Raw genomic sequence first — 144,179 nt, forward strand, 5'->3', positions numbered from 1 at the left:
CTGCCCTGAAACCAATTAAACTCTGCAGTCAAGGGCCAGGAGAGAAAATAATTTTTCCCCTAGCATCCAAATATCCGATCTTCTGCATGTATTGAGCAAGGAAAGACAGAATAAAAATGGAAAGTAATGCTAACATAGCCCTCAGGGAGTGAGCGGCTTTGAGACTATTTTAACTACCATCAACAGAAAGTGTACAGAAGGAAAAAATAGCACGACCTAGCCAAAGAGGATGCATGCTTCTTAATTACAACTAGATTTCAAGATTAAGAATGGTATGACTACAAAAAGAAACTGTGTGACAGCTGGTGTACTATCCTATCTGCATCGCAGGGTCATGAAACTGTTCATCCTTTGGGTTGCTACCATCCCCACTATCTGCCAGCCAAATGTGGATGTAGACCCTACATTTTATCACGTAGTAGAGAAAAATAAAACTATGTCATTTAGCATTAGCAAAGTCTGAAGCAGGTATTCTCTTGATTTTTTAAATGTTTTAATTTCCCAGTATCTTCTGAACATTCCTTTTGGGGGATGATTTGATACATTTTCTGAATTGATTTTCAACTCTAACCACACCTGTCTGTGCTCTTCAGATCACAGAGGAAAAATAACACACTGCAGAGAAGTTTACTCTTTTACTGTTCAATAGTCCCACTCACCATGAGTCAGAGGACCTGGTATTGTGTGTCACCCTGTGGGACCTCACTTTCCCAGGGGGGGACAAAAAAATGACTAAGGAAAATGGAAAACTCACTGTCAAACTTGTACTTCACAGATATATAGGATGATCCTTACAAATAATTCTGATCTGACTGCTCAAGAAGTTTGGTTTCATCACATAAAGTTGGCAGGATGTCACCCTGTGCCTGTGAGTTGGGTTTGGCTGAAAAATACATGGTCCTTGAATCATTTATTCAGCCCCAGCTACCGTGTTCACTGCTCTATATGCCTTCAGTTCTGTCAGCCACCATATGTGTTAGACTTCACTGTCTCCACTTAGCAAAGGAAATCAATGGCCATCCAGTGTAATTTATTAACCAGGCCAATTGGCAGGCCAGTGGCGGAGGCAGGCTTCCCAAAGAAGTCAGCCTGGTTCAAGTCTGAGTCCTTAATAACCACCACTGTCTACAGCCTGCTTCTTTATGGGACAGTCCTCTCCAGAAGAGAAGTGCTTATTGTCATGGTCATAACCCAGATAGGACAAGGGAAGCCTGTAGATAATATATGCCGTATTTTAGATATAGGATACGACACAGTCAGTAATGACTGTCTCTTTGATAGAGCCGATGGAATCCCCCCAAAAATAATCTACCTTTGCTTTTACGTGTGAAGAGCTCATTTTGACTAGCAAACTGTCAAAATGTTTGACTTTGACTTTGTGTCTGCCATCCTTTTCATGATGGTGACATTTTGTTACAACAATTCTTTAAGATATTTCTTTATATGCCTTTCTGCAAGCTGGCGCAGAGCTGTGAGGTTGTCTGTGAAATGTAAAAGAGATGTTCTGCAAATTATTTTAATAGTTCCCTCAGCCCTCCCTGTGGGCGTAGACATACCTCGATTCCATCTAAAGCTTTCAAGCCAGATGAATGTGCGGCCAGCCAATAATCCCCAACACGAAATTTCGGTGAAGAATAGTAATGGGTAACCAAGAGATTTTTAAGAAAATGTATATGTTCTGCTGCTTCTTGTAAAATGCATATTGTGGTGTTTGAACAAGGCATAATTCAGGATTCCACAGCTCTTTCTGAGGCTTATTTTGAAGTCATCCAGGCACAGGGGTGGACAGAGTGGCTGTTATTTGAGCTGCTGCTGTGGGTGGAGACCTTATCCCACAAGGAGCCTACAGGGCCCCATGGGCTCCATTCACACTTTCTCCAAAAACGTGTGCTGGGCACCAGCCAGGGGCTAAACACGGGACTCAGAACTGAATGAAATACAATTGACATAGTATGTGCTCTGTCACCAAGGGGCCCAGAGAACAGGCATAAAACAGACCCATGAAAAATTAGAATACGGAGGTGCTCTGAACAAAAGTATTTTCAAGCTCTAGTAACGACACAAGAGGAGTCAGATGATTGACAGATGTGATTCCAGAAGCTTTGGCGGGGTGGCATTTGAATTGTATCTTAAAATAGGAACATGTCACCAGGCAAAGGAGGGAGTGAATGTCAAAGAATGAAAGACCTTGAGCAAAGCTACAGCACCACGGGGATCTCGAGTTGTCTTGGAGATAGCCCGAGAGCCTGTTTATTTATTCATTTTAAGTATGTATCTAAAATAAAGTACATGATGACTGAGGAAGAAATTCTGGTAGGGATGCCAGGTTTGACATACATGGGACACAAATATTCTTTTAAACAAGACAGAGCCACCGTCGGGCATTCTTTATAGAGCACCTTTGTCCTACAGTGTGTAGGGCAGGTTCGGGTGGCAACACACTAGGGGAAGGGCCTTAACCGTCAGAGTTAGGGAACGGAGAGAAGCAGACACATGTGAGGGCATGGTAAGTGCTGGGCGATGACGGTTGGCTAATTAAATGCAGGCGGGTGAGCGCTCAGAGAAGGGAAAATGGTGGCAACGAACTAGGCCATGTGCCTGTTGCGTACCAGCAGCTTCCAGGAAGGAGTTTTGATGATGCCAAGTTAGCTCTCCTGGAAAAGAGTCTTATTCAGCACCAGACACTTACCCAGCTGCATCAAGTATATGCTGAAAACAAAACTAAACTAAGGCCCATACTATCCAAACCAGGGACTCCGGCAGACTCTGAGCCGGCACAGTTTTATATTTGATTAGGCAAAGATGGAGCCAATATGGAGATTTAATACGTCATTGAAATAATAAGAATCCCCCTAAGGGTATATTGACATTTTTATCTAGTTCAGACTTCATACCAAGAAAATGGACAAATGGAATTATTGGTTGGTGCGTGCTAAAATGACATCTGGTTTGGAGTATAGCATTAAAAATGCGTTATCCCTACTTTCTGTATAACTAATGAATATAAAGCTTATGTAATATCCTCTAAAGTGTTCATTCTCCATTTGTGCTAAGGAAAAAAAAAAGTGTAAATCCAGAAACTGGTTTGCTAATGCCCTAATAAATTCTGACATGTGAGCAACTTCAGCAGGATCTACAAAGTACTTAGAGCAGCCTCTCAAGTATAAAACAAATTCACTACTAAAAATAACCTGACTCCAGGCCTTTTAATAGTTTTCTCAGCTCACCCTGTGGGTGTAGACATATCTGCATTCCATCTGAAGCTTTCAAATCAGATAAATGTGCAGCCATCAGATAATCACAAAAGTAGAATTTCTATTAAAGTATGGGAATGGATTACCAAGGGACTTCAAAGACAGATATTTTGAGGTTTATAAAAATGTTCCCTTGGTTTGCCACAAACAATTTAATATATGTAGCCAGACTGAAGTTATAATGTCTCCATCATCAAAAACCTTAAACACTGACTACAAATTTATCCTAAGCACTAGTCAATTCTAAGGCTAGTAAATCTATTAAGCGGCAAGGAAACAGTTAAAAATGTATGGTGTCATGCTTGGGGTTACTTCCTGACTCTGCCATTCTCAGGAAGCTGACTCTCAAAATCTGAAAAGTTAAGAGAATACAGGATTAAAGACAAAATGCAATCACGTATAGCAAAGCATTTGGAATATAGTCTTACATATACAGAGATGCTCAGTAATTGTTAGGTGCCATTATTATTATTTTAGTTTCATTTCCATTCTGGCACTCAGTGGAAATTTAAGAGGTTGTGTGTGTAATTACCAAATATAATTCTTAGATTTAAAAAAATTTGAAAATGTAATTCAAATTGGGCTCTGATTTTATCAACATGCTATCACTTTGTTTTATCTGTTAAACACCAAGTTCATCTAATATATAATACAGACGTCTCATTAAATTTACCAACAAGTAATATATGTCTCTTTTGTTACCCTAGATACTCTGTTGAGTTTAAAGAGAATGTTAAGTCATCACATGGGCTCTGAGACACCAGGGTGAGTTAGAACATGAGTTTATTGCATGATCTGTGAGCGTCTTAGCAGCAGAGTCCTATTTTTCTCTGAACCCCTGGCAGAGCCTAACTTAATCCTCTGTTTGAAGTGGGTAAGGAGCACATACATCGAATGGACAAATGTTTAGGAACATTGTGGAGTAGAAGGTATGCTTGATGGGACCAAGATTGTATTTCATTAGACTCTGACACCTCTAAACTCAGCCCAGTGCCTTCCACAGACCAGGATTTTAAGAAACTTTCTTGAATAAATGATATTCCTCGACTAAGGGTCTGGTCATCATAGAACAAGGTCTGTAACTCTTGATGAAAGTAACTAAAAACACGTGAACATTATTTTGCATGAAATCTCCCAAATGTAATATGAACCTCTAGTTAAACTATTGCTTCATAGTTATTTTTCCTACAGAGATTCTACAAATAATTAATACTAGTTAACTGAAGTGTCATGATTTTATTTCCTGATTTAATCTGTCAAATATATTATTAGTAAAATGTCCAAGAGGGGATTTTAAAAGGGGGGAGGGGTGGGGCTCCGGAAGATCATGAGATTAATCCAGAGTCAAACTTGGACATATGAATAGTTCCATTTTCATGAGTGTTAGTTAAAAGTATAGGTGGATGAGCTATGAAAATATTGAAGTAGAAAAGGGCCAAAAGAATTCTTAAGGAAAACTGACATTTAAAACCAATAGTGTATAAGGGAAAAGACTACTCCCATTAGATAACTACCCTGGGACTTACCTATATACTAAACAACAAAGATTTCACAGATACAAAATATGCTCAAGGAATGTGTGTATATTCAAAAGATACTTGGAGGAACACACAATTTAGGAAATAAAAGAGAATATGCAGATTTCATGTAAACCCCTCACATGAAAAGACTCAAATGGTCTTAAAACGCCGACGTTGTCTTCAAGGTGGGAGGAAACGAAAAATCCTATTACCTCCTTCGTTTCTCTTTGCCATTGACAAGTATTGGCTGTACCCCAACAAACTGACTCAGATAAACACAATGTGGTTTTCTTTTAAAATAAGCCTTTACTGAATATATCAACAAGGTACTGTATAGTGTAGAGTGAATTTGTAGTTAACAAAGTGTGCGACACGATAGGTCTCAGAGGATGAGCGATGCAGAATCTTCCAGCCCCCTGCAGTCCCTTGTCAGCGAGAGCGCACTAAACACAAACCAGAAGCAAATCAACATATATGATTCAAACAATAACACATCATCGGGATGAGCTTTCAGTGAAGGCCCGCTGGTCCTCTGAGGGACACACAGCGGTGACACCCTCACCTGGCCTCCGAAGGGTGATCAATCTGACATCCGTATCTCTACAGATGCCCCAGCGCGTGTCTGTGTGCACAACACGTGTTTTACACTTGTTTAAAAATGCCTGTTGCGGTGGCCTTGCTTTGTGCTCTTCTGGTGGGTGTGTTGCTAGAAAAATGAGACGCTTAGCAAAATATAGTCTGCTTTGTGTGTTATAACAACAGTGTCATAGGTGTACAAAACTTTCTCCCCACAGTCAGCGACAAGCCTCCCCCATCGCCAGCACGGCCTACCAGCCCTACTGGAGAAGCCAGAGGCCGATGTAAACGACAGCTTTCCAGGTCAGCATTCTGACTCGACAGCAAGAGCATGAGGCAAGGTTTGACAGGATGGGGAACTGGAAGGGGTCTTTTGTTTGTTGTGTGTATGTATCTCTTTCCCAACTGGGTACTATTTCCCGCTTTGCTTTCCCACGCAGCTGGAAAGGTAAGTCATGAGCAAAATCGTTACTCTCACCTTCTAAAGTGAAAATTAATGTCTCCTGGTTATGGGTTAGAGAAAAAGGTGAACAAAAAACTCAATGGAAATGAACCAGTTCACTGTCAAAAGTTGCAGTGGGCTCTGCAGCCGAGGTGTGCGGTCAAGGGCCACAGCCGCCGCCTGTGGGCTGCGACAGAATTGCCTGGGTTTGGAAAGGGTGCTCTGCTCCCACGAGGAGCGTGTCCCTCTCAGCGGGGAAGGGGGCTCTGACTGCTGCGAAATGTCTAAGACCATTAGGATCCGCACTAGTGGGAAACGGAGCTGTATTATTAGCTACTTCATTAATACTTCTTAACGGACTAGTCACATTACACCTTTTTTAACCTCGGGAATAAAAGTTGTAATATATTTTCAACCAACATCCAGATCATTAGAAATTGTATTATTTCTCACAGGGTAGAAGGAAGGGAACAAAGTCCTTTCTCTGCCTGTGATTGTCTCACATGATGGGCCACTAATGCATCTGACAGTTTTGAGGAAAGCCCAGGGTCTCTCACCTTTATCAGTCAAGTCTCCTTAAACAAGCAGGTGTTAATGACAACCCTGGGCATGAATGATGGTCAGTAATCTCTCTATGATCATGACTATGCCTGTTCCTTTTAGAAGCTCCTGTGCACAGTGGTGGCCTACTGTCTGAAATCACCTCACGGGGTCAGGCAGCAGCGAGCTCTTTAAAAGCCAGTGAGTCGGGCTTTGTTCATGGTCTTGGTCTGCACCTTCAGCCTTGACTCTCAACTAAACACTTCAAGATACAAAATGATGCCAGCTAGAGAGGCCCAAATACATCACCACATAATCCACCACTGATGGTTGTTGTGCAGTTTTCCTAAGATACATAAGACATTACAAATCCCACGACGTGCTTTTATCCTGCCGTAGGCGAGAGCCTCGGGCGTGTAATTACAAATGGGGGACTGATTTTCACTTTAGCCATCTCTGTCACGCTGTGCATGAGATGAGAGTAAAACCTGTTACTAGATTCTACCACGTCAGGAGCACCTTCCAGCGAAGGAACGTTTTCCAATCATCCTAACCATTTCACATGACTGGATCCCCAAAGTACCACTTAAGGCCCAAATAATTCTGTGAATCCCTTAAGGCGTTTAAGACACCTCTCCAGCCTTGGTCTTCTTGGCCCAGAGCAAATCTTTTCAGCAGCCAAATATCCCACTAGGGGTTATACACACAACACAAATAAATAAGAGTGATTATTTTGTGGATAAAAGAAAGAAAAAAACCCCTCAAAAGTCTAAGTACCATCATTTGAACACATAGTTTTATCTACACAGCCAAGGGGAAGAGGGCAGTGGAAGGGGATTATCCGGTTGGATACATAAAAGCCCATGTCATTGTCGTGCGTTTTGGGTGGCTCACCGCTTCACGGATCACCTTCGCAGATTGTCTCAGCCCTTCACTGTGTGGCCCTAGCGCTGAAAAGGTAACAGCCAAACCTCACTAGCTAACTGACTAACGTGGAGACCAAAATCACTGTAGAATTAATTCAATTAATTCATAGTTAATTTCGGCTCTACTGACTGCACAGACAGTTTCAGTTCTTGTGTCTAGAACGTTATATCTCCAGTTATATTTTCTGCTTATTCTGAGGGACAGGGGGGATTAAAACATATAAGTTGGGGCTATATTGTTAAAGAAAATAAAGCTCTTACTATAAAGAAAAACTTGCATAGCATTTTATACCTAAACTTTTACAAAGAGGCGCATCACAGTTCTATTGTGTTAAAAGTAAGAGACAGAGAGAAAGAGAGAGGAGAGAGAGCGAGCGAGCGCAAGCACAAAATGATTGTGACATTAACTTTACGGGTCCCTAAAATAATGGCCTGTGGTAGAGAAAACAGGCAACACAGAGTGAAATGCCTAAATTTGACTTTGAAAATAATTTCCCAAGGGTTTATTTTTTACATAATATATGTGATCTATAGCCCTTCTAAATCTAAGGGGTGGAAAAGAGGAAATTATATATACTTTCTGAAGATGGACATGGCCTCAAAATGACGTGGATTGAAGCATGGGCATCCCTCTCTTCTCTATGCCTTCTCCTCCGTGCCCAGCCCTGCCAAGATTAGGGGAACAAACCTTGGCTCTCTGATGTTCATTTTTCATCCGTTATCATGTTAATATAAGATTGATTATCCCTCCACAAGTCCCAAAGAAGAGGAACATCCAAGATTGAAAAGCAACAAATAAAATTTCAAAAATGGGACAGGATCAAAGTCAGTCCAAGGAGGAAACTCAATATTGTTTTTTTCTTTTAAAAAAACAAAACATTATTTTGGCCAGCTTTGATGTGTTCTTATAGAATTATTAGCAGTGAAAATTAGTATATATTTTAAAGTGTATATGGATATATTGTGCAACCAAGACTGGCATCCATAATTTTCTTTCAAATTTTGAGCAGGGGGGGAGAAAAACAAACATAGCATAAACAGCTAATTACGAAAATACATGTGAGGTGATTGGAAGACAAGAATTTGCGAGGGGGTAAAGGTATTAATTCAAGCTATTTCAACATGATACTAACAAAGGCAGTTGACACAGTATAGCAGAGCCGCCGATCGCTTGCTTTTCTCTAAGTGGTATCCACAATTTGTAAAGAACAGGCTGCTTTAGTATATCCCAAACATCGATCCCTTGTGGGTCTAAATATCATGTTGACATAGCTGCAGTGAATCTACCCAAATAATTCTCATTATCAAAAATAACTCCATTCAATATAATCTTCCCATTATTTTTATTAGCCTCTTCTAAAAAAAGTATTCTAGAATATATCTCTGTTGAATGTGACTGAGCCTGACATATAATTTGAATAGTAACACTTTTAAAGGGAATTTTCTGGCCGGGACATCATACCTGTCCCCGAAGGTGAGTAAAGTCAGACTCGGGTCTCCAGCTCTGTGACCACATAGGGCCGGGGAGCGATTTTTAAGTTCCTGGTCAGACTGCCAACCCCCAGGTTTAAGGGTCTTTGCCAAACCCTTGATGCTGCCAGGTTGGGTTCACTTATCTCACAGGAACTGACTTCCTCTGATGCTTTCTCCGTTTCCTGTTTTGGGTCAAACCAGGGTAACTACCTCCCTTCTTATATTTTGGGATTTTTGAGCTTTCCTTCCAGGCCAGGAAGTATAGAAATAGCATGAAGATTTCCGGGCCATTCTTTGACCCGTATTTTATATCCTACCCCGATGAGTCCATTTTTACCTGCCCTTTCTTCTGACCACGGCTAGGAAAGGAATTTATCCTGACAGCGTCAACAGCAAAGTGGTTCCTGTGCATCGTAAGGAAGAATCACTCGTCCTTTCGCCTTGGCGTTGGGTTCTCTGTACAACCCTGTACAGTACTTCAGCAACTATTTTTTTTTTTTTTAAGATTTAAAAAGCAAAGAGTTACAAAACTGTTTGTAATTAACTTGAAATAGAAAAGATAGCACTTTTTTTTTAAATCCCATTATATAGTACACCGTATAAATTACAGAGTATTCAAATGCACAAATGCATCTGGGTAACATTTATCAAATGTAATTTGCGTGTCTCTATGTGCACACACGTGTGTGTTCCCGGGAGGGCCACTGTCCGCCCGCGTGACGCTGGGACCTCGGCTGTCACGTGTGGCAGTGCTCCAGGTCTGGCACACTGCTGTTGCAGTATCGCATGTTGTTGGGGATGTGGCAGTCTGTGTAGTTAATGCCCCCGTTTGGGGTGTAAATGGGCTGCAGTCTGAAATCTCCTTTAAGGAGCTGATCGTTATTTAAGGAGACGATCTGAAAGCTGGTCTCTGTCATCTCCAGGATGGAATTGTCCTTCTTGGTGCCCGCCTCGCAGTAGTCATCTTTCCGCCGGCCTCGGTTGTATTTCCACTTCTGGGAGGTGTAGCGCCCCTTTTTGTGCATGTGCCAGCAAAAGACGCTGAGCAGGACCACGAGCACAAATATCACGGCACCCCCGATCAGGCCCGCCAGCAGAAAGGGGGAGCCCATGCTGTGCGACGTGGTCTGCTCGTGGCTGGAGGCAGTGTTGCTGCCGTTGTTCAAATAGGAGGCGTGGGTGGTGGCCTCGGAGCAAATGGTGTCTTCCACGGCTCGGTAGTTAAAAGCATCCAGTGGCACCAGACAGATCCGGTAGGTGGATCTGGGCTCCAAGTTAACCAGGCTCAAATGTTGCTTCTCCCCGCTGACGATGCGTTCCTGAACAATGCCCCCGACTAAACTGTGGCCCATTTTCACCCACGTGAGTTTGTACGCCATCACAGTAAAGAGAGACAGCCAGCTGACCTGAATGGAAGTGTCATTCACAAAATGGACAGTCAGCTGGATCCGCTCGGAAATGGGTGGGGTCACCCTTTCCCTGCCCTCCCACTCGGGAACCGTGGGAGGTCTGGAGGTGGTGGGAGTCGGAGGCGTGTAGCTTTTGCTAGGGGCTGGGACAGACAGTGTGGGTGGCTGAGTTGTTGGGGCAGCTGTACTTGGGGCCGGGGTGAAGACGGGCAGGCCGGGGGTCGTGGTGGGACACGACAGAAGATTCATATTCAACTCCCTGACAGCCATCCCCCGGACCTGCTCAGGACCTTGGCACATGAACCCCCGCACATTGAGAGATGAAGGGATGTATCGGAGCCACTCCGTGACCCACTTAATGCTGCAGTCACAGAACCAGGGGTTATTCCGAGCAGTGAGCTGCTTCAGGTTGGAGAGGTTATCGAAGACCCCTTGCGCCAGCACGCGCAGCTGGTTGTTGGATATATCCAGCCGCTCCAGCTTGCGGAGGTTGGAGAAAGCCGTCAAAGGGATGTGGTTTATCTGGTTGTCCTGCAGATACAGCCGGAGCAGATGCGTCCCTGGGAGGTCGGGTGGGGGGTGGGAGAGCGAATTCCTTACGATTGAAAACTCCTTGAGCTTGGTGAGGTGGCTGAAGGTGCCCTCGGCAATGCCCTTGTTGGTCAGGAGGTTCCCGTCCACTATCAGGCGCTCCAAGCTCGTGAGGTTCTGAAAGGCCATGTCTGAAATGACAGCGATTCGATTTTCATCCACCCTCAGCTCCTGCAAGTCCACGGGGAGCCCAACGGGGACACTGCTCAGATGATTCTTGGACAGAAACAGCAATTTGAGGCTCACGGCCTCCCGGAAGGCCCCTTCCTCCACCCCCACCGTGGATATGGAGTTGTCATCCAGGTGGAGCTCTTCGAGCTTCAGGAGCTGGGCAAGAGCCACCCGTGAAATGGTCTGAATGTTGTTTTCCTGCAGATGGAGAACTCGGACGTTCTTGGGAAGGTTCATGGGGAACTCATCCAGTTGGTTGCCATACAGGTAGACGGTGTGCACCGACTGTACGTTGTGCAGCTCTGCAGGAAATCCAGCATTATTAATTTGGTTGTTGTGGAGGTAGAGCACGGTTACGCCCTCCGGGATCCCAAGAGGCACTGAGGTCAAGCTTCGCTCGTTACAGTAGACAAAGTTCCTGTCACAGCGGCACACGCTGGGGCACGCCAGGAGTCTGGACACCTGGGAGTAGAGCCCCAGGGAAATGAGAAGCCAAGATTTCAGGAAGAAGGCCCCACGGCTGGGCCTCTGTGTGGTCTGCAGGCCCATTTCTGAAGTACGGAAATAAAATACAACGTGGTGGGGAAAAACAAAAGCAAAAAATAATAGATAGCAAACCAACAGATGACTGGATGGGGTCCTGTGAAAGTCCAGAACTCCAACTAGAGGAGATGTCCCAAAGGCCCGCGGTGAAGGAATCTTCTCGCGGTCTCTGGTCTTGTCAGCCTGTGTTGCCCTCCCTGCTACTGTCCTCCATGTGCAAAAAAAGGAAAAAAAAAAAATCAATAGGGAGAATTTTCTGCACAGGCAATGAATGAAGCCAAGTTATCGGCGCTCAACAGAGGCCCGGCTGGGCAGGCAGAACACCCCTCTTCGGCTGTAGGTCGGTCAGCGTTGGTCAGCCTATGAACTTCTTGGTTAAGCTCAATCTGCAATCTGTTGTAGGAAAGTAGAGAGAAAAGAGTCAGTTCAGGGTAGTAGTGGGAGAAGTGCCGCCCTGACTGTACACCTTTCAGGAATGATGTCACTGGGGCTAAGTGACTAGAGGCAGGTGACTGGCATTCAGTGATATTTTAAGCAACAGTAATTCAGTTGAAAAGGTATCCAAAGAAATGAAAATGACTCAATGACCTTCTGAACAAAACCATACTGTTACCTCTGACTGTCAATGATCACGCTGCGCATTTTACAATGCCAATCAGTATTTTCTCTTCAGTACCTATTTGCATATGCAAACAGACAGGCACCCCGCTGAGTCCACCGAATCGCATGACCAGAGCACCTACAAATTGGACTGGTCCAAGTCTTGTTTCCAGATGAAACAAGTGACCAAGGAAGCAATAAAATTTAAAGGGGGGGGGAGTGAAACCCTTTCAAGTCACAAATAAACCAATGCAAAATGGGACTGACAAAGTCCTTTAAAAAGACACAGCCTTTTGATCTGACACGGTGATGGAGCACTACAAAGGAAGGCGCAGAATGTGTGAAGGCAGAGAGAAGACGCTTCTTCCTCTTTTCTTGCCTCCTCTCGCCTTTTCTTTCTCCACAATAGCTTGCATCTGGGTTGCCAAGTAGTAGGACCAAACCCCAGCCCCTGACATATTGTCACTTATCCCCGGTTTTGGGACCTCCAGGTACAGGTGCACTATGTATGCCACTGTGATCCCTTTGAGAGTTGCAGAGCTCATGACTGGGAATACATTATTTTTCAACAACACAACCTTCTGCCCATCTGTGTTTTTCCTGCCGTCAAAGAAGGATCTTCAGTAAACTTGGAAATGACAGAAGACACAGTTGCGGAAGTAAAGGCAACCCACGGATAGCGATCCTGCCTTCATGCTCCAGAACGAGTCCCATCTGTTTTTAGATTACAGAGGTAAAGAAGCTAATTGAAAGGTGCCAGATTTGATTTTCCTACAAAATAAGCTAACATGACAAGACATGGAAAGCTAGGAGTCTCTTAATTCTCACCAATATCCGGAGATGGAAACAACGTATATCAAAAAGCAAGGAGGAACTATTTGAAATTGTTCCCTTAGCTATCTTGAGAAACATAATTAAAAAAGAAAAAAGTGTATGTGCTGTTTAAGTGTCATGGATACTGTAAATCTGTTCTACAATTTAAAAGGTGGTGAACCACCTAAAAAATGCTTTTCGTGACCAGAAATGGTAAAATTCATTACTTACTGTTCAGAAATCTTCTTTAAAAACAAATGATGGGATACTTTATAAAAATAAATAAAATCAAACATTATTTAATTTGTTAAATTTACAAATATATGGTTTGCCACAGAACAAGAGCCATCTCCTCTGGCAAAATCCCTCTATGCTTAAAGAATAATTTATAATAAAACCAAGAGTAGTATAGAAAAAATGAGTTTAATGCCATAGCTTGGTACCATCCTTAGCTCAGGTTTCAATTTTCAAACCATCTTAACATTTCCTAATAGTTTGTTATTCAAGTGTGATCCTTGGTCCAGGAGCATACGCTTGACCAGAAGTTGCTGGAAACACAGAAGCCACATATTAGGCAGAGCCTCAGTTGTGAACCCTAAAATCTGAGACACACCGCCCTGCACAGTGCCATCTTATTTAACCATTCAAATGTTTTAATTTATTACATGTAAAACAAATGTAAGAGCATGATGTTAAATGACTCTTTAGAGAAAAGTAAAAGCATAAAACATACTAACCACTTCCATCCCCAAGAGACTGTCTCAAATTATATCTTACATGTAAATGGCATTTGATAGGTGGAGCAGTGTACTGACTATACGTGCCACCTGGCCTCAGCAGACTCTTGAAAAGGGTCTATCTGAACGACAAGCACTGATGTGTGGTAGGAGTCATTCGTAATCAGGGGAATCCACTTTTATAAAGCATGATTTATTTAAGAACAAAACACTGTTTGGTGCTATAGCATTTACTCTTCAAAGAGGTAGGAAATGGAGACTAAAAGAATAAAATCTAGTATATTGTTTAGTATTCCACAGGAATCTTCCAAGTGTGATAGTGACACACAGTGAATAAAATTTTGTAAGGTAGCAAAACAGCTGCTCTGGGGTCTCTAAATAAGTGCTTATGTAAAAACAGTAGATGCCTAGCTGTGTTTACACGCCAAGTTTTTAGGGCCTGAAAAACCATAAAACAGTAGATGCCTAACCGTGTTTACACGCCAAGCTTTTAGGGCCTGAAAAACCATAAACCAATATTTGAGGATGACAGAATCTACTTGGAAAGTTCCTCCGCTAACAGCCTCAAGGCAGTAATGGCTGGGAGTTAACCAAGTGCTCAGGGATGGAGACTCTCCCCATCTACCCAAATTGTAAATCTTCTACCCACCTGAGCTGTGTCCTGGAGGAACAGGAGGAAGTCCCTCTGGCCCAGGCCTTGCGCCCTTGCAGGTGGATGTTACTCATGGGCTCATCTTTTCTCATCACATACCAGAGGAAGCGGTCCTGCAGAGGGCTCCTCAGAGGACTGCATGGGGCCAACTGTCTACCTGCCCTCCTAGGAGAAAAGTCCCATCTAGATCACAGTGTGCTGATCAGCCGCAACAAGTGCCATTTGGAATGACAGCAAACGCCCAGGGTTTTCTGTGAGCTTCTTGGGAACCTCACAAAATCACAGTGCACAGTAGGCTGGCTCTCACCCTTGGGTCCACAGCAGCCTAAGTATTATCTCAGCCAATATACTGTACCTTTGTGCCAAGTAGCGCAAGTGTAAAACGGCAAACGCGTAGAAAAAGACGCTTTTGAATTTCAGTAGGCTAACATTCCCTCTATATTTTCAGCTCTAATTCCTCCTAAATATTGAAAGCAGAAATCCTTTTAGACCTTAAGCTGGAGACGGTATTTACAGAGAAAGCAACACAGAGTAATAGTCAGCAGACTGGGCCCTGAGATCTCCTTCTGCCTCTGACCCTCGCTGGCCCTCGGGCTTTGGATACATTAACCTTCTAAGTCCCTCTCCTCATGTGAGAAATGATCTGCTAACTCACAGCCTCCTGGAGAGGATTAAGTTGGATAATATTGTGAAAAGCTTATATGGTGCCTTACAAATGGCCACAATGTAATGCTGTAGGCAGCTATTCTCTGCACACTTGTCATTATTAGTATAGGCGAAGGGGTAAACTCCAGCACCCACAGCAACCTAGAATCACCGTGGAGCCGCCCCTGTGCCCTTTCCCTTACGCCAGGATTTCTCAGCCTCAGACCACTGACGTTTGGAGCCTGACCATTCTTTGGTCGTGAAGTTGCCATGAGCACCCAAACGAGTCTCCAGCTACTGCCAAAGATACGTCCCCCTGGGGTGGCAAAACCTGCCCAGGCTGAGAACCACTGACATGCCCCATCTCCCAAGCACCTTAGAAGGTCAGCATCATTGTTGTGATTCTACAGAGGAAACGGAAGGTAAGTTTCTAATAAATGGAACCTAAAAACGCTCCTTGCCATGGGCACTCAAAATGCAGTATGTTTGTCCTTGATTTCCCAACCGGCATTGAGTGGGCACTGGGAGAAAGATGGTCTTCTGCAGAGCTGGCCTGGCTGCTGGCTTCGTGAGGCTCAAAGCCTGGCGAGGGGAGGATTCGGGGGCAAGCAGGGAATTACGGTACCGCGGGAAGCGCACCGGCCGGGGGCACCAGGGAATTACGGTGCTGGGTGCAGAGTGCAAATTTAGCCCATGGGGTGTCCTGAAGAACGCTGAATGACAAGGACTGTCTATGTGACGATCTGAAGAATAAACAGGTGCAAGCAAGAGAAGATTCTAGAAATTCTACACACGGATCCAAGCCAGTTGTACGTGGGCCAAGAGGCAAAACTCAGCCCAGCTGAGGAAAGAACTTGGCCGGACAGCACTTTGCCCCCACTTTGGTCTGCTCCTCACTGAGGCAATCCCGTTTCTAGATGATCGGGCCACAGGCCCATGTTTCACAGTCACCAGGAGTTTCATTTGTAAGCCTCTACTGCGGGGAATAAAAAGGTTTTGCTTCGGATCAAGATGCCGCTCAAATATTCAGAGCCAAAGTGGTGTTTTTTCTCTTTTCTTTCGTATTTGTTTGAATGCCGCATTGAGGACATTTCCCCTCCAGGAAACTGGAGATTAATAAAGAAAGGCTCCATGGAAGGCACTAGGTAAAAACAGAAATTTTTATTTAAAAGCAGAAAACAGTTTCAAAAGCCAGGGTGTAAATCAACTGGCAACCACCGCTCTTTGGAGGCAGCGAGACCAGGCCCTGCCAGTCTGCTGAAGATGACGGGAACAGCAGAAGTCCTTCCAGGGTGCTTTACTTCAACTCTTTTCATCGGAACTGCAACTCGGAGCACACAAATCATGGAAAGGCTTTCTGCAAAGTGTCTCTCTCCTAGTGCTGCCTAAGGAGATTTTTTAAAATTAATTCCAGGAGCCTCTATTCCAGGAGCGCTTAATAAACTCCGGCTATAAAAATCATAGCTGAGAAAATAGGAACTGTCAATAAGCAATGCCAATTGCATAATATAATGACACTAGGACAAACCTAATAAAATCTTAATGGTTTCAGCATTGGCTGGATTGTGACGAGACAGCACAATGCGTGAAGGGATGGAAATGCGAAAGCTCAACGTCAAGAGAGGGATTCTCCTTGGAAAGTTTCCGAGGGTACACCGGACTCAGTGCTTCTGGAGTTAGGCAGTTTGTGCTTAAAATCAGACGCACGCAGGTGCAGGATCCACAGGCCTCTCACTACACTACAAATGTCTTTGTTGCAATCTGGAAACACTAAAGCAATTTGAGATCTTGTGCACATTTCCACATTCCTGAAGATAGGTTATAAATACTGTGCATAGGACAATGAGGAAGGTGCTATAGTTGGTTGGCCAAGATGTGGGGATTAGCAGAGGAATTCAGGGGGAAATATAACAATCGGCTCCCCCTAACTTGAAATCATTTTTTCCATTTCATTCACTGAACCTCAACCAAGCCCCTTAAAGTTTCTCATTAGACAAATATTTTTCTTTGCTAACACAAAGAGAGAGAAAGAAGGGAAGAGAGGAGGGAAGGAGGCAAGGAAAGAAAGGAAACACTTTATTTAAGCAGTTGACAATTTCCTGGCTCCGGTCCATCTAGAATTGAAAACATTAAAATTGGACAAAACATAAAAAAATAAAAAAGCTATTCTCCTGGCAAGCATAAAACTCTCTAACACATTGAAGAGTTGTTATCCCAAGACTTCCAACGCAGTTGGTTCAAATAATAGGGATAAGCTTAGAGCAGGCAACCGATTTTACAAACTCAAAAGCATAAATTTTGAAGACACATTGTTACTGCCACAGGCTGCTCTAAATCTCTCAGTCCACTAGGGAGCTCCCACTTGCTGTCCCTTGGGCCCATTGAAATCTGCATAATCTAAACTATAGACTGGGTTTCGGGGTATTCAATAAACCCAGTACTGAACAAACTAACAACGGAAGAAATTTTACTGCGACAGCAGCAATTGAATTAAAGAAAAGGAAAAAGTACATGGTCCACAAAGAATGGAACTCCTATGGCTCATATCTATATACTTTCAAACCATTTCAAATGGTTTGTTAAAGTCCATTCATTCATTCACTCGCTCAAAGAAACAGATACTGAGCATCTCTTGTTTCAGGCATGGAAAAGAGCTAATTTCTTAGGCTCTCATCTTTGGGAGAGATTTTTTTCCACCATCTTATCCAATGATTCCCCAAACCCTGAGAGTCATCCAAAACACTAAGGAAAGGTGATGAAAAATGAGTATTTCCAGGTCCCACCTCTGCAGATTCTAGTTTGATAAGACTTCAAAGAAGTCTGGGCATGTACATTTTATCAACTTTCCCCATTTGGGTCTGATGATTAGCCACTTTAAGGTTCCACTAACCAGACATTCACTATCAGAAGTTGCTTTCAGGGCATCGAGACAACTGGTCCTTCTCTTCTGGATCAAGCCAACATGTGAGAGGTATATAAAGAGCAAAGGGTTCAGAGTCAGAATTTAGCTTTGATCACAGCTCAGCCACCCATTAATAGCATGACAATGGGTCCTTGACTTAACCTCTCTGAATCTCACTTTTTTTCATCTCAAGAGAGCATAATAAGCCAGGCTCATGAAATTGTTGGGAAAACTAGATATAATGCATGTAAAGTAACTAAGAGTGCCAAGTGGTGATTAAATAAACTCAATTATCTGTAATTCAAGAGAGGTGCAGATGGTATACTGAGCAGGAGCTAGCTCTGAGGACAGGTGACCTGAACAGCTTTCCCACTTATCAGCTATGCCAGCCTGGGTTCCTGGCTTCACCTCCCTATGTCCCAGTTAACTCATATGTAACATGGAAAAAAAAGATAGTACTAACCTCTCATGGCTGTGGTAGGGATATAAATCACTTAGAATACTGCCTAACACATAGAAAACATAAACTATGTGCTGGTCATTCCTGCTACTAACTTAAAAAACAACAACAATGGAATACTATTTTGACATAAAAAAGAATGAATTCTGGCCATTTCTGACAACATGGATGGAACTTGGGGGTATTATGCTAAGTAAATAAGTCAGACAAAGACAAAATAACATGATTTTACTCATACGCGGAACCTAAAACAAAACAAAAACAAACTCATAGATACAGAGAACATTGGTGGTTATTAGAGGGGAAGAGTGTTGGTGGGGAGGGACAAAATGGGTGGGTGCAGTCAACTGGATGGTGAAAATGTAGGTAGATTTTTGGTGGTGATCACTTTGTAGTGTATACAGATGTCAAATTACAGGTTGTACTGCTGAAATTTAAATAATGCTATATACTAATTTTACTTCAATTAAAAAATAAAAATAATTACTAATAAAAGCCTTCTGTCTCAGGGAGCTTTTGTCTCTAATTTGGCAGAGAGCCGGTTTGTTTGAATCCATCAAATTTTACTACCCTCTCACTTTCATTCACTGTTTCAATCACAGTTCTTTCCTTTGGAGAGACACCTTCCCATCCATTAACCCTGTAAATATGTGGAGATGCCTACTGGGTCTCTGAGATCTTCTCCTTTCCTGTGTAAATGCCCCATTTCTTCCATGTCCTCCTGACTCTTAGCAATGCTAAAGCCTTCCCTGGTAATATTTTTCTTGATATGTGTTACCCAGCATGGAAAACAAGACCCACAGTGTGGTCTAACCAACACCAAGTACAGCCCAGCAAGTACTTGGGGAATGCCCACTTCCTGCTAGACATGGAACTAGTTACCAGAAAGATAACTATGGCACCACCCCTGGTGTCGAGAAGAGGTTCCTGCCAGACCAGCTAACTCTTGCATAAAGCTCTTTTCAATTCCCAAATCATTTTAATGTTCCATTTCATTTAATTCCACAACAACCCATAAGAAATAAGTATATCAACCTTGAATGAAGTCCACAGAAGTGAAGTAATCTGCCTGAAGCCATGTAGATGGTTTGGGGAGAGAATGCTATCATAAATCTCCTGTAAGAAAACACGAGCTTCAGGTGTGATGTTATGAATGGTGTTAATTATAATGGTATTAAAACCAACACCTACTTCTGTGCAAAAACAAAAGCTCTTTCCCACTGCTTAAGTTTATAAAACTAGCAGTTGCCCGGCACTTGAAGTGGGTAACACTTCCCAGCTGGCCTGTGTGTAGGTGAAGGGCAATTAGTCAGGGAGCCCTTATCCACTCTCCCCCCACCCCTGCAGGCTCCACAGGGCTGAGAAACCAAGTGGCTGCCCAGCAGCCAGCAGCATCCAGGTGCCAAAGGTCAGGGGTGTCGAAAAGACTTGGCAGCTACTTACGGGATGCTAGCAAGACAGACAACCAAGTCTCCTTCCCTACTTCAGTGTCAAAGAGTCTCAAGTCGTCTGCCACCACATTCTACAGCCTGAGAAGGTTTTTTTGTGGGGCCACTGTGGGAAAAGCTGTTGAAGGTGAAACTGTCCACCAACTGCCCAACACATGGCCACCTTATGTACACTAACCTCTTGGGATGAGATGTCACAGGCATCATGAGTTCCTTGAATTCCAAAGGAAAAATAAATCTGTAGAAAGTGGCATCAGTAATCCGTTAAACACTACATTTAGGGAAAATCTTGCTAGATCTGCTTTCTCTCTACAAAAGACGGTATCCAGACAATCCCATAAGAGCACTGAACTCCAGGGAGTCTGAAAGGTTTCTTCTTCCATCTTCCACCCTATGATTCAAACATGCAGTCGTCATTCTGAATGCGAGTGTCCCTTTCTGTGCTGTCCCCATTCGGTCACACACCCACGTGCAATCTCTCAGCATTTACCCGGAGCGGGGGAGGAGAGAATAAGCCATCATGCCTCTCTCTTCTTCCCTCCCTCTCCTTCTTGGGAGGCAAGCTCTGCTGCCAGAGAACAGAGTCTGCCTGCACCTGCACCCACTTTCTATTCCACAGCATCCCTTCCTTGCAAGCCTCGCGCTACAGGCACCTCCAGGACATAATTCTCCGTCTCTTCCTTCCGGCGTGTACAACCTCTTGCTCTCAAACTGGATCCACTTTTAAACCTTCTCCATATTTTCGACTTAAAAATAATCCCCTTGACCCAAAATCCCACCCTCCAGCTGTTGTCACATTTCTTTCCTAACTTTTAGCCAAATTCCTAAAAAAGAACAGTCCGTCATCAGAATCTCTGTTTTCTCACCTCCCACCCATCTCTCACCATCACAGCCCACACTGGTTCCTGCCCTACTTTCTCAGAAGCATCAGCCCCAGGTTGCTAAATGCACAGGGCTTTGCCCACCTTCCTCCTACCTGAGCTCACGGCACCACTGAACTTGTTGTGCTTGCCCTTCTCGAAACTTCATCGTCCCTTGTTTGCTATGACATCTAGTGTGCTGGTTTTCCTACTATTTTTCCTGCTATTTTTTGTTCTTCAGGCTTTCCCTCGTCAGTTCTAGCTATTCGATGTGAGTCCAGGGAGCTGGGTCCAGGCACTGGTCTTACTTTCCCTCTGTAGGAAATGGCCTCTGAGCCTTAAGCTTAAATTATTATTTTATGCAAATGAATCATACACTTAAATCTCCATCCTAGACTGTCTTCTCAGCTCCTCACCTGTACATTCTAACAACCATGTGACTTAACTTACTTTGAGGTTTCAAGATCACTTCCAACATAGTATGTATAGTTTCAGATACTTTTAAGAACTTTCCATGCACTGACTCATAATAAAGCAATGCATTTTACACTGTAATTACCCCCAAAGAAGGAAAGAGTGCTCCAGGTTAAGTAGCTTCCCCAGGGCCAATCAGCAGATAAGTGATAGGAATGGAATGTGAACTTGGGCATGGGCTGGAGAGCCTTGCTCCTAACCTATGTCCTGCCTCCCCATAAGCCCCACGCAGCCAGAGATGGCTCTGCTTTTGCTCATTACTGTTTCCCCAGAGCCTAGAGCAGCACGTGGCAGGCATTCCAGAAGTGTTTGCAGAATAAATGAAGGAATCAAAGAATGGCCTTCAGATGATTACTTTGCTTGAAGAGGTCGTCTGTAAAATCTCTTTGACATTTTCAGTCTGAGGTCCCATAAGAAAGCAACATACTATTTCAGAACAGACTTCAAGGGGTTTAAGCTACTCTAACTTACCCAGAAAGACTGAGGGATAGATGAAGAAATGGATGCATAGTCCCCAAACATAAAGAGGCTGGATACCTTAGAGAAAGGTCAGAGCATGCAACTGGAAAATAATTGCAATGAGGATAGCACTATTCTTGCTTTACAAAATCATATCTAATGATGTGCCATTATTGACTGACAGGCCTGAGGACATGGGTCAGTCTGACCCACTGTTACAAACTTCATTTGCTGAAAGGTGCGCCTGATCACACCAGACACCTGACCCCGCAGTCCCATGATGGTTATGACCCGAATTCAGGTAAGCCTTTATGATCTCTCACACACACACACACGAATACATGCTTCTGCTCATATAACACCCACAATTAGTATATTTACATAGATTCAGTGTGACAGTTACTGTACTTTAATTGCATACCACTTTACCACTCCACAGAGTCCGAATCAATACAAAATAGGCCAGCGTCTCTGAGAGTTATAAAAACGCTTATGCACTAATTCGAAAGGATATATGCATCCCTATGTTCATTGTAGCATTATTTACAATAGCCAAGATTTGGAAGCAGCCCAAGTGCCCATCAGTAGATGAGTGGATAAAAAAGCTGAGGTACATTCACACAATGGAATATTACTTGGCCATAAAAAAGAAGCAAATCTTACCCTTTGTGACAGCATGGATGGACCTGGAGAGTATTATGTTAAGTGAAACAAACCAGTCAGAGAAAGACAGATACCACATGATCTCACTCATATGTGAATTCCAATGAACAAAAGAAACTAACAAAATAGAAACAGACTCATAGACACAGAGAGCAGACTGACAGCTGTCAGAGGGTAGGGGAGTTGGGGGACTGGGTGATAAAAGGTGAAAGTATTAAGCAAATACATAAATAAATTACCTCATAGACACAGGCAACTGCATGGAGATTACCAGAGGGAAAGGGGATGGGGGAGGTAGAAGAGGGTAACGGGGGGATAAATGGTGATGGAAGGAGATTGGACTTGGTGTGATGAACACACAATACAATATACAGATGATAGATTATAGAATTGTACACCCGAACCCTATATAATTTTATTAATCAATGTCACCCCAATAAATTCAATAAAAATAAAATAAATTACACGCTTATGAGAAATATAAACTGAATCCCAAACTATAAACATGACCGATTTTCCTACCAAAATACTGCACCATATGTGTAATATGCATAATGAAAGAGATAGTGGGTGTCTCCTTCACAAAAAGAATCCAGATTTCAGTGAGCGATATTGATTAGCACAGGGAATGAAATTACACAGAGTGCAGTGCCAGGTGAGTTATCTGATTTTGAGTCTAAACTATGAAAAATTCATCACTTAAGCTTATTTCGGTGTCATAGGGATGGTTCCGAATGTAAATGCTCTGAAATTTCCTGGCTGAATCAATGGGCTTTATCACACATCTTCTTGTCCTCAGAACACCTGTCATGCTGAAGCGTCAGGCTGTGCTCAGGATTTAGGGGATGACAGACAAAAACAAAATAAAAATAACCATTTCTTATCCTTGACCTTCTCCTCTCAAGGACATTTCTCTTGCCAAAACATGATCATGTGTGGGCTAAAATAAAATCAAGTGATTTCCAAGAAGCAAAATCAAACCCCAGATGAGAAGCATCCGTATCACACCCGGGGTAGCCACACAGAGCACAGGGCCAGATCAAAGGAAAATAGTAAAGAACAAAATAGATTTTCAAAGTTACCTTTAAAAAAATCTATACTGGTGGCCTTTCTCATTTGAATGAATTTTGAAATCTGTTCCCCAAACACAGAGGCATTTAAACATATGAGTAGATGTTTTTCCAGGTTTATACACAGCCAGAGCACTGTTTTCACTTATGGACGCTGCAGGTTTCAAACTTTAACCCAAATGCGAGACAATGGTACGTTCTTAAGAATATTCTGTTTTCTAAAACAGAGCTCCCCACCAAAAAACAAACAAACAGGAAAACATAACTTTTTTTTTTTTTTTTTTTTTTTTTTTTTTACAGAAAAGCAAACTACAGTATGACTCAAGCCACGCCACCCAGGTCCCTGTGCAAGAGGCTGCCACAAGAGGGAGGCAACAGAGCAGAAAGGCCGTCTCTCAACACACATGCACACACTCACACAGGCCCTCACACACTCGCACACACTCACGTACACACGCAGGCACACCCATGAGAAGACACTTATGACTGTTTTTTCACCTTTGTCTCAGCTACTTGATGGCTCTGGCAAACCACTTGGATTTGGGAGGGGGAGAGAAGATAAAAAGCAAAAGGAACCACCTGAGTCTGTACAGTAAAAAGATGAACTTGAGCAAGAAATTTATCAAGAAAAGGAGCTTGGGGTGGAAAAGCAAGCTCCAAGCTCGTCCCATCAGAATGTTCTCTTCAAATGTCCTGTTTCAGAGAGCCTCCCAAATACACTCCCCCCCCAACACACACTGTTTGCAGCTGCAAATTCTCTTTGGGGACAGATGATGTATGAATAATAAATAAATAAAAGAAATACAGCTTTGACTAAACAAGCACTTTAATGACAAAGTGAGATGCCCATGCTGGGTAAAGAAGCCACGTAAATAATTAGAAGGGTCCCTCCCGTTCCTTGGGGAGAACCGAAGGCTGCCACCCTGTTTAGCATAATGTCCCTTCCACTGGGAAAGGTGCAGGCCACCCGCTGCTCCCTAGCCAGTAAATTGGTCCCTACCTATAAATTATCCCATGTGATGAAGAAAAGCACTGGCTTTTTTTAAAAGAAGCTATAAGTACAGCCTGGCAAACAACCAGAGACAATTTGCAAAGGCGGCTTCTAGTGACCCTAGTGACGAAAACGGTGCTAGTGCTGCGCGGTCCAGGTCTGACGGGGCTGCATCATTCATGAGGGACGGGGCTGTCGCAGCTGCAGTGAGGGTGGGCCCCACTCAAGGGGTCAGGAGCCCTCGCCTTACCCGCTTCTACCCGAAACCTGTTCACACGTTGCTAGACACAAGTCTCCTCGCAAGTGGTGAGACAGTCTTTTGGAGGACTCATGGGTGCAGAAACTGTGGGTGCCCAGGGTCAGGACTTAATGAAGTAAATTCCCAGGTGAAACAGCTGCCTCCGTTAGCTGCCTGTGGATGTAGCAAAGCCCTGAGCCAGGGGTCTTCTCAGAATGTTCTGTCCCCCTGACTCTCCTGCTCACTCGTCAAGGAATCACAATGAGTGGGAGTTCCTGAGGGACCTGAAACTGACCACAGGGCCACCCTCAGACGTCTGACCCACACCCTCCCATCAGGGCAAGGTGTGCACAGGGCCACGGTGGCATGATTGTATGAAGCCTGGAGAGCCCTCTCTAGGCTATGCCCTAAGCCACGTTCCAGAATTTCTTGCCCCCAACCTTCTCCTAGGGCCGGGGCTGGCTTCTCCCCTGGGTCCTTCCTCCCAAGGTTATGACACCTCTAGGCTCATTTATCTGGGGAAAGGAGAGGGCAGATCTGATGTGTGTGTGTGTAAGGCCACTTAAGGCTCAGGATGGAACCCCAGTGCGGGGAGAAGAGGCTTGGGGCCAGTCCTCTCTGTGTTGACACTTCCCATGCAGAATTTGGTAGAAGTTTGATGATTCTAAAGTCAAACTTGCCTGGCCTTCTAGAATATTCTAAAAGACAGATCAGTCACAGGAGAACTATACACACTTTTTAAACAATTTGTGATGAAATTTATAACTTTTGAAAGATGAGAGCTATGGTGGGTCTCTCTCTAACCCTTGCCAGGGGTCCTGCAAATGTCTGGGCAGATTGCTGGCGATGGTGGCTCTTCACATGGTGAGTCACTGAATAAATAGAAATATCACCACGGAATTTTATCTCCTAAGGATATCTTTGGGCTGAAAGAAATATAAAAATTTCAAGAAACTTATTAATAACTCACAAGTATTGGTACAATTGTTAATTTTAGAAATTTAGCAAAAAATTTCATTCATTCATTCATTCATTCATTCATTCATTCATTGCTGAATGCCCACTACAGACAGGTGGTTATAGATGGAATTGTGTCCCCCAAACTCATCTGAAGTCCTAACCCCTGGTACCTCAGAATGTGACCCTATGTGGATACAGGGTCTTTAAAAAGGTGATTCGGTTAAAATGAGGTCATCCGGGTCATTCCCCCAGATATAATAATGGTGCACATGTGCTGAGTGCTGTGTGAAACGGTAAAATCCACAAGGCCGCATGCTTGAGATTTGCCAACTCATTTAATTCTCACGACAGCCCTATGAAATAGACACTATTAGCGTATTACCATTTTAGTAATGTAGAAATCGAGGCATAAAGTGTGTAAGTAATTTTCTCAAGATTACACAGCCTAGATCTATAGTGCCTGGCATATATGTAGCAGAAAGTTTCTTACCAATATTCCACTTGATCAATATTTTTGTCAACAAAGCAGAAAGCGCCGTGCTTTCGTGCCCTCATGAAATACACAGACTGCACCCATGATGTACTAGTTGTCAGCAGCTGCTCAGCTATTCTTCAGCCACCTTCATTCATGCTCTTGAATGTCAAGCTCTAGGCTCACCAAGAGATCCAAATCATATATGCCAGTTATACTTTTGTACTGTACTTATGTAATAAGAACAAATATTTTGTAAAGCAATAAAATAAGAGTACAAAAAGGGAATTAACTGCATGGAAACCTAGTTGAATAGTTGAGGAAAACATTAATGGCAAATCAGTTACAGTTGCTGGCAAACTGGGGGGGTGGGGATGGGAGATGGAAAAGACAGAATCTTAAAAATCGGATATGATTCTACACTCAGATTACTCTCCAAGGGCTAATGGTTTTATTCCAATAAAAGAAAGCAAACAGGAAATCAGAATTGATGCATCCGGTGGAGAAAACAATATTAATTCAATCAGTGGTTCCATATGCAGACAATTACCTGGGCGGGCACTACATCAAAAGCTTGGCAAATTCATGTCCACTTAAATGCTTTGTGTGTGTGTATGTATAAGTTATTATTAAATATTTTAATGATTTCTTAATTACTAAAATAGCTTCCCAATTATGTTCAATTGATATTAGATGACTTGTACACTATATACACTTTCAAATGCATATCATGGTTCTACCAGCCTTAAAACCTGGAAAACCTGTGGCTTGTTGAGGCAAAAATTCAAGCAAAAGTGATAAGCACCATTCAATGGAGAGAGCTACCACTACTGAAAGAAATAATGCTCCTTATTTCCCGTGATATTTCTGAGTTATTGAAAGCAAAATGTAGCAGAGAGAAAACAAAACACTGGGCTCCCTAAGTGGTCTTTCTTGATGAAAGAGAAAGAGACAGATAAAGATAGGAATGATAGAAAGAGAGGGGTGGAGGAAGAGACACGGGGGAGGGGGGAGAGAGAGAGAGAGAGAGAAAGGCAGGTTTAAACAGAATCAGATGGAAAGGCCTGGGTTGATATTAAAGAGAAAGATGAAAAAGCACAGTTGAAGTCTTCTAGACCCAGGCCTTCGGACTACCTGAACTATTTATCAGGTGCACTGTAGCCAGACCCCAAAGAGCTGTGGGTTCTTAGCGGCGTCTTCTTTGTGACCTGGGATGATTCTAAACCCTTCATGTCAGAGTCAAGCTTTTGCTAACCAGCTCTGACAGCCAGACAAGGCTGGGAGGGCTACTGCCAGCCTTCCCATTTCCTTTGCTAATCCCTGCATTCCAGCGCTCAGTGTGCACACACAGCAGGAAGCACTAATTTCTTCCCATTTTCTAAACCCTCTTTGAAGATATTTCTCTAGCACTGCTCTGAACTGCAGCTATTTAGAGCAATTTGGTTTATCTGCATCCTTTATTCCGTCTGCCGTTAGTCCAATTTCAAATCCGGTAAGGACAAAAGAAATTATTCTGTTTTAAAAACAATCCTTGTCTTACTTATCTTGCTTCTAATGTTTTCTTCCCTCCTGTTAAGCAAAGTTTTCTAACTCTCCATTTCTTCACCCACAGCAATCTGTGCAAACAAATGCTGCCCGTGGCCATGATTAATCTTTAAAGGATGACCCATCGTGAATAACAATGTTTAAAGGCGTGCTTGTTTGTGAAAGGGCAAAAGGAGTTAAAAATATTGAGTCCTCGAAGAAATTGACAATTTAGTTGGGTAAATAAAATACGCACATTAGAGAAGATTACCAGGCAACAGATAAACATGTGGAAATCCGTGAGACAAGATATAACTAAGGACAACCTGAGTGAGAGGCTGGAAACATTTTATTCCCGAACAGCCCGCTAAAACAGGCATGTCATTAACTTTCCTGGGCTTCCTGCCATGCATCTCTTTGGAAAGAGACGGAGTCCACTATATCGAAGCTCCTTTCAATTTTAAAATAAGGCCAGCCGCCCCACTCCCTCCAAATCAACCAAAAAATCGACACAAAAATATCTTTAAAAACAAATAAGACAGGGTGGGATTAATTTAGAAAGAATAGCATTCGAAGTTCTTGAGTTCATCGAAGCATATTTAAAAAACAATACATGCAGACATCAGTGAAAGCTATACATTTTAACATGTCAAACTGGCCCCATCAAGGTACCATGAAAAGTCACTCGCTTTACCCAGAAATCTGCACAATTTTCATCTGTAAACTCTTCTCTGCTCTTAATCCAGGTCTCAGCGACCTGCCAAGATCTGACAAAAAAAGGAAAGAAAAGCCAACTAAAGAGGGCCCTCCTTCGTCTTCCATCAGCCAGTATTTCTCTGCCCTTATCTTGTCCTCGGCAGAGTTCACTCAGCCATGAGCAATGAGCCAGGGCCATTCTTTATTGCTGGTGGGGAGCTTATCAGTTGCTCGGTCAATGCCATTATTCCAGAAAGCATCATGGCACATCCTTCCCCCCGTGGTAATCGATGCCCAGGACCTCCACTCCCTCTTCCCCACAGACACAAGCACAGGGGCCCCTGGCTCTTTGGAGTTTATGCCGTTGACCAGCTAAGGCGGCTACCAAGCCCCAGCACTACTAAGTGCAGGGCTCCGTGCTGAGTCTCCAGGGAATTCTCAAATCTGTAAGTTCAAGTCCTTGCCGGCAAGTTACTTAGGAGAGACAAGGAAGATGGCTAGATGAATAATTGAAGACGGAAGGTCATAAATAGAGGTACCCACAAAATTATATTCAGGCAGAAGAGAGAGGGAATATTTGGGAAGATCTGAAAGGCTTGAAAGGAAAGTGTCACTGTAAAGAAGAAAATCACCTCAAGACTTTCCTAAACCTCCCAAATAATCCAGAGAACAGAGATGATCATTAATCTGGGTTTAGGGGGGATTTTCTCTGTAATATATCTTCCAAATGATTATTAATTTTATTCTATACAGGAATGAAGTGACCCCACACAGTGCTCACATGCATCAAAGGATACACCATCCATTTATGACAGTCTAGCAGCTTGGTTCCTAATAAACTGTCAGATCCATTCTGCTACCAGGCAAATTGGTCATTGGTATAAACAAAAGGTTCCAATAGCAAAATTATGCCTACCCTTCCCATTTCTCACTTCATAATTATTGGAAGTTTTACCTAATCATAGTTGTATGGAAGGTAGAGTCCCTGAAGCTAATCTCACCCTGGAAACTCTAACTTGGCTTTGACCAAAGACAAAGAAAGAGCAGAATGTCGCCAATCCTGATTTCTCCAATTTGTTCCCTGAGCTTCAGGGTGCTTTCATGAAATCAGAAGTGCCATCTAGCCTTCCAACGCAGAAGCTGAGTAGGGAAAGGAGCCAGGAGCGTACCAGGAATAATTCCGCAACGGTAGCTCCAAATCGGAGCACAGACAGGTTGTTTTAGCAAGAAGCTTACACTAAGAAATTGGAATCAATGTATCATCACTGGAAAAGACAGTTTTGTTAGGAGTGAGCAAAGAAAATAAGGTAGTTATATAGATATTTTCATGTAACATACATATAAATTTTATATGCATTTGTGTGCATATATTATATATATGCAAATACATTTACATCCACATAATACATTTTATTACCTTTTACTGTAAATAAGTATTGAATAACAAATTTTAGATAGGCTTTTTTAAAAGTGTCATTGTGAAAAGAACCTTTCCTCCACATCAACCAACAAGCGATGTTTGTCACAGACAATGCACTCTTCTACCCGACCTCCAGGAGCAACCACCTGGTATTCAACACATTCCATAGTGGACTCAAGGTTAAATCTTCCATTTCTGAGTACTGAACGCCAGATACAGGGCTATCCATTGCTCCCACTACTGTTTCTCAGCAATCCATATCCCTGTGGCTTTACCAATAATAATGATAATATTCACATAGAATTTACAAAGTACTCACCCATACATCTCTATAAGGCAAGTCCTGTCATTGGTCCCATTTCAAAAGTGACAAATTGAGGCTCAGGCTGTTCCACAGACTTGTTCGAGCTTATCTAGGTAGCGGGTAGCAGAGCTGGGATTTAAGCCCAACAGGGTTGTGCTCCTTCCTTTGGGGTGAGGTCTTTAGGGCTTTTCTGCCCAGGCCATCGATTCCCGGCAGCTTGCCATTCACCGGCTACGAGGGCAGCCTGCTGTCTTCTATTATCCAGAGGCCTGTAGTCTCTGTGGGGAAGTCGTGAGGTTGGGCAGAATTTTAGCCGGGCAGCCTGGCTGTGCTCCAAGACTTCCTTATTAGGATCACGTGGTGTCATTGGAAGTTCAAAGGGGATTGTAAGCAATGTCGATACAATGGCTCAACAATGGTCTACGAGTCCATGGAGAGTTCAGCTGGGCCCTGGTGGGTCTGGGCTGCGCCTTCACTGCCTGCCTCAGACCACGTTCTAGCAGTTGGTCTCTTCCACGCTTTGCTTCCCTTCAATCTCACCCTGTACCCCCTTCAGCACGTTAGCTTCTATCTCTGCAACTTCACTGCCTTCCTGAGCCTTAGCCCCTGCCTGGCCATCAGCTGAACCCACTCCTTTGTGAAGTTAACCTTGTGTTCTTCATTCCAACTCCTCCTTACCCTCCTGCCTTCTATAGGACATGGCTCCCACTTGTTTATTTGATTCCATTTTTTAATATATAGAATGAAGGTAATATCAATCTCTCTGGACTGATAAAAGACTACATCAGTCATTCAACAAACATCTGCTAAGCACCTGGAATAGATCAGGTGGCAGCATGCATATAAGTCAAAGACTTGACCTGAAACTAGGTCTTCCCTGATGACAAAGATGATCAGGTCTTCACTATTTCAAAAACTATGAAGTCCACCAAGCTCCCACTCCACCTTTCTCATTGCACTCATGTAAATTATCTGTTTTTCTTACCCTCTGGCTCGTTATAATCCATTTTATACTATCCTGAAATATTTCATAACTCCTCCCTAAAAAGTCCACAATATGACTTCAAAATCCAAAATCCAGTGGTTTCTTTCAGTCTTCCCCATGTTTACTTCTCTGCAAGGGTTGATACTCCTGACCACTGTTCCTTTCCCTGAACTCTCCCCTCCACCAGTTTCTCTGATATCCTTCCAGGCTCCCTTTCTCTTCTGATAGCATCTGTTTTCTTCCCAACCCCTAAATGTGGACAGTCTTCATAGGTCTAGCCTTATACACCTCCTCTTCAATATATGATGAAATGCTACTGTTTAATCTTACAAAGCTGGATCCTAAATCTCCAGCCCAGTTCCAGCATCTCATCAGAAATTCAGTCCTATATTTCCATATGCATGGACATTAACAGCCATATAACCACCTGGAACTTGAAACCAAATCTCTCAGGCCCTTCTTCTGACTTCTCCATTTTGACCGATGGCACTGACATCCCCTCTGTTACCCACAGTAAAGAGGTCACCTGTCCTCCTATGTGCTCCTACCCTACCATCCAAATGAGTCAATAGTGACGACAATTCTTTCTTGAAAACTCCCTTTTCAAATATTTACTGCTTCCCCCATAAATGAGCTAGACTTGCACTTGCCTCATACCTCATTGTCTGGAGGCTCTTTCCTAACCGCCGTCAACTCCTTGCAGGAAACATCCTGACAGTATCAGTGCACTGCCTGACTCAAAACTTCGTTTCTACTGCCTGTGAGGATAATGCCATTTCAACTTTTCTATTGCTGGATGCAGCCTATCTTTTTACAGGGATCTTGGATTTAAATCCCAGATTTACCACTTCCTAGCTACGTGGCCTTGAGGAAGTTGCTTAATCCTTCTGTGTCCTGGTCTCTTCATTTGTAAAATACGCATACATTTGTTAACTCACCGATGAAAGAAAGGATGACACATGATCAAACGTCTAAGGAACAACATAAGAAGGAGATAATTTTATTGTTAGACCTACTCAGTAATTCTTCAGCTTTAATTCTTTACCTTTAATTTTGTTAGTCCAACGTGGTACAGAGGGAAATACGTAAGCTTTGTAGTGAAGAGAAACCAGTGTTCAATTCCTGAGTGTTCTAATGAGCAGCTGGATGACACTGAAGTCATTTAACTTCACTGAGTCAAGGTTTTCTCCTGGTGAGTAAGATAAGAACACTTACCTTATAGGTTACTTCAAAAATCGAGAATAGCAGTACATTGTATCCATGGTAGCCACCAACTCAATGGAAGTCATTAAGATTATTCTTGAGAACGGTTTAAGGAGATAGCAGCCATCTCCGACACTGGAAAATATTTTTATCTCATTGGGTCTCAAGTGTGCTTCATGGGGTCAAAAGCTGTTTGCATTTGTCATCTGAATTTAAACAAACCAAAAAACCCCACTTCCCTTATTTCATCTTAAAGCATAGCTGCATAAAATACATTGTATATGACTAAATCTATCACTCAACACTACTTTTTAAAGAGAGCTTATCTGAATAGCAGAAAGAAGTAAAACCACGGATTCCAGAGACCTGGGTCTTTAAGTTTTGTCACTAAACAGATGTGTGGCCTTGGGGAAAGTCGTTTCATTTCTCTGGGCTTGAGCATTTCTATAATGCCTAAGGTTTCTTGCAGCTTGAAAGCCCCATGAGTTCCAGAAATGGAGTGCCACCCACTGGGTCCAACTGAGAAGTACCTTTAAGATTTGAAGAATTCAGAGCATTTGAATGTCACCATCAGAAGTTAAGCTCTACGATGAAGAGAATGGACATAAAGTGTTAATGATGATGACAGAGAAGACTTGGTTTCCTGAGTCTGATTCTCGTATCTAGTTTCTCATAAATATCATGTATGAATTGCCACCTAAAATCACATGAAAATCTAAGGAAGTGTAGAATGCCAGTAGAATGCCTTTACTCAATTAAAAAAACTGTTTAATTCTAAGATGAATAGATGTAGTCATAGACTTGCGTGTCCAAACATTTTCTCTGCCATTAATGAAATGTGGGCAAATATTAAGCAAATCATTTAACTTCTTCAATCCAAAAATTCCTTACCCCATGGTAATAAAGATTAAATGAGGGCACATATGCAAAGCCTTTACTTATAAATGGTCTGAATGGAGGTAAGTGCTCAATAAATGGTAATCATTATTTTCATCATCAGACTTGTGCTGTGTTTATATTAAGTAACTAGATTAAGTTTTGAATGAAACAGCTGAAGTGAAATAGTGACTAGTATAGACAAGCCACTAAAGAAAGTTTAAAACTGAGGGAATCAAGAGTTGATTTCCCAACTGCAGAAAATGATGTTTATGACTGTAAATAAGTCGATTTTGCTCGTGTAAAAAAAATGCCAACAGAACATACCATCCCTGCCGTCCCGCCCAGCGGTAACATCCTGTCAGTCAGTATATAATTTTAAGCCACACAGCTTACTGTAAATTCACTGACACCTTTAGATTTCTGCAGAAGCGGAAATGACTGGAGTGGAGAGAAGCGTGGTTTTTCTGTGAATAGACCAGACTTCTCACAAGCTCTTTACACCCTCTAAATGCCTTTTTAAAAATATATTTCTATTGTGTTTTTGAGAGAGGAAGGGAGAGGGGAGAGAGAGAAACACTGATGTGAGAGTGACACATCGAGATCAGCCACCTCCTGCACGCCCCTTAGGGGGGATCCATCCCCCAACCCGGGCATGTGCCCTGACCACCGGGAATCAAACCGGCAACCTTTCGGTGCACAGATGACTCCCAACCAATCGAGCCACACTGGCCAGAGTCACACCCTCTAAATGCCTTAAAGTCAACTGCATTTTGTTACTTCTGGTATTAAGCTTTTAACTATGAAAATAGTGCAACTTAAGGAAAAACCTTATAGAATTTTGTCATTTAGCTGGGAATGGCAGCCAGCAAAATCGAGTAAATAAAAAAGCAAACTCATAATGGCATGTCCATGATGTCTTTCCCTGCCGACAAGTCCAGTATCCCCTAATGGCTCAGCTCATTTACTCACATGCTTATCCCAGTTAGTAAGAGACTAGGTACTAAGTAATATATAGAAATGTCGTTCATGCTTAAATAGCTCATATTTTTCTTCATCTTTCTTTCATGCCTTGACATAGTTTCGCTCATTTTCCAGCTCCTTGAACTTCATTTTTCCTTATTATATTTTAATTGACTTTTCATATTAAATTCTGCTTGAAAGGATGCTTTGAGTTAAAAAGCGCCAAACTAGTCATACCTTTTGAGCAGAGCGTTATGTCATATTTAATTTGATCCAAATTTCTATAGCAAATTGACTTGCCTCTTTGTTTTTTCCTATCAACACAATAAAATGTAATAAGTGCATAGCTAAAAATAAAAGAGAGATAGAAAACAGTTTCTGTCATTCAAACGCTCTGGTTTCACCTTGACTTTCACTATCATGAAACTCTGTCATTTTTAAATGTTTTCTTGCTTTCTTAGAGTCCAATTGTTAAAGCCACATGCAACCTCTCAGCTCTGCATTGAGGACACTGTGGAAAGTGTGCTGAAAATCAATCGAAAGTCAAGTCAACACACCACATAACAAGGCACAGTTAGCATGTTCTGATCTGTGCAGTAACACGGTGAATGCTCACCTATGAAACACCCAGATTCTCCCTGTGCCATGGTGATAGGCAGAAAGAGTTTTAACAGTGAAAATGTTAAAAGAAAAGAAAAAGTTCTTCAAAAGATGATGGGTTCAGTTATGTTATAATTTCTAAATCTGAAATTCTTTTCTCTTCTTGCACATTGGACAAATCCAGAAAATAAATTCTCACCTTAAAGTCCCTTTTACACATTAAAAAAGAGTCACAAAAAAAAAAAGAATTACTTAAAAAACAAACAAACAAAAAACCCCTTCTTATGCTTGTGTCTAATCTGTAATCTAGTTCATGGTTTACAAGGCATAGGTGTGACAAATAAACAAAGGTGCTGGAGCGTTTCAAAAAAAAAGAAAAAAGCTGCATTAAAAAGTGCGTGTCCAACTGTTTTAACATTCACAGAAAAGCTTGATTCATTTTAAGTTTCTTGTGACGACAAGGGCTGGTGGCTATTTAATCAGCGCCACCTAAACCCAGGAGGACAGGCTCTATGTCATTCTCCAGATCTGCAGGAGAAGATAACGTTTGAAAACAAACAACTGTAAGATTCAGAGGAGCCTGTTTCCTGGCCCCCGGGTGAGATGCGGTCTCCTGCCCTGTGCAGGGAAGGAGGCCGTTGATTTGTTGGACACCACTATTTTAAAAAAGCTCTTCCTGAACAGTCAAAAAATGACCTGTCATTTCCCGAGAGATGCAGCCACAATCCTGTCTGAAGATGGAAGTAAAACAGCCTGATCCCAACTGCAGAAATCTCAAAGCCCTCCCACCCCACCCCAGGGGACTCATGGAGGTTGACTCTGAGCGACAAACCAAGCCAGGAACGTGCTCACCTCTTGCTAGTTAACTGAACCTTTCTAAACCTTCTTCATGGCACCACAAAAATATATCTGTGAAAGAGGGGAATACAGTCAACCAGAAATGGCCTGGTTTTCCCACCGGGCCTGTTATTTGATATCGAGAACTTATCCCTCTATAGAAATAGCTACGGGTTTTACTTCCAGGCTCTTCTATACTGGGACTTCAGAGAAAATTGATGCCCTTTGAACATGGTAGACACTTATACCTTGGATAAAAGCAAGACATTAATTCCTAAGCTCTTTTCATATAGACTTCAAAGGTTCCTCCCTATCTTTGGAAAGGAATCATGATTTCTCATGGCTATGTGCATATACACATACATAATAAACACACGTAAATGTACGTTCAAAATGTGTGCCTTCCAGTAACTGAGCGCGTTCTCAGTGCCAAGCACCTTGTCAGGCATTTGTTTATATCTTATCACTGATCCTCACAAAACATGGGTAGATCCGTTATGACTAACCCATCTTTCAGACCTCTTTTAAAAATCTAGATTTAAGAGAAGTAAAATAATTTCCTGGAATTCACACAGCTTATAAACATCAGCTCTTGAATGTAGGATCATGCAATTCCCTTCACTGAGGGCAAATGTGACGTACAGATAGGACCTGAGCACGAATCCTGGCACCATCTCCAGTCACTCCATCGGGACCTGCATTTCCAATCTCCTGCTACAGTGCCGCTTCCTTTTATGGACTTGTAACTTTCCTTAGGGTCAAGCCCCTGCCTCTTGCATCTGTGGAATTTCTTCGATACCTTTGCTGTCTCCTCCTTGAGTCAGATGGATTGTTCCATCTGTCCTTTCCTTTCCCCAGACACCTCTCCTGGGCCTATTCTTATTCTAAGTCAGAAGTCAACATTTTCCCATTTTAAGGGCTCAGTGATATTAGGAGACCCTCTCTAATCAAGATAAATTATTTTAAAATTGATTCTTATCTGCAGAAAAGCCCTGGGGATGCAAAGGAAGGAAGCCATGCTGATGGGCGACAGACAGTGGGGCTGGTGTTTGGGGCAGAACACGCAGTCCCATGTGTCTCCTCCCACCAGCCCATGCTTCACATTCTCAACCACGGGAAGATGCTCATCTTGGTCATGTCAGGACAGAGCCTAATCTATTTTTCACGTGACTGCTGAGTTACCCAGGTCTACTAACTGCAATTTGAATTTTTCTAGAAAAACTAGATTGGGGACCTTAAATCTAAAGTCAGTTCATGAAAATATTCAGAAGACCACAATCTGAGTAGAGTTAAAATCTCATTACTGTTGAAAATATAAAATTTAGCTTAAATTATTTCAGGTAAAAAAAATATATTTGTGGCCATTCACTGTCAAAAGTTTAATTACTTGTTTAATATTATTTAAATAATAATATACTTGATATTAAATAATATTGTTTTTAGATAAATTTGGAAGCACATTAATAAGAGATACTTGGGACCTGAATGTAAAGTGACTAAGAATTCTAAAAACATTATTTTTAAAAATCAGATGCTGACTACCTTTAATGCTCAAAGCCAAGTGTGTAATTATGACAATTCGAGAGGGAAAAAAACACAGGAAACTAAGAGCTATGTAAACAATGCTATAAAACCAAAATGAATTGTTTGGGTTGGCAATGATGTAGAGAGTGCAGGATCTATAAAATTTTATTAATTGGTTCCCAGGTAGACTATAAATACCCAACAATACCCCTTGGTTTCAGTCCCAAAAAGTACATGACATATTTTAAATCCTACCAGCAACTCACTGATTTTTGTCTCAGCACGTTTTCAATCATATCAAATCAACAGGGTTTCAGGAGTATTTAAAGAGAAATCATGAAAGGTATGACAAGCCTTAAATTAACCTACTGGCCATGGAAACAGGAGATGAAGTAGAAAAACAAATTTAAATATCATGAGGAAGAGGCAGCTGTTAATTTCATGGAATTTTAAAAGCAACACAGAGTGAAACTACTCAGGCATCACAGTAAAATTCAGAAATTTTATAAGTTTAAAAACTCGTCAGTTAACCATTTGAAAGCCACGCCCAAAGAAAGGAAAAGTTAGAGATCTTAAACAGATACCCAGTAAATATCCCTTCTCACCTTTCTTCTGAAGTTAACTTGAATGTTCTTACAGAATCAGAGTATACCTCAGGGGCAATGATTTAGCATAGGAGGACAAGAAAACGTAATCCAGATGCAAACTGAGATTCAGTGTCTAGTGGATGACAAGGCATTTCGAGTATTTCGCATCCACTGACTGAAAAAATATTATGCAAAATATTTATGTAATTTGCAAATGTTATGGATTGACTACAAAGAAAGGCCTGTTCTCACGAATCTGCCGATGTAGGTGTTTTTCACTCTGGGTCCCCCACAGCACCCTGTCCGGCACCCTGCATGCAGGGGTGCAGAACTGATGTTAGTTTTTGACTGAACAAGTAATGCCAACACTTCTTTGCACACACCAGACCCCAGACCCTATTTATTCTCAGAGTTGAGACACTTCTATGGTCAAAGGGAAAAGGGTGTGCCAGTTCTCTCACCTGGTAAAGAAGGGGGGGAAAGTCTCCATTTACTGGGGGTCCCAGTTGCCACCAGTTTGGGAGAGAAACCCCGGGATGTGGTGGTTGGGATCTAAAGAGCAGACAAAAGGAGGAGCGACCCCTTTCCTTCTCTAGTCATTTCCTTCCTTGTCTACTCTGTCTTCCACCATCACCGACTATACTGATTAGCATTAAGAAACATAAAAGCCTTCTTTATCCTGTCACTGCTTTTTATTAATCTTATAAAAGATTTCTGTTCTCTTCTTGTCACATCTATTTTAATGACCCATCTCAGGAAGGGTGAAAGAAATATGAATGTGACTCTTCAGAAATCAACTTGTATTTTACTTTGTTATTTAAATTTAGTGTAGTGAGTCATTCATTTCCTAACTGTTATATGTATTTAAAACAATTAAGATAAATGCAAATTAAAGTTATATACATTCCGTGTAAGCATATGCCCCTTTATTCCTCACACCCATAAGAGTCAATGCTTAGCTCACAAAATATTTATTAAGCAATAAAAATGCTGTATATTCAGCAGACAAAATCCCAACTCATTTATTAATTAGGTAGCCATGTGCTCCTGTCACTCAATAACGAAAAAGTAATTAAGAAGAACCATTTAGTTGCCGCCTAAAGTAGATATATAAGGATTTGTTTTATGCCTCAGCAAACTATTTTTTGTACTAATTGGCAAAAATAAAATAAAAATTGGATGGCTATTTTGCAGGCCTGAGGTGATGGGATTTCTTCTGATCACCTAAGTATTCTCCTAAGTTATATTTCAAGTGTTTAATCAGAACCTGCTCCATGACTTCCCCAAGCAAGGGGCAGGACTGCAGTCTGTTCCCTGCCTGTGCCTCTTCAAGACCTTCAAAGTCCAAGCTCTTTCCCACTGCAGACTTTCTAACCTGGAGAATGGATTCCCACAAGACAATGCACTTCAAACGCACAGACTGAGAGAGGGCAAGATGTGTCCTCAGCTGCCGTGAAATGAATGGAGGACACCCACATCAAGACACCACTGATGTGTGCTTTCACTCTTTTTCCAAAATGGTTTTGTATTTCTCCAACTGCTCAGTGACTAGAAAGGCTGAGAAACTATATACCACTGAGAAAACCAAAACCAACCTGAGGATGGCTGTGGAAGACTCGTGTGCTCCCTCTTGACTTTCTTGTTACAATATTTTGTATATTAATGACTGACCAATGGAATGCTGATCTATTTCATCTCAAAAATTAATTCCAACATATAATGCTTTTTTTCAAAAATTATATTTACTTTTCAATAAATGGAATGTCTTAGAATTCCTTTCAAAGTGTTTTGCCACTCTCCAGAGTCAAAGGTAAGAAGCCTTAAGATAGAAAGATGGTTCTCAGTTTGTCAAAAAGAAAAGAGAAGTAATACAGATGATTCAGAGACCTGCTCAAGGCCACTCGCAACTCAGAGGAAACAGGGATGAGCCCTCTGTCTCAGTGAACACATGACTGTGCAGCACAAGCACATACTCAGCACTGGAAGAGAGATGAGCAATTTCAAAAATGCTTCCTGTCTGGTTCCTCAGCCATGCATTGCTATGTGTCACCTTCACAGTGTGGAGACCTCTATGCCACTTTTAGCTGACTACTGACTACACCCACAAAGAGAATAGGAAAGTATTTCTTAACGCACTTAGCTCATCTTTGAGATGAACAAGCTGACGTTAGTGTTTGCTTGTGAAGGGCTAAAGCTCTCTGTTCAAGAGAGAGGGAGAGAGAAAAGAAGAGGTGACAGCTGTAGCTGTGTACTCTGTGAACAAGAGAGATGCTATCACACAAGAGTTAAGAAGAAGGGAATTCATCTCAGACAAGCTGTGCCCCATAACTAATGCAATGGTCCTCAACAGGGAAGATTGTGCTTCCTCCCCTAGGGGACATGTGGCAACGCTGGAGACATTTTTCTCATAACCAGGGGTGCATCACTGGGCAGGGGTGCATTTAGTGGGCAGAGACCATGAGTGTTGCTCAATCTCCTACAAGGCACAGCACAGCTCTGCATAACCAAGAGCTACTGAGTTCAAGCTGCTGGCAGTGCTGCGGGGAGGGACCGCAGACCAGCGATATGACACTGAAGGACTCATTGAACATCTGGAAGCCCAAGTCTCCTGTTCTGTGTAATATTAAGAATAATGCAGCTAGTACCTTCCTTGAAGGCTGGGTGAGGGTTCTGCAAGAGATGATTTAACCAAAGCATTTTACCTAGTTCCTGGAATGCTCATTGAGTTCCACTTATTTTTCTTATTTTTACTATTCATAACGGCCATGTCTTTCACTGAACAAATAGATGAAGAAAGAAAAGGAAAATATAAGACACCCCAAGAATAATCACTCATTTTATATTGACAATAGTATTAAAAAAATAAAACTCAGTATTTGAAGAGTCACATTTGGTTCATTCTAGAATATTTCATCTAATCTTATCACCACCAGTTTAAAAAAAAAAAAAGGGAAGAAAAAGCAGCAGCTACAATAAAAGGAATCTTCCAGAACACTGCATCATCATTCATCCTGGGAGAGCGCCAGAGATCTCGGTAGGGCGACGAAGATAATACAGTTTTGTGGGTAGAGTTTAAAAGGGAGAAATGTATGCTAAAAAGGGCTGTTAAAAATTATTATCATTTTAATATCATCTTTGAAATACGAGCTCTCAGTGCAAGGATGAGCTTTTATTTCAAGTCTTAAGGGTTTGGATTTCGCTCTTTTGAACTGTCAACTGTGACGACCACATCTAAGGAGACAGGCCGCATCTGTGCGGAGTGTGTGGTAGGGTCAGAGTAGCAGCAGAGTGTTCACTTAAGAGAAAGGAAAGATTCCACACTCGGGTCCTTTGATTTGCTGAAACAGTTAGAACTTGAAGCGCGGGCTCCAGCTCAGGCGACCTAGGAAGATGTTTTCCTGCTTGGGGCGGTGACAGGCCAGAAGCCACAAGAGCACACATTCCGCGAGCAGGGGAACAGGCCGGGAGCCTGGGCGGGCAGAAGTCGCTCTCCCCGGGAACGCCTGGGAACTGCTGGCACACTGGTGTCTGCTGTCGGTGCCAATTAGGGTGCCCGAGATGAGCCCTGCTTTTTTTTTTTTTGCTTCCCTTTAGCCAGCTACAAACTGATGACAAAGCAGTTTCAAGGCTAAAATCTACTTTTGCCCATTTCCTGAAACGCAGAAAGAATGTAAATGTGGTAAGTTCTTTTTTAAAAATATCCTTTTGAAAACGGAGTAAAAGTGAGCTTCCTCATTTGATGGAAGTTATGACATGTAACCAAGATAGTGTTATATAAAATGGTATCGATTTCCCTATGGCCAAACCAGAGAATACTGATCTGCAAGGCAAAGCCGACTCCAATTTTTTTTTTAATCTCTACTATTTTAATTTCACATGCTCCCTGGGAATTTCATTGACTTCCCTAAACTCCAGGAGAACTAGCTTGCCTGCCTGTGTTGACCTTTCAGATGCAAACCCCTTTCCTGTGCCTGAGAAATATCAAGGCCCCATTGTACAATCCTGGTCGTGACAATTTGCGTGAACTGGTTCTACCTTCAACTGTTTTAAAATAGTATTAAATAAAGACCCTGTTTTATCTTTTCCTTTTGACTTTGAGACATATATAACAAACACCATCCTTTTAATTCCTAAACTAGGAAAGACACTGACGCATAACTAGAGGTGAGTTTTATCAGGATTACGAAACATCAATATGGGACATTATTTATTTCTTCTTTTTTAAAATTTTTACCTTAGAGGGGTAAGAATCCTTAAGATCTACTCTCAGCACATTTTAAGGGTACAGTGCTGTCACTGTGGGCAGAAGGTTGTACAGCGGATGTCTAGGAAGCGCTCATCTTGCAGAGCGGGGCGTTTTTGCCTGTTGGCTGAGCAGCATTTCTTACCCCAGCACTGTTATCGCAGAAGCCGGGTAGATACAGGCACAAGCTCAGAAGCCGGGTAGACACAGGCACAAGCTCTACAGCCCCTGGGATGGGAGCCTGGCTCCACTGCTTACTGGCTGTGGGACTTGTGGGCAAGTCCTTAACCACTCTGAGCTGTATTTTCCTCTCCTATGAAAAGAATGAAATAAATCACATATACGTGTATATGTATATATAACACATATAGTATCTGTATATGTTATACATGTACGTGTGTGTGGCATGTCAACCAATGCCAAGGAGGTACATTATGCAGCAATGTTTGCTCTTTATCACTGACCTTCAGCAAACCTGAAGCCTTGGTTCTGAAGAACATTAAAAAAAAAATGTATATACAATTACATTTGTCAATGATCCTTCCAAAAAGTTGCGGGGGTGGGGGGGAGGTAAAAGGAAACCGCATCACTCCTTTTTGGTTTCCCGGGTCTTTACCTAGGCTTTCTGGAAGGTTCCAGGACTAGATGGAATTGTTGAATCTCTTGTGATTTAGATATATCTAAACGTGAAGAAAATAAAATCCATCCATCCTCAATCTGGAAAAACTGAAGCAGAATCCAGAACCCTAAATAATAAGTAATATAAATGCATGCCATATTAACTCTCATGCATATATAACATGCATTCATACACATATACAACGATTCTTTCTGTGTACTGAGATTATAATTGCTGGTTATTTTACTCTGTAACTTTGGACTTTCCAAATTGTCTACAATCAGCTTGACTTACATTTGTGATCAGATATAAAAAGGTTTGTGTTTTTAACTTTTAGTATTTAGGAGATAACTTCTGGTTTCTCACTGTAACAACATTATTGACCCTCCTTTGAGTGGGGGAGGCAACGTGAGCATACTGATAACATAAATACTTCCCTGAGAAATGACAGTGTTGGATAAACCAAATGTAAAAACGATTAGTAAGAAAAATAAAACATTTGAGCAAACGATCTTGCTCTTTTCACTCAGGGGGCAGATAACTCAGTTCGGTCAAACCCAAGGAGCGGTGGCTTCAAAAGGCTTAGTGACTGGAGACGCTTATTAACTGCTGATGACAGATTACTTGACCAGCATCATCTCCCTTCATCTGATCTCCACCCCGTCTAGAGCTCTTGGGACCCCCAGTTTGCAAATAAGCAAAGCAGAGTTCAAGGTCACACAGCCGGTCCTGGCTCTAAGTTGAATTTCCCTTTCCCATGCCTTTCCTCGGTCCTCTCCTATCTCTATTCATTGCCTCTGCCATGCTCCCCCCGCATGCCCACCCCTTTCCATGCTTTTTGGATGCTGCCCCATTTGCCATGCAAAGTAAGCAGGGTTACAAAAGCCTCCTCTGGCTCCCACACAGAGGGCCTGACTAAGGTGGGGCCAGAGCTGCCTGAACCCACCAGTATTCTCACAAACGTGCAGCTGCAGACATGCACAGGGCCTCCGCAAGGCTCATAAAGCAGCTTTCAGCACCACTTGGAACCCTGTGTTGGGGGCATCTGCAGGGGCGGCCGGCTCCTGCACAGTAAGTAATTCTCTGCGGGGCCGCGGCAGGACTGCTGTGTGAGCGGAGGAGCGGGCACGGGAGCCCAGAGAGGACGTCTGTCCTCTGGGGCTCTGGAGGGCATATTGTCACATCCTGAAAGGCAGGAAGGGGGGAAGAGCTGCAGAAACGTCTAAGAACTTGCGAGACTGCGTAGGCACTCAATGTCTACTGCTTTAGCCAAGCGCAGAATTAAGACATCATGGAACAGGCCTTGGGCGCTTTCATTAGCTCCCATCTTTTTCTCATGTATACATTTCAGTACGTTGTGGGGTTTTTTTCCATGTAATTTCTTCTGCTAATTATTTAAACAAGGAACTCAGTGAAATGTCCTGAGTCAATACTCTGTGGCATGGGATGCGCACATTTCATTCATAAAAGACATTTCCTCTTTCTGTGCAAATATTAACCAGCTCTTACACTTCATGAAGCAAGTGGCTACGGAGGGCCTAGTTCGCCGGGGCTTAAGTAGAGAAGTTAAGACAATAGAGCGGTTTAATTATGGAGCCTTCCTGAGATGGCAGGCTCCCAGGTGAGAGAAGGGGGAGCCCATGTTCCCTGAGGAATAAATAAATAAATTCTCTTGCAGGGATAAAGACAGTCTGATGCACCACAGGAGCCAATCAATAACAAAAAACTGGTGCCAATCACCACCTGTTCTTACCACATCCATATCATCTTTGCCAGGTTCTGATTAGCTTAAGAAAGGCCCATTTTCTCTCCTTTGTGCCTGATTTTCAGGAGGTGGCTGTGCTACCAGAGCATCACAATCAACAAGCAGCACTCATATCCTAAAGAGTGAGTTACACTTGCTTTCTTCCTTGTGCAGTGCCGTTAAGAACTACTGGAAAGCGGGCCAGATGTCTGCTCTTGACTTATCCTGACAAGGATGAGCTTGGAGCTTCTCCCCTTGGCATCTACTGTCTGATTCTGGGCATATCTGGGGCTTCAAATAACTGTTGCCAAAACAGGAGTGTTCTGCTCTTAAAATTCAGGGCCGTCACCCACATTTGAATTCTGTTTGTGGGACAGAGCGCCCATCAGTTGCTCAATGGATTAACTCCTTGGTGGCCACAACTGGGGAACTCTGCCCACTGCAGCTTACCAGCAGCATGCATTCTGGTTGGGTTACAAGTGTTGTCTTAGTTTCTGCTTTAACAAAATGGATATATTCTTTCTCATTACCTCTGCTTCTTTAAGTGGTATGACATAGCATAAAAAATAAAATGATTTAAAATTAATTATCTTAAATATATAAATGTGCCTTCAGTATTTACTACTGACAGTACTGGGGGCAATTGTCTAACCGTCAGGGTTGATCCCTCCCATTAATGTTCAGCATCTTAGAGAGGTTGCCTTTCAATCATTTTCTGCTCACAGTTCCTAGGGCCCAAACCCTTCACAAGGACAATTTCATTCCTCATGTGGGAATTTTCTCCAGGTTCTTCTCTTTCAGATGGCTTTCTATTTCAGATAAGGGCAGGGAGAGGGAAGCGGGGGAAGAAGCTTAGCTTTAATCTCCAATGTTGTGTAATGAAACAATGTGAAAATTTTTATTCCAAAAAATTTCTGAAGAATATTATAGAAATATGTAGTAAAAAACTATAATATATCTAACATACACAAAACCCTCTAAAATGATGCCCCTTTTCATAGCTACTACTTAATATCTCTCAAAATCAGATGCTTTCATCCCATTACTAATAAAAACAGCTAGACTTTACTGAGAACTTTCTTTGCAAGACAAATCTATGCATGAATATCTCATGTAATCCCCAAGACTGCATAAGATAGGACTATTCTCCCCATTATACATATCATAGTAAGGATTATAGAAACAGCTATGATTTATTTATGGCCTAACTATGTGCCAGACACCTTAAGATGTCTTCATTTAATTCAAGCAGTAGAATTAAGCTGTTGATTCTCTAGTTACTCCCATTATGCTGATGAAGAAACTGAGCCCACAGAGGTTAAGTAACTTACCCAAGATCAATAAATGCCAAGATTTCAACCCAGATTGACCTGATTCTAGACTTCTTAACCACTTTGCTATACAGCTTCAAACAAACACTAACTACAAATGAAAATCAGTGAGTGGGGTTGAAAAATATCCCTAAGACTTATTGGGCAAATAATTTTTAACTTTAGGTTCCCAACTCAAGCTTTCTATCCCTTTCAAAGAGATTCCTAAATCAAAACAAACCACGATTACCCCTTTCTCTCTCTCTCTCTCTCTCTGTCTCTCTCACACACACACACACACACACACACACACACACACACAGACTCACAAGGCCATGTAGCATATATATCAAAATAATGCTCCACTGGCTATTGAATAGAATGATATCCCAACTCCATTTATTTTGCCTTCCTTTCAGCCTGTATATTTAAGAGCAGGACCTAAAGAGATACCTTAAACCTGGCATATCCCACAGAATACTGAATGGTAGCTGATATTATCTTCCATTGTTAGAGGTACTGTTCCTTATAAACACCTTCTCAGTAAACTCCATGAGAACATACCAGAAATAATTCTTACTTACAATTTAGAGACATAAAAACCAAATTCAGAAAAATAAGATCAAATAAATATTTAAAATTATTTCTTGCCCAGCCAGGCATGGCTCAGTCATTAAGCGTCGACCTAGGATCCAGGAGATCGCAGTTCGATTCCTGGTCAGGCCACATGCAGGAGGCAGCTGATCAATGACTCTCATCATTGATGTTTCTCTCTCTCTTTCCCTCTCCTTTCCTCCCTCTGAAATCAATAAAAATATATTTTTAAAAAAGATTATTTCTTCCTCTGAAGCTTGTGCTCTTTCCACGAACAGACTGACCAACGCTGCTCCCCATTTCTTTACACCCCCAAGAAAAAAATAGCCAGTGTAAACTATGAACTCCATGGAAGGAAAGCCATAACACAAACAAGGAAACACGCAAGTCAGTGCCAAACTGCACCCATCTCCACAGGTCTGGCTGCCGTCCATAGCCAAGACTTCGTCTCTTCACAGGCTATGAGACGAAAGGACAGAATCACACTTATCACACACCCTAACTGCACTACCAAATGGCCCCAAATATCAGACCCCTTTTTCATTCAAGTAAAATGTAGAAACAGACTTTTAGGCCCCACCCTCATAACCCCTGTAAATAAACATACATATTTTTTCTGATTAAAATATTATAAAATCACTTAAAATCTATTTCTATAAATTTTAATATAGTGGAGAGTGTAAAACAAACTTGATACAATTTATGTCATGTCACCCCTGCATAGGATGAATTTAATATTTTATTCCAGGAGAACGTGGAAGACTTCACCGTGGGATCACTCTCCAATGCGAACAGGACCGTGCTCCTGACTATAAAGGCCCCTGAGGCCAGGGCTTTGAACCAAAGGGGAGGGAACAAGCACCATTTTGCTGCAAGGGGAGCCGTGGTAGAATTTTCTAAACTATTTGAACTAGGACACATTGGTACTGTCGAACTATTGTTTTCCTTTCTTTGACCACTAAACGCAGAGGCTGGTCTTTCCTGGGGATGCGTGGCATCCCCTCATGAGCCGCAGGGAGCCGCAGGCTTGTCATTCAGGGCCCCGCCTGCTCGCCTAGAATCCTGGGCTGCTGCTGCCCCCAGGCCGGCTCAGAGGAGCGCCAGGCTGATCTGCATAAGCCTCATTTTCATTTCATTCATCCTCTGCCCAAACCTACATCAGGATGTTTAACATCACCCCACTGTGGGAGGTTGCGGGGAATTTAAAAGGCATTTGTGGTCAAGGATTAGAAGGCATGGGTTCCAGAGCTGAGTTTCTTGCAACTAAAAGCTGAAACAAGAGAAAGCCTGTTGCAAGATACAAAGGGCGAAAAGCAAAGGATCAGTCAGGGTACCAACGTGGAAGAAGCCAGGACCAGGCTAGGACCTTCTATCTCTACGAAGGAACAACAAAGCAGCTATTTAAGGAATGAACGACTGTGATGTGCACCAGAGCCCTTACTTGCATTAATCTTTTTTTACTCTCTGATAGTCAAGCAAAGACCCAGAGGAAAAAGAAAGTCGAAAGGCAGGTGGTTTTCTCAATGTCAAACGTCCTCTAAGCAGCAGAAGCAAGACGCACGCAGGAGGGCCTGCTTTAGCCCATTCCCCTCACCCGCCACTCCAGGTGGCCCCCTTCTGCTGACCTGCTGCTTTCTGAAATTAGCCCTTCCCGTAACAGAAACGTGTCCTAATAAGTGGAAACAAAAACTTCAGCGGCTCACTCAGCATTTGAGTGTTTTCCTCTCCTTGAACATTAAACAGACTGAGACAAACTGCTAACTTAAACTAAACTCTATTTAGGTTCGGGAGCCAGATTTGTGTGTGTGTGTACGTGTCTGAATATTATTTTCTAAGAATTGACTCAGCATCATAATAAATGTGTACACTCCCAGACACACGTATGTGTGCCTATCTCTGAACCCCTATTTCTTGAGCAGACCTGATCCCATCAGAGGAAGAAAACAAAATTACTTCTGAAAACGCTACAAAAATCCTGCAACACAGACAGCACCTTCCACGGCTCATTAATTCTGGCCTAAATTTGCTGCTGTCAGGCAAATCAGAAGCACTGGCCAGCAGACACCCACCTGCTATTAGGCTGAATGTGCCTGGCATCTTGACACTGTATTGATTCCAATCCAAAGGTTATGTAAAATAAAGGCAGCTCCGAGTCCAAAAGAAATTTTAGCCACAAATGCTTTGGGAGAAATCCAAGCAACTAAAAACAGAAAGACAAGATGCAAACCTGAGTAACAAAACTGAAACAACCCCAGCCAGGCTGGTGAACTTTCAAGGACAAATCTACTACACATGACCCAGGCATTCTCTTTGGATAACTACGTATTTTGGGAAAGACAATAGCCTATGAATTGAATGGCCACCCCTTCCTAGTCTGGATTACGGTCTATATGTTCACAAGAGTATTCATTATTATGCCAGTGTTGTGTGTTTTTTTAAAGAGGACCCTGTCAATTTTTGCCCTCTAGACCCCTATACACATTCAGGATAATTTGCTGGACCATAAATACAGTCCTGATCATGACAAAGGATTCCAATTAAGCAGTTAAGATGAACCTGAAACTATGTAAAGTGCCTAAGAATGCGCCTCCTTTTCATCTTCAAAACCCCACCAGTGGAGAGTTTTATTCCCATTTTACAGGTAGGAAAGTTGAGACTCTGGGAGGAAATTTTCTCCAGGTAGCTGGGGAGGAGGTACTAAGAAGGAGAGAGCCTCAGGAGTCATTTATAAATGTCCTGACACCTCTCAGTCGTTCTCCTCTCCCTGATCCCTAAGCCTAAATGAAACGGGTATCTGTCCAATTTCCAAATCCTGGCACTCATGGCTTTGGCAGCTAGCTGCCTGTCACAGTCGACTCTACAACACAGGCTGGCTCCGGAGGTGTTCTTTAACCCAGACCAATCCTCTCTGTCTTACCGTAGCCAAGAGAAGGCATGCGTTTCGAAATAAAAGTGAACATACATTTTTTTTTTTTTTAAGGAGAAAGAGAAACCTGGAGCTCCATGGAGAGGCATGGGTTTCAGCCCCCCCCCCCCCCCCGCCCCTGCCTCCAGCTCCCCTCTCCCCCCAGCCTCTGAGTAGCTCTGCCTGACTTCAAAGGCAGCCCAAGAGAGGAGCCTGAGGTCTGTCAGCGCCAGCTGGGAGGGCCTTCTGCCCGGGGAGGGAGGGAGAGGGCCACAGATTCACTGCAGACACCGGTCACCTCAAAGGGGAACTTCAGCGTTTTCAAGAGCTCGATGTCTATCAGGGCCGCCGGGGAGGGTCAGAAGGCCTGAGGTTCCAACTGGGAGGGACGTGTTTCCGCTGCCCAGAAACCTCCCAAGTTTGCAAGCTGCTTCCAGGTTTCTGAGTGCCCCTCTGGGTTTGAGGAGAGAGACAGCCATCTCTAAGTCAATCAGACTCAATTTACCCCATTTACCGTGACAAGACAGCAGGATTTTGCCCTGCAAGAGAGCCCTGACTTTGTGCATTTGTATCATTTGAAGCCATACTCTTTTTATAAAAGAACACTGCTGAATTGAGCCACACAAAGCGAATATGTCAGATAACAAAAAAGTTCCTTAAACTAGTTTGTTACATTCCCAGCCCCCATTTGCCCCCCCTCCCAGCACTTCTGCCCTGTCTATTGTCTTGACCTGGGGGAGGGCAGGGGGGGCAGGTAGAGATGGAGACTGTCTGGACGTCTGGCCAATGCATCCTTCCCTCTGCTCTGCCTCTGATTTACAAGGTGACTTCTTACAGGCGGCCACTTGGCCATCTAGTCTTGGTTTATCACCCATCGGTTATCATTGTCACTGCTGCCATTATTATTCAAAATGATTACAGACTTACAAAGATGTTCTCATCTGATGATAATGTTTGCAATATGCTTTTACACTGCCCAGTTAACACAGTGTGCCTGTGGTTTCAACTGATACAGTGCAACGTTTAGCAGTTTTCTGAATGGTGGTTACAGGAAGAGCTGGTGGGCGGTGGGGTGGGAGGGTGCCAGTGTACTTTTTTAAACAGCAAACTGGGTGTCCTTTTGTGCATAGATGGTGACAAAGAAGGCAGCAATGCACACGACATTTAAAATACCTGCCTTTTTGCTCCTCAACTCACAGTGTGACAAACTCTCTAAGGGAGGTGATTGCCATTTGCTGAATAAAGGCCCAAGTCTGTCCTTGACCTTCGCACTCAAGACCTATTGACAGTAGGGGAAGTGGGGCACAAGAACTGAAGCCAGGGCATGCATGGTCCTCAGAGACTAATAAACTGACCAAAGGAAAGTATAGTGCCCAGAAAGCAGAATATCCAACTGGAGTGAGGCTGCAGGAGATTAATGAAAATCCATGCATCTCCTTTAAAAGACAGCAGCAGTGGGTTTGGGACTAGCAATCTCCTCTTCATGCGTGCACTCAACTCGCCTTACTGTCAACAGGAGGCCTGAAAGAGCGCTGCAGGAGAAAAGGGATGCATACGTCACTTCTAATGAATCATTTCGCTTCCTCTCCTCCACTTTTATGCATATTGACAAACTATAAAAATACATTTTTAAGACATCGATTCAGCTCTGTAGTTTTCTATTCCAAAGCAAAAGCAGACATTGGAATTATAAGATCCAATAGCCTTTGAATAATTATTTCAGTGGGGTCACCCACAATGGAATTCCAGGGACCTCAGATTCAGATTCACCAACCCAAAATGAAAAATGCAAATGCCCAAGTGTTACAAATCGCTTGCTCTTTATTTATTTTGGGATTCCAATTTCCATTTTATTTTTAACAAGAGCTTCACAGTGCACCAACAAATGTCCTGAGCTATATTTAGAGGAGCAACAATATTTAAGATCAGGAGCACACGTGGCCAGAGCTGGCTTTTCACTCTTTCTTAAAAGAAATAAAGAGCACGTGCACATTTGGGTAAATTTCATGTCAGGGATTTGGGTCTGCCATCAGAATGTCTGCTCCCCTCTGAGCTCAGGGTGTCAGTGCTTGCGGGGGAACATCTGGAACTCCTCTTAGGTTGTCTGTCATGCCCTTTGTCCAATGCAAGAGATTCTTTCCACCATCACACAAGCAATTAGTTGTAATATGGAGAGCTGCAAATCTGAAATGAGTTTGAAAACAGAAGGACAAATGGCTTGTTAACCTACCCACAGAAGGTACAACCAGTTTGCACTGCCATTGCTTTAGGAGTTAGATTTTCAGAAATTGGAAAACACAGTCTTTGGCTTTCCTTGAAAGAGCGCCAGAGGCAAGGAATATGCTGATTAGTTTTCAAAGGAGGCAAAGAAGGTGTTGAAAGCTTTTTATAGCACATAAAGTTCCGAGTGTGCAAGCACCAAACACAAAACAATGATAATGTTTTAGCACTTTATAAAAGTAAGTCACTCTGTCTATTGTTTGGAGACAGCAAATACTTTTAGACAAATTATAATAACACCTGTGCTTCTTCTGCCTAAATAGAGGAAAACAGCCAAGTACTTTGAGGCGTCAGAAGATACTCATGGCGATAAAAATACATAGTTCTAGTCCTGAAAGTAAAATAAGAAAACACGTATAATTAAAAAGCAACAAATCTGAAAGAAACCCGAATAACAGGAGTTTCTGAGGCTGCCTCTGACAGCCAGAATTTTAAATATAGCATAACCAACTTCCAGTTACAAAATAAATAAGTCATGGGAATGTAATGTACAGCATAAAGAACACATCAATAATATTGTAATAACTCTGTGTGGTGACAGATGGTTACTAGGCTTACTGTGGTGATCGTTTCATAATGTACATAAATATCGAATCACTATGATGTACACCTGAAACTAAGAGGATATTGTATGCCAATTATACTTCAATCAAAAATTTTAAAAGAAATGTTTATTGCAAAAGAGAATAAAATGCTATTCTTTGTCTCTAGTAATAAAAAACTCTAAAAAATAAATGCAGCATAGATTTAAAGTAAAGGAAGATCATTTTGCCTCAAGATTGGTTACTGGTGAACTCCATGGTAGATTATCAATCAGAGAAAGTGCAGAGTACAAATGAACAAGTCCATGAATAATCCTTAAAGTGTTAGTGCGATAAGCATCCTTTCTAATTCTAGAATATGCCCTCACGGATGGACTTTTACAGGCAGGAGGGCATTAAGGTTTACTGAACTCCTTAAAAGCCACGTCCCTCCCAGACACTGTACTAAGCACTTAACATATATTACTTGCTTTAATCTTCTGGAATAGCCCGGCCAGGGAGGCAGCATTATCACTTCATCACAGATGAACAATTGGACACTCGGAAGGAAGGCGCTTAGCAGCGGAACTATGGCTAGAAGGTGGCTGGGAGAGCACAGGTGGCCCCGTTCTCTCTTCCCTCCTGCACACTCTCTCTGCAGCAATCCTGGAGAGGCCTGAAATTGTTGCCACAGGTTGTCCCCTCAGTAGCCCATTGGCCCCACGGGGAGTACAGTCTGGGGCACTGTTTCCCACACCTGTTGTCAGCAATCTTGGTTTGGGCCTCAGGGATCCAAACCATTCATCTCCGGCGATCGCATTAGCTACCTTGGCATGAGATGACCTCTGGAAGGTGATTTCCTTTCCCCAGTTCTAACTTAGCATGTGCTCACTAAGAAGGTGAGTCGATTTGGGGACACTTATTTCTTTCTTGAGCTGCAAAGCCCTTAATCCATTCTAAAACAATGTTCTGAAGGGGAAACAGAGATATCAGTCGATATTTTTTAAGTTTGAAGAACTCTTTCAATAAGCACTAATCAAACTGACATCAGTCCCAGAAAGTGAGAAACGGGGCTCTAAGTCAGACTCACTTATTCTACCCACATTCCTCTCCAAGGAACCGATATGCATCATACATAATCAGTATTTACCTGAAATGCAACGTGGGGCCTGTTTCAGACAGAAAGATTGTGTAGGATGATCTGGGTTCAGATTTCAAGATCTCGGTGAGATGGTAAAAGTTTAGGAGGCAAAGGTTGGAAACAAACAACTATCAGATAGATGACATGGTAGGGTCCAGTTAGCTGAACTTGACAATCCCTGCCACCTATTACACAGGCTGGTATCTACTACAGTCACAAGACAAGTGTGCCCATGCAGTGCACAGAAAATCCCATCTATAACTTATTAATAAAGGCCAATGCAAAAACATTTGCTTATCTAATGGCCACAGGCCTTTCCTGCCGAGTCAATTTATAATAAGCACAAGAGGTAGGTACCCAGAGATCTCAACTGCGGTGGAAATGAATCTCTGCTGTGAGCGCTGACCTGGTCTGCTCTCAAACAACGGCCCATGCCTCTGTTTCTTACCTTACCTGGTATGTCCTGGGTAAATGTTTTCCAAAGGAGACTAAAGAATTGCAGTTCAGTGCCAGTGGAAAATATTCCACTTGGAAGAATAACTATTTGGGAAGACAGCAAATTGGTCAATAGGGAGGTCTTAGATTCCACACAAAGCCTCACATCAAAATAGACTTGTACAATTTAGGAGAAGGTGGTTCTACCCACACAAGAAATGCTGGAACAAATTTCCACATGAAATGATGGCTTAATAGGAGCCATGTGGCTAAATTCCTCTGCATTCTAAAAAAATAAGTCTTCAATTTATTTAAGAAATAAAAGTGAATGCAGTACTAGCAAAATGCAGCATAAAGGGAAGAAAACAATTAAAAAAAAAAAAAAAGCATATTCTAATTTCTTTCTAATATAATGGTCTTCAAAAGGATCAAGATAGAGTTAAAGGGCAGGACCAAAGCCTCCACAAAAATCTCTTTGTCTTGGGATCCTTTTTGGACCCCAGGTATTAACACTGTGAAAGAAACAGAGACTGTCCTGGCTTTCTATAGCATGAAAGGGCAGGTGAAATAAAATAAGACACAGTAGTGCATGGGTCATATGTAGACACCAAAATATATAGTTTATCAGAAATTCAAATTTAAAGGCATCCTCCGTTTTTATTTATTAAATCTATTATCCCTAATAGAACAATGAAGCAGTCATGAGCAAATTTTGAATGAACTATTTCTGACCTGGTTAATGGTGCAACCAGAGGTCCTTAATCACTAGTGTACTCCATTGGTTTCCTGGGAGGCTCTTTGAAAATGCAGACTCTTGGGACTTTCCCCTGGAGGTTCTCTCTCCTACAGGCCAACATCCCTATGTTTACAAGCTCCCACATTCTCAAATGAATTTATATATCTATATATATATATCCCGAGGTAATAAAAAGAAATGAAGAAGACACAAGAAGCCAGATTTCTCTGATGGCTCAAATTGCTCCGTTAGGCCTTTAGAAGTGGCTCAGATGTCTTAAATCTTAAGACAGTCTTAACCTGAGAATGTCAAAAAGAGATAATGTAAAACCCAAACACTGGTTAACAAAGCATTGTCATGGGCCACTTCTGCATTTTTCAGATGAGGGTGGTAGGGGAAAATCACTCACACTAAATTAGCCTTCCAGAAGCACAACCAAGAATAGAACCGCTGACACCTGATGCCACAAGCCACCCCATGCTGTCATTTCTAAACAAGTTCTCCTTACATCCTGTTCCTTGAACAGCTGAAACGGTTGGCACACCCAACAGAAGGAGCTGAGACATTCTTCTACCCTTAGTTAATGTGGAAACCCCTTCACTACAAAGTAACTGTCTAATCGAAAGAAGACATCCACACTGAATTGGGAATTACCTCAACAGATGTAGGCTGCGTCTTCATTGTAGCAGTAAATGCTAATAATATAGCATTAAAAGTTAATAAAGAAAAATCTAATTGCACTTCACTGAAAAATAAAACTCAATTACTTTCTGCTTCCACGGACGTGTGTGGAGTGAGTGTGTGTGTGTGTGTGTGTGTGTGTGTGTCTGAAGTAGGGAATGACAGAGAAGGGAGTGTTTTCTCCTCTTACCATCAGCAAAATCTCTTCTCTGTGACATAGTAGCCATTTAAAATAACTCCCTGCCACCATTCCACCTACAATTGATAAGAACTTCCCTCCCACGGATGCTATGTTTGACAATGCTGGGTTGCTAACTCTGAGGTCCAAATGTCCAAAAGGATGACTCAGCCAAGGAGAGATGTTAACACAGAAACTGCAGCTACCCAGTGATAAAGATGACCAGGAGCTGGAAAACTGAAACTGAAGCGTGGGCCTGTACGCGGTAGGAACTCAGTAGCGTGGGGAGCACTGCATGGTGAAGTCCTTCCACAGGCACGGCATGTGGCTTACTAAATGAGGACACAGAAAGGCAAGAGTGGACATGTCTGTGGGCCCAGCGGGTCAGCAAGTCACCATATATGTGCCAGTAACTTAGGTACAAACTTACTCTGTGTCTAGCTACATGCAGAACAAATGAGCTATAAAAGAATATCAAGACCTACTTACTGTCTGCACATAATTGTCTTATAATCAATTATCCATTTAAGCAATTAACCAACGCATGCTTAATAACAACCCCTGCCGTGAACATGAAATCTGATTAATGGATGTAGATCATACAAAAAGTTCTAAGATGTGCTGCCCTGCTCCCCACGTCTTGGGTGAAGAGCTAACAGTCACCCGCTTCAGAAGCTAATGAAAATGTTGGTTGAATAACCACCACAGAAGGACACATAAAAGTACAAGTGGCAGTTGATGAATAGCTAATGAGTAGTCGGTGAAGATACAGCCTATGAGCTCAGAGAGAAAGAAACAGCCAGGAGTTGAAGGAGTCCGGGAATTCTTCACAGAAGATAAGCCACTAGAGATTGGCCTTGAAAGAGGAGTGGGATTTAGATAAGCAGAGAAGAGGAAATCCTAGGTTTAGGATACAAGTAAAGCCACAGACAGGAGAAAACAGGGCTAAGTGCTGACTTCGAGATGCATAGTACATTCTCCTTGCCCTTGGTAGCATTGAGAGCCAGGCACAAAAGTTGCACCACTGCTATTTAGGCCCATAGTTCTCCACATTTTACTGTTTGTCTCACTACTATAGAACTGTCGGATAATAACAGTACTCAGTATCAAGGGTCCACCCCAAAATTTGTGGGGGTTGCAAAAGATTGGTTGTAGATCATATAAAATCCTGGTCGATTGTTACTAACATTCTCCTACCCAAACACACCAACACACACATTTCCATTATACTGACTGCAAAACAATGGTGTGTCTTGGCTGCCTTGGGAAACGAGAGTCACTAAGAGCTTTGGTAAGTAGAATCAGGAGACACCTGATAAGGAAAGAAGGTGCGGACTGTGTTCTTCCACCTCACATGCAGTCAGAGGAGAGTGCCTCCCCCAAGGCTCTGCCCCAGTGGACTTAGCCCAGCCCACCTTGCCAGGATTCCTCCCCGTGCACCATGGTCAGAGAGTCGAGGGAACATTCAGTACTGAATGAACAATCATTACTTTTGAATCCATCTTTGATCTCGCCTTTGGACATTCACATATAAAAACTTTATAGCTGTCAACCTAGGAAACATCCAAACCTATAGAGAACCTTTATGATAGTTTATTTGAACCAAACTGATGACATATACTGGGCAGCAAGTCCTCAAATTCTCCAGAGAATAAGTTTTGTAGTTTCTTTTACGCATTTGAAATTAAGGAGGTAATGTAAGCAAGATTACATGGAGGTGGGAGAAAGCAAGGTGGGGACTGGATCACAGGATAGTTAACAAGGTTATGTACTTTCTTGAGAGTGGTCATGCTTTACAAGACGGGGTCTGAAAGAGGCATCTCAAAGATCTGTTAACCTAGATGCACAAACACAAGGGACAGGGCCTGCTTAAAACAAAGATAAACCTTTTACTAAAGAATTATATGCCTGGGGCATGACTACCCACCATGACCTGCCCAGTTAGGAATTTATGTTTTACTACAGCCTCGTTTTCCTCCACATCCGACCTGAGATCATGGTGACTCTTAAAATGATGAGACCTTCTGGAGAAGCCCATTAGCAGAGAGCATCCCGTGCTGAAGGAAATGATATCCATTATAGAGCATTTCAGCCATGAGCAAAACAGATGAAGCACAGCCTTGGGTTTCAAATCCTTAGGATGTCACCAGGGCCCCAGACACACTATTAACACCTTCCAGCACTCAAACCCGATACCACTGAGAACCGGGAACAGATACTTTCTTAAGAGATAGGTCTTACAAACACTTGAAGCGACACATGCTTTAAAATCCAAACTCTTGACTCAGTGTAGAATGTAATGAAAAGAAAACCATAATGGAACACATTAAGCTACCAGAGAAATGTTCTCAAAGAAGTAATGACAATTGAAGGGAAAACTAGCATAAAAATCCCTTTAAACCACCCACTTCACTCTTTGCTTTTACATTAAGTATACAAATTAAAGCATATCTACACAATGATTTTTAAAAGAAAAACAAAACTAACTGGCCTCTCAATGTGATAACATTTTAGCTTCTTCCAATACTGTGGTCAGGTTGAGCTAAGAAGGGAACACTATGAAACCGAATGCTGAAAATGAAAAGGTGTGGAATTATTACATGTTTAATTTCCATACATCTCTACTGAGTTATTTACAATAGCCTCACATAAATTCTAATCTCGGGTTGGAATCTGAAACCTGGGGAAAACAGGGCTTTCACCTTTAATGCTCAATGCAAACTTGGCAAAAGAATGCGGGACCATCTTTGAAGGAGCCAAAGTATAATTTCTGTGTCAAAATGACAACTCTGCCCTCCTGGGTGAGGGCTGTCAATACCGGAAGCTGGAGAGTGAGGATGGTGGAGACACACAGTCTTATCTGGGGTGAAAACTTGTCACTTTCTGTCCTTAACTTTTCTCCTAAGGCCGGAAGATGATATGCCCATTCGGAGAAAAGTGTGTTTAAAGAAGACTGTGGCGAATGAAATGGACGTGCCAACATCTTCTAAATGCCACTAAGACTTGTTGTCCCATTTAATTTGCATGATCCCAAAACAGAACTGGTGAAAACTTATAAAAGAAATAACCTTGGTAATGACAACACCTGCCATCACTTTTATGACTAATTGAAAATTGCTCCAAAAGCACAGGGAGAGAAATGCTTTAATAACATTTCAGGGTTGGTATCCGCCATTGTGTCATTGGTGTTTAGCCAGACAGATGCATTTTTTACTAGTTCTGATAAAACCAAAACAAACCATGGAAACCAAAGGACTTGGGAACAAAATAAGCCTCGCCTGAAATTCTTAAAGCACCGTCCTCACTGTGACTGTCCGCAGACTTTTATTAGGCGTCTAAAGTGCACTGACAATGTCTCGGCTCTAACAGTTCCTTGTCTAACGCGCGTCTCCAAGGGCCGAGCTGAACGCATCCCGGGCGGTGTCTGTCGCAGGAAACCGCCTCCAGCTTCTGCCGTCTTTGCCCCGCCCTCGTTCCAGTCCTGGCACAGAGGACTCCACGCTGGTGTCCATGCTCCCTGTTGCTCCCGGTGGCATCTCCTGGCCCACCCAGGGCCCTGGGTGACCTAAAATCTCCCCCTTTACTCCACCCCAGGGAAGAAAAAGGAGCCGTGTGAGGGGAGTGGTAGCCTGAACAATAGGTGGTCCGCTGCCAAGAATGTGGGGTAATGACAAAGCTGCTTTGGGCAGACACATTTCCTCTCTTCTTTCTAGGGGAAATCCAAGAAGAGTGCCCAAAGGCAGAATGACCGTAACGGGTAGTGGTTAAAGTGCCCTCTGTTTGCCTCACAGAGCCATCACTAGTTTGCCACAACGCCCAACAGGTCCACCATCAATACAGTCCTTCTTTTCAGCAAAGGTTGCAGTTGCTAGGGAATGACTGCTAAAATGTTACTATTTATCATGAAAGAGTTTACTGATCTATAGGTATCACAGCCCAGATTTCTAAGATAAAAGATAGACTGACTTGCAAATCCTTAGAATAGAAGAGCAGAGAAAAAAGGAGATGGAATGAAGGAGAGGCAGGGAGGGGGGGCTAAAAATGCCAGGCGCTGTGCTAGACACTCACCATGTCCTCTAACCCCTGAAGTCCGCAAGGGCTTCTCCACTTTACAGGAGTGACACTGAGTTCTAGAAGGTTAATTTACTGACAGGAGAAAGGTAAAGACCCCAAGAGTAGGAGACAAAAGCAGCGAAGAGGGGGCGCCCCATGGTGAGGTGTCTTCATGAATTGGGAGGGGAAGCAGGATGGGACACCGGGTCCCTGAGGCAGTTCACAGAAACAAAGAAAAGACAATACAAACTGCAGGTAAACAGGCTGCCAATATTATTCACTATTTTGGGGCCATTTGGTCCACAGCTGCTCCAAGGTTCCTGAAGGTGAGCACATTTAAAAAAAAAATTCCCATCTACATTATATAACTGAGGGAAAATTATATTCATTTGGAAACATGCCTCGCAACAACCGTTGTCTTGGTACTAATACTTCACACAGGGTTTTTAGGTTTCCCAACCATCTTTCAATTTCAGTGCTCATTCTTACAAAAATCCTTTCCATTGAAGAGCGAGGCTCTTCAGGGAGAAACTCAGTGATTGCCTAGGGCAGGAAAAGCTCTGTGTTCTGCCTCAAAGACCCATGTTCTTTCCCCAGGACCCTCCTTCCCACAAGACCACAAGTTTCTATGAATAGAGGCAGTGCTCACTACCCTTTATTCGTCCCCTCAAGAAACATGGAAGGGGCCAAGTTCTCAAGGAACCCACCACAAGGCGAACAGGAAGGCTAATTTCCAAATTAGCAGCAAGACTTCTTGCTAGTGGGTTCGTACAAGCCTCGTGTAACTCACCTGCTGGGAGGAGGCCAAACCATGCTGCTCAGAGAAGTTAATCGAGCTAAATGTTCTCCCGATCAACACTGGAAAATGAATTTCACCTATCGGTTACTTGCTCTGTGCTAGGCTCCACTCTAAGCCGTTTACAGACATTAACTCATTCAGCCCTCACAGCAACCCTATGAGTAGGTCCCGCATCTGCACGGCACAGAGAAAGATACGGAGGCAGAGTGATACAGGGACTTGCCCAAGCTCTTCAGTAAGTAAGTGGCAGAGCTGAGGTCTGAGCCCAGGTGGTCTGGCTCTGGAATCCATGCCCTTAATCGATATAATATGGCAAAAAAGCAAACACATGGCATGTACAGACTGTATGTTTTCTGGAAAGTTCCATTTTGGTCCAACAGATGACCTGTGCGGAAGGAAGCTTAGAGGTTCCAAGTAACTTTGGAGTTTCTAACATGCGCAGATGCCAGGCCAGTAATGAGAGTATCTTGGTGTTCACGCTACTGCCCAGAGACCCACAGGATTCTTGAGGTGACAGGTCGAATGTGGCAACTGAACTGGGATGGTTCCACCCATTGCTGTAAAGCTCAAGTCCACCCTACCGCCCCCAGCTTATGGAGGTGTTTGCACATGCCTTTCCTGACCTCAGCTCTTTAGAGAGAGAAAAAAAAAATCACCACTGAGCACAAGCATTATCACTTAAATAGTTTCCAACAGCTGTGTCCTTCCTCCAACTTCTAACAACACTGGTTGAATCATGAGAAATTTTGTGTGCGCAGCGAAATCCGTTTTCAGTACTGTTTAGTCACAACACAAGTATCAATACTGTTTGCAAGTTCTACACTGTATTACCCTTCATCTGGCAGAAACGGACTGTTTTATCATCGTGAGTGATTCACAAACGATCGCACTGAAAAATATTTACGCTTACTTCATTCCTGGGAAGCTGATACATGGAAGGAATATGTTCTTTGTTATCTGTGCCAAGGATTTAATAGTACTCAATACTGAGACTATTTTTTCATCCACTGCATGACAGTCTTTTCCCCTGTAACTAGGCCAGGAATATAAACCCTGTGTGTTCTCTACCATACGTATTTGGATCAACACTGAACAATACCAAATATTGCACTTTCCAAAATATTTTCATCAGAATAGAAGCAGAAATGTCCATCTTTCTTTACACACACACACACACACACACACACGCACGCACACACAGAGTGAGCACAGTTGCTTTATGATTAGACATGAGAATTTAGTAAGTATGATCTTACAGGTTGAAGAATCCAAGTGATCCTCTGGACGCCTATAAGAAGCCATTTTATTCTTGGAGGACAGCTCCGGATTTCAGTCTTGAATGGAGTGATACCGTGTTACATTTATTTCTCAATGAAACCTTCCTTGTACATTCCCATAGTCAGACTCAGTGATCACCCAGGGATATCATCTTCCCTCACCCATGCAAGCAAGGCTGGTCAGGTGACTTCTGACCGCACACTTTTGACTTTTCCCCCCTCTAACACCTCTAGAAACTATAGCTTTTTTGGTTCATGGCCACTTTTGAAGGTCCTCAACCACAGTGAATTAGGCAAGTGAATAATGGAATAATGGGAGTGGGCCTCCCAGGTCTCCTACTTTGTCTTCCACTGTCCCTTGCAGGGATCATCAGATGACTCATGAGAAAACTACTGCTGGTATTGTAGCATTTACAAATTTCAATTTTGGTTCATCTGTCATCATAGCCTAGATGTGACAGAGGACAAAGACCCATCTTTCTAATCCTAATGACTGGCGGTAGGGAAGAATCTTACGAAAACTGGTACATTTAGCTTGTTCGCCCTCTACTGAAAGGAGTCCCCAAGTGGTGAAGTTTCTATCTGGACAACGGACAAATAAATGATTTTTCTACCTTAAGATATGGCTTGCTGGTAGGCTTTTTGTAATAAATTCCATTATCGGTTTTAAACCTTCCCAAGGCCCCATGGATTCAATAGGTATGAATACATCAGTCACCTCAAGCACCTTTTCCCTTATGACTTAGAACAGCTCTTTCAATCTAGGAGTCTTTTTATGCTATTTCCAAGTGTCTTTTGGGCATGACAACCCAAAATAGCAACTCTTTTTTATAAGCTAACAACCTGTATTTTAAAACCAATAACCTGAGCACAAGGACTCTCAAGCATATACGTCTTAATACATCTCCATGTATTTGGTTTTTGAAATAACTTGAAAATTGTAAAAAATAAATAAATTTGGACACTAGCCATGCATATAGGAAGAGGTGGCAATATTTCATTAATAAGATAAAGAAAGTACCGAGGTTCCAGATGCTACATATTACTCTGAATATTTCCATCCAGGTCATTATTTTTATGGCCAGCCCATTAAAACAACTGCAGAATCCACTTGTCTCATATCTACATTGTAACTTAAAATAAATATGACAGATTTCTTATGAGAAAAGTACCAGCACACAAGAAATATTATGACAAAAGCTATTTTTATGACTCCATACATACTGAAAATATTAATGTCACTCTTCCTATGCAAAAAAAAAGAGTAGATTTGGGTCAGGATGACATTCATTATTCTCATCCTGAAATAAAAACAAAAACAATAGTTTCTAAAGTAGGGTGTTTCATTCATTTTTCCTAAGATCACTGAAAAGAATTGAGATGAGAGAATTGGAAGTCTAGTTTAAAATTTAACTTTAGGCTCTCTGTGGCTTTGTACCTTGACTGTTTGTATGATAGCTTATAAATTCTGTTCCTGAAACTGACATTGCTCATAACTCCACTACTCTTTTCTTGCTGTCATAGAAATGGTAAGACAGAGACAAGATTAAACCAGTGATCCTATGATAAATATATCTTCTTACTATAAAACGATCAGTGTACATTCAACGGCTTCTTTTTCAATATTATGTAAAATTAGGTAGAACCCATCAATTCAAGGGTTTTAGTTCCCTTTAATAATGAGGAAGCACTATTTTAAAATCCCAAAGACTTGATTGAATTATAAAATTAAAATTTTTGGTAAGCCCAGAATTGCACTTGAGAACTACTTCATTGCTATTCAGGAAATATGAGAGAGTAATTTATTGAAACATAAGAAAATAAATTTAAATTGGGCATTATTATATACACTAAAGACATGACAAGGTAAACCACATGAAATATGGCATCATGTATGAACTATCCTATAGAGTCAGAATAATAATCACCAATAGGACTTACACATGAATAGTAGTCTTCAACTTGCAAATTACTTTTGGATATAGTCTCACATCTGATCACTACAACAAACCCTTTAAGATTAGCACTATTATAATCCTCATCATATAGATAAAGAAGCTGATTTGCAGAAAGAATGTAAAGCGGCACAATTTAAGAACTATTACATTAAATTACATGTCATTTGTTTCAAGCATGATAGGCATAGTACTTACTGGTTTTCTGTAACAGTGTTGCCCATGTCTACAAAAGACAGAGAAGATGGCTTGAATGACAGAATCTTACTTTCATATGCTTTCTTTTATGTTATCTATGAGTCTGATGGCACACTCAGAAAACCAGCCTTTTTTGCCAAAGTCAAAATGTCTTCAGATAGATCCTCCATAAATACATTTAGAATTGTCTTGGTTGGCCCAACAGAGTTGGAATGATTTAGGCTTTTAATTACCTAAATATATTTCTAACTTAGATTGCTAGTAATGGTTTTTATTTGTTTAGATTTTTATTATCCTCTCTTTTTCTAAGACAACTCTTTGGTAAAATGAGGGAAAATAGTGTTTCTTTTAACACTCCCAAATTGCTACTCATCATAATGGTTTTAAAGAAGTCGCTAAAGCTTGTGAACTTACCCACCTAATTCAAGCAATATGTCATCAATGGAGTAATTAATTCATGAGACATGAAAAAAAAGTCAACTGGCTATACTCTTGTCCATATACAGGCAGAGAAGAGCAGATAGCTAAGTTCCACCTTGGTTTTCTGCCCTGTAAAGATTGAAAACACAGCCACTGAAGCATGGAAGCCCCTGCCTGCCCAACACTTCCCTTGATAAAAACATCTCAGGGATCAATCAAAGCAAGGGGACCAATGCCCTGACTTCTGGCTATTCATTCAAGTGTCAAATGTAGGACTGCCTCTTTTAAGGGCTTTTCCAGCTAGGACTTTTACTCATGTCAACAACACCATCTCCTCTTACTCTAGTATCTTCAAGGGGAGTTAGAACCAACTACCATCAATCAAGTTATGTACAAACACCAGACACATCCATGCTCTCTATTGAGAAAATGGATACAACATTTCACATTTTTTTAGAAGTCCTTTTATCTCTGTTTGTTTTTCTTCCTCAAGATCACACAAAGTACTGGGGTTTGGAAATAACACAAGATCTGAACCATGTCGGTCATAACAGGCACGGAGGGGGGAGGGGCATTCAATACATCTAGCCTTTGATAAATAGCATAAGCTTTGGAATCAGATACAGCTGGTCCTGTTCCAATCTCATCACCACCTCCTGGTTGTGTGGCCCTGATGGTAGAGATAACTGCTGTAATATTACTTGGGCATAACCATGCTAATTTAGACTTCATTAGGCTCCTGTAATGATTAAACTGAGTAAGGCATCAAGTGTTCAGAAAACCACAACTCTCAAAAATGACATATGTTTCTTTTAAGGACTGGATATCCTATAGGCGCTTCTGGATGTCTAACGTTATATAAGAAAAAACAAGATTTTAAAAGTGCATTCCTTTAATAGTCATCTTTATATTTAACACTGTGCAAACAGTCTCAGAAAAGCCAAGAAAGGAAGGCCAGGCTCTAGGGCTCGTGGCTTCTCCATCGCCTCTAGGTCTCTGGGACTCAAGGGCCTTGTGTCTTCTTGCAGGGTCCTGTTACAATCTATCGATTTTTCCTCACCTTATAAAATTTCCTTTGCTTAATTTCATTGGGCTGTTTCCCCTAGGTCATTCTGACCAATTACGTTCCTTGCTGTTTATACTATTCAACCATCAACAGATATCATTTTGAAGAACACAGTGCAATCATGCGATGGCATTCTTTCCTGTTATGGAGCTGTTGTTGCCTGAAGAATGACCTAAAGAACAAAATAATTGATGCCCATGAACATCGCAGCCTTTAAGAGAATTATGAAATAAATTAGGGTGGTTGGGGATTAGCCACAGTAGCTGATATTACATACCCATCTACTCTCTCCCTCACTCCAAATACTAATATCATCTCACTTGATCCTCAGAATGAGTCTGTGAGTTAGTATTATTAACCTCAGTTTACAGAAAAGGAGACTGGGTTTCCAAAAAGTCAAATAACATGCATTAAGTCAGCACAGCCAAAGAAACAATAGAGATTGCACTCAAACTTGGACTTCCTAATACCAATTGCCACATATCTTCCATAGAAAATCCAGATATTAAAAAGAAGTTTAATTTCTTACATGATATTCCTGTAAGAATAGAACAGTTTGAACAGAAAAAATGTCTATGTCTATGTTGACGTGAAATGTCCTTTTGGAAACCGAAGTCCGGTGGACTCAACAAGCTGACCAGATGTAAACTTTCCAAAGAACATGATGACTTTCCTCTCATGAACGCTTCTCCCAGGGGTCCATTAGCTGCCAAACATTCCGTTTCAGGAACTACCTGCATTTACTCCTATTTTGAAAACGTAAATACTTTCAAAAAACTAACATTTAGCATTTGTGTCAGTCATAGTCACTGTAGTGAGAATTAGTTTCCAACTTATCTTGAGCCCAGTTTTATTGTTATGACAGCTTGAGGATGGAAAAGAAACGTGGTGACAGAAGTGCCCCGTATACGTGAGGATGGGGAGCTCTCGATGGGGGGCACTGAAGCCAAACAACAAAATACGAAGACAACAATAACAACAGAAACAATTCCATAATTCTACCAAAGGCTGGGGTTGTGGAAAGCACCGGTGATTTTAAGGCTACATTATTACACATTTTAAAATAAGGGGGATTTCCCATTCCATTTGGAAAGGCTTCTGTTTTGCCACACTCCTACTTTATCACTGCTACTAGCAGCCATTCTGCAAGTTCCTCGGCCGTCACCAATTTCAGGGGCTGTGACACAAAGAGGGAGAGTTTCCACCCGGGCAAGGCCATGCGTCAGGATGCTTTGCCATCTACCTGCCAGGGTTCTGTGAGTGTTCCAATATATTTCCAGCCTTCATTCTGCACAATTCATAATCTAACAGATGGCACCCTTAAACCAGTGTCCCTGGTAGTCGGTCTCTTTGAAAACGAGGGCAAAGAAATGCAGAATAAAATGAAGTTGACTAGAAGAATGCACGCCCCCATTCCTTACAGTATGTTGACAACGGCTGACAAATTTCTAGCGGATATAATCTCACAGAACATGCACAGTAACGTTTTACAACAACATAAACTGAGATGGTAAGATACCTTGATAAATAGCTACTTTCTCACCCCGGGCTGTACTCCACTCTCTCCAGATCCGTGCACAGCTCCCATTACCATCAAACAGCCGGGGGGAATTACATACTTCTCAGAAGACAGCTTCTGAAACAGTGAGGAGATGGCAAAAAGCTGCAATTCAAATCCTGGGGTGGTGGGGTACAAACATGTTGTACACAACGTAATACCATTTTCGGAGGCAGAGAAATATACAGTGCAACGTGCAACAGAAAGGTAATGGGGGAAATTTAGTGTTCTCTGCACTGACAGTGAGCCGTTAACAAGGTAAAATTACCCAATATTGGTGCAATTTGGAGCTTGCATTTTGTGTTTGGGGAATTATGATAATGTGACAGGGTTATCGTTATAATTAGGAGAGTAATTAAAGTAACGGAGTAATTGCTCTTCTGCATTTTTCTTAGTCAAAAAGATCTAATTGTAGATAAAAAGAGAAAAAAGCATTCTTCATTTAGGTGTTTTTTTTTAAGTTCTCACAAGCATCACAGAACTCAAAGCAGTGAGAATAGTTACATTGGTACATAGCACCTTTCAATTTCCTTCACATGAACCATTTTTTTTTTTTAGCTGCTACGAATTCCTTCTCACACAGCATGGATTCCATGTGTGAAGACTGTCTATGAGGAATCGGCCTTTTTTATGTGATATTTCTAATTCTGAGAGGTTAAAATGTTTTTCTCCTTCATGCCTCCTGATTCTGGACTTAGTTTCAATTAATCGTATGTTCACACTGTCTCACGGGGAAAAAAATAGGAAATGCAAAATTGCTTCTCCCAAGCAGGTATTAGATCCACACGTAGACAAGTAAAAATTTAAAAATACATAAATCAACCTACTCATCCCTGAAGAGTTGAGGCGGGACAGACAGGTCTGTCTGGCAAAGACACTGAAGTATGGAAATGAGGACATATGTAGCGTTAAGAGATTTGTTAAAAGTCCTGGGGGACTTAGGGTGGTTAATACACGGTACAATATACAGATGATATAGAATTGTAGACTTGAAACCTATATAATTTTTTTAAATATGCTTTTATTGATTTTAGAGGAAGGGAGAGGGAGGGAGGGAGAGATGTTGATGTGAGAGAAACATCCATGGGCTGCCTCCTGCACACCCTCAACTGGGGATGGGGCCGCAACCTGGGCATGTGCCCTGACCGGGAATCGAACTGGTGACCTTTTGGTGCATGAAACAAAGCTCAACCAACTGAGCAACAAGGGCGAAGGCTGAAAACTATGTAATTTTATTAACCAATGTCACTCCCAATAAATTCAATAAATAAATAAGTACATAAATCCTGGGGCAGAAGGGAGCAGACCTCCTGGAAGAGCTGGGAGAAAGTGCACATTTTGCTCAAATCCTATGGGCTTCCTGAAATAAACAAAAAGCTCTGTCCACTCAACAGGAAGAGAGAGTGATGGAGACAGGCCCAGGAAAATATTGAGTAAACACTGCGAATGCCCAGGGGTTCCTGGGGTCAGAGGTCTCACCCGTAGACTGCCACCTGCCCTCAGGTGCCAAGGGCAGCGGAGACCCGGGTCCGAGTGCCGAGTCCATCACCGGAGGGGAACTGAGCCACGAGACTGTGTGCGGCTGGTACCACTTTTGTGAGCCTCCCTTTCCTGACCTGAAAAATGGTCCTATCCATGTAACTTGCTGAGCTGCCACGAGGTAATAGAAAGTGCAAAAGGGCTTTATAAACAACACATGCATTACATGTATCCGTATGTACATATATGGCATATCACATATGACCATGACTACACGCAACTGTGGTTGAGCTCCCTGGCTCCCTTTCCTCTGGGCAGTAAAAGCAGCACATTCAAAGGGCACCTAAACTATCTGGAAACAAAATAACTCACTCATTTTAGTGTAAAGTTACCCAAAGTGATTACTTACTCTACCTGGTGGACCTTTTTTGGCCTATCTCCTTATTTCTGTTCCTTCATCAGGGGTCATCTCGAAGGTTACTTCCTTCTCGAGCCTCCCCAGGGCTGCGGAGGGGGAATGAGCCCCGTTTCGACTCTGCTCCAGGCTGCCGCCTACACCCCCACCATCGCCGCTTGTGACACTTGCTCCCTTGTCTGTGCACAGCCAGACTGTGACCATGAGACAGGGCCTGAGTCCTCTGCACCTTGGTGCCCTTAGGCTAAACACAGGCTCAGAAAGGATGCGCTCGCTGGGCTGAATAACAGAATCTTTAGCATGAGTAACTACGGCAGTTACATATGTGTTTATATGCATGTGAATGCATGTGTGCATATCTGCATATATGCATGTGCTTATATGTTCACTTATCTGCCCATATGAATTCACAGGGTGTCCCCAAAAAATGTATACATACACTTTCAATAATTATAAAGGCAGGGTTTATTAAAATGCATTTCATTTTCATTTAACAGCTATCAGCTATTAAAGAATGTATACATTTGGGGAGAGACACCCTATATTTTAAATACAGCTTCCATTGATTAGGATCCTAAACCCTTAGGAAGCCACTAGCCACCCACACTACCCAATCCGGAGGAGGTGATGTGAGTAACTGGTCCTTTATTTCAGAATTCATTCGTCCCCCAAGCTTGTCGTCTGCTCTGGCAATGGCAGAGTATCACAGCAATCACTCCAAAGAAACACTGTGCCCAACAGGCACGACACAAAAGCTCTGGAAAAATAAAATGGAAATCTAGAAGGAATTATATAGCAGGAACTCCCCAGCGAATAAACTGCTGTTTTCTGAGCGACTGCATCTTCCCCTCTCCTTTGTGGTGCGATTTTCAGCTGAGAGCATTAGGTAGCAAGGAGCACTGTAATTAAAGCTTCAAACAGAAAATGATGGAACACCAAGAGCGACTTCTCCTTTGAAAGCGCATTTCAATTCTCCCCGTGTCTCCAGAAGAAAAATGCTTCTGACAGTCTGTATTTTACCCGTTTCATTTAATAATGCGTATCGACGTTTATCCAGGAACATCGGCCGTTGCTTTACTTTGGGTTTTAAACCGGCTAAGCACCAGCCCAACCCTGTGACTCCAACTCTCCAGCCCCCTGCTCTGCACCCACCCTGTCTGTTTTCTCTGTTCTCTCTGCTTATGTTTCAAATTAATTTTTGAAGCGAGGATAACTGTTGCGGGATAAAAATGGGAATTTCCTAAAAATCTCAAATAAAACTCGGGGGGCAGTGGAGAGCCCTCCACCTCGTGTTCTGCAATGTCATAGCCCAGCTGAAAACCCGGACACACACAGGACATAGATGTCCCAAGAGCAAAGCATGCTCTGTGCTTAGAACATCATAGGAGACGCTCTCTACACAACTCCGTTACCTGCTTTCCTGCAGAGGCCCCAGTGAACCTCTGTTTCTACAGTCCCCCTTCCCTCTTACATGCAGTTCTCAGAAGTGTCTGTTTTGTTCTGCTTTAATTTTTATGATGTCTGGGTCTGTGTAGGGACACCACCTAGTCTGCCTCCTTCTTGAAAATCGGGGTACCCTATTCATAAACCTAATACAATGTAAACTCAGGGAAGAAGAAACTCAAGCAGATGTATTCATCACTTCGTTCAATCCTTGGTGAGAAGCCGTGGAGGTCTTGCAAGATGATGGATGTGCTCTAAAGGTATCTGTAAACTAGAAATGTAGCTACCTAACAAAAAATGCTCCAAAGGAGTTCTGTGAATTAGTCGTGGCTTTAAGCTTCCAACTGAGTGAGAGGGTCTATTTTTAGGGTTCATCACTTAGAAAACAGGAAGAATTCATGAAGTCACTTACTAGAACAATTACAAATGGGACAGAAGTTGTGCTGGCAAAGCATTATTTACACTAATGGCAGCAGGTAATACTTCATATGTGCACATATTACGTGCCAGGTCCTACTCTGAGCACATCGTATGCATGAACTTGTTCAATCCTCTAAACAACTCTATATGGCAGACATTATCTCCATGCTCCAGATGAGAAAACTAAGGGCAGAGAGACAACTTGTCTAAGGTAGCTGAGTGCAGAAGAGATGGTACTGAAAGCCAAGGAGTCTGGCTGCAGGTCGAGCTTACCCATTTTCTACAGCTGCCTCTGGGTGCAGGTGCACCCCTGCAGGAGCAACATTACTGGGACGAAAACGGAGTCTCCTCAAGGAACACATGCCATTCCCAGACCAAGCTCAGGCTCTGATTCAATTTTTAAAACTAAAACATTTTTATCAAGAGAATTTTATCACTAACTTTTTGAAATTAATACAGTGCCACTTGGTGAAATTTGGGGGGAGAAAGCAGGGTATTTGGGATGGAGAACAGAGCTTGTCAAAAGGTAAGTAAAAGCTGTAACCGGCTTTAGTTAGGACATACCAACCTGAATGTGCCTGATCTCGAAAAGATAAGTAAAGATCTAAGCTAAAGCTCCTACCAAAGAAATCACCGCACCTTGCAAATACTCCTTGCAAAACCCAGTGGGCGTTGTCTCAGAGGGCACATACTGCAGATGAGTTCCATATAATTGTCTCTAAAATACCAAACGTTGTTAAAATGGTAAGCATCCAGACAGCACTGCTTATTACTATTGCTTTGATTTAATTTTAAGGGAACCATCTGTATATTCCAGACGGTTTTATGTAAGTAGAAAATGTCTATATTCACACAACTGAATTTATCAGTTTAATGTTAAATTTCTTACTTATGTGCCTCCTAGTCCTATTTTGTTAATATCTCACTGCTAAAAAATACAAATGTTCACATCTTCCTCTGATTGTTAAAAGTTTTAACAGCTTTCTTTTTCCTAGTTTTAAATAGTTGGCTTTCTTGCCACTTTCTTCTATTCCTACCAGATCCATTTTAAGATTTTAGCTAGGGGAGAAATAGCTATGTTGCTGACCTGTAGCATTGTGTAGGAATCTAGGCATATTCAGCATATTCAGACATACCGAAGAGTCCTCTCTGACCGTATTAGCAAGATTCTTAAGGTGGCTAACTTCCTTTGGCCCCTGACATCAGGATCTCATTCTACTATGAAATGCAATGTAAAAAGCCTTCCATACTTTGCCACCTGTAGACTTTCCGACCCACCCTTTCAATAAAGATAGCTTTTATATGAGTAAAATCGAATTTCTAACTTGCATACCAAGTCTCTAAGGACCCAAATTACATTACCATTATGATGTCTATCTCCATTAGACAGGCGTTAGTAGGTGATGTTATAGGTCTTTCATCCACATCAGAGCCTTCCGTGGGGCGCGATGTATACCCAAGGGGTGGGGGGGGGTGAGCTAGGACATGACAAGGAGCCACCTCTGACTCTACAGGACGGCAAACCACCTCGGGGAAAAGGGGCCTCAGAGCCGGACCTCAAAGGTCATCCTGTAGTGACGCCGAACTGTTCTGTGACACCGGTAGAGTTCACTGATCTATTTTTCCATTCGGAAAGAAATGGCTAATGGGTCCATAGCGTTCCTTGGGTTAGAAACCATCCCCACACGCACAATGCTAATTGTCTAGGTCCAAGTCAGTAAGTTACATTTTACAAATACTGGTTCAAGTAGACATAGCATCCTTTCCAGAGGGAAATGAGGGGAGTTGGCTTCGTTGTCAGCTTCGGCTGGAACATCAGGTATCAGATAAGAAATGGCGTGAAGAATGCAAAACAGGTACAAAAAACACACAGGGGCGGTCTGATGCGACCCCGAGTCGACCGCAGGCCACGGGCAGGCTTCGAAACCAAGGAGGATGTGTCGCTTCCAGGCCGCATTTCTCAGGTGCGCTAATGTGTCAGGAAATGAAGCACGGATTTCTCCCAGTCCGCAGGAAGGGCATCTGCAGCCTGTGATCAATCACTGTCAAGTGTTTATCTTCTCCGGGGCCTTTCTGCAAGATGACAGTTTATTAAGTCCCTCGAGAAGGCCACTAAACTAGCACTTAGAACTTTCTGGCATTTGGGACTTCGATACATACTTGTTGATGGCTGGCCCGGGGAGGAATCGTTTTTACTTAAATATAGGTGGTGTCCTGCAGAGCATAATGAAACCCTTTAATCAGTTCAGCTCTTTGAAAAGAGTCCAGTCAAACGTTTTCCCCTTTCTGTTACATGAGAAAGACAAGGGAAGGGAGGCTTGGCTTTCTATTTCTGATGAGATTTCCTTTCCAATTTAAACCCTCAAAATCACCTCTGAAAAGTATCCGCGGCGCTCCGTAAACTAACGAACATAACACTGAACCTCTTCTGCTTTCACCGTCATCGAGCCAAGGGCGGCAAGGCCTCCGAGCCTCACCTGCTGGGCTCTGCGCCTAGGACGGAAGGCCGCCCCCTTCCCAACCTGCAGCGCAGAGCGCCGCCTGCCACCGCCACCGTTGGCGACAACCTGCGATCTCCTGCCCTTTCGCCTTCTCCCGCAGCCTTCCCTTCCCTCCCGCTCCCTCTCACTCCTTCCTCCCGGAAATCCTAGTTGATTCCCTCTGTCACCTAACCAGTGCTGGGGTCTGAGGCCGAAAGTGTGAATTGGTGGCCGTAGTTCCAAGGGGTTCAGTGAGGAGAGATGACCCTTCAATGATCCTGGTGGCATAGTCTCCTGGAGGGGGGGAAAGAGAGAGGTGGTGGTAGAGATAGAGACAGAAGGAGAGATAGAGGAGAGACAGAGACAGAGATAGAGACATTGACAGTGATAGAGGTAGAGATAGAGAGATGATAGAGATATAGATAGATAGAGAGAAAGAGAGAGAGAGAGAGAGAGAGCTCTAAAGAGAGGACACGTCTATTACTGGGCATTGAAAGTGGACTACTACGAAATGCTGTTTGCATTCTAAGATTTTATTGTCACATATCTCCTAATTTCACATTTCTTAGCCACTAACCCTTTACCACTGCAGTGCCCACTGCATCCTTTGCTCTGTGTGAATGCAAAGGAGAGTGGGTGTGCATTTCATAACAATGACTAATGCAGATGCCTGCACAATCTTACCCAAATGAGAAGAAAAGAGCGAACAGGTGGAAGGTAGTTGCTCCCTAAGCATCCCCTGCCTTAGTCAGTGTATCTTCTTGCTTGAAATGCTTGAATTTACAAAAATCCCATAGTTAGACTTTAAGGTGAGGGTCCTATACTGAGCACTGCATCAATAGAAACTCCATTACCCCTGCAGTCTTCTAAAAGTGGATCCTGGAGGTTAGGCTGGTGAATATTTCAGAGGCTCAATGCAGTGGCAGGACCATCAGATATATGAGCAACAAGAGTCATTAGTTACAACAGTTTAGGCCTCTTGGAAGGATTTTTGGAATAGCTTCTTCATATCAAAGGTTTCACAATCAGCCTTCTAAATCCTGCCAATAAGCCAAAAGGTCTTCTTGTCTTGTATCAGCTATAACAGAATCATTAATATTATCATTATTCAACATTTGCTGAGCTCCTAGAGGGACTAAAAGGACCATATGTCTCACTGAAGAAGCCTGTGGGATGTTCCTCTGTGACCATCTGCCTTTGGTACCTTTGAAGGGCATGACTTAGGCTGTTGGGTCAGTAATACAGGGACACATTAATGTCTATTATTTTCTGACAACATTGGTGATGATTACCTATTTTTGAATAAGCCATGTTGGAAGACTTGTTAATATTCCGTGAGCACTTAACTACACCAGGCACTATGCCAAATGCCCCACACGTGTTAGCTCACTTAATCCTCATGGCAACTCATTAAGGAGCTTTTGATTTTGCTATCCCCACTGCTCAGATGAGAAAAGCAAGGCTTAGATAGATTAAGTGCCTTGACAAGAAGTCAAAATCCTGAAGCTGTGAAGGCAGCTCAAGCCCTAACCACTAATGCTAGCTCCCTAGATTCTGATCATTAGAGAATGACTGGAAATGCTCAGTCTTGACCAGATAAAGAAACTGAGGCTCAACAAGGTTGAGTAATTTGAGAGCAATCAAAGATATTTTAGAGATAGCACAAAAACTAGAACTCAGACCCGCGAAGCAACCTACTGATCTTTTGAGTACCACACACTGCTTGTCCAACTCAATTCATGGCACCAGTTATTGACAAGATGACTATTTGTTACATAGCTCCACACAACAGAAAGGGACATGAAGTTCAGCATTTCATTTTCCTCTCTGGGAATCTATGACATAGGAATAATTGCCCATGCCCTACCTACTATAGGAGATAGGAAAGTAAAATGGTATACCCCAAATAAAAAATAATAAAAATATGAGTTACAAAAATGGAAAGAATTATGAAAAATGGATCCCATCTTTAAGTTTCTCACTTCATATCATTTTTTCTCTCTGGCAATAATTGGATCTTCAGCTATTCATTAGGGTCTACTGAAATCTTAAACAAAATAAGTCTTTTATGTATTTTAGGGCAGCTTTGCTATACATATTTATCCATTCCATGCATTTATCCATGCATGCATGCATGCATTCATCCACCCACATATTAAAGAATTTAGAATGCAGTGGCAATTAGCCAACACATAAAACCAACAGCAATGAACTAAATCATGCTATATATAATACCTTCCAAAACTTACTTCACTTAGTCTTTATAAGAACTTTGTAAGAGAGTAATGTCTTCATTTCGCAGAAGAGGCTGATAAAATTATAATTTGCCCAAAGTTTCACAGTCAGGTAACAGCAGAGCTGGAATTCAAGCTCATTTCCATCTAATTCCAACACTGAACAACCACGCAGTACTTGAGATTCCATCTGTTTGGAATCATGTATGGACCTGCCCTTGACCACAAGGTACTGACCCTCCCAACCCTCCCTATTAAACAGAACAAGTGGGGGTGACACTGGAACCTCTATTGCTATCACTTGGGCTTTAGAATTAAATCATGGAGTGACATAAAAAAAGGAAACATTCCTTTTTTTACTAATCCTCAATAAATACCCTTTGGAGAAGGGTAGAAGCTACTATAAGGAGAAAAAGAAGGTTCTAGAAGGTATCTCTACCAGTGGCATGCTTGTGCCCTTCTGAAGTTTTTCCCCCACTAACACTTCCTAACTTTCTAAACAATCTCATTGCTTATATGATTTCAGTTATAACCTAATGGTCCTGTTCACATTCATACCCACCCCAACTACCACTCCTCCAACCGCAACACGCTCTGAATTTTGAAGACAGAAGAAAATGAGACTTGAAGTTTAAATTCCTTCATCTTTCTTATTTAACCTTTAGTAAAAAGGTGGAGTCAGAATCAAACTCAAGGACCAGTTAAATCAAATGATAGACGTCTCTCTAGATTTCATTATTTACAACTGTCTCCACCACTTAAGGACAAAAAATTATCTGAATTGTGTTGTGTTTTTTTCCAGGAATTTATTTGCTATATATTTTCATAGAAATTCCATTAATTACTTAGAAATAAGGAATCATGGAAAAGGAAGGGGCAATGACAAGCCAGCTCCTTGCACGCCTGTCATGAAGATCAAATTTAAGCTAACCCATCAAGATAATTATTTTTGTTCCTTTAAAAGTCGCTAATGATGGCAATGCTACAATTTTCCCATGAAACCCTTTCTATATTCCCGAAGCATTTCATACAAGAGCAGTATCTCCACACACAGAAAAACAGAAGCAAGGGGAAGTTCTATTATCTATTGATTAAAGGTGGGAAGGAAATCATGTTCTATATACCCTTCTTTATCTTATAACATTGTGTTTCCAGACTATCTAGACTGAAATCTAGATAAAGCAGCACTGACTTTTCACCAGAAAAGAAGCCCCTAAATATAATTGGGCATGACTGTGGGGTTTTGATATGCAAAGCACCTTCATCACTTTTGATGACACTAATATTATGCAGAAGAAGAAAAAAAATTCTCATTAGCCAATTATAATTACATCTGTCATTCGTGCTGAATGAAATGTGTTTCATATCACTTCATTTTTTCCACAGTGTGTTCTGCAATGGAATTATTTACTGGTTCGCCTTTTTTGCTCCCCTCTTTGTAATGGCTTTCGCCTGTTGCTCACCTGTTTCCTAATAGACATTCCCCAGGGTACTCTCGGAGTAAATCTGCTTCTTAGATGCTCTTACTTGAGAATTTCACCTGGTGGAATCACTCACAGCACTGTCCCCATAGAATAGATCACGGGCGTCGCAATTTTCATGTTTACAAGTGACAAGCTCAAATTCAGTAGGAAAAATTCCTTTGTGCCGTTGGTAAGTCAGACTCTGCAGGCAGCTGTTTTGAAGAGCACTTTCTTTGAGTAATTCTTTTCTAATAATCCATGATACCCACTGTTTTGGAGGGGATGAGACTGCTGGAAAGATTACCTTTTTTTCCCCCTAGAAAGAGAAATGACTTTAAGGGTTCTTCAGCAGCAAGTGTCCTAATTGAGACACAGTGATGACTATTTCTTGGGGAGCCAACCCTCTTCTGGACCCCAGAAATAAGTGCCGTTATGGAGAAATCAAGCAAGAGGCACCATGGCTCCACAGAGGGCTCCTTTGGGGGAACAGGGGCGCAGTATTACAGAACTGCCTTCTCCATGCAGGAAAAAACAGCCCCTTAAAAACCACAGCGTTCGTATCAGTTCAAGTTGGAGGGCAAAGAGGACAGGAGCCAATGCCGGTCCCTCTGAATCCAAACTCCACAGACTTCTCATTCCCCCCCCACTGCCCCCCCGAGTCTTGCTGCAACTCCCCTTTTTAAAAGAACACCGTCACGGAGATAATGAAAAAGCAAATGATTGATGTCTTTTTCAAAACATACAGATGTTTTCGAAGATTCCAGCAAGCCAGAGTCTATGGTTTTGCAATACTGCGAGCATCTATTTCAGTATAAGCTACCAAGACACTAATTCTTGCTATCAAGCCTCAGTTATAAGAATCCAATTCAACATAATCAAGTTCTAATGCCTTGTGATTATTTCTGTTTGCTCTTGCCTCGAGGCCTGGGAAGACTACGGGTTCTACAAACAAAAACAGAGGGCTCATGATGCTGCTGGAATGTTCCACCTTCCTGTTTTCAAAGCAAGGGCATGCTGCTTCAACACAGGAATCCACCGAGGGAACAAAGGAAGCTTCTTCTATTAGGTAACTTTACAATTCAAAAACAGAAGTTATTTGTGCAAACTTTGTCAATGTTAACTTGCTCAATATTTAAAATCTGGTGGGAAGCAGTGTATGGAGAGGAGACATAGACTTGTGCTGTATGTTTCACAGAGGTGGGTTTGGGGTCAGATACAGGAGTTCACGTTAGCCCCTGACATTTATTGGGCACTGCCTTTGCCCTAAATGAGCTCACAGATAGCAGAGACCAAGCATTAGGTAAAATTTTACATCATGAGACCACTCTAAAGATAAAAGTAAGGACGTATCCTAAATTTAGTTCCTAAGAGAAGATTAACATTCTAGTGAGGAGATTAGGAAAAGTTATGGAAGGAAAGGCCTTGAGTGTCAAGCTAAGAATCTGAGACTTGGCCCTGCAAATAACAGTGTAATCTCATCAGCACAGGACCAGGGAAGAGTAAAGGAACTATTGTGTGAAGGCCAGAGGTGGAAAAACACACATGAGCTTAACTACCATGGATACCATGGGACCAACTTTAAAGGGCAAGAACAGAATTTTTTAAAGATGCATAAAGCTAGGAACAGGAGAGCTGAAAATGAATGGAAGAGAGTAGGAGAGACGACTCGAAGTCGTGGTTTTAGACAGTATGTTTAATAGGGAAACACAATATAAGCAGAATGGGACTCAGTTGGGGATAATTACCTCATTCTACAACCCTCCAACGCTGAAGTCCAGCAGGAAATCCAAGCAAGTCCAGCACTCGGAGTGGAGAGGGGAGAGTAACGCAGGGTAGCAGGCTGATGCCTCACAGATGCCCGTGGTCCGGACAAACTGGGCAGCCACGTCCAGTGACAGGGACACTGGCAAGCTCGGATTACTTTCACACGGCCTGATCACGTCTCAACTGCAAACTGCAGACAGCAAATATTTTGGTTCCACCCAATTCAGCTTGACTCCCACTGCCACAGGCAGAGACACCACAGACTTCACCAGAGGACCAAAGAGAGCTGGCGTTTTCACGTGGTCGTGGAGTTGGCTGGCTATGGAGCCATTCACCAGACTGCTACCACTCCTGGGCAGAGGCGGCTTTCCTAAACCACCGCATCAGTGAGCCCGCCTGGGCTCACCCAGGTCAGCAGCAATCGCATGCCACCCCATCCACAGCTCCTCACCACAGATCATGGGCATATGGTGACACAGGAGGTAGAAGTAACAGTAGCCACAGTCTAGGTGCCTCAGGGGAAATGAGGAAACTAAGGAATGGATCACTTAATTTAGACAGTATCTAAATAATGGAAGGGCCTCGGTTATAATCTCTGAATTCATAAAACACAACTCTGACACATGCATAGAGGAATGCATCGACAGAAAGTGGGGAAAAGGGTGACGGTCGGAAATCAAATCAACAGGGTGAAGACTTGCAAGCACATACTGTGCTTCTTTTCAAATTATCAACGTGGCACAGCCTTTTCAGCCCATCTCTGGGTCATTTTTTCACCCAATAAAGTCTACTGCCTGAGCAATTACACAGGTTCAGAAATGGAGAGAATCAGACCTATTTATATGACACAGTCAATTCTCCAGCAGAGGCCACTCATTTTATGTTATTATCTCACCTCTGGTCAGCCCACTGTCCATTATCACCTCTACAGGGAAAAGCAGGTGCATCTCAAACCCATCCATTTAACTATTTATTAGTAGTACTGGTAAAAGGGTATAGGAGCAAAACAGCAAGTGTTCTCTACAATAAACGGCCTCCTCGATCACTAGGCATTTACCCACAGACCTTTCTTAATGCTGAGAACATGCTGGAAGTTGTCACACTTTATTGTCAAAATTGTGATTCTTCTCTCTTCTCATTTTACAGCAATAAAATGAGAGGCCAAAGAATCTTTTTCGGTCAAAAGTGGCAAAGAGCAAATAATGATTTTTTAGATTATTATCTATTAAAAAGTCAAAGATAAAAAAGCTGAGCTACAGGTTACCCACTGGACAGTGGGTAATCATCCTGAGTTTGATTTTTAGGGCATGAGAAAATAAATTTAGAGTTGATTTTGGAAATTACCGAGCACGCACCTATCCTGTAAGTTTAACTGACAATAGCTACAAAATAAGATAAGCAACCTCAGGCAATTCTCTCTACTTTATTTTCCCTGTGTGTAAAATGGGGTTAATAGTAATATTACTAAACACAACCTACTTTACAGGGTTTTTGTGAAGATTTAAATGTGATAATACACATGAACTGCATAAACAGCTCTCTAAATAAACCTTAACTATGATCAATATGATAAATTTATTATCATTATCATTATTATTATTCCCTTTGGATGACAATGTGTCCTTGCTGACACTCAGTGTGGTTCAAGAATCAGGAGACGTGCTGTTTCTAAACAGTCCTATAAACTAGCATTACAAGATCTTCTGGGTGGTGTTGTAAGCCCTCAGTATAAAGGACAGTCATTTATCAAAAACCATCTCAGATGGCATCCCATGTGTTTCCTCCTATTGGCATGGAAAGTGTTGCCAACGTACAGACAGCCCAGAGGGCACGAAGGGTTATGGTAGGGACACATCAAAATATGCCCCATCATCTGCTCTTGTGTTACTGAACATTTTGCTGAAAAAGGGGGAGAAGAGCCTGGAGTGTGTTTACGTGTGCACACCCCCCCCCCCGAGTGCATGCAAGTCAGCTCTGTCCATCATCCATAATCCACCATGGAAGCACAAGGTGTTGTAAGAGTGCTCTTTTGGCGAGCAAGAAGGATTTAAGGTCCAACTTTGTCACCATCATGATCACACCGAACCCCATCAGTTTAGAATTTCTTGTAACCCTCGTACGCTCTTTGTTGTATTCCATGTCAAGTCGTGAAGACTAGGGTGGATCCTGCTTTGTGAAGACAGAATGATTAGGGAGTTATCATTTCTAGCTTTCTTTTCTCCTCTCTGGAAGGCCCTGGCTCCTCAGATATCTCCATCGGGAAAGAACGTGCCTAGGATAAAATAAACAAAATAAAAACACAGAGCAAAAAATAAAAATAAAAAAAGAGAGAAACTGCACGCATTTTTCACAAGTTCTTCACTCTCTTTAATTATGCCAAGATACACAAAGTTAATGTGATGAGTTAAATGTCTCATTCTATGAAAACCACATCTTCAGGAACATCTACTTAACGGATGGCTTTACTGGATGCCAAGAAAGATGTATCATCAAGCACAATTATCTCTTCTTTAAACAGCTCTTCCGATGTGGCATCTGGATTGCCTCATGTGTGGTTTGGAGAGCTTGATGCTGATCCGGGTTGAGTTAACCAGCAGGCGAGCAGCCCGGGGAATGCTAAGTATGAAGAGAAACACGCTTCACCATCTTTGGCACGTGGCTACACAGGATGGGTCCTGAGAATGAGGCCTGAGTGAAGGTTTGAGACCCAGACTGTCCTAGATCTCACATGTCATGGTAACAGCTTTAGATGGACTTTATCCAGATGGACAGGGAATGAGGTATTATGACATGATTTGTCTTTTTTGGAAATTAACTCCGGGGACACCAAGAAAATCCAGTACAATCGTTTAGGAGATGCTGACGGGTGATGGAAAGACCACACAAAGGCGGTGGCTACAAGGTGAAGCCAGCCCTGGCGCTCGGCTCCCCTGAAGGCTTTCCTGGGAGAGCTGGGCTAAACCTAGCAGTCATTCCCTAGGTGGCAAAACACACAGTGAAAATACTCGGAGATTCACAAGCGACTATAAACCAGATGGTTACAGAAGCATAGAGTCTCTGGATCGGAAAACATTCTAAAAATTGTCTAAGTCGGTGATCTCCAGTCCTGGGAGCTTCTGAACATTCACATTCCCAGACTTTATCAATTTAATAAACCAGAATCTCCAGGCCTAGAGCCCAGGAACCTGGATTTTTAACCATGTCCTCTGGTTAATTAAGATGGATAAGTGAAGTTTGGAAAAGGCGACTATGGGCCACCCCATTGGAGTTCTTGGTGATGGGGAAGGAGCTCTTCTTTGAAAGACCAGCCCAAATGTCGCACAGGAAACGCAGCGCGGCGCCTGGCACACGGTGAGGGGCCGATCGCTGTCAAATCCCCAGGAACAAGCTCGTGACCTGAACGGATATACGCCTTGCATTCCTTCGGGACTCAGAGATTATTAAAATTGAGTTTTAAATTCCATTGCTGTCAGCACTATTGGACTTGTTCCTTACCTATTTGGGTAAAAAAATTTTAAACCATTTTCCAAAGAATTTTAATCTTTCTTACATGTTCTATTGAAACAAAACAAGGTCTTATTGTTTTATGTTGGGGGAAATGTTGACTCAGAAGCTACTTACTAAGATGTTAACAATTGACAAAATTCAGTCCAGCAACTTCTCTTTGCTCCAACTGGATTAATACACATACATACACACACACACACACACACACATTTGAAACATTACATTACAAATTATGTGATCTTAACAGAAAAAGCTTCTGTGCTCATGGACTTGGAGGTCTGGGGCATACCCAACATCTTATTAAACTTTCTGTATCAATAAATTTATAGGTTCATAGTGTGAAAAAAAATTCTATTTGTGAGTAAAATGAGAAAATTACATTATATATACATGAAATTTTAATGATAAAAAAGCCAGCATTATGTATCTTCCGAGTGCTGAGCACTGCATTTGTCCAGAAGTATCTTCTGTAGAAGCAGTAAGAAGCTCCTTTACGTACATTCCTTGGAAATTATTTTCTGAAAGAAATATTTTCACACTGAACAGATAACCCCAAAGCATCATTCTGATTCTACCATCTATAATCGAACAAGCAAGGTATTGCCGTTCTCTAAGAACAGAATAAGAATTATATAAACATAACAATAATTTACATGTTAATTTTCTACAATAAAACATTTTCATAACTCTGCCAACGGTCATGTATGGAGAAACATTGTCCAAAGGAAGTGTTTAACGTCCTTTCTGATAAAAATCTCTGAACGCTGGTAAAGACATACTAACCACAGCTCACCATGCCTAGTGTCACTGTCTAGACCAGAGCTGGTAGCAAGCTGCAGGTGTTGGTCACCCGTGGAAGGCTGCATGGAGGTGAGTGGGGGTGCATGGAGAAGCACCCCTTAACTGCCAAAGGCTATGCTTTCAATGGCCAAAAAGAAATAGTTAAGCAGGACCCAGATGACACCACTTTCTGATTCTCCAAACAGAGACAAGGGCTCCTTTCTGCCGGCCATCCCTTCCCTCTGCCCCCATTCGCAGCACCAGCCTACACTGTGCACCACCAGCTGTGAGCTCCTTCTGCCACTATGCGGAGCGCTTATTTCCTTTGCCATCCTTTCATGCTCCGTTATACGCATAAATAATGACATTCTATTTTGCAGAAGAGGCGGTATCCTGTGAGTGAACAGGTTCAAGGAGTCACAAACTTTCTTTGGGATTCCAGAGAAATGGCAAAAATATTTGTAGAGGTCTGAGAGAGCAACCTAATGGATTCATTATCATTTCAGAGACAGAATGATCTGCAGTCAGCATTTATTAAGTGTCTACTGAGTGCCAGACAGGTAGACACTTTACATAATTATCTCAATCCTCAGAAGAGCAGCTGTGGGAGTAGAAAGCATTTCCTCCCATTTTATACTTGAGGAGACAAAGACGGAAAGACACTGAAAATTTTGCCCAAGTTTACCAAATTAACAACAGCCAGCACTGGAACTCAAGACCATCCCCTTTCCAAATATAAAGCTCTTTTCACGAATGCTACGTATTCCTGGCTCGCTTACTGGGACTGACTGTGCTGTTTTTCATCACGTATAAAACCACAATGCATTTAGGTATTGTGTCTCCCTCTCTCCTCACCAGCCTGGGTAGCCTCAAGCGGATGGATCCTACATTGCCTGTTTGTCTCTCCAGTCTTACTTTATGCCTGGTACACAGAAAGGGCTAAAAACCATCTTCTGAATGAATGAAAAAGCTTTCTTCATCGTCTGGTGTATGCCTTCTGCCTCTACAAGAACAGTATTTCCTTCATGAGTACCGAGACACTCACACAAAAATATATTCCCTTATTGCATTTTGTGCTTTTCTGTATTTAGCGTTTCCCTAGGACCTAGTTGGAAAAGAACATCTCCAATGAAAAATAATTGAGGTTATCCCACTACTATATTATACTAGGGACCTATGGGCTAAATTAGCACCACCTCGCTGAAGGGTGTAACAGTACTCCCTCCCCCTAGCATCCGAGACTTTAGAGACCCGCGCACTAACTCCCCACACACATACCTACAGATTTGTCTTGTTTTATTAGCAGGATTCTTCCGAGTAGTAATAAACATTTTTCTTCTTCAAATATCATTATTCTATCATACAGTACTGCCAGAAAAAAAGGTATTCAGAGTCTATGAAAGCAATTTGTCATGTTAAAATACAGTGCTATGGCCAGGTAGTTTACAATGCACCACTAAAATACTAGCCAGCCTAAAAAAAAAAAAAAAAAAAAAGCAAGTGTCATACCTCTGGCAAATAAAAATTAGAAACAGAAAAGAACATTGTCAGATAGAGACTGTCATACATTCAAATCGCTGACAGAAATATTCCTTCTGACCAAGAACTGTGGCCTAAGCCCACATTTCATAAACACCCACTTCACTTGTGAGTGTTTTCTGCAGGCTTCAATTAAGCAACCTTAAATCTATTAAAAATTAACCTTGACTAAGGCCTGCCTGCATGTATACAAATTAGGAAAATTAAATCAACACCCTCACTCTCAGAGCATTGAAATTTAAAAGTGTCTCAGATTAGACAATTATAAAAATAACAACTGAACAAAATACGGAGAAATGAATAGTAAAGATTGTCCCACAAGGGTTTTGTGACACTAGCAAAGTCAAAATAAGGTCAAGCTTCGGAGATTATGTTGATGTCAGATTAAATCAAGTCCTTCCATGCATTGATGATGGGCTCAGGAGGTTTGCCAAGCTACTGAAAAGGTAATCTTCTGCCCTAACCTGCCTCATATGGCAAAACAGGACTGTAAAAAAAATCATCATATATTCTATTAATGACTGTGTTTTTGCAAAAGGTAACATGAATGGCTAAAGTATAAACCCAGCCAAAAGGGGAAACAACATTACTTCAGGGAACATGGATGGTTTCTTCCCAAAAGATCCTCAATGGAATCCATTTATGATAAATTCAATTTCCAACATCAAGCCAAGCTGTCAGGAAAGGAAAGTTTGGCCCTGGTACCCAACTCATCCCATTTACCCTTGATCCTTGAAAAGGATACTTGTGTCAAAAGAAAGCAAACTCACAAAAGGAGTCAATGTGCCATTCAATGAACTAAAGCAGTGATGCAGAGGGCCAGCAGACACTTTACTGGTTGGGTGATGTCCCATGGTATCCAGGAAAAGCTCCTGAAGAGCAGGGCACTCTGTCTTGGTTACCATTTTATTTATGTAAAACCTAGAACTATCTAGCACATGACAGTCATGATGTGATAAATGGTATCAATTTGAATAATGCCTCTTTATGGGAATATAAAACTGTACTGTTATCAAGGTATTTTCACACACATTAATCTTATCTGACCCTGGAGCAACCCTGTTGAACTCCACAGAGAGGAAATTAAGTCTCCAAGAGATTGAGTAATTCAGCCAAGGTCATAAATGTAGAAAGGAGTGTGCTGACATGAGAATGCAGGTTTTCTTTACAGAAATACATCCATTCCGCCCCCCCCGCCCAAACCACCTCCCCATTGCTCATTCCCCACACAGTCAGGGCCCAAGTCACAATGCCTACGTCACAAAATCCTCCTCACCCAGAACAGGCAAACTTGCATCTTATATAATGTTGGAGAGGGAGTGAAATCCTATTTTTAAATCTAAATACGTATAGGGTTGCTGTATATTTTTACTCTCAATAAATAAAAAAGTCCAACTCTGATCATGTTGGGATGCTTTGTAAAGAAGGGGACTTCTAAACTATATCGGGAGAATTCAATATCGACATAATAAAATGTAATGTCCATCATTCTGTATAATGTCAAACGGTTTCAAGAACTCTGTAGCCTTAGGTGGCCTTCAACCTCTTTGCAGCTCCGATTACTCAATGATATGCTAGGCAAGTGGGGCTTTCTCTCACCAGTTCACAGAGGCAGTTGTAAGGAATAAATAAAATCTTCTATTTGGAAGTGGAAAGTGCAAGAGAGGAGGTACGTAAATGCTAGGTATGAATGTGTTTTAAAATCAGTTTCCCTCCTCAGGGCCTAAACAGAGTTTCCTGGAACCTCTATGGCAAACGCTTAGGCAACCTACTCCCCTAACTTTCACCTCCTATTTATCTAGTATCTCTGAGGACTATCACTATTTCCTGCATTAGTCCCTCCTCCAAAATAACTGAGTCAAACTCTGGGGCGAAGTGGGAGAGGAAACTCTCACAGAGGCTATTTTGACACCGGATTTCATGAAAGTGATGCCCATAGGCAGCTGGGGCTAAGAGTGACACCAACACGTGGACCTATTTCGGGACTGATATGAGTCTAATGTTTTCCATTCAGCCACATGACCTCTGTTGACTTCAATGGGCAATAAATTTGTGAACCAATTTTAGGAGCCACTATTGAAACAGGTTTCAGTGTTCTGAGGCCTAATAGCATCTCTGAACTTTGGTGCCTGATATTTTTCGATGAGTTTATATCCAAAAGCCCTAAGGTTCTTAAAAGGTTCAGACAGAGGAGTCTTTTATCTGTGTCTTGAAAGCTCTAATAAAGAGAGCTGAGATACAGTGTATGACCTGTGACCCTAGGGGAAAGGGGCCCTTTGGCCAAGTTTTGTGAACATTCTCTTAAAAGCAACCAGGGAAGAAAATGAGAAAAACAGCTCAGTTCTAATGAGCACCTAATGGCTAGGAACGCCAGATATTTATTTTGTGAATGCTTCCAAAAAATGGCTCAGGTCTTTAACCACTACCCTGCCAGAAAACACGTGCCCTTGTTATAGACAGAATAACTGACCAGTGTTTCAGAATCATGAATGTGGCCTTTTGACTTCCCAAATTATATAAGGATATTTTCCCTGACCTTCCCTGATTACAGATCCGTAAAAATGACACTGCTTTGTTCAGGAAACTCAGGACACATGGTGCTGCTGCAGAAACACATCCCACATTAAATTAAGTTAGAGGTGGTATTTGAAAAATAAATAAATAACAGGGTTCCAACTCACTGCAAATAGTACGGGAGGCCAGTGAGTGGGAAGCCTGCAAGAGAAGGACTTCTTTTAGAAAGATGTTTTACAGGACTTTTTCTGCATCATTAACTCTTCTGGAATCCTGAACATAACATGATGAATTTCCCCAAAGAAGTAGCTACTGTTTAATTTTGAATCACTTCAAAGAGCCACAGCAGAAGAAATCAAAGAAAACCAAAAAAGACCAGTAGATGCGAAATTCGCCAAGGAAAGAAAAAAGAAAAAAAAAAAACCTTGAAGGTTCTAACAGATTTTGACCATGTACTGAAAATACCACTGATTATTTGGCTAATACAGTGTTTTACTGTTCCATGCAACTGAAATAAGTCTCTGTATTCATCAGAACACAGGATATTTTTATTACAATATTTGTGTCATAGTTCTTTAAAAAGGAACATATTTTAAAACCTTGAAAAGGATCTCTGTCTTAAAATGGTTCTTGATGTATATGTATGTGAGTGTGTGTGTTTTACTATAAACAGATACTTAATTGGAGTTCACCCTGTTGAAAAAAGTAAAAAAATAAAATAAAATACTGATAATCTTACTCCAATCCCCAACATGTAGTTTTTAGAAAAAATATAATTTAAAATAAGCAAAGCAATTTGGAGGGTGGAGAAACATAAAGTTGGCTGGGATATTATAATGGTTGTTTAACTTTAATAACAATAATAATAACTGGTCTTTAAAAATGTCTTCTACACAAAACCTGCCCAAGGGAAAAGAAAGAAAACCTCCTAAAAATTCCATATCCCCAAATACCACTACATCAAAAACCATCTGGAAAATGTCTGATAATGGTATCCGCCCACCTAAGAAATTCAGCAGACTTTGTCTTCCACTTCCATTTAGAATAATCAACTCTAACTGAAATTTCTACTTGAAAACCCTGAGAAGACAAAGCTGGATTCTGAATCAGAGTTTAAAAGTCTCCTTAAAAGACCATCTGTTTACAGACACCCTCCTCACACCTCACCTCGCCCTTGATCTGTACCATAAGCTCCCAGCTGAATTTCAAGACATACACACACTGCTACTACGAAGTCTAGTTACCACAAACATGTTCTGGGCTTGAATCACATTTCCCTTGTTATGTAAGCACTTAGGGCAATCAAATTTCACTGACATCCAGCAGCTTTGTGAGTCTCAAAACATTAGTCCGCCTGACTATACAACACTTTTACTGGCAGCAGATAACACTGGTTTTATTTGTTGATCAGACTGTCGATGCTTATGGAAGAACCGGTTACTAGTCTATTAGCCTGTAACATTTTTATTACTGCTGTTAAGTATCATTACTGGCACTGAACTCTGGATTGGAGAAATCAAGTTTAAAAATCTGAGTATCCAGAAAGAACTACAGAGCTGCTGGTGTTCTTCCCCCACATAATCTGTAGGCTCTGATGAGAAGAAAGAAAACAGTGAGTATCACTTCTCACAGACAGAGGTCACTAATGGACTGAATTTGAATCACTGTGGCAGTAACCACAAAGTTATTAAAGTAATCTAGTGAAAAATGAACTTGAATTGAAATTAAAGTCAAGATACCAAAAGATGATTATCCAGGAAGGTCTGACTTGAATGGAAAATAAAATGACATCACCTTGACCTTTTTGGAATCTTCTAAACAGAGAGCAAAACCACGAGCCACCGGCACCCTTGCTGTTTTTTAACTCCAGACACTGCTGATCTTAGAAGCAGCAATTCTTCCTTGTAGAATACAAAGCTGGAGACTCAGACTAGATCAGATGTTCACGCTGAGTCTCTCCAGTTTAAGGCCTCTGGACTTGCACATACTTGAGCTTTTCTTGAAACCACAGCTTCAAACTGGGGAGATATAAGGTTGCTTTAGGGAGCTATGGCTAAATCCTAAATCAAACTCTCCAGCAGGCCAGGATATAAATGGAACAGGCATCAGAGGAGCTACCAATTAAATCCAGCGGGTTAAAGTCAAACTCGGATAAGATCACATCATCGGAAGCCCAGCACACAGGGCACACCACGACTGTCTTGGGGACTCCCAGGCGCCCAGCATGGTGTCATTTGAGAATCTACTTTCTTCTGTCAAAAGCAGCCCCGGGAATTTCTAAAACTGCAGTGAAACTACTGAAGTGTTAAGAGGGGTATTAAAAAAACAACAGCATTCTTTCCGTGCTAGGTTTGTAACAGGTTCTGCTACAGCACAGCTAGCCCAATTCTTCTTTACAGTGTCTTGTACTCACAGGCAGAGACATGGACTCATGTGTGCAATTTTATCTCCAATCTCCTCCAGTCAGATACGTGCAACTCAACATGACACTATGGTGCTGCACTGTCAGTCGTGATTATTAGAAATCCTTAAATGGTTTTACTGTATCCTGTTTGGGGTTTTTGAGGAGGGGAGCAGTAACCGTGTGGATAAATAAGCAACTTCTTCTGGTGTGTGTATTACCCAAGGATTTACTCTCTTCAAACATGGTGGCCTGTCGATGTTACAGATCTGACGCATGTTGCTTAGTGAATTAAAAAAAAAAAAAAGTCCAGCCCGAACACTGTAGATACGGAACGAAAATTTTACATTCACACTGCAACCACCAAATATATCTCTGGACAAATGCCAAGCTGCCTATTTTTCTATTTTCCTCAAAATGTTTGGGGGATCCTTTCACTGCAGATTTAATAAAGTCACACTGCTTAAGTCCAGAGACAACATCTTCCCGATATGGGCGCTAACCTTCACATTAGCTTTTGGCTGGGAGAAGTTAGACATAATAAATTTAGCAATAAGCCCGAGAGCCAGTGGACATGCCCCAAAGCTCCCTGAAACCGTGTGTGATGAAAGAGCCTCCCAGCTGAGTGAGGAGCAATAGATACCATTTAGAAGAGGCTTTGCATAGCAAATGCAGCACGGAAGGAAATCTAATCAGCACCTTGCACTCCTGGGCGAGCATTTACACGGATTTGTGCCTTGCACTTGATTAGCTTACTGTAAGCTTTACAAGGGAGCCCTCCACTAAAATTAATCAAAAGCTCTTGCAGACTGATTTCCATTTACAAGAGAAGGCACGATGAGTTTCCAGGTGAATTAATAATGATCCTAATAGAAATGATAGCAGCAGCAAACCCTGAGCTGCTTGGAAACTCAAAACTCACCTGGGGCGAGGGGCTTCGGGGAGCTGGGGCTCCAATCTTTTCGCTCTTGGAGGGAAAGGCAGGAGCTATTTTTTTTTAGCCTAAGTGAGGCTGCTGTTGGGGAGCCAGCGTCTTCTGTCAGCTGCACCCTCCTCAGCGCCTACCCCACCCCAGCACTAGGGCGCATCAGGCCGCCAAGGAAAAATCCAGGTCTCTGCAACACCCCCATTCATCCCCCAACACACACACACACACACACACACACACACACACACACACACACTCGCTCATTGCAAATGCACGTCACCAATGGTTAGTGTTTCATCTGGCCCTTCCATCAAAATGTGACTTCTCAAGTTCCTATTTTATGATGCCATAAGGTGAATGGAAGAGGGGGGGAGCCCGGGGATGTCAAAAGGGGGGGAATGAGGATTTTTCCCTGTTCCTTGAAATTTTCACACACACCTCCCCTCTCTCCCGCCGTCCCCCCCCCCCCCCTTGCTTTCCTGCACCAGCTAAACGCAGTCATCGGTTGCGAATGGGTTCCTAGCGTTTTTAAAATACGCTAAATGAGAGCGAGAGGGTCGGGGTGGAAGCGGGTGCAATCCATCCATCATGTCCCTGGACTGAAGAACACTAAAAGCCGCTGACCCCCCATCCTCAGCTCCCACCGAGCCAGGAGACCGGGCCCGGCGGGGCCGAGGGCTCTCGCCCCTTCCCAGGAGCGGCTCGCCCCGCGGCACAGCGGCCCCCGCGCGCCCAGAAGCGCCGCGGGCCCCGGACCGCGGCTGCGGGTCGCCCGGCTCGCCGCCCGCCCCGCGATCTTGAACTTAGACTCCCACTTACTTTCAGTCGGACCTGGCGAGCGTCGGGGACGCCGCCGGGGGGGACAAGAGCCCGGCGCGGGGACGTGGGAAGAGGCTGGGGGTGCCCATTACCTGCGAAGGCTCTCGAGGTATCCTTCCAGCCCCGCTGGCAATCCCGCTCAGCGCCGGGTCCTCCCCCAGATCCAAACTTTTGCTCGGTCCTCCGGCTGGCGGCGGCGGCGACGACGGTGGCGGCGGCGGCTGCCGGAGCCAGGCCCGGCCGCCCGCAGCGTCGGGGCGCGGGGATGCGGAGGCCGGAGCCTCAGAGAGCTCGAGCCCCCCGGCGGCCGGCTGGCGCCCGGGCGCCCCGCTCGCCTCGCTCGCTCGCTCTCGCCTTTCTCCCCTACGGAGCCGCGGCATCGTCTCCCCGCGTCCTCCGGCACCGCCGCCTCCAGGGCTCGGGCATGCCACTTTCCCTCGGCTCCGGCCGCCGCGGCCCCCGCCTCCGCCGCTCCGCCGCCTCCCCCGCTCCGCCTCCGCCTCCGCCCCGCCAACGAGTCCCGGAGGAAACCGGGTGAGCGGGGACGGCGCGGGTCAGCAGCGCCGCGGGGCCCGGGCTCGGCGGAGACCGAGGACCCCGGGGGGCGTCTGGAGAGCCCGGCGGGCGCGCCCGCCTCGGACGCCCCGGTGCGGACCGCGCGGAACGCAGCGAGCGGCGCTGCGCGGGGCTCGCTCCGAGGGCTGCGCGGGTCCCGCGTGGGTCTGGAGGCGGCTCGGACCTCACTACTGCCCGGCTCGGACGCGGCGGGGCTATGTAGGCGCCGCGGCCCCCGCCCCCACCCCTCCTGACACCCCCGGGAGATGTTTACAGTAATGAATTCGCGGGGTCGCCTCGGCCGCTCCGGCGCTCCTCCTCTCCCTCTGCCCCCGCGCTCTGGCGCGCTCCCCGCCGCGAGCCCTCTTCCCCCCTCCCTCCCGGAGTCCCTCCCACATTTCTGGTTTAAAGAATGCTTGGGAGGCGCGGCCGCAGCCCAAAGCTTTCCAAGAGGCAAAGTGGGACTAAGCCCTTAACCCTGTGCTCCCCGAAAAGAGCGGCGGAGCGCGGGGCTCACGCCGGGACGCCGCGCGGCCGCACGCACCTCCCCGCGCCCTGCGCGCCGCGCCTCCCACCCGCCCCCTGCTGTGCGGGACGGGCACCGTCGGGACGCTGCCCCGCAATCCCCCCGCCGCTCGGTGCTATACTCCCCAGCCAGAGGGTCTACTACTTAGACGCTGAGAAATGATGGAAACCTGAGATTTGAGGGTAAAAATACAAGTCTCTCAACCAAGATGGCGTTATGTCAAATGCAAGCAATCGTGGTGATTTGCCCTCTGCCCCCCACCTCGGCAATCCTCCCCGGATGCCGGACCTTCTTAAGTAACTTTAATTGGGACAATAAGCCCACGTGCAATATGGTTCTTTTCAGCGCCCCGTGGTCCTCCTGCAGCCCGGCCGCGCCAAGAGCGTTTTCACTTTGCCCGCAGATTGCAGCGGGCGGACGGGCTCGGCCTTAAAGACTTAGGAAGCCGGCGTGACGGCCACGGGAGCCTGATGGAAAAAGGCAACGTTTCCCCTCGCAGTCCCTCCGCGGAGGTGAGCGCGCGGCGTACGGAGCCCAGGCGCGCGCCTCTTTCCTGGGGGGAAGGGGCCGCTGGTTTCCTCCCCCCTTTTCCCTGCCGCTGCCCTGGCCTCCGGTGAGTTGCTGTCATGTTGTAACAAGTCAGTTGAGAGGCCGAATCCGAACAGAAGAGGGAGAGCGAGCTCGCGCTGCCGCGGGGCTGCGCTCGGGCGCGCCGTCGGCGGGGCCGGGCCAGAGCGCCGACCAGCTGGAAACTGGCTCGGGACCAACTCCCTCGGGAGCCGCGCGGCGAGCGCCGCACAAGAGCCGGGCGGAGGCGGTGGCCACCACCGGCTGGGGACGATTTCCCCGTCCTCAGTTCACAGCCTGAGTCACTTGGCAGCACTCTCCCAATTGTTTTTATTTCCTTCGCATCCCTGTTGGGTCTCCCGCCTTCACGTATTTGAGCGACTAAACTGTGTTAAGACGACTTGGGAAAACGCCCGATTTGCCTCCCGAGCCCAAACCAAGCACGGATCCACCGAGACGCACGCCCGAGACGCACGCTGGCACAAACGCGCAGGCTGCTCGTGTTGCGTTATAGGAAGGTGGCCAGGAAAACCATTGGACTGACTTATACATAGCCACTATTCTCCCCAAACTCAGTGGGACTAACATCCGGAGGAGGAGGGGCGTGGCTGGGGCAGTTAATTGAACTAGGACAGACAGTGAGTGCCATCTTGCTAGGAGGTGCCCGGCGCGACCACCCCAGCAGTGGCCTCCGCCTCCACCAGCAGCTGCCGCAGGTCCGGAGCCCTAAGCGCTTCAGGAGTTTCCTGGGCATCAAGTGTGGGTCCAGCCCGCCCCAGTCACCCGCTTCCCAGATACTTCCTTCCCCTGGTTAGTGCCCCGATTTCAACTGGCAGCCTTGATCTGGTGCCTGATTTACGAAAGAGAAGTGGCCGCGAGGGTGCTGAGAGCTTGGGGACCAGCCGAGACCTGGTCAGCACTGTGGAGGGATCTTTCCAGCCGGGTCTGCGCCTACAAGGGGACCGGATGGCAAACGGCGAGGCTCTGCTGGGGTCGCCTGAACCCCGCACTCAGCGCCTGGGGGCGTTCTGCGCGCGCTCCCCGCATCCCACGCACGCGGTGCAGAGATCGCCTCGGGGCTCGGCCCAGTGCGCTCTGCCGCCCGCGCCTTCCTCGCTGCCTCTCCAGCGCAGACCATGCGCTGGTCCCAGCTCAGTGCCGGGCCGCTGAAGACAGCAGAGCTGGAGAAAGACGGTTTGGGGAAAAGTAACCCCCTCCGCAACTCGAAGGAAAATGAACTAGCACCCTCCCCCCCCAACCCCATGCATCTTCTTAGCCACTAACAGATCCCGGATTGCTGGCAGGGGGCGTGCTGGTGGCTTTAGGCGCCAGCTCTTGATAATAAGCCTGGTGACTTTAACAGCAGATGGAGTGGGCGCGAGGGTGGGGGTGTCGGGGGGATGTTACTGCTAGAAGTTAACAGATTCATTCTGGGCAAGAGAGAGGCTAGATTCCGGCAAGTTTAGTGGCTCTAGGAACCCCAATTTAGGATGATGCGCCCATCAGGCTAACAAATTTGCGTTTTGACTCAGAGCTCCGTTGCAAAACTCCTTGGAGGAGGTGTATTCGGCCTGAAAAGAGACCTCCCTAAAGTCTGGGGAGAGTTACGCAGCCTGTTTTCTCTTTGGATGAAAGATAAAGTCTGAAACATCTCCCCCCACCCCTGGATTTAAAAAAAAATCTCCCCCCTACAGAGCCCGCGTGGTGCCTGCTTCGTGGCAGCCGCGGCGGTTCCTGAAACTCCACCTGGCGCCGCAGCCCCCTTACCTGGTGTCCGCGCGTCCTTGCAGAGGGCTCATCCGAATCCGACGGGGTCGGGGAGGTGGAAAGGGAAGAAGCTGGCGCGGCAGCAGCGGGGCTCCCGGGGCATGGTATTGTTTTAGGGGTCTCCGCCAAGGTCCCTCCTGCCCATCGTTGAGAACTGCCGACCTGGCTCCGGGGCTGGGTGGACACGGCGGCCGGCGTGGAGCTGTGGCCTCGCCGCAGCTTGGGACCGAGGGCCGGAGGCGCACCCGCGCGGCGGCAGCTCAGCGCCTCGGCGGGGACATTGCGGCCACCGACGTTGTCTCGCAGCGCTGCTTCCTCGGCGCTGACGGCGGAAGATGCCAAGCTCGCAAGTGACGGCGACAGGTTTCGAGCGTACTACTAACCACCAGGTACCCAGCCTGAGACACTGGGCTGCTTTCCCCTCCCCTTCCCCTCCCTCCTACGGGGGAGGGAACTAACTTAACCCTGTGCGCTCCCGGCGGGAGCGGGACGCGGCTGGGAGACCGCGGGCGGCGGCTCCCGGGGCGGCGCTTTGTTCACGTGCGTCTCGGGCGGGTGCGCTGTCTGGGGGCGCGCGCGTGGCGGGGCGCCAGCGGCGGGCTTCCAGCGCCAGGCTCCGGCACGGCAAGGAGCCCTCGCGTTTCATCCGGACCAGACCCAGCCCTCGGAATCTATTTTTTGCCTCCGGTTACCAGATTTATTGAAGTTGCCAGCGAAGTTGAGTTGTATGCCTTTATTTCAACCCCCCCCCCGCACACACACACACACACACACACACACACCACTCTGTCCCCGTATTTCTTCCTTTGAAGATGTGGAACTCTTCTCTCCGCGGCTAATGACTCTCGCTTTTCAACGGCGTTGCGTGTGCGAGAGGCACTGTATAAAGAACCCACCCACCCACGCCAAATTTAAATGGACCCGCAAGGAAAGCTGCCTCCCACCCACGCACCCAGTGCCAGCCTAAGCCAAACGACCACGTGCTCATGTACGAGACTGAGACGGCGGAAAATGCGGGAGGACTGGGGTCTGAGGGCGTAGGAGATGTGTCCAGGGAGATGGAAAGGGGCGGGGGGCGCACAGAGCTTTAGAATGGCGTCAGCTGGTGAAACACAAGCAGAAATGACGGAGCAGAAGAGTCCGAGCACTGAAAGCAGCGGGTCATCTTTAAGAGCTGAGATTTTGATCAGCATTATTTCCCCGGCTCCTTTGGACGCGATTGGGGGGGGGGGGGGAGAGAGAAAATATACAGGAGCCTCGGCTCGGCCACCCAGATGCTTTGCATCTTGTAAACAGCTTCAGCTGAGTATTCTGGACTCCCAAGAAGTTAACAGGAGTTGGAGGCGAGTCATCTCCTGGACGCGGAGTGGAAGCTTAGACCAGAGAAAACTTGCCCAGCGCCTCTGTGGCCGCCTCACCCCCGAATGAGCTAGAACGTCGCCCGGGGTGCACACTCAGACATCTTCAACCCATGCCTTCTTTCTGCATCTCCATTCCGGACTAACAGAAGGAAAGAAAGAAATACCGAGCCTTTAAAAATAACTCAGAAGGTGACACGTGGATCTTGCGGAAACTGAGTCATTTTAAAAAGAGAAAAATCTGTTTCGCCACCGGAAAGATGTTCTAATTTCTCTCTGCAACATACCCAAGTCAATGGGAATCTGTAATAGCCATTTCAAACGCCTCCGAGCCAGGCCGGCCCCCGGAGGCAGTGGGAACACAGCTTCCAGCCAGCCCGGTGCAGAATTCTGTTGTAAATCCTTCTAGTTTGCCAAGGGGGCAGCAAAGCATAGGGATAGCTCCTCAGGCTGCAGAAGCAACAAGGTCACATTTTAGGACAAACATTCACATCTATCTGCTTCCAAGCATGCATCTTGGTGTGTGCGTAAGTTACCTAAGTATCCACACGAGGCTCTGTCTTTGATACCTTGATCTGAGATTAACAGTATAATTATTTCATCTTTAAGGATACATTTTTTTGTTTAAAGGCAAAACAGAACTCTATACAGGTTTAACTTTCTGATTTATGCTCCTGGAAAATGAATAAAGACTGAGAGAGGGAGAGGGGGTGGTTGCAGGTGTACAGAATTTGCATTTTATTATTGCTGTTCCTAAATTGTAAGAAAACAATGTCATGTGGATACGTTTCCTCTTCAAGATTATTGGTGCGATTATTGTAGTCAGGAAAGTCGAGTATGGAAAAACATCACACCAAATATCTGAACAGAATTGCCGTAACACATTTCTCACCCACATCACCTGTGAGTCAGCTTTAGAAATGGGTGATGGTGGAGCCAGAGGAAGCAAATGTGGTCCAGGAGCTCTAAGGAGAATGATTTTGCAGCCTCACAAAACTGAGATAATTAGGTTACCTTATTTTTATTGAGTAAACTATCACCCTACATAAGGGTGGGGAAGTATAGAGACAGAAACTAAATCTATGAGCTTCACAAAACAGAAAGTCAGCTCATTAGTTATCCTTAGGCTTTCAATCTTCAATGGAGTTTCATCTCCGTTGAAATTTGCCTGCCATTCTCAAATCTTTTTACAGTCCACTCTATGTTTCTCATACCCTTCTCCGTCTATATGTGCACACAGACATTGGCTTGTCTTTCTAATATTTGCTGAAAGTAAAAATAACACAGGACTCAAATTCATGAGATTGTGGTTTAGGCCCAAGGCACTGAAATTTGGATCTTGGATAAGTTCAGTTTTGAGCCACTGTTGACTCATTTATAATATTTTCAACAATAAAGGTAAATTTAAAAAGAATACCTGTTTTACCAGCCTCATGGTATTGTCACATCATGAGTCAGTGGATGGGAAAGTTCTTTAGAAATGTGAGTTGTTATTGCTAATGATATTATCATTGCATCACATAGTCCCAGCCTTCAAAGCAGAGGAAAATGACACTGATCTAAACATACTCAGTTTCCCCATCATTGGGGTCTTACATTACCTTGGGACATTTATCAAAAGGAAGAAAGCAACACAGACACATTGCTGTTAAACTCCACACTTATGCACATTTCATCAGTTTCCCACTAGTGTCCTTTTCCTGTTTCAGGGTCCCACCTAGGGGACTGCACTACATTTAGTCACCATATCTCCTGTGCTCTGTGACAGTTCCACAGTCTTTCCTTGCTTTTTGTGACCCTGAGAGTTTTGAGGGGCAATGGTCAGGTATTTTGTCTCTCAGATTGGGTTTACCTGATGCTTGCTCATGATTAGACTCTAGGCATGGGTTTTGAGAAAGAATACCACAGAGGTGGAGTGTGTTTTCAGCACGTCATAGCAGGTGGTGCTTGATGTCAGTGTGGCCTCACTGGTGATGACGTTACACTCCCTAAGGCGTTGGATGCAAGGTTTCTTCACTATATAGTTATGTGTCCTGTTCCACACTCTGTTCTTTGAGGTGAGTCACTAAGCCCTGAATGAATTTTAAAATGAGCCAAATAAACCAAGTTCAATTTGTAAATACCCCCACCCCACCACCCCAGATCTCAAATTCACCCAGGAGAAATCTCCCAGGAAACCCCTTCTGTACTCTGTATCCTTAGGAAGGTGTTCGGCAATTTCCTCTTGGCTATATGTTGTGAACCCATCTTCAACTACTCCATGCGTTACAGTTCCCCAGCATAGCCATTCTCCAAATCCTATTGATTCTTTTCTGAAATGCACCCTTCCTTTCAAACCCTCGTTGCCACATCTGGTTGCTTCAGAATTCCAACTTCCCTGTAAAAAAATGACATTCATGACCTCTTTCCCTTCTTTCCCATTCACCGTTTCCTGACAGTATGGCATTCATGGCATTCTCTCTTAAAGTGACAATAGCTATCCATGTGTTTGTCTATGGACTAGCTCTAAGTGTCTCAAAGAACTGAGTTGGTCTTAGTTTTCTGTTCTGGGAAATGCTCAAAACATGTTTGTTGACTTCATGAGTAAGCTCCTCCTCTCTTCTAAGATGAGAGCCTTTGTAAGGAAACCCATGGTTAACTCGCTGTGGAGAGGTAGCTTTCCATTTCTCTCATGAGTATAAAGTATTGCTAATGTATGACACCCTTTTTGTGAATGTGGCTTAATTCATGTGAATCCATGATATTATTTCAATACCTTCTAATTTTGAAACACCACACTACAATATATAACTCATCCATTCATCTAATAATCATTTGTAGAAAACACAAAACAGGGAGTAAGACTTTGATGAGTAGACTCAGTCCCTATTCTGTCAAAACTCTCAGTCTGGTGGAGTAACAAGTACTTATACACTCCTTAGGTAAATATGACAATTTAGGTATATGCAAATTACTTTAATGCCTTGAAATCCTTTCTCGCTAGAGGGAACACCTCACTGAAGTGATGATGAGGTTCTTTTGACAATATACTGATTTTACAAGGGACTTGGGATATCATTTTTATATCCAGCCTTCTGCATCCAGCAGCCTCAGTTACCAACTGGAACTGTCTCATGGAACTGTCTCATGGAAAGCTCTTTGGACCAAGAATTAAAAAATCAGTGTGGAAGTAATTGGGTGATTACCCATTTTCTCAAGCCTTGGTTTCTTTGCCTTTGCATGCAGGTTACAAGCTGATTACAAGATGTTTAATATTCACAACTGAATAGTAAACACATTTAATTGAATTAGAATATATATATTATATTTATACATGTAAGTATATACATATTTATAGATACATATTTATATATAAAACTTTCCACTACACTATATATGTATACACACACACGCACACACACACACACACACACACACACAAATATATACCCTTCCCACTGTTTATCAGAAAAATACAATTGCATTCTTTAGAAGGTCAGAGAGAGTTTTCAAGACTGACGCATTGTGAGAAGAAATATCTCCTCCATTAACCTTTGTGTAGCTGCAAAGGCCCTGAACTTGGGCTTGGAAGAAGGTACACCATGTCTCCACTACTTTCTCAGGGAAATCACTTTGTTGCATGAAGCCTCAGTTTCTCTTCTATCAAATAAACAAAACAAAAACTATCTTTCAAGGTAGATACATAAAGAATAAGTGAGGTGAGTTATTTCCAAATTCAAAGTAAAATAAGCTGTCATTATTGATATAGTTGTGTTTTGCATCATTTAATGTTAGAGGTATTTTACTCTACATAACCTTAAACCGGTGGGTTTTACTTGTGTTGCTATTTCTTGCTTTACTGGTAACATTCTTTTACATAAAGTCTCAGAGCTTGAAAGCTACAGAGCTGCTTAATTTCTGCACAGTCACTCTGAACAATACTTTTAGGTGCTGCTCTTTGCTACCAAGTTTTGAACTATCCAAAAGATAAACTCCCTCAGCATAGGGAATTCTTAGTTTAACTTTGCAACATCTCATTAAAAAAAGTTCGTACGAATTGCTGTTGGAACAATTTTCTTCCACAGTTCCTCTGGTTAGCTAATAGAAGTAACTAAAGTTTTTCAAGTGATTTTTTTTAAATCTTATTGTTGAATTATTTTAGCACTTGAGGTTTCTGGGTTTAGTCATCTCATTTGCTTACTCAGTTGGAACAACTTGGATTTCAAGTTTTCCACTTTCTCCACTTGAAATGTTTTTGAAAAATAACATTAACCCTAAAATTTGATAATAAAAATCTTAAAGAGAGTGCCTTGCAGATAGTACCTCTTTCTCTGTCTCTCTGTCTCACCTTTGAAAGTTTCCATTAGTACAGTATTTTGTAAACGTGCTAGAAAGTCACTTTCTATGAATGTCTGAGTTTATTATCATTTGATTTTCACTCTTTATCATAATGCAGGGGCAGGAGTTAACTTCTCCTTCCTGAGAACTGAAGAGCCATGTGGATCACCAGTCTGCGTTGCAGGATGACCAAGGCTGTGGGGCTGTTGTCTCTGAAGAAGTCATTACGAACTTAATTTTGAAAGGTCCCCCTATTTTCCTTGGTGTTTTGAGAGACGTCTAGTGAACCCCAATCAGAATATCAAACCACAGAAAGATCTGAGTTGTTCTGTTCTTGGATCGTGTCTTTACTTCTATTTCCAAGGACTCTTCATCTCCATGTTTATATATTGGGGTTTCCCTTTCATGCCTTAGAAGGGGTATAGTGTTGGGTGGTCAAGAGAAACAGATGCAAGAATATGGATTATAAATTAGAGTTATTACAAAGTTAAGCGGTTAACATTAAAAACACCTCCATTTGTAGAGCCTTTATTCCTTGAAGCACTAAATGAATTACTTTACCTGAGAGCTCCCCACCCACACGTCCCAGGTCACAGACACAGTGACGCAGCTTGTCGTAGGTGCCAGCTCTCCGGGATCCTGTCCAGAGACTAGCCCCCTGCCCTGCTGTAAATGTTCTCTTCTTGTCAGCAGGAATATTTTTCCTTTTCACTATGGGTAAGACCAAAGGTATTTAAATTTTTTCTAAATGTCTGTGAATGAAAAGCCAGACTCGTTCAAAGACACTGTGTATCCCTCACATGTTTATCCTAAACAGAGGCCTTAAAAATCACAGAAGTGAACCCGTCATTAGGGAAATGCGAATCAAAACCACCGTGAGACACCGCTTTCCTCCCACTCGAATGGCTGTAATAAAAAGCACAGACGATAACCAGTGTTGTTGAGCAAATAAAGAGGCTGGACTCCTCACACAGGGTGGGAATGTAAAGTAGTGCAGCCAATTTGAGAAACAGTTTGGTTTGAAGTGGCCTTAACCGGTTTAACAGAAATTGACCCTAGGGCCTAGAAATTCTACTCTTAGTTGTATCTGCCCAAGAGAAATGATAACAGACGTGTGCACAAACATTGCACATCAATGTTCTTAGCAGCACTACTCATCGTGGGCCCAAATTGGACACAACCTCACTGCCCACTAACTGGTGGAGAGAGGGACAGCGTGGCAGAGCAGCAGGACGGATCGCTGCTTGGTAACGGAACGGGGCAGGGTGCGGATTTGGGCTGAGGCCTGCAGGAGCCTCAGAATGTTTCGTTCTCTGCAAGAAGCCATAAGGAGGAGACCACATAGTGTATGATTTCACTTGTAGAAATGTACAAAAAAAGCAAAACTGATGTGAAAGAAAGTAGATTGGCAGTAGCCAGGGGCTGAAGAAACTGATGGAGGGAGGAAGGAACAAGCATTATTGGGAAACAGGCATGAAAGGTCATAATGCCACGATGAAAATGTTTTAAAATGGGTTCGTGGTGATGAATGAATAACTTGGTAAATCTACTAAAAGAATCATTGAATTGCCATGTCCAGTGTGGCTCAGTGGTTACAATGCCGGCCTGTGCACGGAAGGGTTGAGGGTTCGATCCCCGGCCCTGGTGGAGGAGTGTTCAGGAGGCAACCGATTGATGTCTCTCTCACACTGATGCTGGTCTCTCTCTCTCTCTCTCTCCTTCCATTCCTTCCGCTCTCTCTAAAAATCAATGGAAATAATATCCTCGGGTAAGGAGTAACAACAACAAAATCATTGAATTGTACACTTGAAAGGAGTGAATTATCTGACATGCAAAATATGTCTAAATAAAATAATTTTTTAAACACTAAGAAGGTTGGTGTCAGTTTCTATGAAATTTCATCTGAGGAATATTTTTGTTAGGTCTTCTGCATCATCAATAAATAGGACTTGAATTATCTTAAGAGTGATAAAGAGTATGGAGTATGGAGAGTATTAGAAATAGGAAACTAATATGCAAGTCTAAACAATTCCTCCTAGCCACCACTTCTTCAAAACAGCAGGTCATTTGCAATCTGATTAAAACCACCATGTGATCCATAAAATTTAGAAGTAAAATAAACAAAACAAAGAGTAACATATTCTTTCCACTCCATTCTCTGGAAAAAAAAAAGGAACATTTAAAAAATGTCTATGAATCAAAAAGGGAAAACACATTTTCTGCTTTTGTATGAAGTTCTCTGCTCACCAGACTCTTCTGCCAAAAGATTCTTTTATTTTTACAACCCACGGTACTTTTGTTTACTATGGCTCAAGGAAACATGATGTTTTATTAATAAAAATATATCTTTGGTATTAGTATTATCAATTATTTTAATATACCCCTTGAATAGTTTAATTCCTTCAGATATTCATCAATCAGGAATCTTCTTTCTTTCTGTCCACTACTTAGAGCAATATAAATATCATTTTGTAAGGATGTCAAATTTCTTTTTTCTGGCAAAACAAGAAAGCACAAGACAGATGGGTTAAGAAGAAAGTCAGACACAGTATCAGTTGCCAAAAGAGAAAGGAAAAAAATAAAGACAACATCTTGTCCATCAAGGAGCTCAGATCAAGAGTCTTTCTTTTCTCAAATGATGACAGCTCAAGAGCTGTGAGCGACCAGAGAGAAATAAGCAAACCCACCAAAGGTGTTTCTCCACAGCTTCCACTGCAATGTCTGGAATAAACATGTCATTTTACTAGGAGGATTATCTTTTTAAAAATTAGCTACAGCAGGCCAATAAAAAACAAGAAAATCGACTAAGGGCATGTCACATCTGTTACTCTGGGATGAACTGTCATCATGCTTTTCTGGGTGCTGCTGATGCAAAAAATGTCCAGGAAGGATAACCTACCTCTACCTTCAATAATGTAGAAGGGGCCAAAGTACGGATTTATAATCCTCACCTGAGGAGCTTCAGGACAACGGGCATCGTTGCTGTCAGTTGCAAATGGGTCCTGATTGGTGTTCTGAGTTTATTTTTCTCAAACAGGAGTTTACCCGCTAGATGTGGTGAAATTGAGTTTGTGTGTCCTTTAATGGCCTTTTTACAGCCAGGAAGCCCTTTTTTTTTCAGGCCTCAGGAAACTGTTGATAGAATGAAGGAGGTAGGACTGTGGATAGATCTACTGGACCAGTGAGTCATCCATCACTGTTCACAACAGTATCCCAGATGGGAGAGAGATGCGGGTAGGCACATCTAATGAGGTGTGGGCTTTGAATAGACAGAGAAACACAATTCTGAAGATTTTGAGGTCCAATTCTGAAACTGACTCAATGAAAAAGTATTTTATCATCGATATAAATCACACTTTTTTTTTTTCCTTCATTTTTTTCACATAAGAGTAGAGACTAGGCTTGAAGAGATTGAGAAAATTTGCTAATTGGCCAGGTTCTTTGCCAATGCCTTATAGGATGTGTTCAAGTATAAGAACATGTTGCAGACTATTTGGAATAGAATCAGACTGAGTTCTGGTATCAAATATGTTCCCAGCTAACTGAGTATGTAGGAAAGCCACTGTTTCCTTAGGTCCCAGATGTCTCATCTCATAAGGTGATAATAATTTCTGGCAAACTTTCCTTCCATCATTTCATGAGCATAGAATAAAGTGGTAAATGTAAAAACAAGGGAAGAACATTTCTCCGAGCAAAGGTGTCATTCTGATTAAAAAATGAGAATGTCTCCTCTTTAACCCCTTAGCTTACATGAGGATGAAAGCCAGGGTAACTCCTCTAGGAAATGATCAGTTTCTGGTTTACATTTCTCATGTTATGAGGGCGATAAAGGGCTGATCTTTAGATGTGACAAGTACAAAGTCTTATGCCAGGGCTAGAGCTTGGAGAGCCTCATTAATCATGCTCCATTGTGTTATAGGTTCTGTAAACATTGCAAAAGCATAAAGTACAGCCCTTCTATTAGTGACATCTTTCCAACCTAACTCCAGGAAGCCTTTGAGATTTCCTTAAATGACTGGATTTCATTTCAGTCATTAGTTAACCCTGCCTAGTGGGTGACTCCGAATCCCACCAGGCAGGAGTAAGGGGATATGTATTCAAACAGTACAAACATGGCTTGTCCCAGTCACATAACCATTACGAACAGTAGGGGGGCTTTCCTTTCTCAGGATAAGTCAAGTCATTTACTTGAATCCCATAATATTCTACTTTTTTTTCTTTTTGCCTTTGGGAAACTAATACTATAAAGTTATAGTTAGAAAAAGAATGCTGACAGTGCTTCCTATGGATAGTTTGGATGGGATTAAAAGGCAAGCATTATTTCTTACAGATTTATACCTTCTCCTGGCAGAGTGTTTTAGGTATGAATGGGCAACTCTGGACAACTAAGAAGCCAGGCCACCTTTTTGGGGACTACAAGTCAGAGTACTTTTGGTATACACTAGGATTCATCTGCTTAAGGTTCCTCCTTGTATTTTGGTTACACTTAGCTTCCAAAGCCTCTAAAATCCTCTCATTTGTAAATGTTTCATTTTTTAAAATGTACTTATTTATTGATTGACATTTTATTAATGTTTTTCTACCTGGAAATGTTTTAAGGCATATCTATCTATTGGCATGTAGTGTTCTTTGAAACTAGAATAGCAAAGATCCAAACAGAATTAGTGTAAATGAGAACATTTAAATAATTGTGTGGGTGAAATTAGTACCCAAACATATCAGTATATGTTTTAATACTGATAATTTTGCAATTTAGCCTAAGCAGAGTATATTCAATCCCAGCTTCCAAGTTGTTCTGGGAGGTCCAGATAGAATAAATGGAATAAAATCAGTAATTTCTTGCCTTTAGTCCCCTCTAATTATTTGCACTCCAGGAAAACCCATGAATATGGTGGTTACACGTTGGACTAATAAGGCAAATGTTGACATTTATATAATAAGCAAGCTACCTACCTTCCGTGTAAATAACAAAGAAAATTTCATGAGTCCTGTAGTAGTATGATATTTCAACACAGGGGAAGAGCATGTGGCTGGATTAGAGGCAATCTATAATGGCCTATGCATAAACAACTTAAGATACGAGACATGCTGACAATGAGTCATAATTAATATAATGTTTATGGAAAATAAGACGTGTTTCTTATACAGATTTGTTGGTTATCTTAAAGTCTATCTTCTAAAAGTTTGCCCCTTTCATACTAACAAATACTTTTCATGTACTTCAAGATAGTGAAATTCAAACTAAGAAATTACTACTACTAATAATAATAAAAATGCATATCTAAATAATTGAAGTGGGTCAGAATCATTAATATCAAGATAATATGGATGTGATATTGTCAACATGCTTATAATAATGGACTGAGCATTATGAAATACAGCTATGGAATTGTCTACTGGTCCTTGAATGTCATAATCCAGTAAACATGTGTAGATATTACATCACCTTTCTCATAGCTATAGTATGTTACCTACTCAGATTGAACTGATTTCCCAACAAAACTCCACATTCTTTCTACCACTCTTGAGCCTTGTTTACCTGTATTTAAAATTGACAGTTCTCTTTCTACTTTTACAAACTTCCCATGATAGGTTTTTTAGTATAGTGCCTGGTATCCATGTTTTATTGCTTACATTACTATATATTTCTGAAATAGTACTACATGCGAGGCACTGTATTTAATGCTGGTAAACTGGCAGCAAGAGGTAGATTATTGCAAAGGAACTGACAAGAAAATGAAATGACAGTGCAGCTGTAGTAAGTGCCAGCTTAGGGGAAACAACGTTCTATGGAAGACACAGAAGAGTCCTTTGGAGTCAAGAGCCCTCGTTGCAAGGTGTGGAATATTACAGAAGCGTAGAGCTGTCGAGGAGCAGGAAAAGAGGAGAGACAGAGGTAGTGATGGGGCTCGCAAGCTGTGGTTTAAGAGTTGAGCTTTATAGAAGGAAACTCGGAGCCATTGAAAGCTTTTCTATAAGGGAGTATTAAGACTCAATTCATGCTTTTGCTACTCAACTCTGCTTTAGAAAATATATAAGCACAAGTGTGGATGCATTCCAATAAAACCATCTACAAAACAAGGCAGCTGGCAGGAATTGACCCACAGGTCACAGTTTGCAAAACTAGAGAGTTACCAATGAGGTAAAATGGCAAGGTTTTGGTCACTGGCTAGAAGAAAGGCAGAGGGAGGTGCCAGGTTTCCGGCTTAGCCAATGTGTGAGAGATAATTACCAATGGATGACCCTAGGTCTGATTAAAGGTGTATGTGTTTATGTATCATGTAAAATTTTGTAGAAGAAGTCAATGACACAGTAAGAGAGGTGATCACAATTTGGAAGATACCTTTAAATGTCCATACAAATGAGTTAGATTCATGAGTTAGAATCAAAGTGTGAGCTAGTCATTCTATCTTCTTAAAAAATTATGACACAACTTTATACCTGTAAAATAAATAATTGCTTTTAAACCCATTGTAGCTATGAAGATAGTCTTTGTTTGGACACCACTGAGTTCTGAGAATAAAAGGTGCTAGGTAGAGGCAAAATATTACAATGCAGTAACATGTAATATTTTGAAATGCTCAACAAAGACTCACACATAAGCTGCAGAAAGAGGAGGTAAATATGGAATCAGTTAAAGAAAGGAAGTGACTCACAGGAAGAGAGCCAATCTGAGAATGCAGAGAAATATAGGGAGGAGACCCAGGAAAAATCCAGAGAGAAATAACTGTTTGGGGAGCAGATGGTGCAATATCTCATTCTTAAGAGATAAGATGAGTGAAGAATCTGCCCTTTCTCCTCAGTAAGTTACATTACTTATATTTTTATTCCATTTCTTTCCTTTTGGGAGTAGTTTCATCAGTAATTCATCTTTATTCAAGTTTGGAATTTTACCAATTTCCCATATAATATCGCTGCTTTTACCTTAAAAACCTAGGATGCTCATGCCACTTTTTTCTTACCCACTAAATCTCCATTTTTGCTTCTATCTTTCATATTCTGCGGATGAACATGAAGTCAGTGAGGTTTCACCCTAATGTGATGCTGAGATATTTTTGCAACTCCTAATTGCTGGTTTCTGTGAGACATTTGGGAGATATTATGTATTATGACTAAAGGAAATCCTTTCACCCTCTTTTTTTGGCATGCTTCTCTTCAGCGATCACAGTTAGACCATCAATGGGAGAAGATGTAGCCTTTAAAGTCTTGGCAAATATAACTTGGAACTTCAACCTTTTATTGGTTTTAGCATCCACAACCCAGATCTCCTGCCCACGCCCCTCCTCCTTGCCGCCTCACCCATCCCCATTCTCTGAACACTTGATGTCAGGGCCTGTAACGTCTGGAAACTTTTGGCATGGAAACCACCAGCAAACAATGAAACATTTCCTTTTCATATACATGGAGTCACGTCAATGTGCTTCAGATCTTGAGAACCCCTCCCAGAAATGTCTAAATGCCCCCATTTTAAAGGAGGGCACTGATACAAATGTCAAAAAGCAATGACAGCAGGGTTGATGCCATCCCAGCTGCTTAGCTCCAACATGACAGGCCCTGAGTGCATCCAGATGTATGCGGATAAGGTTTCGTTTAACTCGCCCAGGAAAAGAACGTGGAGGAATACAACTGAATGCTGTTTATTTAGAGTCTATGTGTACATACTGGCTATAGGTACTACACACACACACACACACACACACACACACACACATTTTATATATATATAAGTTTATATCTCCAGAGGGGGAAAATCCATTGTCCAGAAAGTAAAGTAAAATACGTGGGTTCTCAGTGTTCTGAAAAGCAGATCCTTAGGCTTACCATTTTTTTTTTTTTTCTATTTTCATCAACTTCAAAAGATCTTCCTCGTTACACCGTCTAGCGTGTAGAAACAAGTACGCACGTCTTACAGCACATCCTGGAGCTTTTTTTCTTTAATGACATGGTTCGTTTTAATAAAATAGGGCATAGGTTAAAAAAAAAGGGGGGGAAAGAAAAAGCACTAGCTTTCTAACCGAGCATACTGTTGGAATGTGGCTGGGTCTATCCAGGTTTAATTTCAAGTCCCCCTGGAGGTAGTCCACTCTAGCCAAAGTGTAAGGAATATTCCCATTCTGTCACATCTGAAAGCTATAAAGAATATTATACCTGTTTACTTGAAAAAAGTCTGAAGATTCATATTTGACATTGTTTTGTTTGTCTTAAATTATATTAATTTATCTATCATTCTATGTAATGAGGATTAATATGGCTTAGCCCTAAGTTAATTTTCTCACAACTAAGTGTCTGCAGAGAGCAGGCAAATTATCATATCTCTTTATTAGGCTCATTAAAACCACTGAAAGGTGGTATTTACAATTAGTTGTAAAAACTTATGTCTCTGGCTGAAACAAATCTAGGGTAGGTGATCAAGATCGTAATTCTTCAAAATGTCATAGCCACAGGGCATGGAATACATTTTAAATAATTCAAAACACAAAATCAATGCTTAATAAACACCATTGCAAAAAGTCGTGCTTCAAGTAGTAACCACCCAAGTCACTGGAGAATGCCCAGAGATTCACTGCTTAAAATATGCTTCTTAATCTGTATTATAAGAGGTTGGAATTTTTAATGTAGCAAAATTACCCCATGCATGTCAACTTTGCTAATTATACCAATCTGGAATGGAAATACATTCCCAGAACCTATAGCCTCTTTGCTCAAAAAACATCAGAAAGCATAGTCAACATGTGTCTCACACTTTGCATCTACCTGAATATAGATTTTATGGCCTTAGAGATATCTACAAGTCTCCAAAAAGATTGGCATTTTCCAGTTTTTTTCTTCAAGCCTCTCAGAACTAACATCACTGTTGCTCTCACACATAATCTAGAAACTCATAGAGCAATAACTTTATCTCAGCAAATAATAACTTACTACACGTGTGTCACATGTTTATGATGGGTATTGGGGTACAAAGCTGAGTAAGAAGCTCTCCACTCTGTGATCCTTCAGTCTGTTTAGTTAAAACTGGAAGAGAAGACATTAAGTTGCTTTCTTTGACAACAATTGTATGTATAAGATAAAACCCATCACTTAAGGTCCTGCTCTAAATTTTTGGTTTGCTTTTGTTCTAGATTTAACCTTTGTATTCATTAAGCAGGTATTTGCTAATTTCATTGGCTACCTGAAGCTTATCAAAATGATAAATTATTCTTGTAGTGCTTCTCTGTTGATTTCAAGACAGAATATGGTTTTAAAATATGTTGTTCCTGTGTTTTGCACTTCCCTGTGAGTTTACAGGACAAACCATGAAGTGAACAACTGAAGCTACAAAGAATCCACCTCCCAGTATAGTATTTAAATAAATTTCAAAACCTCTAAGGTTCAGCAAGGGCAAACGCCAGATAGAGAAGAGATGGTTCACTCTGCCTGCCACAGTATGTCTTAGTACGTCTTTCTCTTAGGGTTTTCCCACTTTCAACACTGCTGCCAATTTACTCTCAGCATACATTGGATCCCTCAGTTAGAAACTCCAACCTTTTCTTTAATGTCCACATTAAGGTAAAAGGACCAAAATCCCTCCCTTTGATTGGCTATTGGTCAAACTTACTCTGGGACTTCTCAAATCTTTACTGAATGTTAATAGAGAACAAACAGAAACTGAATGGAGAAAATAAAAAGAGAAATATTTCCCGATAAGGTAGAAGTGTGCCTCTACCATATCCAGCTTCCCTTAGCATCGGCTAGCCTTATCTTGTCCAATTAGTTAATTAGCTCTAGAGGCTATCATGGGTACTGATGTCAAAGGAGAGGAAGGTCTGGAAGGGAAATAGAGTGGGCGGAAGTTCCAGACATTACTTAGCAGCTTTGTTTTTATCTATCCCTCTTCTTTCATTTTATAGGTGAGGTTTCTTTTGAAGAAAATGTTTATGAGCTGAGAATTTTTGAAACCATTACCCAAATCATGTTGAGCTAGCTACTTTCTGGTACATACGTGACAAACATATGACATGAATATGCTTTGTATGTTCCTTACTTCCATGGAAGCTATCACTACATTCATGCATTCCTCATTAATTTCTAACAGAACCTCAGGATCCTTCTAAACCCAATATTTCAGACAACTACAATAATTGGTCAGTGTTGGCCCATTATTTTAAACCAATGCTTCATCATCCCTGTTCTAGCCCAACTGAGAGTTCCTTACTTCCCAGCCGCAGGCCTATCTGATAGCAATGTCTTGATTCTTACATTTTCCTTGGGGTATCATTCTCTGCTCGTTGTCATAAGCTTGAAGTTAACAAGTTAATTCTTCATCCTAATAGCTCTTAGATTAACCCACTCCATCAATGTTTTTCTGAATATTACCTTACATTTCTTATGAAACATTCTTTGGAACATGATTCCTGTTGTGCATGCCATGAAAAATATTCCTTAGGCAAATAGGCTTGAAAAATGGTACATGCTATAGCCCCTTATGAAGAGCAAATATGTGTAAAGCTAAGGAAAGATTCTAAGAAACGCTGTATTAGAGAATCCTGTCTGATTTAGCTTAACCAAGCATTTGACCGCAGAAAACTTCGAACCAATGACTATTTTTGACAAGTCTGGGAACACATTTTGGGAAATGCTCCAATAACTTGGCCAATTTTTTTGTACTCAAGCTTCTTCTCCCTTCAAGCCATCTTATTTTCTGCCATCAGAATTATCTTTCTAAAATCACATGGTTAATCATATCACCCCTGAGTTCAAAAACCTTAAATGGTTAGCTGTACAGTAAATCCCAGCTGTTGACTATTGTGTTCAAAGCCTGAGGTTCCCTCTGCGGTTCATCTTTATCAGCTGAACTGATAAAAGTGGGCAGTATTTCTTTGCACACAGTAGACCGTGAATCTGCCTCTGCTCATCCACAGGTCTTCCTGATTGTCATTCAGCAGTCACTGACATTCTCACTCACTTTTATGTCTTTCTGCTTTGGATCAGTACATTCCCTCAGCCTGGAAAAGCTTTCTTCTTTACCTTTGTCAATGAAAACTCTTATTTAAAGTGCAACTCAAAGGTCGCTGCAGGTGTGAAGTAGTTCCTCTACCTTCTCCATGTCCCTAAGACACCAAGCACTCCCTCAGACACCAGACATGGTGCTGTTATACGTTGAATATTCTCCACGTGTTTCATTCATGTACACGGAGGAAAACCTCTTTCAGGGACTAGCCCGGAGTTTCTCAGCCGAGAACTATTGAAATTTTGGACTGGATAACTCTTTGTCATGTAGAACTGGCCTGTGCATTGCAGGATGCTTACCACCATTTCTTGCCTCTACCCACAAATGCCACTAGTACCCAATACCTTCCCCAGAGCCAGCCGTGACAATCAAAAATGCCTCCAGATATTACCAAATGTCTCCTGGGGGCAAAAATGCCTAAGGTCAAGAGCTACCCTTCTAGATCGAAACTTTCATCTCCCTGAGATTTATCCCATGCCCACCAAATAGCCTATGTGTGAAAACATATTTCTAGCAACCTCTAGCTCATTGCAAGAATGGATGAATTCACTGCATTCAAGAAACTGAATTATTTTTATTTGCCCCTTGAAGGTTTGACTGTAGTTGACAAGGAAGAAGAAGAGAAAAAGAAAAAAAAAGAAGGAAATAAGATATTCAAAAAACATACTGTCACTTGGGAAGTCTCCTGAGCACCATTATTTTCTTTTTTTTTTTTTTTTTTTACTGTTGGCACTATTACAAGGGCGCCCCATTTTCATTCTAATTTTAGATTAATCACAGTCAAAGTTGAAAGGATGCAGGATGGATCCTTCCCATTCCAAGCTTACCCAGACCTTCGAAGTCTATTACTCATTCTAGGATTTTATTATTCAAAAGTCGTGTTTGGTTTTGTGTTCTCTCTCCAGTGCTCAGATTTGGTGAAGTGAATACATAGCTGAGGTATTAGGACTCCTTTAACGGCGCTGATTTGTCTTTTTCTTTCTGTTTCTCTTTTATTAATGATACATAGCAATTTGTCTCCAGAGACTTCTTTTACCCTTTAGGAAAAAAATCTTCTATTTTCTTTCTTACAAAGAGTTGTCTTGTTGCATGAAGGCTCATCAAAGTCATAATTACAGTTCCTTTGTCTGCATTGAGCTGTCTGTCATCTGTAAGCATTTGAGCCTGGCTCGCGTCTTTCTGAGTTTGAACTACATTTCTCTGAATTACTTACCAATCTGAGATGGTTTGTCAGTGAGTATAAGCTGTTTGGGGCTCTCTCTGCCTTTAATTTTCCTGAATAAATAAAAAGGTTGCTTATAATCTTTTCGGTGTCCTCAAGCCAAAATAATGATGCTGTTTATTTTTGTTTATAAAAATTGTTCAAAGATATTATTTGTCATTAACCTGGATGTTTGTCTCCATACTCCATCTGTACTGGCCATCTCTATGCTTTATTTATTTGTTTGTTTATTTTTATTGTTCAAAACATTACAGATGTCCCCTTTTTTCCCCATTGACCCCTTCCACTTGGCAAACACTCCCAGCCTCAGGCCTCCACCACACTATTGTCTGTGTCCATGGGTTATGCATATATTCATATTCATCCAATCTAATACTCAATGGTCAAAAACTAAAACCATTTCCCTTAAAAACAGGAACAAGACGCGGGTGTCCACTTCCACCGCTCTTATTTAACATAGTTCTGGAAGTCCTTTCCACAGCCATCAGACAGGAAGAAAACATAAAAGGTACCCAAATTGGAAAGGAGGAAGTAAAACTGTCATTATTTACAGATGACATGATATTGTACATAGAAAACCCTAAAGACTCCACCAAAGTACTACTAGATTCAATTTCTATGCTTTATTCACAAATAATCAACTCCCCCTTTAGATGGAGAGGATGAATTTCAGAGGTTCCAAATGCATTAAAAAGTTAAGATCTTCATCTAAACCTTTTCTGAGTCCTCTGTGCTTCCTGAGTCTTAAATCTCATATACTGAACTGGAAATAACAGAGCAACCTCTCTCATTAGGTTTTCTGCTTTTAAGAAAACTAGCTAGTTCAAGAGGAATTGCTACATGCAGAGAACATCCCTTCCTGAGCCTCAGGTATTTAATTAAAATTACAATGGACACCTTGTCACTTGGGTTTGTTTAACAAGACTTATTATTTTGGACTCAGAAGAATCTTAATTCAGGATCCATTTGACAATCTTCAATCTACAAATGGGAATACCCTAGTGGAGAGGAGTTAAGTTGTTTGCGCTTTTAAAAGAAGGATAAAAGTGACGTTAAAAAGAAAGAAGTTTAAAAATATTTTTTTACTCCTCTAGCTTGACCTCTCCAAGTTCAGAGTGAAATTTGACAGGCATTTTTCCTCTGATTTTGCCTCAGGAGATGTACAGATGTAATTTTAACCTAAACACAAAATAATGGCAAAAGAATTGGCATAGAGGCAGTCTCTCCATCCCCCTCTCTTATTTCTGCTTTTACCTTTATTTTTATATTGCCCATTAATTCCATTGTTAAAGGCAATGAAATCTGTCTTCACAAGCGTCCACAGTCCTTCGGGCTCTTGCACTCACTGGGAAAGAACATTAGTTGTAGCCATCACCACTTATCTTCACAGTTGCACACTTAGAAATAAAGATTACTTACTGCATGTTTTCCCCTATTTTAGAATCAAAATGCCCCAGGATTTTCATTGACCTTTTCTAGTTTAATTGTATTCTTTCCAAGAATGCTAAAAATTTGGAAAAAATCAACCCATCCGGATAGGTGTTTCTTAAGGGTGGTTGTGCAGGAATCATCTAAGAATGCCTGCCAAACCACAGATTCCCTAGAGGGGGAGCAGAGTTTGCCACCCTAAAAATGCCCGGTGAGATATTGATTATTTTACAGTCGTTATTTTCAAGAAATGAAAGACTCAGGAAACTTTTGTTATAGGATAGGAGAGGGGCTCATCTCCCCCGGTTTCACTTGGAAGTGGGGATCTTGGGGTACCACTGGAATAAGCATTTTTGGAAGCCCCCTGTGAGGATGAGATATGGCAGAAAGCTTTATTTGCATGGAATTATAAAGAGACAGCCTGAGAAAGCACATGGTTCCAGTGGATAGGACAGGCAAAGCTCTTGCCTGTTTCCTGCCTCCTTCTCAGACCCTTGGGTACCACAGCTCCTGATAGGAGACTCATGTTATTTGAGCCCAGACGGATCTACCCGAATATAAAGACGACTTTAATTAATTTAATTCAACTTAATTTCTTCTCTTGTTCTTCAGGTGCAAAGATTTGAGTTAATTCTCTTTCTCAGTTTGGGCTAAATTATCACTGAGACTTCAAGCAAAGTATCTTTCTTGCTTGACATACCTTTAGTTTCCTCATTTTATCCCTGGTCTCTACTACTATTGCTTTCATCCTATAGACCTTTACTATAAGGTGCTTGAGATGTATCTTTAAATATGTATGTATTCTTGTAAAAAAATGTAGTGCTGTTGTTGTTATGTGTGTGTTACATTTACACAAATGGTATTATACTAAAAATATTGTTTCTCACTTTTTTTACTAAGTATTATTTTCTTGAGATGTGTCTGTTTATTACTTCCAATATGTAGTATCCCATAAGACGCATCCTTGACATCTGGTCATCCATTTCCTTAGTTATGTCTCCCACTCCTTACCTCAAACAATGCCATGAAGAATACCTATGTCCCTGGGCCCTTACAGACCTCTAGGAACAGGGTGCTGCCGGTCATAGGGTATCTGCTTAGTTTATTTCACAAAATATTAAGAGACTGCTTTCCAAATCTGGTTTACATACTCACTGGAGCGCATGGGCAATATTATTTCTATACATTCTCACCAATAATTAGAAAGTATTGTGACTTGAATGAACATAAAGTAGTATCATTCTAACATGAATTTATCTGGATCTTGCTTCAAAAATTTGTATTTGAATTACCTAGTTTAATATTTTGACATTTTACAAAATTAGGATTTCTATATTTTCAATTGAAGCTATTTGTGTATTAATGCTAGCAATAATGAGTTTATTTGGATATTTTAAATACTATTTTTAGTCTCTCATCTGTGTTAACTTTCTTTATATTGTTCTTTATTAGATAAAAATTATGATTTAAGAAGCTTTTTTCATCTTGTCTAAATCAAGAAGTATTTTCAAAGCTATTCAGAATAAAGACATACAGGGGGCGAGCAACAAGATGGCGGCGCAGGGAACAGGTGCCCCTCCGCCTCCCGCAACCACATCAAAATTACAGCTAAAATACAGAACCACTGGCACTCGGAGCCTCCGGAAATCCAGCTGAACAGAAGCCCCACAACCAGGGAACTGAGGAAGCACCGAGACCGGGAGGAGGGGCAGAGACGCCGGCGGATCGGGGCTGAATCACAGAGACGCGGCCGCGGGCCCACACCCGGTGCCGCGGGGTAAACCCGGGAGGGAATCTCGGCGGTGGGGGTTTCCGGGAGGAGCGAGGGGTCCCAGCCCCACTGCAGGCCCCCAGCCCAGGGCTCCAGGCTGGGAAGAGACGTCCCCACAACTCCGGGCTGTGAAACAGCAGGGACTGTCCCTGAGGGTCGCGGAGGCTGCGGGAGCCCCAGCAGCTCCTCTAAAGGGCCCGGCACGGACTCACTCGGACGCTCCCTCTGAGCCCAGCGCCGGGAGCAGCCTGAAAGGACCCGGGACACTCGGGGGGAACTAACCTGCCTGAGATCCGGGCGAGAGGCGGAGGGCGGCTTCCTCCAGGCAGAAGGGCTGGCGGAGGCCATGGCTCCTTCCGCGAGTCCTCCCCACACAGCCGGCAGGCAGGCGCCATGTTTGAGTCGCCAGCACCTGACTCACCGTTGGCCCCGCCCCGTGATTCCCAGAGGCCCCGCCCCTCCCCACCTGCAGCTCATCCAGGCCTTTTCCAGGGGCTTTTCTGTGCAAGTGGCCTCTCAAGCCTCATGCTTAGGACTTTCCTAAAATCTCTCAAACAAGCAGCAGCTGCCCCATGCGCCTTGATAAGTGGCCCCAGGCCTGGCACTAGCGGCAGCTGCATTGGCTCACAGCTTGGCCTCTCCTGGGCACCTCCAAGCCCAGCACAAGCAGCAGCCAACTATGGTTTGCTGTGTAGCTCATGCTGGGTGGCCCTGGGCAAGGCACTGGCACAGGCTGACTTTGCACCTCCTGGGAGGCCCCAGAGATAGTGCACCTGGTGGTCAGACTCGGCCACGCTGGATTATAGCCCTACCACATCCACGAGTGACACTCAAGGGGCGCACTTGGTGAACACCAGAGCTCCACTGAAGTAAATCCTGCTCCATAGGGGTGTCTCCAGCATAGCAGCTCTTTGGCTGTAGTTGCAGCTGGTCCTCACAGCTGATTAGCCTGGGGGTCAATTCCTCCCAGGGATGCCAACAGCAACCAAGGCTCAACTACAACAGGACAGTGCACACAGCCCACACAGGGGAGCACCTAGAAGGCCCAGCTCAGGTGACTGGGGAAGCTGAGCCACTGGACCCTACAGGACACCTACTACACAAAGCCACTCTATAAATTCCAGGAGACATAGCAGCTCTACCTAATACATAGGAACAAACACCAAGAAGCAGCCAAAATATGGAGGCAAAGAAACATGTCACAAAGGAAAGAACAGAAAAAATCTCTAGAAGAGGAACTAAATGAAATAGACCCAAGCAAGCTAACAGATACAGAGTTCAGAATAATGGTTATAAGAACGCTCAAGGATATTAGTAAAAGTATGAAGAAAATAATTGAGAAAATCGATGACATAATAAAGTACCAATTTGAAATGAAGGCTACATGAACTGAAATGAAGAATAATTTACATGGAATCAACAGCAGAGTAGAGGACACTAAGAATCAAATCAGAAATTTGGAAAATGAGGAAAGAAAAAACACCCAACCAGAAGAGCAAAAAGAAAAAAGAATCCAGAAATATGAAAATAGTATAAGGAGCCTCTGGGACAACTTCAAGAGGCCCAACATTCATATTATTGGGGTGCCAGAAGGGGAAGAAACAGACCAAGGAATTGAAAACCTATTTGAGAAAATAATTACAGAAAACTTCCCCTACCTGGGTAAAGAAATCGATTTACAAGTCCAGGAAGTACAGAGGGTCCCAAATAAGAGGAACCCAAAGAGGCCCACAGCAAGACACATCATAATTAAAATGCCAAAGGTTAAAGACAAAGAGAGAATCTTAAAAGCAGCAAGAGAAAAGCAATTAGTTACCTACAAGGGAGCACCCATAGGACTGTCAGCTGATTTCTCAACAGAAACCTTGCAGGTCAGAAGGGAGTGGCAAGAAATATTCAAAGTGATGAAAAGCATGGAACTACAACCAAGATTGCTCTAACCAGCAAAGCTATCATTTAGAACTGAAGGTCAGATAAAGAGCTTCTCAGACAAGGAAAAGCTAAAGGAGTTCATCACCACCAGACCAGCACTATAGGAAAAGTTGAAGGGTCTTCTTTAAGAAGAAGCTAATGAATAAAAGAATCTGATGAACTAAATCGATCCAGAGACATTGACACATGCAACAGACGATCATATTTCAGAGGAAGGAGGGAAGGGGGGTGGAGGGTGGGAAGAGATTAACCAAAGAAGTTATATGCATAGATGCATAGCCCATGGACACAGTTAATAACGGGATGAAGGCCTGGGAAGAGGGTAGGAGGGAAGTGGAGGGGATCAATTGGGGGGGAAAATGGGATACCTATAATACTCTCAACAATAAAGATAAACTTAAAAAGTGAAAAAAAAAAAAAAAGCTATTCATGAACATATTCTTCTGTTAGCTTGATGGGACTTCCACTTAATTGTTTTTGTCATCTTTATGGAGAATGCTTTTGCATTTTGTGTAAGGTAGAAAACCAGTCTGATTTTTCTCTCTAGAAGAATCCTGTTTCTCCACACCATAACTGAACCATCCATCCTGTCTCTTGCTTTGAAGCACTATCCTTACCACACATTTTTTTTTTTTTTTTTTTTTTTGGTATAACGAGTTTCTTCATATAAATAGGTCTATTTATCAGCTATATATTCTGTTCCATTGACATTTTTGTTTCTGCACATATGCCATATTGTTTGTCTTACTAGAATCTAATATATCTTAGTATGTGGTGAAGGATTTTAACCTATATCAAACTTAGATCCCCTTTTACAAAACTGACATAACTACTTATAAACCATTATTATTCTATAATAATTATCGAAAGAGTTTTATCAAGTTTCTGCAAACATCAGCTGAAATTTTTTTTTTTTATGTTTCTTTATCTTTATTGTTGAGACTATTACAGATGTCCCCTTTTTAACTCCACTGATCCCCTCCACCCACATCCATCCCACCCCCAGGCTTTTCACATACCAATGTCTGTGTCCATGGGTTATGCTTATAAACATATAAATTCTTTGATTAATCTCTCCCCACCTACACCCCCTCCTCACCTTCCCTCTGAGATCTCTCAGTTTGTTCCAAGGTTCTATGTCTCTGGATCCACTTTGTTCATCAGTTTATTTTGTTTATTATATTCCACATAAAAGTGGGATCATTTGGTACTTGTCTTTCTCTGGCTGGCTTATTTCACTTAGCATAATACTCTCTAGTTCCCTCTATGCTGTGCCAAAGGCTAAAAGGTCCTTCTTCTTTACAACTGCATAGTATTCCATGGTGTAAATGTGCCACAGCTTTATTACCCACTAATCTACTGGTGGGCACTTGGGCTGTCTCCAGATCTTAGCTATTGTGAACTGTGCTGCTATGAACATAGGGGTGCATAAGTTCTTTGTGATTGGTGTTTGGGGTTCCTTAGGATATATTCCTAGGAGTGGGAACACTGGGTCAAATGGCAGGTCAATTTTTAATCTTTTGAGGAAACTCCATACTGCTTTCCATAGTGGCTGCCCCGGTCTACATTCCCACCAGCAGGGCACTAGGGTGCCCTTTCTCCACACTCTTCCCAGCACTTGTCGTTCCTTGGCTTGTTGATAGTAGCCATTCTGACCAGTGTGAAGTGATACCTCATTGTGGTTTTAATTTGCATCTCTCTGATGATTAGCGATGTTGAGGATTTTTTCATATGTCTCTTGGCCATTTGTATGCCCTCTTTGGAGAAGTGTCTATTTAGGTCCTTTACCCATTTTTTAATTGGATTGTTTGTTTTCCTTTTGTTAAGCTGTATAAGTTCCTTATATATTTTGGATATTAACCCTTTATCGGATATGCCGTTGGCAAATATGTTCTCCCATACAGTGGGCTCCCTTTTCGCTTTGTTGACAGTTTCTTTCGCTGTGAAGAAGCTTTTTATTTTGGTGCAGTCCCATATGTTTATTTTCTCCTTAGTTTCTCTTGCCCTAGGAGATGTATCAGCAAACATATTGCTACATAAGATGTCTGAGATTTTGCTGCCTCTGTTTTCCTCTAGGATTTTTATGGTTTCGTGCCTTACATTTAAGTATTTTATCCATTTTGAATTTACTTTTGTGTATAGTGTAAGTTGGTGGTCTAGTTTCATTTTTTTGCATGTATCTGTCCAATTTCTCCAACACCATTTATTGAAAAGATTGTCTTTACTCCAGTGTATGTTATTGCCTCCTTTATCAAATATTGACCATAATGGCATGGGTCAATTTCTGGGGTCTCTGTTCTGTTAGATGTGTTTGTTCTTGGGCCAGTACCAGGCTGTTTTGATTACAGTGGCTTTGTAGTATAACTTGATATCTGGTATGGTGATCCCTCAAATTTTGCTTTTCTTTCTCAAGATTGCCGTGGCTATTTGGGGTGTTTTTTGGTTCCATATAAATTTTCAAAGTGTTTGTTCTAGATCTGTGAAATATGCTGCTGGTATTTTAATAGAGATTGCATTGAATTTATAGATTGCTTTGGGTAATATGGACGTTTTAATGATGTTAATTCTTCCAATCCATGAGCATGGTACATTTTTCCAGTTGTTTATATCTTCCTCTATTTCTTTTTTCAGTGTCCTATAGTTTTCTGAGTAAAGGTCTTTTACATCTTTGGTTAAGTTTATTCCTAGGTATCTTATTTTTTTAGTTGCAATGGTAAATGGGATTTTTTTTTTAGTTTCTGTTTCTGAGAGTTGATTATTAGTGTATAAAAATGCCATCGATTTCCTGGGTATTAATTTTGTATCCTGCTACCTTGCTGAATTTATTTATTAAATCTAGTAGTTTTCTGGTGGAGTCTTTAGGATTCTCTATGTACAATATCATGTCATCTGAAATAATGAGAGTTTTGTTTCCTCCTTTCCAATTTGGATGCCTTTTATGTTTTCTTCTTGTCTGATTGCTAGGACTTCCAGTACTATGTTGAATAAGTGTGGTGAAAGTGGACACACCTGTCTTATTCTTGTTCTTAGGGGAAATGGTTTTAGTTTTTGCCCATTGAGTATGATGTTGGCTGTAGGTCTGTCATATATGGCCTTTATTATGTTGAGGTATGATCCCTCTATTCCCACTTTTCTGAGAGTTTTTATCAAAAATGGGTGTTGGATTTTATCGAATGCTTTTTCTGCATCTATTGATAGGATCATATGATTTTTATCTTTCGATTTGTTTGTGTGATGTTTATTGATTTGTGAATATTGTACCAGCCTTGCATTCCTGGAATAAATCCCACTTGCTCATGGAGTATGATCTTTTTAATATATTGCTGGATCCGATTTGCTAATATTTTGTTGAGGATTTTAGCATCTATGTTCATCAGAGATATTGGCCTGTAATTCCCTTTCTTTATAGTGTCTTTATCTGGTTTTGGAATTAGGCTAATGCTGGCCTCGTAAAATGAGTTTGGAAGTGTTCCTTCCTCTTGAATTTTTTGATAGTTTGAGGAAGATAGGTGTTAATTCTTCTTTGAATGTTTGGTAAAAATCCCCTGTGAAGCCGTCTGGGCCAGGCCTTTTTTATGCTGGGAGCCCTTTGATTACTACTTCAACTTCATCAGTTGTCGGCCTATTTAGGCTTTCTGACTCTTCCTTATTGAGTTTTGGAAGGTTGTATTTTTTTTGGTATTTATCCATTTCATCCAGGTTGTCCTGCTTGGAGGCATATAGTTGTTCATAGTATTCTCTTACAATCCTTTGTATTTCTGTTGGGTCAGTTGTTATTTTACCTCTTTCATCTCTGATTTTGTTTATTTGTGTCCTCTCTCTGTTTCTTAATGAGTCTGGCTAAAGGTTCATCAATCTTGTTTATCTTTTCAAAGAACCAGCTCTTGGTTTCATTGACCTTTTGTATTTTTTTTTTTAGTCTCTATGTCATTTATTTCTGCTCTGACCTTTATTATTTCTTTCCTTCTACTTACTCTGGGCTTTTCTTGTTGTTCTCTTTCTAAGTTTTTAAGTTGTAGGGTTAGATAGTCTATTAGAAGTTTTTCTTGTTTTTTGAGGTAGGCTTGTAGTGCTGTGAACTTCCCTTTCAGGATTGCTTTCATTGTGTCCCATAGATTTGGAGTTGTTGTGTGTTCATTTTCATTTGTTTTCAGGAAATTTTTTATTTCTTTCTTGATCTCTTCAGTAACCCATTCATTGTTTAAAAACATGCTTTTCAGTCTCCCTGTGTTTAAATGTCTTTTAGTGTTCTTATTGTAGTTGGTTTCTAATTTCATGCCTTTGTGATCTGAGATGCTTGATATGATTTCAATCTTCTTGAATTTATAGAGACTTCTTTTGTGTCCTAACATGTGGTCTATCTTTGAGAATGTCCTTTGTGCACTTGAGAAGAATGTGTAATCTGCAGCTTTGGGGTAGAATGTTCTGTAAATGTCGATTAGGTCCATCTGATCTAATGTGTCATTTAGGGTCACTGTTTCCTTGTTGATTTTTTGCCTGGAAGTCCTATCCAGGGAAATCAGTGGGGTGTTAAAGTCCTCGAATATGACTGTATTGCTGTCAATCTCTCCCTTAAAGTCCTCTAGAAGTTTTTTTTTTTATAAATTTAGGTGCCCTATATTGGGTACATATATGTTTATCAGGGTTATATCCTCTTGCTGGATTGATCCCTTTAGTATTATGTAATGACCTTTCTTGTCTCTTGTTATGGTCTTCATTTTGAAGCCTATTTTGTCAGATATGAATATTGTTACCCCTGCTTTTTTTCATTTCCAATTGCATGGAAAATTTTTTTCCATCCCTTCACTCTCATCCTGTGTGAGTCTTTTGTTCTGAGGTGGGTCTCTTGTGGACAGTATATATTTAGGTTATGTTTTCTTATCCATTCAGCCACCCTATATCTTTTTATTGGGGCATTTAATCCATTTACATTTTAAGGTTATTATTGAAAGATACTATCTACTGACATTTTGTTTCTTTATAGCAATGTTTCTCATTCTCTTTATTTCTACTTCTAATTATAGCAGTCCCTTTAACATTTTCTGTAATGCTAGTTTTGTAGTGATAAAGTCTTTTAACCTTTTTTTGTCTTGGAAGCTCTTTATTTCACCATCCAGCTTGATTGATAATCTTGCTGGATAGAGTAGTTTTGGTTTCAGATCCTTCTTTTGCATTACCTTGAATACTTCATGCCATTCCCTTCTGGCCTGTAGATTTTCCGATGAGAAGTCAGATGATAGCCTTATGGGAGCTCCTCTATAAGTAACGGATTTCTTTTCTCTAGCTTCCTTTAAGATTCTCTCTTTGTCTTGGATTCTCGACATTTTAATTATGATGTGCCTGGGCCTGGGCCTCTTTGGATTCTTACTTGAGACTCTCTGTGTCTCCAGAATCTATGTACCTTTTTCCTTGACCTGGTTAGGGAAGTTTTCTGCCATTATTTCATCAAACAGTTTCTCTAACCCCTGCTTACTTTCAACCTCCTCTGGCACTCCTATAATATGACTAATGTTACATTTTATGCTGTCCCACAGCTCCCTTAGACTGTCTTCCTGTTTTTTAATTGTTTTTTGTTTTTGGGTTTCTGATTGAGTGACTTTTTTTCTACCATGTCTTCTAATTCACTGATCTGATCCTCAGCTTCCTCTAATCCGCTGTTTATTCCTTCTAATGTGTTCTTTATTTCTGCTATGTCATTCTTCATTTCTGACTGGTCATTTTTCATAGTTTCCAAATCTTTTTTCATGCTGTTGAGCATCCTTACAATCAGTATTCTGAACTCTATATCTGAGAGATTGCTTATCTCTATTTCATTTGGCTCTTTCTCTGGAGATTTCCTTGTTCTTTCATTTGGTACTTGGTTTTCGGTCTCCCCATTTTGGCTAAATGTTAGGTAGATCTGCTAGGATTCTCAGTCTTTTTAGAGGGTCTCTGGTACAGGCCAATGTCATATGCAGTGTGTGACTGGCCCTGAGTACCCTGTTTGGGGTTATCAACAACCCCAGGCTTGAGGTCTCCACTGCTGGGAATGGATGCATTTGGACAGGACTGAGATGCACAACAAAGTCTGCTTTTCTTAGGCCCAGGTCCCAAAATGATGAGGCAAAGACTCAAAGCACCCTGAGGTCTGCCTCAGTCTGCAAACTTGTTAATCTGATTCTCTTAATGAGCCTCAGGTTATAGAAGCTCCACAGGATGGGGCAGCCAGTTGTTATCAGTCTCTTAACAAGCCTCAGGCTGTAGAAACTTCTCTGGGCACAGTGAGAGGCTCTTCAGCAGGATAGGGCAATTGCTTTCCCCCTCAGGCAAAAGCCGAAAATTCACCTTCCAAGAAAGATGTCCCTCACAGTCTGGGGGAATGACTCTCCCCAGACAGCTCCAGTCCACTCCACTCCCCTCCGCTGGAGCCCAAGGTGAGTGGCTGTACACAAAACGTTGTGTGTTGGCTCTTTAAGAGGGTGCCTGCATTTCCAGCCGTCTCTCCCTGGCAGACAGAAACTGGGCTGCTTTTCACAGCCAGATGTTTTGTGGGCACCTTACTCAGTTCTAGTTCTCTGGACTGGGAAGCCCAGCCTGGGGTTGAGGCTCCAGAGTCCTCAGTGGGAGCCCCCCACAACTGAGATATCCCTCTGGACCTTTAGCAGCTACCTGTGGGTTCCTAGCCAGCCCTCTCGCGTTCGCACTTCCTACCAGTCTCTATGGGGTCTCCACTTTTTCTCCTTGGTTATGAGGGTGCTCTCTAGCTCGTCTTCAGTTGGTCTTCAGGATGGTTTTTTTATGTTTTAGTTGTAAATCCAGATTAGTCCCTGGAGAGTGTCAGTGTTGCTTCCACTCAGTCCCCTGGCATCTTGGATCTCCAGTAATTTTTATTATGATTACTTTGCACATGTAGAATAATTTGGGAAAAATTGACATCATTATAGTGATATATTGCCTCATCTCTATCAATGGTTAATCATTCTTTTATTGAAATTTCTCCTATGATTCTGCAAATGTCTTCTTTGTTCAGTTTTTAGCTAAAAGTTTTGGTGTTGTTACAAAGAGCATTTATCTTCTAGTTGGCTATTACTAGCAATTACTAGTTCTTGATGGGTGGAGAGGATTTGGAATGCCAGAGATGAGCAAAGAAAATTCCAGTGAGAGGGACAAACCCTAGTGAAAATACACAACCTGCAAATATTAGAGATACATTGAGAATGGAAAGGATTTCATTTGTCTGGAGCTAAAGCTATCTGGAGAGGGCTGTTGGAGAAAGAACAGAGCAGTTGGTAGGAGGGCATGCATGGTGCATTAGGAAGTTTAGCTTTCCGAGGTAGTAAAGCATGCTGGTTGAAAGCTTGGGTTCTGGAGTCAAAATATCCATATTCTGGCTCTACCACTTATTAGGTGGGGGACCCTGGGTCTCTCTGCACTTCAGTTTTCTCGTTGATAAATGGAGACTAGAAGCGTGCTGACCTTATTAGAATAGAGTGAAGGTTAAATGAGTTATGACATACAGCACCTGGTGTGGAATAAGCACCCAATAAATGTTAACTGTTATTGCTGTTTTTGTTGTTATTATTACTAGGAAATAGGAAATCATGGTGGATTTAGATGTGACTTGTGCAAGGTCAGAACACAGGCCAGCAATACCACAAGCAGAGAGCAGAGACTTAGGTCTCCTGACTCCTGGCATAGGCATTAGCTTTGAACATTTTTTTGAAGGAAATAAATGTATTTTAAAAATCTTTGAAAAAAAATGGCCATTGATGGAAGTATTTTAAAGGACCCACTAATATCAAAAGTATGAATGCTACAGTGCTCTTAATGAATGAACTGCATGATGAACCCAAATGCTGTCTGTTTACATCTTAAAACACAAAATGATGGTTGTGTACCCAAGCACTGAGTTTATACAAAATACCATGAAAATAATTTAATGCTTTCTTGTTCTGACAAGTAAAAATGATTCAAGTATAATTTTAAAAAATATATATTCAAATATGCCATCATGTACTACATTATGAATAAAAATAAATTTTTAATCAAGTATTTACTTTAAATTATAGAAAAGATTTCAGTGACACCTTTAGCAGTTGATGGCCTCTTGGAAATGGAAAACGAAGCAATAAAGAAGGATTTATAATGAGATTTATTCACCCTCCACATGCCCATGTTATTAAAATTAAACTAATAACGGAGACCTTTACAGCAGGCGGTACATCTCAAGAAAAGCTGGCTAGCAATGGCCAGCTATGAAACAGGTGGTTGTTTCTCTTCCTAATTTAAAAACCACAAATTCTTTTAGCTTTTCTAATGAGTACCACAGACATGGACAAGATTAGCTTATATTTCACTATCACAATACTCCATATTCACTTGTATATAAATGATTTTAGAATTGAGGGATCAATAATAAGGGAAGTTCCTTCGCTTAAGTCAGCATCACAGTTTGTCCCATTCCACTCTGCCTTCCCCCACATCTATTGTGTTTTTCCTTGTGTGCATGTCTATCTCCACTGGATACTTGTGGCATACAGACCTCTTGGAGAACAGGAAAATGCCTTATAAATGCTAGCTCCTCCAGAAGGTGCTGTACAGGATAGTTATGTGGTAAATGCTCAATACAAGAAGAATTGGCTCATACTAGAGGGAGCTGCAATGATCTCTGTTCAGTGAGAAGTGACTACTGTTTTTGATTGAAGAGGCTTTAATTTAGTTTAGATCCAGGAAGCATGGGGACCACTGGAGTATTATTTCCTATTGGAAATCACAGAATTAATGTGGGTTAATGCAGGGAATAGTTAGTGGCAATTGATTTGCCGGTCTACCAGATAAGGCTTTGAGTTGTATAAACTAGATGACCCAACATCTCACTAGGCCTAACATTTGCAAAGAAACCACTGAATGTAAATTCCACCAATGCCTCTTTCTGCTTTGCCTTCAGATCACCTCCCCTAACCCCACCCTCCCTCATGCACATACAAAATTAAATCTTTTGAGGGGGAGGTTTCCCCCCTAAGACATTAATAAAGTAAAGAATACATTGAAAGCTTGAATGGCTTGCTTTGAAAAAAAACAGCACAAATTCATACGCAAGGGCTGCTACCCCTGACTTCTAGGACCTTTGTTTTTTGCACAATAACTCTAATTTGGTTAAAACTAGGATAGAAATAGAAAGAAGAAAAAAAAACCAAAACACTTCAGATAAAATAACCACTTCCCCTAAAACCTATCTTTTAATAGATTTGAAACCTGAAGTCCAAGGACAACTTTTTTATTCCATTCTGTTTCATATTCTACTTCCTTTGTTACTCTCAACAGGACTGCTTTACACAAAATATATATATTAATCTGGCCTTTACACAAAGCTTATTTTCTTGGTCTAATACTTATTTAAATTTTAACTCAAAGTAACAATAAATATTTAGAATTTTCCAAGCAGCACACCACACTGTTTCAAAGATGTACAGAATAAATACTACTGATCACATTTTCAAAATTTTCAACTAGTAAATTTATACCCAAGGCTTTAGAAAACTTAACTGCCAACATTTTAAAAGTGATTAATTTCAAAAGTCAAATTGATTTTTAAAAAGTGAAGAAATAAATATAGCCCATTGATAAATGTCTGTTGAAAATGGAGAAAATAGACCCTTAGTCTGCCTTGGCTCCGGTACTTAGCAGTTGGCATTTAATTAATTAGTTATGAGGGGTGTAATAACACAGCAAAGTGATTCCCTTTCTCCTGATTATGGATTGCATTTTGATGGTAAAATTGTTGGTTGTATCCTTCCTTAGCGACAGACTTTTTGTGATTAATGTCTCTGGCATCTATTTTTCTTTGTCTCTTTCACACAAAAGACTCCACAAAAATCAACATCACCAATCAAAATATATCTTCTATCCCCTTAAAATATCACGCTCCATCTTCTCTTGTGTGGTTCATCTTTAGCATAGTGTATATATTTGACAATTAAGAACAAAATGAAAGACCACAAGGTTGCTATACCCATTACTGCCAGTTCAACTGAAATTATGGCTGCATAGTTCGAAGCTTCGCTAGGTTTCTACAAAGACACAATCATTTGCAAGTAGTAGTTCATGAAATGTACTTGTTTTAACAAAATGCCATTCAAAAAAACACTGTTTTCTGCAATTGACCTAAACATTTAGTCATGTAACTGTGCTTTTGTACATTGTTTGTTGACACCTTCAGGCAAATACACCTGATTTAACAAACATTTGTTCAAATGCATGTGTAAGGTATACTTTTATATATTTATATAAATAAAACCTCGCAGTGTACTTGGCTGATGAATTTGCTTGACTAGCTCGTTTGCCGGGGATAGAGAGCTATTCAATTAAAACAGTGATTTAGAGAGAGCTTGTTATGTTTAGGGAACCCCTTGTTTTATTACAGCTTCTGTGCTTTTCTCTTGTGCCAGTTGAATTTCCCTGTAAAATACAGTAACGTCCTTTATATTTGCATGTTGTTCTATGTTCCTTTCTACGTTTGCTGCCAGCATGGGCCTTCATTTTCATCTCTGAGCCATTCTCTGCCTTAACCCTATCAGTCAGCTCAAACTTTCAGGTTTCCAAAACCAACTGCTGACTAACCTCACTTTCTTACCTGAGGCTGCAGTGATGAAATATTAGTTAACAGAACTGTGGATTTCACTGCCCCTGAGTTTGTGGCTCATTCCTGGTTTAATCAGTTCCATGCAGGAGGAGCATTATTACGTGAAATAAAATATTGCTTCTTTAGCCAACTCTCTAGAGTTATGTGGGTAAGAGATGTCTCCTTAGAAGAAAGCTAACTCTTAAATGTTTCTATTACCTCTCAAAATTCATATGTTTAAGCCAAATTCCCAGTGTGATGGTATTTGGAGGTGGGGCCTTTGGTTAGCAATTAGGTCATAAGGGTGGAGGCCTCATGAATTGGATTAGTGCCTTTATGAGAAGAGACTCAAGAGCTTCTTCTTGATCTCTAACTTCCTTTCTCTCTCTGCTTTATACCAAGTGAGAATACAGTGAGAATATTGCCATCTGCCAAACAAGAAGTAGGCCCTCATGAGACACTAGATCTGTCAGAACCTTGATCTTGGACTAAGAGGCTTCAAAATGTGAGAAATAAACGTTTGTTGTTTAAGCCACCATGTCTATGGTATATTTCTCATAGCAATCCAAACTAAGACAGATGGGATCCTAAACTGTGTATAGTACAATTGATTAGTTGTTTGGTCTGCCTCAATTAAGTTTTCTTTATTTTGTGAACAAATTCAATAATATATTTTAAAGGTAAAACCAACAAATTTACTGGTGGGCAGAATCTGGGGTGTGAACAAAATACAATTATTTTGGCCTAAGCCAAATGGAGATTTTATTAACTGAGATGGAGAAAATGGTAGGAGACAGAGGTTAGTTGGAGGGTGGTGGTTAATTAAAAGCTCAGCTTGAGATATGTTAAGGCGGAGTTGCCTGTTAGACATTCAGATGCAAATGTCTCACAGGAAGTTGGATATTTAAGTCTGGAGGTCAGGGGAGACTTATAGATTGGTGGTATAAAATTTAGTAGTCACCACCATACAGCTGGTAACTAAAGCCAAGGGACCAGATGAAATCCCCTAGGGACTGAGATGAGTTAGTAAAGAGATTAGTTAGTCAATGTGGAGCACATCAACATTTTGACATAGAAAAATAAGTTGGAAAAGGAGACTGAGAAAGAGTGGGAGGAAGATGAGAGAAAAACTTATTTATTGTGGTATCCCAAAAGACACATTTTAAGAGAACGTTTAAATGTATCAAATACATAAAATAAGGTGTGTATAAAGAACAAAAAGATCATTGGATTTAGTAATGTGGAGGTTATATTAGTCAGCTCAGGCTGTCATAACAAAATACCACAGACTGTGTGAATTAAACAATGAAAATTTATTTTCTCACAATCCTGGAGGCTGAAGTCCTAGATCAACGTAATAGCAGGGTAGGTTTCTCATGAGGCCTCACTCCTGGGCTTGCTGATGGTGCCTTCCTGCTTTGTCTTCATGTGGCCTTTTCTCTGTATGTGCACACTCTTCATGTCCCTTCTTTTTACTGTAAAGACAAGAGTCATATTGGATTAGGGTCCCAAAATTGTTACTGGTCTAAAGTTCATGTATCCGATGCTGCAAAAGGCCAAAACTGAAAATATCAGAGTTTGAAGTAAGAAAATGTTTATTAATTGAGATGCCCCATGATAGATAGAAGAACAAATTCTCAAATCCATCTTAAGAAAGTACAGAGTTCAGGCTTCTTTTATGCCAAGGGAAGGGGAAATGAGATGGGAAAGAAGTGACTGATGACCGCAGATATGTGAGTGTCAGCAGGGTCCCAGGAAGTTTGTGTTAGTTGATGTGAGTCTGGTGGTGAGGTTCCTGCAAATTTTTATAAACAATACATGCTTCCCTTATCTCCGCAAGGGAGGCACTTTCTGGTAAGGAACTATTTTTGTAACACTCAAGCCACAAGCAGAATTCCTCTAATAATAAGCATGTCTATATGGAAGACTACTCAGGAGCTATTAGCCTGAAGGCCATGAGCACAAAGCAGGCTTAAACAAAATGGAATCAGAGAGGTGGAGCATTTCACTCTCTTACTCCCTTATTGCCTCATTTTATCTCCTTACCTCCTTAAAGTCACTAAATATAGTCACATAGGGGATTAGAGCTTCAATATATGGATTTGGAGGGACACAATTCAGTCTATATGAGAAGTCATTGATGAATTGATAACTATAGTTTGGGTGCTATGGTGTTCTATTAGTGACAACTTGACTTAAGTGGTTTAAGGAAAGATGGAAGAGGAGAATTAGTCACACTGCATATAGACAGTGACTAGAAGGAATTTTGCCATTAAAGAAGAAAAGAAGTGTAGGTAGGCCTGGAGAGACAAATGAAAGAAAGGGAGAGCTTATACAGGTATACATACACTAGTAAACAGGGGTGGGCAAAAGTTGGTTCACAGTTATAACACAAAAAATAACACAATAATGAATAAATAGTAATACAAGATTAAACTGTTTTGTGTACTCACAATTGTAAACATACTTTTGCCCACTCCTGTATGTGGGGCTGCAGAAAAAGTGACATGGGTATTAGGAAGTGGAGGATAATTGATGGGTTATTTGGAGTATTTTGAATTTTAGTTTTTTATAAGATACTTTAAGATATTATAATATATAATTCTGTTAACTGATTTATATAACCATATCACATTTATTAATATTAACCTATTCCTTTTTATTATTGAAAATATAAATGTTTATTAAAGATGAACATTTTTGAAATGTGTGCACAAGTTCTTGCCTACAAGTCACCTCAATTCAGATCTGCATTTTACTAGCCTTATAACCCCAGCTATTTTACCTTATCTCATGTTCAGGTTTTGCATGTATACAGTGGGGATGATATTACACGTCACAATAAATATTATTTGAAATTACACTTCTCTGGTTTACATTTAGGTCAACGTTTCCCTGAAATGAAATCAACCTTTACATACGTGGGCCTTAGTATTCTAGATCTTAATATGGTCTGTGATTTCCTATGAATTACCGTTAATCTCAGGAATGTACCCTGGGGTCCTCAGGGTAAATGTTGCCATTAAAAGGAAAAGAAAGAAAGCTCACTTACTTTAGGAACAAGGATCTAATGGGGATCAGAGATGTTACCCGTGGAGTGCCAAAAAGAAAATATAGATATAGAAAGGCCAACCCTGAAATTTATGGTAGACCTATAAAGCAAGTAAACCAGAGACCTTGGCTAACGCTTCCACTGTCAGGCAGCAAATCTGATGGTTTTTGCCCTTGGTTTCTGCCACCATATAAAACTACAGTGGCAGATTTAGAAGAAGTTGAATGAAATCAATTTTAGTCTTTGCTTTTATAGACAAAGGAGTGCTTGGCAGGGGGAAAATACCCTGGGAAAAAACTCTGGTTACAGTAAGAACCCCTGTATTGTGATTTATCCCTTCTATAGTTTTTGGACATAGAAAAAAGGGAACTATAGAGAAAAAAGAAGAACATACATAAAAGTTCTTATAGAGAATGAAATTATTCAAGTTTTTTCTCTATGATTCCATTGTATTTTTATCTAATTGCAATGTATCAAGTTTCTTACTTAGATAGCTCAAATATATGCTTTATGCTCATGTACAGAATAAACTTCCTACAAATAAGAGGCAAAGCTAATTAACAACTCACCACCCTTATTTAGTCCATAAGCCACCTCTGTTGAGCTCTCTACCTTGTAAATGTAACCTAGCTCTAGAAGTGTTAATTAATCTCTTCTTTAATAGCCACACGTTTTTAAAAGATAAGGTTAGTGTATGGTCACAGAGCCCAAGGATTCTTGTCACCCTTTCTTGGAAGGATTGGAAGCATTGTCTTGCATTTCTTTATAGGGTTTTGTTAAAGTAGAACTGCATTTTTGAAAGCTGAGAAATTTGGAATGTTTAAAAAAAAAAAAAGAAATGTAGAGGTTTCTGACTTATATGTGGATGGCAAGGAAGAAAAATGCCATATGTTGATGAAAGTTAGAGTCCTGTGATATAACTAGATAAATATTTCATCGAAGTTTAGTTAGAAAAAAATAAGTGGTGGTCTTTAAACCAGGCTCCGTGTACTGTGCAGACTTAACTCTCAAAGTAGATAAGAGAGAATGGAGAGATCGACAGACAGTGTCTGGACAGTCTACTTCATCCACACACCTTCCTAAAATTAATCTGCCTCAGATGGGGTTTAACACTGCCCCCCCTCCCCCTGTCACAATATCCCTTCTCCCATGCTACAAAATAGTCTCTAGGGTTCTACCTGGAGGTGTAAGATCTTCCAGGTACCAAGAGATAAAATGAAAATGAGTGACTAAGGACTATGTAACAAATTCCTTTGCAAGTCTGATGGTTTCAATGATTTGGTTAAAGAAAATGAATAATTATCTGATTAAGTTGAAGAATGATGGATCATAAAAATATTTTTAGATGGTAGATCACTATGTGATTTTTGTCATGAAACTCAAAAAATGGGTCTGTGAGTTGAGATTCCCAAATCTCTTTCAATCCCAACTACTTATTTTATTTTTATTTTTATATTTTTAAAATATATCTTTATTGGTTTCAGAGAGAGGAAGGGAGAGGGAGAGAGAGAGATAGAAACATCAATAATGAGAGAGTCATTGATTGGCTGTCTAGCCGGCAACCCGGGCATGTGCCCTGACTGGGAATTGAACCCCGATCTCCTGGATCCTAGGTCAATGCTCAACAGCTGAGCCACGCCCGGCTGGGTCCAACTACTTATTTATGGTAACAAGTTTTCTCAGTACTGCATCTAAAGTCAAAGACAATAATGAAAAAAAGGGTGGGGAGAACCTTGATGCTGAACCCTGCATTATTCTATGAACAATTAGCATTTGTTTGTTACACATGCACCTAAGAAAATAATAGATTATAACATCCCAGTCCATCTTGTTGTGGATCTTTTTACAATAAATTTTCCCTTTTTATTTTAATAATTTTAATTCAAATGTATAAATTAATCACATTGTTCAGTCAATTGAATATTATTAATAATGGTAATGATGCCAATCCAGAAGAAAAAATAATGTAGTATTTATAGATCTAAAATTATTGGAAATTTCAAAATACATTTTAATTTATCTACATGTTTTTTGTGGGAGGCTCATATTATTGGGCAATGAATAAAAGACTTACATTCATAAAACATATTATCTTAAGATCACATTCAATAAGGGAAGATAAATGAAATTGCGTTTAAGGATAAATGATGGAATGATTTAAAATGAATGACGGGGGTTGTCAAATTGCTATTATTTAGTTTCTACCAGGATACATTTAAAAGATGCATTATAATAAACACAAATTACATACTTAGCAACTATATAAATTCATAATAAAAATTATAGGTGCCATCTCTTAAAACTGTGTGAGGTTTATATATATGAGTTTGCAAATTATTTAATGGGATTCAAGAGCAAAAGATTAAACAACCACTGCAGTATAGAGAACACAGGCCAATCATCAGTCATTTCTGTATGTGCCATGGGGTAAGGAAGGGGTTAGGCACAATGCGGATGGGAGTGGACTGGCATGACAGGAAACCCAGTGTACAGGCCAAGGGACAGTGTCCTAAATGAGGTGGTGAGCGGGACTTAGCTAATAAGTAGGTGGGCGAGGAAGGGCAATGGGAAGGGAAGGTGCTGCAGACAGGCAAGAGCAGGACCAGAAGCTCAAAGTAGAGGGACATCAGGTTCCAGGTCCTTAAGATAACAGCATAACCAGCACTGAGAATGTGAGTTGCTAAGGGAAACAGGGGTGTAGGGGTCATGAGAGAGATCTCCTCCATCACTTTGAAAGCTGAAGTGCGTTCATTTGTCACTAGGGTCTACCTTTTTAGGAGTTACGAACAATTGAATTATGAGTTTTCATTTATCATTTAGAGCAAGGGTCACAACATTTTCTGTAAAACGCAGCATAGTATATATTTTAGACATTGAGGTCTCTGTCGAAACTACTCAACTCTGCTGCTGTGGTCTGAAATCAGCCTTAGGCTATATGTAAATGAGCGAACATAGCACTGTTCAAATAAAACTTTATTTTAAGACATTTAATTTTGTATCTCAAATAATTTTCACATTTCAAGAAATACTATTTTTGTGTGTGCTTGTTTTTTATTCCAGACATTACAATTTTTTAAAATCACTCCTAGTTTACAAACTGTTCAAAAACACGCAGTGGACAAATTTGTCCCACAGACTTCGTTTGCCCACCCCATTTAGAGTATTTCAAGGATTTTGTCAGCTATTCTAACTCAGATTTTGAGCTCAGACTAAACAGAGCCTCATGAATCTTTTTTCTTCCCTCTTAATATTAGAATTGCATAGAAACCTGGCCAATGTTTTGCAATTTGAAAGAGCTGAGTTTTATTTATTTATTGATGTTTCTGTAGAGAAAATCCTTAACATCCTCATTTATTTTAGTAAAAATCTACCCAAATAGTTTATTCTCCTTAACTACTTGCATTTTGAACTGAATAGCTTTTTATCCTATGTACTCAGCATCTAAAATTTTGCTTTGGAGGTGGTTAAAAATGCATTTCAACAATATAATATAGTGGAAAGAGCATGAGCTTTCAAAGTCAATGACTTGAGTTTGATTTTTATCTCTACTCCCTAGTCCTTGGGCAAATTGCTTCACATCACTGGGCCTCAGTTTCCTTGTGTGTAATAATAGATGTGATAATAATAGGCTTTCTTTGTTGAGTTGTCGTGAAAATTGGGATAATGGATGTAAAATGTGCAACATGCACCACATGATAAATACATTATATTTAATTATTAATATTAAAAGCATTTGTATGCATATTTTTACTTTTCACTTGTAATCCACAGAGAGATCTGGCTAAATAATAACAAATCTAAAAAAAAATTATTCATGCTTTATTCTTTTTGACCCATAACCTGGAAGGCCAAGTACTCTAGCTATTTGAAATTTCCTGGTGATCTTCATCTTGATCACAACTGTAGGGAAAGAGGAAAGGCTGTTCTGGGTACCGAGTCTTTCCCCCTGCCTGATTGAAATAAATAGTCAAGGAATTCTTGAACACACTTCTAGCTGATTTTAGTCCTGCCTTATCCTTTAGTTGCCTCTCATTGCTCACAAGTGTGGCTCCTTCCTGCACTGGTATGAGAGGATCCTTTCCCCAGTTCCCAGATCAATTTGGACATGAAGGTGACTAACTCTGAAGCAGTTCCAAGCCACTTCCTGGTCCTTGACATGGATTATTCCAAACAATGACCCTTTCACTAACCTCAAAGCCTTTCCCCAGTGGACTTTCAGTTCCACCATATTTACATCTAGATGCCCACTTTGGTCTTCTTTCTTATTTTTGTATTCTAGGAAGTGCCCCATTTCCATCTTGGGACTAAGGTCTTAATTCTTAGAAGTTTCCTTTCCAGAGTATCTGTGTCTTGCTCATGAAGTCCAGCCATTGGGCTAGAATCCTGTAATTTTTAACAGAATTCCTGTTTCCTTCTATAGGCTACCGATCCTCCACTTGTGGGTATTGGCTGTCCCAAATTCACTGGTTTAAAACAACCAAGCATTTGTTACTGTGGGTTGACTGCGCTCAGCTCAGGTCTCACTTGGGGTCTCATGTGGACGTAGTTGTGGCTGGCTCATCTGAAAGCTGTCCTGGGTCAGGTGCACCACATGCTCGCTCCCGTCCCTGTGGCCGATGCTGGCTGCTGGCTGTGAGCTCAGCTGGCTCTGTCTCCCGGAGCTCTCACACGGGTCCTGTCCTGCCTTGGGATTCTCGCAGGATGGCAGCAGGTCTTTGGAGAGAGCCCCTGGAGGGCGCATTATAGGAGGCGCAGGCAGGAGACTTTGGTCCTCTTGCGATCTGGACTCAGAAGTTCCAGGACCTTTTCTGTCTTCTACTAGTCAAAGCAGTCACAGGGCCCACCCAAATTTAGGTAAAAAGAAGAGACTCCAGCCACTGATGGAGTGTGGGCAAGATCACATGGCTGCAGAACAGATGGAATAGGAGATGCTGCTGTGACCGCCCTTGGAAACACCATCTCCCACAGCGGGACATCAGCTTGGAGCTCTGTCTTCCCAGAGCCAAGCACTGTGCCTGGCACAGAGTAAGTTCTGATAGACCCCTAAACAGAGTTAATGGTGTAAACTCCGGAGCTCGATCTGCCTGGGTAGTGTCCCGCCTGTTCCGCTTTCCTGGCCCTGGGATCTTGGGTGAGGTGTGCCTTAACGATCACAGTGGTAAAATGCAGGTAGACTGCCTCATAGTGTGGTTGTGAGGAAAGGCAGGTTAAAGCCCGGCACATACACTTCAAAGTTAGCTACCATGGCAAGGAGAAGGGAGACGAGGAGAAGGGTGTGCCCCTCGGTAGCTGCCCTCTCCAGTCCTTGTTTCAGGCCTTCCCAATCTGTTCTCTCCTGTTGACAACCAGTGGGCATACCTGGCTGAGCCCCAGGTTGCCATGGTAATTAAGTCCCTGTGTATGACACCCCTTTTGGCTGCGTAAAACATCCTGAATATTCCTCTAGTGCCATATATAATAAAGCCAAATGTCTCGAGATTTCTTTGGTGCATACTGTACTCTTGTAAATTATGTCTTCGTTTCAAAATTTATCTAGTATTTTCAAACAGCTTTGAACTTCTTCAAGGACTAAGATCCTGCCTTTATGCTGCCTTGTGTGACTGGCTTAGAATCTAGTACAGCGCCAGAGCTACATCAGGCATGGGGTAAATGCTTGTGATTAATATGTCACATTACTGACATGCTGATAGCTCAAGAGCATTTATAAAGGAAATTCTGCATATCACAATTTAATAAAGAGATAGTTCTTGCGATTTTCAAAGAGAAAAAGAGATCATGGGACATCACCCCTAAGAAAAGGCCAGAGTCAGGCGGTCAGCTCTATTTTTAGGGCATCTAAGAGAGTAATGTGTCATTGCTGGCACACCTGCTCCCACCTGGGCTCCCGTGCTGGCTCTTTACCAAGCAAGCCATTGATCGAGAACACGTAACATTTAGCAAGGAAGGGCTGCCTCCTGAAAGGGCCGTCAAACGCAGTTTCTGCAGGAGTTGGGAACACTCTGAGATGATGTGCCAGATTTTATGTGCGTGTGTAAAAACCTGTTTCTTCAGAGGAAACCCATGGCTTTCATGAGGTTCTCTGAGTGATCCCTAGGAAAGAAGTTAACAAGCACTGGTTATGAAAACTTGGGCAGAACCCACCGATCCCTGACATATCCTGCAAGTTGTTTTCATCTGACTAGAAGTTCCATGTTGTATTTACTTACTACTTCCCTCATTTTTAACAGGAAACTGAGGGCAGCCTTTACAAAAATTCCATAAAATCCATTAGCGGGACTCTCTATCCTAGTGGTCTGGGTTGTGGTAAACAGGAATTTATTGCAGTGTAATATTGGTCTGAAATTTGGAGCATTGGAATTTATGGGCAGAGTGTATGTCTCTAACTATACAGTTCTCTATAAAAGAATTTGGGGACATAAAAAACCGAGAGAGACCACCCTAGGTCATATCAATTTTTAAAATCTCCCTTTTTCCAATACAAACACAAATACACACCCACAAGGAGTATATATACGTACATATATATGAGTATATATATACATATATACATATGCATATCCATATATACTTATATATCCTTCCTTTTCTCTAAAATATATATTCTCTAATAAAATGCCCCAAAATTATTTATTATGTTCTTAACTTGTTCTCGGTATGTGTGACTTATTGGAAAACAGATTAATTTTAAAATGATCAGAGGCCCGTAGGTTCTGCTAACTCCAAGAAAACCTTGTAATTACATACCAGAGAACCTTACTTGTGTTATCTTCAGAGGCAGAATTCCTGAGGATTTTAATCCTTAGTCAGCTTCTCTGGCTGAGGAACCACACATCAATTGCAAGTCAGTCCCTGCATGTTTCCTTTTAATTGAGGCCAATATTTATAATAACAGTACTGATAATTATAGTAGTAGCTTTTTATTGAGCACCTATTGTGTGCCAGGTTTCATGCGAAGCGTTTCATGTATGATATCCAGTCCTTTAAAAATGCCATAATATATTCCAGGTATTGCCTTCCCACTTAGGCAAGAATGGTGTTTCATTTCCCTTTTTTAACTAACAGAAGTTGACTGCTATTATAATAAAAAATAAATAAATAAATGAACTTCTATGGTAATGTCTGCTATGGGGAGTTGAAACCTCCTGTGTTTTTCTCCAGGGCCCTTATGTTCTTAAATTCCATTGAGTATCTACTATGTTCTAGACCTGGTGCTGGTCTCTAGATTATAACAATGAGAGGGGAAGTTATTGTCCCTGCCCTCAGTGGCTTATAATCTAGCTACGGCAGAACACAGCGTCTAAAGCAAGATGACTTTATGAATTAACTGGACAGTGAAAGCTCTGAGGCGAGGTCAGAGTTACTGCATCCTGCTCATTGAAGGACAATATTTTTCTCTGAACTCTTGTCACTTTTGGAGAATACATTGTTGTCATTTCTTGTATAAAGTATGTCAGAAACATATTCAAATTAGTGCATTCTAATTGGCTCTCGTTGCCGAGGAGAAGCTTGTAAAGTAGGTAGGAGTATCTTCTCACACACGAGATCTGGGTTGTTCTGTGAACAAGTGGCAGGACAGGGCCTGGAATTTAGAGTCGCTCCTGCAGGTGTGGTTATAGCTGCAGTCGTGGTAGACTAGAGTCATTTTTTACTGTAATAAAATACTTGCTTTTTGAATACATGTTTGTTTCTTGGCCACTTGCAAACATTCTTACTCAACACAACACACATATGCTAGAGTTTAGGCCTGGGGGAAAACACTAGCACAGTAAATAGGAGATAGCAAAAGAGATGGATGTTAAGATTAGAGGCGTGTTTTTCAGATGGGGGTTCTGGAAGTAGCTCCTCAAAATTACCCAGGATCATGCTAAAAATGTAGATTTCTATGACCCACTGAAAATCTACTCAGTTTCACTCGCTGGGCTTCCTGACACAGAAGATGCATTTCAATTATAAGGATGGTATCCCAGACTAGGGAAAATGTCAAAATAGCCCTGGAAAATTTAGCATGGTGATTCAGAAACCTCAATGGACTAAGTGTCAAGGGAACTAAATATTTTGGCTAACTAGCAGGATGTTTTTGGGCCAACTAATCTTAATTATCTGGCTTCTCTTTATTAGTTTATCCCCCCGCCTCTTCCTGCAACTATCCCCATTAAGTTGTATCAAAGCATGACACTCTGATAAAGAAATATGAATCATGAGGCAGCATTAGGCACACACCCAGTGTCAGATGAGAACAGATTCTTCAGCCAATCAATTAGCACCAGTGAACATGTACTGTGGGAGATTTGGGAGATGTGTAAGACAAGGTCAGTGTCTTCAATAGCTTACCATCTGCTTTTTAAAAAAAATTTTTTTATTCTCACCTGAGGATATTTTTTTCCATTGCTTTTCAGAGATAGTGGAAGGGAGAAAGAGAGAGACAGAGAGAAATGTTGATGTGAGAGGGACACATGAATTGGTTGCCTCCGCACGTGCCCTGACTGGGGCCGGGGACCGAGCCTGCAATGCCCTTGGCCAGAATTGAACCCGGGACCCTTTAGTCCGAGGGCCAATGATCTAACCACTGAGCAAAACTGGCTATGACTACCAACTGCTTTTTGAAAATAAATTTCATTTAAGTCAGGACACACCGTATAATGCTGAAATAGTTAATATGGACAAGTGCTATATGAGATCCGTCAGCCCTTAACTAGGGTTGTCAGATAAATGTCATCAAAACAGGCTTCCGATGACCCTTTAGGTTGGTGTAGGACAACTAAATTAAATTGTTGGCAAGTTCTAATTGGATATTCCATACAAAAGTCCAGAAACCTGTGATTCAGTTCTCAAAATATTAAAAAAAAAAGTAGTGTGGAAAGAACACTCTCAAGTCAGTAGACCACAGTGATAATTTTGAAAGATTATGACTCTAACTTGCCTGGTCATTATGTCTGTTAATGGTAAACTATACCTATGACATTTTAACTAGAAGAATCTGTCCTTGGATGTGGCTGTGAGAGAGTCAATATTTGCTGCCAGGTAACTAGCAGCATAAGAGAATAGCAATCTGTATCTATAGACCACTAAGGACACAGATGGAATGGGGAAGCGGGGAAGAATATTCACTCTAGCCTGCTTGGAAGACCTGGGGTGGGGGGCAAGGCTGCACCCCATAGCACCTACCCCCTCCTCTGGATTATGCTGTGGAACTTGGGTTGCTGAATGCCACCACTGACTACCTTGAAGAAGTCCCTTTGAAGATATTATTATAGTCTGAGAAATTCACATGGGAATATATACGCAGTAAGAGAAGGGCATAGATTGTGGTCTAAGGCATCCATTGTCCAGAGGGCTAGGGTTTTCCCAAAGGTGGGCAACCAATTTTATAGTAGAGGCTAGAAGAAGGCTAGAAGAAAGCATTTTCAGATATTAGTATGAAAGCTATGAATACCTAAGCAAAGTTAGAAATTGGGAACATCTATATGAGGGACCTTCTGTAAGATACTTAATTCCTAGGATGCCTACCTTCTGTCTTTGATGCTCACTTCTCTCTCACGTCTCTCATTTCTAATGAGGAAAGCTTTCCCCTAAACATTCCTAGCCTCTTGTCCCACTCGCTCTTTCCCCAGAGAAGGGCAGAGTTGTCAGAATGGTAGTTTGAGTAAGGAAATCCATAAGCAGTGGGTAGCCCCCCTCTCCCTTGAGAACGAGCTTGCTCCCAGGGAGGATTCATTCTGGCCTGGTCCTCATGCTCCACGTTGGGCGATGTGGGCAAGCCTGTGGCTGGCTCTTCCCTGTTGCCTGGGCTGGGGGGCAGAAGGCTCGTTCCGAAGTTCAGCGCTGGGAAGTCCATCGTGATCACATATCTAAGCCACACCCTCCAGTCCAGTTTTTATCAGCGCAAAGCAGCTATTTTGATCTCTATTTGCCTGACTTCATTGTTTATCTTTCAGTTATTTCAAAATTGGGCAGGAAAAGTGTTATTTATGGAGCCATGTCTCACTTGGACTGCAGGGGAATTTATGTTTCGCATATAGTTGTCATTTGGATAGTTTTTATTGTAATGCGCCTAGATTGGATCCATTGGCAACACACCGTGTCAGGTGTTATGGGTGTGGTCTCCCCACTGGCAGCTATGCAGAGGGCAGCTTTCTATTAGGTGTTAGTGGTTGTCTTTGGCCAAGCTGAGAGAGGCAGGCAAAGCAGGAATAATTCATGGTCAATAATTCATGAAGTTCATAAAACTCCTCCTTCCCTATGTACACCAGGAGAAGGTAAGCTTGAGGGAAGGAGAAGGTACTCGTTGGGGTTTTGTAGTATCCACAGTCTGGAAAGTTTTAAATAAAGTTTCAGAAAAAAATCGACACTGTGTAGGCTTATACTAACATTACCAGAAATTCAAGCATAAACTTAGTTTTCAGGAACAGCAACCATTGCAGGGTATTATCATCTTTACCTGCCTGATTCCCATCTTCCAAGACAACATAGAATCACATGCTACTGTCTAGGAAGATTCAGATTGGAGACCTGGTTTGAGCACAGGACTTAGAGGGTTAAGAGGACTGGGCTGCTAATCTTCTGAGTGATGCAGGTCACAGGCACTCCCAGAAGTTTTCAAGGAAAAAGATGCCTAAAGACCAATTCGTGACCACTTCCATGAGCCTTGACACCGCTTTGCTGTGGTGGCCTGCATTGTGGGTTTGAAATGATTCCCTGCTGAGTTGAAATCCCAACTCAGCCCCTGGGTAAATATATGACCTTGTGCAGCTCCCTTCATTAACTTCAGTGTAAGTGATTTTTTCAGTCTGTAAAACTGGAGTAATGTCTTATAGGGAGATAAGTGAAAGTAAATTGCATAGATAAGGCTCATTGTAAGTCAGTGGAATTAGATGTCACAAGGGATGGGATCTCATACCTGGAAGTGTCTTTAGTGACCACCTTGTCCCTCTTTCAAGGGAGAAAAGTTGAATAACGGTGAAAGGTCTGAGGTTTTACAGCATTACAGAAATTCAGTGCTGTAAGATGCCTGAGGATATTTACCGCAGGACCCTAGTGTGAGAGTCTTAGGTCTACAGATATCAAACAACCTCTGGGAGTTGCACAAATCACAAAGTCTGGAACTGGGCTGAGAAGTCAGAATATTTCATTGTAGTCTAATGCTTTCCCATGATTTTGTGCTTAAACTTTTATCCTAACTTTAGAACAGCAGCTGAGGCACAGAAGCGTGACATCCCTGATGAGTAAAGAAGAAATCCAGAATTCTCTCCCAAAATGTCACTACTGCCAGAGTCAAAGTCAACACAATGTAGAAACTCCTTGTGTTGGACAGATGAGCAATCCCCCTCCCTACGATACCCTGTTTCCCAGGTCATGACTATGAATGAACAGTATTGGAAATCAGCCAAGCTATTGAATTCACAAATGAGTTTATCCTTAGAATGTCGATGATTTTCTTTTACTGGATCATATTAGGGACCATTATAAGTAACTCCAGGCCATTGGTTTCCACTTTGTCATTAGGAAAATCAAAACATAATGCATGAGATACAAGTGGATGGAGGTCTTGCCATTTTTCAGACCACAGGAGCTGATGCAGTTTTAATAGTGTTTTAGATGAGTAGCAGAGAGACTTACATATGCCCTTTGATGCAAAATTCCTACTATGCTGGCCATAAGGCACATTATTTATATTACCGTCATGTTCCTGGGAACTGTCCATAATTGTAAGACAGCTAGGGAAGCATCCTCACTTATCTGTGGGTGCCAAAAGATTTATGCAGGTCCAAGGACTCCGAGACACTGAACCCAGGGTGTTCTCCATCATTGGCAATGGGAGCAATGATAAATGGGTGACAGCACCCTAACTCCTACCAGATGCTGCGTGGCGCTAACCCAATTGTCAGACTCTCCTCCAGGCCCCTCTTGGGACTTGAAACCATCAAGTTCTAAATTTTATCCATCTAGTCTGTGCCGTCTTATCCACAATCCTGTTGGAAAAGTCCACAAGCTAGCAAGAAAGAGCAAGAAGCCACTCGCCCAGGCTAAGTAGTAGAAACATTTTCTCACCATACTATTTGGCCCACTGAAAGGAACAGGAGGCTTTGAATCCATCAGCTTCTAGCATTCGACCCCCTGCATTTGCTTATACTCACAATAACTAGACGTTATTTTTTTCCCAAGCTTTGGTCATTTTCACATTATTATGAGTTATGACAGGAATACCAGACAATCAGATTTTAAACCTGTCAGCTCATGACATTTTACTTCCAATCTACAACCCTTTTACCAGCTCTCCCCACACTTCTGGGTGTCAGGCTGACGATGCATCTCTTGACTGAGCATGAGTTCCCTGGAGGCACTTTTTAGCTCTTTGTTAAAGCGTGGCTCGGCTTGTGCTAGCATTTTTTTTTTTTTTAACTGGAAAAATAACAGTTCTGAGAGCCTCTTCAGGAAAGAGCATCTGCCAGATCTTCCTTGGAGGAAAGAAGATCTCAGGAGAAAATCATCCTTGGGTTCAGTGGTCATTGGAAACATCTCAGATTTTCAAAGCCTCAGAAGGTCAAAATGCCACAGCATGATTCTAGGCTTGTATCTACACAGATAACGATTTCTGCCTCCCAAAACACACAGTGGTCAGACAATATTACTAAGTATAGTTGCTACAATTGCATCCCAAATGCAGGTAAAATAAAACACATTTCTTGGTGAATTAAGCCATTCTAAATGATGGCAAGTCAAATGCCTCTATTGACATTTGAAATTTTAAAATAAGATAAAAGATAGATTTAGAGATTACAATATAGTGGAAATTGTATGTATTAAAGACATTAGGAGAGAGAACAACTATAATTTACTATCACCAACATTTTCTAAAGATTAAACATTTTTGTATCAAAAACTGTAGGAAATACATGATAGCGCGTTAAATTACATACAGTTGGCATTCTGAACACTGTGTTTTTATTTTTCTCATTTTGCCATGGATAAGCTTAAAATTTAGCCACGGACCACAAGCTGACTGTGGACCGGTGCTTAGGAAATGCTGCTCTGTTTTCTCCATTGACAGCCTCACTAAATCCCTGCCCTCCAAATTGAAACAGCGGCAGGATTTAGAGAACGGCCATTCTCATCTCTGCTGACTCAAGTGAAACTACTCAGTGGCATTTGTGATTACTTTAATTCCCTAGTAAAACACAGATTTGACTCTAAAGGTGTCATTAAAAATTCTCCTTTGTGGTCCAGTCTTTGGTCAGAGCCCACCCTTGCTTCCCTGAGGTCTCTTCCCCTCCATGTACATAGGTTTTTAAAAAATAAACATGCTTGGCTTAAAAAATATAAGAGAACCACCTGATCAGTTCTTATTCTTTCTACTTAAAAGCAAGGTTAGAGTGTGGGGAGCAGGGACCCTCGTATTCCAAATTTGTTGTTTTTTCCTTTAGGAGAATGTAAATTTGCTGTCCAAACAACCAGGCCAGGCTAAAAGGCAACCTTGCAGCTAGAACTTAGCTGAGTGCTTGGAAAATTTCCTCCTCCTTGGGTTTCTCAGTGGGTTGCCATTTCACCTGTACCAGGCAGCTTTCTTAGGGACAGAGCACCTGTCCTTTCAGAAATTATAGAACCCAAAGGGCTACCAGTAATTTTTTTGACTAGTAGAGCCTCTTTAGAGTCTTTTTATTAGGACCTGTTCTTTTAAAAAAAAGCATCTTTCACAGTGTTTCATTTGGCAGAAAATAGCTCTTCCAGATTTGTTGCAAATTACCCATGGAGATAAACATACCGAGGACATTTTATTTGAAATGCTACCTTTC

General features: G+C 42.0%; 1 protein-coding gene across 6 annotated transcripts; it reads right to left on the reverse strand.

The window, feature by feature from the left end:
• Positions 1-5,060: 5,060 nt before the first annotated feature.
• Positions 5,061-94,125, reverse strand: FLRT2 (fibronectin leucine rich transmembrane protein 2). Of its 6 annotated transcripts, none has more exons than XM_016212917.2 (2): positions 93,723-94,125; positions 5,061-11,838 (listed from the first exon to the last, which is right to left on the reverse strand). In XM_016212917.2, exon 2 carries the CDS (start codon positions 11,449-11,451, stop codon positions 9,469-9,471), a length of 1,983 nt encoding a protein of 660 aa, XP_016068403.2. In that variant the 5' UTR covers positions 11,452-11,838; positions 93,723-94,125; the 3' UTR covers positions 5,061-9,468. The 6 variants fall into 6 exon arrangements, with proteins under 6 accessions (XP_016068403.2, XP_087674858.1, XP_087674871.1 ...); XM_087818732.1 differs by lacking the exon at positions 93,723-94,125 and adding an exon at positions 90,400-90,512; XM_087818745.1 differs by lacking the exon at positions 93,723-94,125 and adding an exon at positions 77,801-77,820.
• Positions 94,126-144,179: the final 50,054 nt, after the last annotated feature.

Source organism: Miniopterus natalensis, chromosome 1, assembly GCF_054644295.1.
Source record: "Miniopterus natalensis isolate mMinNat1 chromosome 1, mMinNat1.hap1, whole genome shotgun sequence".
Classification (NCBI taxonomy): Eukaryota; Metazoa; Chordata; class Mammalia; order Chiroptera; family Miniopteridae; genus Miniopterus; species Miniopterus natalensis.

What these genes read in the sequence shown, in the direction of transcription:
- FLRT2 (XM_016212917.2), bottom strand. Translation starts at nt 11,451, where the DNA reads ATGGGCCTGCAGACCACACAGAGGCCCAGCCGTGGGGCCTTCTTCCTG.